Source organism: Mirounga angustirostris, unplaced genomic scaffold (assembly GCF_029215605.1).
Source record: "Mirounga angustirostris isolate CCGP_5_RB_7025 unplaced genomic scaffold, mMirAng1.0.hap1 SCAF_2, whole genome shotgun sequence".
Lineage (NCBI taxonomy): Eukaryota > Metazoa > Chordata > Mammalia > Carnivora > Phocidae > Mirounga > Mirounga angustirostris.
In genome coordinates this window covers 7954498-8098676 of record NW_026991710.1, presented here as the reverse complement: position 1 = coordinate 8098676, position 144179 = coordinate 7954498, and the positions used below count along the sequence as shown (strand labels likewise).

The window sequence follows — 144179 nt, the reverse complement described above, 5'->3', positions numbered from 1 at the left end:
TACAGAATATGTGCTATGTCCTCATTCATATAGCCTTGGAGAGTTTATGATATTTGATATTATGATATAGGATATTGATAACTTGATATTATGATATCAAGCTCAAGGAGTGATAATAATAATAATTAGTAATAATAATAGCAACAACAATAAAAATAATAAACCCAACAATCAGAAGATTAAACATAGTTCCCAGGCCTGGATTATGTAACAAATTGTTTCTTCATTAAAGAAGTCCTTACAGAGCATTTACTGTTAGAGAAATGGAGGCACTTTCATGCACCATCCTTTTACCTGAATAACTTAATCTCTGAGCCTCTTTTTTCTCTTTCTGCAAAATGGGAATAATACCCCCAACCTGATAGAGCAAAGCAATCATCATTCAAAGAGAAAATGCACTGAGGGGACAAGCCCCTCATTCATCTGCCTCTTCCCTTTATTCCAAGTCCCATGACATGGTTATTGATAAAGGTCAGTGTGTTTATGTATTCTTTCACTTAACAAATATTTATATCATATACACTGTGTGTCCGGCATTTTTCTAGGGCTGGGGATATAGGGCAAAGCAAAACAATGAAATTCCTTCCCATCATATTACTCATACTATAGTGGGACAAATCAGGCAAAAGGTATAGTTGATACATAATGCAATGATAAAGACTGGGAAGACAAATAGAACGGACTGAGAGGGTGGGAAGCAATGGTGGGGGGTACTACCTTAAACAGGGAGTTAGGGGAAGGTTTCTTTAAGGGCATGACATCTAAGCCAAGACATGAAGTTGGTGGACGTACAAACCATAACTGGTAGGCACGGTTCTAGCAAGGAGAAGCAAATGAGCTGAGGTGGGAGCTAGCTTGGTGGGGTCCTGGAGCCACAGGAAGGCCTATTTCTAGAGGTGGATGGAAAAAGGGAAAGGAGATAGCAAGAGGAGTTGAAGGATGTTCTCAGCACTGTCATACATGGGGTCAGTGGGCCATGGCAAGGATCCTGGAGTTATTTGTATCTTATTCCTAGTGTAATGGAAGCCAATGAAGTGTTGCACTTAAAGTCCAGTTCATACATGAGAGCATGAAGCCAGAGTAAGGGCTTGGGTAGATGTTGAATACCAGAGAGCATGAAAGCATGAACACAGTGTCAAAAGGCACTTCCTAAAAACAAAACAAAACAAAACAAAACAAAACAAAACAAAACAAAACAAAATGGATTAGGATGAACCAGAATGAGAAACCAGATTAATTAATTCATGGGGTACCTCTGAAGATATGTTTTCAGGGGGCAGATATGAGGCTCAAGTCCGCAAACCCATCCAGCATAGAAGACTAGGGATGTGAGGTGTGTCATAATCAGTCCAGCTGAATGCTTCGGAGATTACTTTCAAGGCAGGTGTCAAGTGACCAGAAGTCAAAATCTGCCGAATACTATGGCCTAGGCACTGGGCTCGTGTTTCACAGACACGATTTCATTTGAACCTCACAACAGCCCTGTGGGGTCGAGGTTCCAGTTCACACATCACAAGTGAGGATCTAGAGGTTGAGGGAGGGCACAGGATTTGCCCAAGGTCAAGGAAATCTTGGTTCCCAGAGTGGAAAGCCCAGCTTCTTCCTCCATCCTCCACATGTACTTAGGAACCTGTGTATACTTCCTCTTTGTCACTTCGATCATTCAGGAATGAAACATGCCGACGAAGGATTTAACGCCAATAATAACCATCCCCCAACGACAGAGGCCTTGGCAGCTTAGCCAGCTTTCATTCATTACCCTGCACTTCCCATGAACAAGTTCGCACCCTGCCTGCTTTCATTTCCACAGGCTTGGCAAGTACAGGATGTGATAAATACCCTGAACGAGGAAACATTTAGCCTAAGCTAACTATTATCGGCAACATCTATGACGAATGACTTAATATAACCCTGAAAAGCTCAATGTGATGACTAATTTGTGGTTAAAGGTAGTTGGGAATTTACTTTGTAAAAAATTACATAGAAGTAACCCGATTAACTTTGAAAGAGAGAGGGGGGAAAAAGCCAACAAAAATACACACGTAATGATTTACTCCTCCTTGCAAGAGTAGCAATAACGATAAGAATTACAACCAAAAGAGCAGTCAGAGTGAGAATGAACCTGTTTCACTTTGCATACTGGATGCAGGAAATGTACCAGCTCAGGTGGCATAAATGGAAAGCTGCGGGCTCTCTAAACCCGAGCAAAGCTTACCTTCAGCTGTCGTGTTCAGTCTTCTCGGTTAACAGATGAGGAAACGGAGGCATATGTAGACAGGTGTGATGTGGCATCTGCTGAGTCAGGATCTTTTTGGCAGGGGGGTGGAATTTTAGCTTGGCACCAGGAAGGTTACAAGCTCCGGGGTCCAGCTGGCCTGGACTTGTGGCTCCATTCTGGTTGACCCGGCACAAATCAACTAACCCCCTAGGACTCAGGGTCTTCATATGCAGACTCTTCATATGAATAATGCCAACTTCCTAGGGGGTAGAAAAGGTAAGTGACTTACTGTGTGCAGCAAACCCCACATAATGCCTGGCACACAGTAGGTTCATCAAAAATATTCATGGCTTTCTTCCTCTGAGTAGTTACTGTCATCCCCCAGGGAAAGCCCCATCAAGCCTTTCCTAATTCCCTCAGCAATTCTGTCCCCCATCAAAGAAAATCACAAGATTGACAGTGACTCCATGGGTTACACATGGAGCCATGTAATCACTGTACCTGTGATTATTGCTACATAAGCCCCAGGACTCTATTCTGAATGTCCTAAAATAAAAACATTCGGTCTTCACCCCCTTGCTGTTCTCGTCCGGCCACATTGCTGAATTGGGCTCCACTTTCATAAAAGCAGTTGAGCAGTGGCCCGGCACAAGGCATCATGCCCACGTGGCGCTGGAGGATCAGAAATGTCGGTTAGTGATGTCTCTTGCCAATGGAAATCTTACCCAGCCATAGGCACGACTGGGAAGAGCAAACTGCCCTTTCCCTGCAGTTCTCACTGGCTCTGCAAAGGCAGATTCTGCGTTGCAAGGACTTGCCCATACCTCACCCTGAGCCTTTCTGCTTTCTCCTCTCTTCCAGCACTAACCCCTGGACTCATTTTTTTTTGTTTGTTGGTTGGTTGGTTGGTTGGTTTTTGTTTTTTGTTTTTTTTTAAATCTGAGAGAGAGAGTGAGCAAGTGAGAGAGAGAGAGAGAGCACGAGCAGGGGGAGAGAGAGCAGCCAATTCCCAGCTGAGCGGGGAGCCCAACGCCAGGCTCGATCCCAGGATGCAGGGATCATGACCTGAGCCAAAGGCAGATGCTTAACCGACTGAACCACCCAGGTGTCCCCAAGCTCTGGACTCTTAACAATAAAATGCCAACCTGTGCCATGGCCTGCAAGCGCTTGACAGCTGGTCGCAGCCACCTCGTGGGCTCTGGCCCCACTCCCCTCTCTCCCCCCTGAACACATCTGCCCTCTTCCAGTCAGGGCATCTGTCCAAACTGTCACCTCCTCCTTAAGTGTCTCCCCAGAACCACTACTTTCACCCTGCTCAAATGTCGCCTCCTTCAAGGGCCCTTCTCTGAATATCTCAGGCTATGTGTGCCTCCCTCCCACCTCTGCCTTGATCACAACTGTTGGGGGAGGTCATTAGGAAGACATCACCTCCGGTTGACCCGTGAGATGGCCCTTGTTCTCCCCTGTCCTTAGGATGTGTCTTTCACTTGCCTTTCCCGCGCCCAGAAGCTGCCCCAAGGACACAGCCTTGAGATAACAATGTGGTGTTAAGACTATCTGTACTGTGTACGTGACTGAACACCACTTAAGCTTCTATAGAAACTTTTAAGATTTGGTAGGTGAGTGTAGAAATCTACTCCTCTGACTAGCCTCGTATGTAAGTTCGCTTGCTTGTTACACCTGCCGCCTACCAACCGGGAGTGGCCTGCCTCCCTCTTTGATGCTCCCTGCCCTCTGCACACCGGAGTCTGGTTTCAGATCACACCCAGGAGGGTCCGGAGGAGGTTGGGACTCAACCACATCCCCCAGATTAGCTCTTAGATACATTTATCAAAGATCTGGACATATGTTGCCGTATTTACTTGCTTATTTGTTGCATCCATTATTAAAATGTAAGTTTAGAGGTTATGTTAGTTTCCCAGGGCTGCTGTAACACGTACCACAAATGAGGTAGCTTAGAACAACAGAAATGGGTTGATTCACAGTCCTGGAGGCTGAAAGTCTGACATCAAGGTGTTGGTGGTGTCGGTTCACTCTAGAAGCTCAGAGGGAGACTCTGTCCCATGCTGCTCTCGAGTTTCTAGCAGCTGGGGGAATCCTTGGTGTTCTTGGCTTGTAGGTACACTACTCCAATATCTGTCCCCATCCTCATGTGGCCTCCTCCTCTATGTCTGTGTGACTTTGTCTCAAATACCCATCTCCTTTCTCTTATAAGGACACCAGCCAATGGATGTAGAGCCCACCCTAAATTCAGGATGAGCTCATGCTGAGATTTTTAATTTAATTTACAAAGACTTTATTTCTAAATGCCTTCACCTCCACAGTTCCAGGGGTAAGGACTTGGACATACTTTTTTGAGGAAGAGGCATAATGCAACCCAACTCTGGAGAGCAAACACTTTCACTCTACTGGGAACCCCCAGAGTCTCTCCAAACCCAGGATGGTGTTTATTCCCACCAGGCTTTCATCAAATGTGTGTTAGGTGGATGAGCACTGTCACTTTAAAACTTTCCCTCCCTGACCCCAGGTCCTTGCCAGGTGGCCCCTCCACCCCTGAGAGCTGTAGCTTCCAGACTTCCTGAGCCTCCCATTGCCTCCCTATGCCATCATGAAAGCTCCACAGGAAGCCAGGGCCCTGGCAGGAGCAGCCTGGCAGGCCTCAGCAGCTGTCCCCAGACAAGCTACATGGCGTGGTGCTCTGCATGCTGTTCATAAAGGGAGAGCAGGCTGTCTTTCTCCTGGGCTCCAGAATGACAAACGTCAGGCTCTTTCTGCCTGCTCAGATGACCTTCCTTCTCCCAGGACCATCAGACATGGTGGGCTCATGATTACAAATGCTCCCTCACCTCCACCCTGACTTCACCTATTGATTTTCTCTCTCCAACTATTGTTTCTCCCCCTCATGTCACACCTGTCCGCATCCTAAAACCTCTCCCTTAGTAATAACCACCCAAACTATAGGCCAATGAACTTCCTCGCCTGCTTATATACTTTCATAAAGTTTATATTTCTCCTTCTAATGACTTAACACAACAAGAAAGACTTCCTTGTAGAACATCTCACTCATCTAAGCTGCAGGTCCAAGTTGTCCATTCTGTAAGGAGAAGGCAGCCCCAGTCCCTGCTGACTAGAAGGTACTGGGTCCAGGCAACTGACCACTCAAATGTGTTCACCACACTCTTCATCTTAACCTCCACTCCTTCCATTCCCCAGCTTTCCAACTTCCCACATCCTGGACTCAGACCAACACTCACTGTAAACTGTTGTCCTGATCCGTATCACCACATACAACAATCTTATTTCCCAATATCCAGTTCATCACCATCAAGTGCTATTCATATTACCTGTCAAATATCCCTTGACTTCATCCACATCTGTACATTTTCATCATTTCACTCTGGTGGGTGGTTTCCTGCTGTATCAGTCGGCTAGGACTGCCATAGGAAAGTAGCACAGATGGGCTGGCTTAATCAGAAGAAATGTATTTTCTCACAATTTTGGAGGCTAGAAGTCTAAGATCAAAGTGTTGGCAGGGTTAGTTTCTTCTGCAGCCTCTCTCCTTGCTTCATTCATGGCCGCCTTCTCTGTGTCTGTGTCCTAATCTCTTCTTATAAGCACACCAGTTGTATTGGATTAGGATCCACCCCAATGACCTCATTGTAACTTAATTATTTCTTTAAAGATACTGTCCCCAATACAGTCACATTCCGAGGTACTGAGAGTTGGGACTTCAGCATAAGAATTTGGGGGGAAGGGATAATAAATTCAACCCAGAATATTACCCATCCTTCATATTTCAATTCAAATATCACTTCCTTGGAGAAGTTCTCATTGATATTCCAAACAAGGTCAGACTTCCCCAATACAATCTATGCTAGCATTCTACACTATGTATAATTACTATGGCAGTAATTATATAGTTGTGTGTGTGTGTGTGTGTGTGTGCGTAATTTTCAGTTCATGTCCATCCCTCCATCAGACTGTAAACTCCATGAGGGCAATGGTTGGGTCTAGCATTTGACACTCAACCATTTACTTTTTCTTATGTCCTTCCTTTTGATTTCTGGGATACTACCTGCCTTTCCATGTCTTCCTACACCTCAGGTCCCTTCAGATTTCTTCTTTCTCCTCTTCCTTTTGACCCACCTCTTAAATATTGCCTCCTTGAGGTTCTATCTTAGTCACTTTCTCTTCATGGTCAGTGAGCTATCCGGGAAATTGTTAACCCTCTTGAGACTTTAGTAAGTGCCTTATTCTGCCACTGACATTTGCGTTCCCATCACTACCGTGGTTCTGCCTCGTTTGTTCCATTTCTATACTTCCTACCAGTTATTTCTAGCTTTACCAACTCCTCCAAACCATGTTCAACACAGAAACTATCTTTACCTTTGAATCTACTTCACCTCTATTCTTAGCTGAATAGATGGCACCACTATACACTCAGTTGCTCAGACAGTAAAATATATCACAGGAGCCCAACATAAATATCAAATATAAAGATAATCCCCAAGTCCAGCTTCTTCCCCACATCTCAAACCCAACCTTATTGAATTCTTCTAAGTATCCCTTGGTTCATTTTTTTCCTCCATTCCTTATGCCTTAAATCAGGTACCCACTCTATCTCCACTGCCACAAAAACATTTAACTCATAAAAATCCAAGTCACCCCTCTGCTTAAAACCCTCTAATGGTTTATGAAGGGACAAGAGAACACACATCTGTCTGTTTAGTCTGACATACAGGGCTCTCCATGAAGCTGATCCACTCATTTCTCTAGAATGATTTTTTATGGGGGCGCCTGGGTGGCTCAGTTGGATAAGCGTCTGCTTCAGCTTGGGTCGTGATCCGGGGATGGAGCCCTGCGTCATGCTCCTTGCTCAGTGGGGAGTCTGCTTCCCCCTTTCCTTCTGCACCATGCCCCGCCCCTGCCACCCTGCTCTAGATTTCTCTCTCTCGCTCGCTCTCAAAATAAATTAACTCTTAAAAAAATAGAATGATTTCTTACTAGTCTCCTCTAAATTTCTGCATATCCTTACCTACACTAAATTTCTCACTGATCTTTGAATAGGCCAGACTCCTCCATGCCTCTGTGTGTATCTACCAGTCCCCACTTCAGAAATGTATATTGGCAGAAGCTCTTGGTTGTCCCCCTTCACTGGGAATAGGTCCCAAATACAGAAAACTGCCTTGCTCGAAGTCACATCTTCTTCCACAGGACAGCCTGCATCCGTGACTGATCCACACAAGGGCATGAAGTCCTGGCTTCCCTGACTCAACTCAAGACATCCCCAGTGAGCCATTCCAGCTCCAGAACTCTCCCTGGGATTGGCTGAAGACTTTGTTGGGGCCGAATCACAACTCAAATTCTCTCTCTCCGAATACCTGCTTCCTCTGTCTCCCTTCCACAGGTAGACATTCCAACGGCACTCCTCGGAAAAAAACAAAAATGAAAGAACAACAACAACAACGAAACAAAGTCCTACACAGGAATCCCCATCTCCTAGTCTTCCCCCAAAGGAACCAATCCAATAGTGGCTATTTGCAGATGCTGTGCTCTTTGCCTGCATAGCATTTCTGTTCTATCTTTGCCTGCCAAACCCCTATGCACTTTACACATAGTGCACGTCTGAAGTCAAACGTCATCTAGATGCCCCAAAGTGAGCCCCACCATTCTCTGAACAGCTATAACACATTCTGGTTTTCCTCGATACCAATATATATCACACTGCCTTATAATTATTCTTCAGATATTTTCATTTCCTACTAAACTCTGTGCTCTGTAAGGATACTGTAATAGTTACCTACTGCTGTGCAACAAATTACCAAAAACATAGTGGCTTGAAATGGCACCTATTTATTATCTCACAGTTTCATAGGTCTGAAGTCCCCATAAGCTCAACTAGGTTCTCTGCTTAGGGTCTCCTAAGGCTGAAATCAAGATATCAGCCAGCCTAGCTCTTCACTGGAGGCTTTGGGGAGAATCTACTTCCAACTCATTCTAGTTGGCAGAATCTAGTTCCTTGTGGTGGTAGGACTGAGGTTCCTGTTTCCTTGATGGCTATCAGTTCAGTGCCACTCCCTGCTCTTAGAAGCTGCCCAGGTGCTTTCCACGGGGCTCGCTCCATCCTCAAAGCCAACAATAGTACATCAAGTCTTATGTTTTGATTGAAACTCTCTGGCTTTCATCTCTGTCTTCTGCCACCAGCCAGAGAAAGATCTTTGTTTTAAGGGTTCATGTGATTAGATCAGGCATACCAAGATATTATCCCTTTTTAGGATCAACTTTGCCATATAACACAATCACAGCTTCCAAGGATTAAAGCATGAACTCCTGGTGGCTATACCTAGAAATTCTGCCAACTGCAGGTAGAGGGTGAATCTTACTGAGTAGGCTTCTCAGTGCCTAGCAGAGCTTCTGACATAAAAGGCAACTGATGTGGGGCTCCTGGGTGGCTCAGCTGGTTAAGTGTCTGACTCTTGATTTTGGCTCAGGTCATGATGTCAGACAAGAGTCTCTCCCTCCCTCCTATCCCTCTGCCCCTCCCTTCAACACACACACTCTCTCTCTCTCAAAAAAAAAAAAAAAAAAGCAAGTTATGCTTGTATTCATTGTTAAGTGGAACTGATTTCAGTTTCAATGATTTTGATGCTTTAAAATTATCTGTTTTAGTTGTATACCTGGCAAAAGAAATACCTCAGATAGCAAATTAAACAATAAAACAACAATAAGGAAATGAACTGCAGTCTTTTGGTAGACGTTGATCCATAGGAGGAGAGATTTAAAATGAAAGAGAAATATCACAAAATGGAAAGAAAGAAAAACCTCTTGGATAATGAAAGTGTAGTTTTGCAGATTTGCACATTTTACAGTTTGTTGGGGTTAATGTAGAGCATGAAATCATCTGTAATACCTGGCTTGCTAAAATGTAACATGGAGGTCGCTGGGGGTGAGGGAAGGTTTTGGAGAAGTCGTAGGCCTATGGGATGGTGATGCCTGCGTGACCACTCTGCCGTAGGAATACCGAGGGGAGTTGCCTTCCCCAAAGCTTTCTTGGCCCAAACAGCCGTCCTGTGATCTGAGAGATGTATGCATTGTCCCCTAGGCTATGTTTAGCAGAACTCGTAAGACACGCAGATTAGCATAGCATATCATATCTTTCCTGTAACCAGATCCTCCTAGTTCCAGTAAGACCCCTTGTCACATATCACAAGCTTGAGAAACAGTGATAAAGATTTATGATTATCCTGAAGGACAAATAAAGGCAGGAGCAAAGAAGAGCAAAGGGTCTTGGTCTCTGAGCATTGACCCCCTTGCTTTCTCCTGTCTTTTCATAGTAAAGTTTGGTGTAATCTTTCATCCATCAGCACAGGGGCTGCTGGCCATTCCCAGCAACAGTTGGGTTCATCAACTTTCAAAGTTAGTAATTCCATGAGAGTTATCAGTTACCAAAGTTGCTTTACTAGAGAAATACCTTGGTTAGATTAATGACAGCGGGTTTCCTACGCCTGAACCTGCTCAAACTTCAAATGGAAATCTGGTTGGCGCAGATGAAAGCCATGCCACTAGCTCAACCCTAGGGTGTGCTGGGATGAGTTCCGGCTTTGATTTGGAGATGAGGTGATTTTCACACATGCATTTGTGTGTGTGTTTATAGATGTCATCGCGGTGTTTCCAGGGTTGCTGTCTCTGCACACATAGGACGAGACCTGAACACTTTTTGTGATGATGGCCTCCTTCCCTTCTGCAGATGGCAGCCTTCGCTTCATTTTGTGCTTAGGCATACAAAGTGATGACAAAGGTGGACAATTGTTTCTGGCTGCAGCTCACCCAAATAAAACTGTTTCGATTAATTCAGAGCGCTGATGTCAGCCAAGACCCTATACTTCTTGACACGGCATTTTTCCCAGCGAATAATAAATCACTGTGTTTCCACCAACAGCCTCTCTCCCTCAGCCTTTCTCTTTTCTGCCACCATTAGTCATGCAGGTTTAGCTCACCACCTGTCACTTGGCATGCTTCTGCAAATACTTTTACCCACATAGAGGTGGATTTGGTTTCATTGAAGTTGGGAACACACCTGCGCTTACCCGGTTCTGCAACTCACCAGCTGCAGTCCTTTTAAAAATATTCCTTGGCTGTTAGTATACATTACAAGTTGTTATTTCTTGGTGTGGATTTTTCAAACATTTCTATTATTAGAATTTTGAATCGCAGGTAATTTAAATATGCTTCAGAATATATATAGGGAGCTAAATACACAGTGGGTAATCTTGAGAAAAGGATTAATATTAACTAATTAACTTGTATATGATTCATATACCATCACTCCATTAATTCTTTCAACAAATCTAATGAGGGGAAATTTTGCATTAAATCACTAAATAGGTAAGAAAGTTAGACTCAGGAAAGGCAACTAGCCCAGATCATTCACCACCTAAGTGAAACATTCTGGACTCCAAATAAGGAGGGTCTAATTGCAAAGCCCCTTGTAATTTTCCTTTAATGTGACACATTTCTTGCTTGATTATGCTGGCTTTTCACCTATTCATTCAATATTCAAGTAATCCCTACTATGACCCAAACACTCACTAGCAGCAAAGTTTTTATGCAGGCAAACACACAGCCCTTCCCACATATGCTGGTGGACCAGCAGAATGAAAGCCAATGTCAGTGAATTATAATGAAGGGTTTTTTTGTTTAGTTTTGTTTTTTGGATTTTTGGGTTTTTGTTTTGTTTTGTTTTTAAAGTGCTGTAACAGAAGTTAAGTCTCAGGGTAGTTTCACTTAGAGCAGCTTTTCCAATGCAGTAGTCACTGCTCATGTTTGGCTATCTAAATCATTGGAATTGTTTAAAAATAAAATGAAGAATTCAGTTCCTCAGTTAAGAGTCATGTTTCAAGGACTTGACAGTCATGTGTGGCCAATGTCTGCTGAAGGAGACAGTGCATCTTGTAGAACTTTCCTGTCATTGTACACTGTTCTATGGGACAGTGCCAGACCAGAGGATCAGACAGGCTTCCCTGAAAGTTGTTCTTGAGCTCAGACTTGAAGATTGAAATAGAAGTTTTCAGACAAACCAGCAGAGGCAGGAGATTCTAAGCAAAGGAATCAAATGTGCCAAGGCAGGGAGAAGACATGAGAGGACACAGGTTGTCCAGTGAGCTGCACATAAATTACAATAATTCTAAGTCTTTAAAGGGCATCCTGGAATGAGGAGCATAACATGAATTGCCTGAAGTCAGGCACCACTTCATGGATGACTTTCTCTGTTATTGAATAACATAGTATGGAATATGTATGTTGTAGGATAGAATGCAGATTCTCTCCTGTGCACCAGTAATTTCTAAATTGTTTTTCAGTTACAGACCATTTTACTTTTCAAATGAAACATTATTCAGAATCCCTTTTAGATAAAGCTGATACAAATGGAAAAGCTCTGCTTAGAGGTGGGAGGAGACCTTCCCTCTCAGGCACCTTTGGGCCCCAGAGCCACCCTCACTGAAACTTGGAGCTCTACATAGCTAGTGGGAATGCCAGAGAGCCACCAGAGAATTCTGAACATGAGCCGGCTGATTTGAAACTATGTCTTGGGAAAGTCACTGAGGACTGACACATGGAGGTAACATGGCAACAGGAATGGATGACTACAAAGGCATGAAAACAGATGAAGAAAAAAGATGGTAAGCGCCATTTTTAACTAGAAGAGAAGAAAGAAAAACAGATGATCTCATGATCTGAAGGAATCTGGTGTACAAGGAAGAGAAGAAAGAGACCCTCTTTCATTTTTGTTTTTACCTTTAATTTATTCCCCTCGGCTAGTTGGGTGGCTGGTGGTATCATTTTTCATGATGTGGAATTCTAGAGCAACATTTTACTTATTTGATGATTGGCTTAAATTCTCTATTCTTCAAAAAATAGCAGGATGGGAGAGTGGTGGTTTACATTTAGGCCTTGAGTTACTGCTCTGTCATTCTGTCAAAGCCAGAGGGAATATCACAAAATCCTTCTATTCACTTCAATGAATAATGTATGTCTTATTTCCTTATTCTTCCCCATAGCAAACACCAATCAGAAACATCTGAAACAAACAGACCACAGAAACTAGAGTCAAAACCAGCGTTTTGTCAACTGATTAGATAGCAGTTAGTTTAATGCTAACATTAATCAAGGTCTGATTGCTCCATTGTGAGGAACAAGAACTATGTGCTGAGATTAATATGCAAGATCTGGTTCAGAATGTTTCTGCAGAAACCCCCACGCAGTAATTAAGAAGAACACCAATGAAGGTTATTGATCCGTTGTGTTATTGAGAAACAACATAATTGATATTTTGGATCTTAATTGTTGGTTCCAAAGTAAAAGAGACAGTTTGTACAGATCATTAGTAACAGAGTTTTTTGTTCTTACTCTTTAAACCAAAATATTGAGTTCAAATGTTACCCTGCTTCAAATCAACATTGATTTAATTGTCAAGAAATCTTTATTGGTGCTTAAAGTTATTATTTTTTGGACAAATTTGAGGCAATATACTACAAGCTTTGGAGTCAGTATCCATTCGTGAGCTATGTGGAATAAGGTTTGTCATTCAACCTGTCTGGGCCTCCAAATTCCTTTTGAAATGTGGCATTGATAATGCCCACCTCACAAATTTCTTTGAAGGGTTCAGGGAGGAATCAATGTCAGAGAGTCTGTATAGTACACTGTTCAGGAACAAAGACACTGGATGCAGACTGCTGTGTTTCAAAGCCAGCTTTGCCACTCATTTGCTGTGCAAATTTAGATGCAGTGGTTAACCATTCTGTCCCTCAATTTTCTTATCTTTAAAGAGCAATAATAGTAACAGACATCCCGGACAGGGCTGTTATGGAATTCAATGAATACATGAAAAGTTCTTAGAGGAGGGCCAGCCAGATGATGAGCACTATATAACTGTTCATTGTTTTTATTGCTATAATTTGAAAGTGTTTAAGCCCATAGTTAATTCTTAATAAATATTAACTGCATCCTTTTCCCCTCTACAGGTTGACAGTAGAAAACCCAAACCAGTGAGGGCACTTGCCATTGCTCTGTATATAGTATTTGTACCCATTTGCACACAGAACTTCCAGAAAACATCCTTGTGCCTAATTTATAAATACACAGAAACACCTGAAATATGATGGAGAAAGTGTGATGGAAACTGTGATGGAGAAAGACTGAGATTAAATAATTGGGAAATAAAGACCCTAGGAGATACAGAGAGTTCTAACCAGAAAGCAGAATCCGATTAGTATCCTGATGGAAATCTAAGGACACATTGCTTCCAAAAAAACAAGAATCAGCTGACATGGAAAAGTCATTAGAGAACAAGAAAACATTCTTGTGGGTGCCTGGGTGGCTCAGTCAGTTAAATGTCTGCCTTTGGTTCATGTCATGATCCCAGGGTCCTGCGATTGGGCCCCACATTGGGCTCCCTGCTCAGCAGGGAGTCGGCTTCTCCCTCTCCCTCTGCCACTCCCCCTGCTTTTGCTCTCTCATGCTCTCTCTTAGATAAGTAAATTAATTCTTAAGAAAGAAAAAGAAGGAAAGAAGGAAAGAAGGAAAGAAAGAAAGAAAGAAAGAAAGAAAGAAAGAAAGAAAGAAAGAAAGAAAGAAGAAAGAAAAAAGAAAGCATTCTTGGCAGTTTAAAAAAGGCAGATAAAATTTAAAATATATATATATATATATATATATATATATATATATAGCTTGAGGATAAAGTCAAAGAAATTACACAGAATCTAGAGCCAAAAAGATAGAAAAGAAGATGAGAGAAAAGATGAGAGACAATCTAGTGGGCCCAGCATCAGACAAAAAAGGAATTCTGAAAAGGAGTATCAGTGATAAGAGAGGGGAGGATGCCGCCAGAGAAATAGTACAACAAAAGTTTCCTGAACTGAAGGAAATGTGAATCCTCGAAAAGAAAGAGTCCAAATCACAAGATGCTACTACACATACACTAGAATGGCTAAAATTAGAAAATAAATATGTAAAAATGGAAAACACTAAGTGCTGGGGAGTATGCAAACCAGCTGGTACTCTCATATACTACTGGTGAGAGAACAAAAAAGGGCATCCACTTTGGAAAACAAGCTGGCAATATCATATAAAGTTGAATATGCAATTACCATATGACCCAAAAATATCACTCCTAGTTACCTATCCAAGGGAAGGGAAAACATGGCCACATAAAACCTGTAAATAAATGTTCATAGCAGCTGTATTTATTTGATATCCAAAAACAACCCAAATGACTATCAGTTCATCAACTGGTGATTGGATAAATAAATTTGTGGTACATCCAAACAATTGAATATTACAGCAACCCAAAGGAACACATTTCTGATATATTCAACGCCATGGATACCTCTGAAAAGCATTATACTAAGTTAAAGAAATGAGACATAAAAGCCTATATACACTCAGATTCCATTTGTATGACATTCTGAAAAAGTCAAAGCCATAGTAACAGAAATAAGATCAGTGTTTGCCACGGGCTAGAGAGGAGGAACTTGGGATTAAGAAAGGTATGAAGTGCTGAAAAGATCCCATATGCTGATATTGGTGGTGAATTTATAAAGGTATATGCTTGTGAAAACATCAAAATATACTTCAAAAAAGTGGGTAGGGCGCCTGGGTGACTCAGTCGTTAAGCATCTGCCTTCGGCTCAGGTCATGATCCCAGGGTCCTGGGATCGAGTCCCACATCGGGCTCCCTGCTCGGCAAGAAGCCTGCTTCTCCCTCTCCCATTCCCCCTTCTTGTGTTCCTGCTCTCATTATCTCTCTCTCTGTCAAATAAATAAATAAAATCTTAAAAAAAAAAAAAATGGGTAAGAGGTGCCTGGGTGGCTCAGTCAGTTAAGTGTCTGCCTTCAGCTCAGGTCATAATCCCAGGGTCCTGGGATGGAGCCCTGCATCATTGGGCTCCCTGCTCAGCAGGGAGTCTTCTTCTCCCTCTGCTCCTCTCTCTGCTCATGCTCTCTCTCTCTCACTCTCTCTCAAATAAATAAAATCTTTAAAAAAAAAAAAAAAAAGAATGGATGAATTTGTGAATTCCTCTTCAATAAGCCTAAATTGATAAAAATAAAAAAGGCCTACTGAATGACAAGCAAGATAAATTTTTTAAGTGCCCACATTAGCTATAACCTTAAGAAATTTCAGAAGTGATGTTAATGAGATGCTAGTGTAGAAAGGCCTTGGCCCTCCTTCCTCTTACAAACACACTAATTCAACAACAATTCATGGACAAATTCCCCTTGTGAGAAATCAGAAACTGAAAGGCTCCTGCACCTTGGGAGAAGTGAAACTCTTCCAAGAAGTGGACTCACAGAAGCCGGCAAGGAGATTGAGGACACCCTCTCAACAGAAGCCCTGCCCCTGGCACAGCACCATATGATCAGATCTTTCTCCAGGATAGATGGCATACTAAGTCACAGAACTAAGTCACAGAACAAATCTTAGCCAATGTAAGAAGACTGAAATCATATCAAGTATTTTTTTCTGACCACAATGGATTAAAAGTAGAAATTAATAGCAGAAGTAAAACTGAGAAATTCACAGATACTATGGAAATTAAACAGCACACCCTTGAACAAGCTTTGAATCAGAGAAGAAATAAAAAGGAAATAGAAAATACTTTGAGACCAAGGAAAATGAAAACACAAAATACCAAAGCTTATGGGATGCAGCAAAAACAGTATTTAGAGGGAAGTTCATAGCAATAAATGCCTACATTAAATAAGAAGAATGATCTCAGGGTGCCTCGGTGGTTCAGTCGGTTAAGCATCTGACTTCAGCTCAGGTCAGGATCTCTGAGTCCTGGGATTGAGCCCTGCATCAGGCTCCCTACTTCTCCTTCTCCCTCCCCCTTTGCCCTTCCCCCAACTCCTGCTCATTCTCTCTCTCAAAAAATAAATAGTTTAAAAATATAAAATTAAAAAAAGAAGAAAGATATCAAACAAAGTACCAAATTTACATCCAAACAAGTGAGAAAAAGAACAAATTAAACCCAAAGTTAGCAGAAGGAAAGAAATAACAAAGATTAGAGCAGGAATAAATGAAATAGCAAATTAAAAAAAAATAAAAGAACAAAAGAACAAAACAAAACTAAGTGTTGGTTCTCTGGAAAGATAGGCATCATTAACAAAGCCTTAGCTAGACTAAGAAAAAAAGGGAGAAGACTCAAATAAAATCAGAAACAAAAGAAGAGACTTTACCACTGGAAGCATGGAAATACAAAGGATCACAAGAGACTACTATGAGCAACTACTATATGCCAATGATCTGGAAAACCTAGAAGAAATGGATTTCCTAGAAACACACAATCTGCTACAACTAAATCATGAAGAAATAGAAAGTCTGAACAGACTTACCACTAGTATGGAGATTGAATACATAATCAAAAACTCCCAGCAAAGAAAACCTCAGGATCCGATGGCTCCTCAGATGAATTCTGCCAAGCATTTGAAGAACCAATATGAATCCTTCTCAAACTCTCCCAAAAACCTGAAGTGGACGAATCACCTCTAAAATCATTTTATGGGGCCAGCAAAGACCCTGATACCAAAGCCAGATGAAGACACTACAAGAAAAGGAAACTACAGGCCAATAATCTCTGATGAACATAGATGCAAAAATCCTCAACAAAAACCTAGCAAACAGAATCCAACAGCACACTGAAAGAATCATACCCATGACCAAGTGAAATTTATCATGTGGGGTGCAAGGATGTTTCAACATACAAAAATTAATTAATGCAATACACCACAGTAAATGGAACAAAAAATAAAAATCACATTATTGTCCCAACAGATATGGAAAAAGTCATTTGACAAAAGTCAATGCCCTTTCATGATAAAAGCCCTCAACAACCTAGAAATAGAAGGGAATTACCTCAATGTAATAAAGGCCATATATAACAAGCCCACAGCTAATATCATACTTAACATCAATGAACTGACAACTTTTCTTCTAAGACCAGGAACAAGACCCCTACCACTTCTATTCAGTCAGTACTGTGCTGGAATTCTTAGCTAGAGCTATTAGACAAGAAAAGAAAATAAAGGCACAGAGATCAGAAAGGAAGCAAGTGAAATTGTCCCTGTTTGCAGATGACCTGATCTTATATATCAAAAAGCTAGACTCCATTAAAAACATACAGACAAACAAGCAAAACAAAACAAAAACCATTGGAACTAATGAATTCAGTGAAGTTTCAGGATACAAAATCAATATAGCAAAAATCAATTTCACATCTATACACTAACAACAAGTTATCTGAAAAAAAAAATAGGAAAACTATTCAATTTACATTAGCACCAAAAAAGATAAAATATTTAGGAAAAACTTATTAAAGAGGTGAAAGACTTGCATTACTGAAAACTAGAAAAGATTGATAAAAGAAATTATTTCATTTCCTTGTTTAAGACACCAACAGATGGAAAAATATCTGTGTCCACAAACTGGAAGACAAATTTTTCAAATGCCCATATGACCCAAAGTGATCTACAAATTTAGTGCAATCCCTATCAAAATCCCAATGGTATTTTTTTTACAGAAAAAGAAAAAAAAATGATTCTAAAATTCCTAGGAAACCACAAAAGACCATGAATAAATAAACTGATTCTAAAAAAAAAGAACAAAGTTGGAGGCATCACAATTCCTAAATTCAAAAAGTATTACAAAGCTACAGCAACCAAAACATCCTGGAACTAGAATAAGAACAGACATATAGAACAGTGGAACAGAATAGAGAGGCCAAAATAGATCATGAGTCTATGGCCACCTGATCTTTCACAAAGGTGCCAAGAATACACAATGGGGAAAAGTTAGTCTCTCCAATAAATGATGCTAGAAAAACTGGATCTAAACATGACAAAGAATGCAGTTGGACCCTCATCTTTCACCATACAAAAAATCAACTAAAATAGATTTAAGAATTAAACATAAGACCTGAAATTGTAAAATTCCTAGGAGAAAACTTAGGTAGAAAGCTTCATGATATTGGTCTTTTTTTTTTTTTTAAAGATTTTTATTTATTCTTTTGACAGAGACAGACATAGCGAGAGCAGGAACACAAGCAGGGGGAGTGGGAGAGGGAGAAGTAGGCTTCCCGCAGAGCAGGGAGCCCGATGTGGGACTCGATCCCAGGACCCCGGGATCATGACCTGAGCCGAAGGCAGACGCTTAACGACTGAGCCACCCAGGCGCCCATGATATTGGTCTTAACAATGATTTCTTGATATGACACCAAAAGCATAGGAAACAAAAACAGAGGTAAGCAAGTGGGATTAAATCAAAGTAAAACCTGCCCAGCAAAGGAAACAAATATCAGAATAAAAAGGAAACCTATGGAAGGGAAAAAAATATTTGCAAATCATTTTTCATCATCTCTTAAGGATGCTATAACAAAATATCACAGACTGAGTAGCTTTTACTTATTTTTTTTTAAGATTTATTTATTTATTTGAGAGAGAGAGAGAGAGGAAGAGAGATTGTGAGCAAAGGGAGGGAAAGAAAGAGAGGGAGAAGGAGAGAAGCAGACTCCCTGCTGAGGGTGGAGCCCTACTCAGTGCTCAATCCCACCACCCTCAGATCATAACCAGAGCTTAAATCAAGAATCTGATGCTTGGGGGGCGGAGCAAGATGGCGGAGGAGTAGGAGACCTGGATTTCGTCTCCTCTCAGGAATTCAGCTGGATAGGGATCAAACCATTCTGAACACCTACGAACTCAACAGGAGATCGAAGAAAAGAATAGCAACAACTCTCTGAACAGAAAAGAGACCACTTTCTGGAAGGTAGGACGTGCAGAGAAGTGAATCCGAGGCGATATTCGGGAGGATAGACGGCGGGGGAGGGGCCTCCGTCGGTGCTTCTGGCAAGTGATAGAACCACAGAGCACAAAATCAGAACTTTTAAAAGTCTGCTCCGCCGAGGGACGTCACTCTGGTGGCTAAGCGGGGGGTGGAACCCTCCGGGACAGTGTGGTCTCAGGACCCTCGGGGTCACAGAAAGACCGGGGGTGCCTGAGGGCGGCAGAGCTCCCAGGTAACGGAGCAGGGAAGCCGGCTGCAGAGGCGGAGCCCAGGCGCGGGCCCTCAGCTCGGGGTGGCCATTGACCGTGATCCGCGGCCCAGTCGGGCCCCTGCTCCTCCAGCAGGGACCCGACAAGCGGCAGATTCGGGGAGACTCACCTTCCTCCACCGGGAGGAGCCGCGCGGGAGGGCACCGCAGGGATCTGCTGGGTTTGGAGACTCCACACGGGGTCGGGTACCAGAGAGAGAAACACTTGGTCACAGGCTGGGTGAGCACGGAGTGCGACTGGAGACCGGCGGAGACAGGAGTGACTGACGGCTTTTCTCTGGGGACTCACTGAGGAGCGGGGCCCCGAGTTCTAGGTTCCTCCGGGGCGGAGATTGGGAGGCCGCCATTTTCACTCTCCGCCTCCAAAGCCAAACGGAAAGCTCGCAGGGAACAAAAGCCCCGGAGAGCAAACCCGAGCAGATGACTTAGCCGGGAGGGGGCAAGGGCGGGGCAATTCCGCCTCCGGCAGAGACATTTGGAAACCACGGCAACAGGCCCCTCCCCAGAAGATCAGCGAGAACAGCCAGCCAAGACCAAGTTTACCAATCAATGAGAACGGCAGAACTCCAGTGCTAGGGGACTACTGCACATAGAATTCACGGCTTTTTACCATGATTCTTTAGTCTTTTAAAGTTAATTTTTTTTTAACTGTCTTTTTGTCTTTTTATTTCTTTTTGAATTTTTCTTTTTCCCTTTTTCAACCAACATCTTATCAATCCCTTTTTAAAAAAAAAAACATTTTTATTTTTCATTTTTAGACTCATATTCTATCCCTTAATAGTAGTTACCCATATTTTTGGCTTATATATATAAGTTGTTCTCTCTTTAAAATTTTGAGATAGTTTCTTCTAACAGATTAAAATATACCCTAAATCTCTAGTATATGGTGCTTTCTATTCCCCTGCCTGATCACATCTTCTCCCTTTTTTTTTCTCTTTTTCTTTTTTCTTTTTTTAAATCCTCTTCTTTCTTTTTTCAAACAACTTCTTATCAATTCCTTTTATAAAATTTTTTATAATTTCCATTTTTACAGTCATATTCCATCCCTTCATCATATCAACCCTTATTTTTGTACTTATGTAAGTTTTTCTTTCTTTAAAATTTTGGGAGGCACTTTCTTCTAAAAGACCAAAATATACCCCAAATCTAGTGTGTGGCACTGATCTATATACCAGCCTGATCATATTTGATCACATTCTGGTTTTTTGTTGTTGTTGTTGTTGTTGTTTTGTTTTGTTTGTTTTTGTTTTTATCTTTATCTTTTTCTTTTTTCTCTCTTTCCCTTTCTTATCCCACTGCTTCAGGTATTTTCTGATTTGTTTAGAGTATATTTTCTGGGGACGTGGTTACTCTGCTAGCATTTTGTTCTCTCATTAATCTATTCTCCTCTGCACAAAATGACAAGACGGAAAAAATCACCTCAACAAAAAGAACAAGAGGTAGTACCGACTGCCAGGGATCTACTCAATACGGACATTAGTACGATGTCAGATCTAGAGTTCAGAATCATCACTTTAAAGATACTAGCTGGGCTTGAAAAAAATATGGAAGTTATTAGAGAAACCCTTTCTGGAGAAGTAAAAGAGCTAAAATCCAACCAAGTAGAAATCAAAAAGACTATTAATGAGGTGCAATCAAAAATGGGGGCACTAAGTGCTAGAATAAATGAGGCAGAAGAGAGAATCAGTAAAATAGAAGATGAAATGATGGAAAATAAAGAAGCTGAGAAAAAGAGAGATAAACAACTACTGGATCATGAGGGCAGAATTCGAGAGATAAGCGATACCATAAGACGAAACAACATTAGAATAATTGGGATTCCCAGAAGAAGAAGAAAGAGAGAGACGGGCAGAAGGTATAATGGAGCAAATTATAGCAGAGAACTTCCCTAATTTGGGGAAGGAAACAGGCATCAAAATCCAGGAAGCACAGAGAACCCCTCTCAAAAATCAATAAAAATAGGTCAACACCCCAACATCTAATAGTAAAACTTACGAGTCTCATAGACAAAGAGAAAATCCTGAAAGCAGCTCGGGAGAAGAGATATGTAACCTACAATGGTAGAAACATTAGATTGGCAACAGACCTATCCACAGAGACCTGGCAGGCCAGAAAGGACTGGCAGGATATATTCAGAGCACTAAATGAGAAAAATATGCAGCTAAGAATACTATATCCAGCTAGGCTGTCATTGAAAATTGAAGGAGAGATAAAAAGCTTCCAGGACAAACAAAAACTAAAGGAATTTGCAAACACAAAACCAGCCCTACAAGAAATCTTGAAAGGGGTCCTCTAAGCAAAGAGAGACCCTAAAAGCAACATAGACCAGAAAGGAACACAGACAATATACAGTAACAGTCACCTTACAGGCAATACAATGGCACTAAATTCCTATCTTTCAATAGTTACCCTGAATGTAAATGGGCTAAATGCCCCAATCAAAAGACACAGGCTATCAGACTGGATTAAAAAACAAGACCCATCGATATGCTGTCTGCAAGAGACTCATTTTAGAACCAAAGACACCCCCAGATTGAAAGTGAGGGGGTGGAAAACCATTTACCATGCTAATGGACACCAAAAGAAAGCTGGGGTGGCAATCCTTATATCAGACAAATTAGATTTTAAACCAAAGACTGTAATAAGAGATGAGGAAGGACACTATATCATACTTAAAGGATCTATCCAACAAGAAGATCTAACAATTGTAAATATCTATGCCCTAACATGGGAGTAGCCAATTATATAAGGCAATTAATAACAAAAGCAAAGAAACACATCGACAACAATACAATAATAGTGGGGACTTTAACATCCCCCTCACTGAAATGGACAGATCGTCTAAGCAAAAGATCAACAAGGAAATAAAGACTTTAAATGACACACTGGACCAAATGGACTTAACAGACATATTCAGAACATTCCACCCCAAAGCAACGGAATACACATTCTTCTCTAGTGCCCATGGAACATTCTCCTGAATAGATCACATCCTAGGTCATAAATCAGGTCTCAACCGGTACCAAAAGATTGGGATCATTCCCTGCCTATTTTCAGACCACAATGCTTTGAAACTAGAACTCAATCACAAGAGGAAAGTCAGAAAGAACCCAAATACATGGAGGCCAAAGAGCATCCTACTAAAAAATGAATGGGTCAACCAGGAAATTAAAGAAGAATTAAAAAAATACATGGAAACCAATGAAAATGAAAACACAACTGTTCAAAATCTTTGGGATGCAGCAAAGGCAGTCCTAAAAGGAAAGTATACAGCAATACAAACCTTTCTCAAGAAACAAGAAAGGTCTCAAGTACACAACCTAACTCTACACCTAAAGGAGCTGGAGAAAGAACAGCAAATAAAGCCTAAATCCAGCAGGAGAAGAGAAATAATAAAGATCAGAGCAGAAATCAATGAAATAGAAACTAAAAGAACAGTAGAACAGATCAACGAAACTAGGAGCTGGTTCTTTGAAAGAATTAACAAGATTGATAAACCCCTGGCCAGACTTATCAAAAAGAGAAGAGAAATGACCCAAATCAACAAAATCATGAATGAAAGAGGAGAGATCACAACCAACACCAAAGAAATACAAACAATTATAAGAACATATTATGAGCAACTCTATGCCAGCAAATTAGATAATCTGGAAGAGATGGATGCATTCCTAGAGATGTATCAACTACCAAAACTGAACCAGGATGAAATAGAAAACCTGAACAGACCTATAACCACTAAGGAAATTGAAGCAGTCATCAAAAATCTCCCAAAAAACAAAAGCCCAGGGCCAGATGGCTTCCCAGGGGAATTCTACCAAACATTTCAAGAAGAATTAATACCTATTCTTCTGAAACTGTTCCAAAAAATAGAAACGAAGGAAAACTTCCAAACTCATTTTATGAGGCCAGCATTACCTTGATCCCAAAACCAGACAAAGACCCCATCAAAAAGGAGAATTACAGACCAATATCCCTGATGAACATGGATGCAAAAATTCTCACCAAAATACTAGCCAATAGGATCCAACAGTACATTAAAAGGATTATTCACCATGACCAAGTGGGATTTATCCCTGGGCTGCAAGGTTGGTTCAACATCCGCAAATCAATCAATGTGATACAATACATTAACAAAAGAAAGAACAAGAATCATATCCTCTCAATAGATGCAGAAAAAGCTTCTGACAAAGTACAGCATCCTTTCTTGATCAAAACTCTTCAGAGTATAGGCATAGAGGGTACATACCTCAGTATCATAAAAGCCATCTATGAAAAACCTACAGTGAATATTATTCTCAATGGGGAAAAACTGAGAGCTTTCCCCCTAAGGTCAGGAACACGGCAGGGATGTCCCCTATCACCACTGCTATTCAACATAGTATTGGAAGTCCTAGCCACAGCAATCAGACAACAAAAAGAAATCAAAGGCATCTGAAACGGCAAAGAAGAAGTCAAACTCTCACTCCTTGCAGATGATATGATACTTTATGTGGAAAACCCAAAAGACTCCACCCCAAAACTGCTAGAACTCATACAGGAATTCAGTAAAGTGGCAGGATATAAAATCAATGCACAGAAGTCAGTGGCATTCTTATACACCAACAACAAGACAGAAGAAAGAGAAATTAAGGAGTCGATCCCATTTATAATTGCACCCAAAACCATAAGATACCTAGGAATAAATCTAACCAAAGAGACAAAGGATCTGTACTCAGAAAACTATAAAATACTCATGAAAGAAATGGAGGAAGACACAAAGAAATGGAAAAACATTCCATGCTCATGGATTGGAAGAACATCACAAATATTGTGAAGATGTCAATGCTACCTAGAGCAATCTATACATTTAATGCAATCCCCATCAAAATACCATCCACTTTTTTCAAAGAAATGAAACAAATAATCCTAAAATTTGTATGGAACCAGAAAAGACCCCGCATAGCCAGAGGAATGTTGAAAAAGAAAAGCAAAGCCGGCAGCATCACAATTCCGGACTTCAAGCTCTATTACAAAGCTGTCATCATCAAGACAGCATGGTACTGGCACAAAAACAGACACATAGATCAATGGAACAGAATAGAGAGCCCAGAAATGGACCCTCAACTCTATGGTCAACTCATCTTCGACAAAGCAGGAAAGAATGTCCAGTGGAACAAAGACAGTCTCTTCAACAAATGGTGTTGGGAAAATTGGACAGCCACATGCAGAAGAATGAAACTGGACCATTTCCTTACACCACACACAAAAATAGACTCCAAATGGTTGAAAGACCTCAATGTGAGACAGGAGTCCATCAAAATCCTAAAGGAGAACACAGGCAGCAACCTCTTTGACCTCAGCCGCAGCAACTTCTTCCTAGAAACATCGCCAAAGGCAAGGGAAGCAAGGGCAAAAATGAACTATTGGGACTTCATCAAGATAAAAAGCTTTTGCAAAGCAAAGGAAACAGTCAACAAAACCAAAAGACAACCGACAGAATGGGAGAAGATATTTGCAAATGACATATCAGATAAAGGGCTAGTATCCAAAATCTATAAAGAACTCATCAAACTCAACACCCAAAGAACAAAGAATCCAGTCAAGAAATGGGCAGAAGACATGAACAGACATTTTTCCAAAGAAGACATCCAAATGGCCAACAGACACATGAAAAAGTGCTCAATATCGCTCAGCATCAGGGAAATCCAAATCAAAACCTCAATGAGATACCACCTCACACCAGTCAGAATAGCTAAAATTAACAAGTCAGGAAACGACAAATGTTGGCGGGGATGCGGAGAAAGGGGAACCCTCCTACACTGTTGGTGGGAATGCAAGCTGGTGCAGCCACTCTGGAAAACTGTATGGAGGTTCCTCAAAAAGTTGAAAATAGAGCTACCATATGATCCAGCAATTGCACTACTGGGTATTTACCCCAAAGATACAAAAGTAGGGATCCGAAAGGGTACGTGCACCCCGATGTTTATAGCAGCAATGTCCACAATAGCCAAACTGTGGAAAGAGCCAAGATGTCCATCGACAGATGAATGGATAAAGAAGATGTGGTATATATATACAATGGAATATTATGCAGCCATCAAAAGGAATGAGATCTTGCCATTTGCAACGACGTGGATGGAACTGGAGGGTATTATGTTGAGTGAAATAAGTCAAACAGAGAAAGACATGTATCATATGATCTCACTGATATGAGGAATTCTTAATCGGAGGAAACTGAGTGTTGTTGGAGTGGGGGGTGGGGTGGGAGGGATGGGTTGACTGGGTGATAGACACTGGGGAGGGTATGTGCTCTGGTAAGCGCTGTGAATTGTGCAAGACTGTTGAATCTCAGATCTGTACCTCTGAAACAAATAATGCAATATATGTTAAGAAAAAAAAAGAAGTAGAAGGTAGCGGGAGGGGAAGAATGAAGCGGGGAAAATCAGAGGGGTAGACGAACCATGAGAAACGATGGACTCTGAAAAACAAACTGAGGGTTCTAGAGGGGAGGGGGGTGGGAGGATGGGTTAGCCTGGTGGTGGGTATTGAGGAGGGCACATTCTGCATGGAGCACTGGGTGTTATGCACAAACAATGAATCATGGAACACTTCATCTAAAACTAATGATGTAATGTATGGGGATTAACATAAGAATAAAAAAAATAATAAAATAAAATAAAAAATGGTACTGGAAAATAAAAAAAGAATCTGATGCTTAACTGACTGAGACAACCACGTGTCCCCAGAGTAGCTTTTAAACAACAGAAATTTATTTCTCATAGTTTTAGAGGCTGGAAATCTGGGATCAGATGAGGCCCCTTTGCTAGTTGCAGATTTCATTTTTTTGCTTGTTTGTTTTTAAGATTTTATTTGTTTGTCAGAGAGAGGAGAGAAAGCAAGAGCACAAGCAAGGGGAGCAGCAAACAGAGGGAGAAGCAGGGTCCCCACTGAGCAAGGAGCCCAATGCTGGTCTCGATCCTAGGACCCTGGGATCATGACCTGAGCCAAAGGCAGACGCTTAACTGACTGAGCCACCCAGGTGTCCCTCGTTGCAGATTTCTTCTTGTATCTTCACTTGGTGGAAGAGCCAGGAAGCTCTGTGGAGTCTCTTTTTTTGACAGTATTAATCCCATTAATGAGGGGTCCACCTTCATATCCTAAGCATCTCCCAAAGTTCTCACTTCCTAATACTATTACATTGGACATTAGGATTTCAACATGTGAATTTAGGGGAAGAGACATCAACAGTTGACCATAACACAGATATCTGATGAGGAGTTAACATCCAGAATATATAAGGACTACTTACAACTCAATAGTAAAACAACAAACAAAAACAAACAAACAAAACCCTATAACCTGATCTTTAAAAAAGACTATTTAGGGACTCAAATAGACATTTTCCCAAAGAATACATAGATATAGCCAACAGGTAAGTAAAAAAAGCTAACAAGCAAACAAAAAACAATGTTCAGTGTCACTCCTCACCGGGGCAATGCAAATCAAAACTGCTATGAGATAATCATCTCACACCTGTTAGAGTGGCTAGTATTTAAAACAAAAAAACAAAAGGAGAAGTGTTGGTGAAGATATGGTGAAATTGGGACCCTGCACATTGTTGATGGGAATGCAAATCCTGCTGTCTTTATGGAAAATAGTATGAAGAAGGTTCCTCAAAGAATTAAGAATAGAACTATTGGGGCACCTGGGTGGCTGTTGGTTAAGCACCTGTCTTGAGCTTGGGTCATGATCCGGGAGTCCTGGGATCGAGTCCCCCATCAGGCTTCCTGCTCCACTGGGAGTCTGCTTCTCCCTCTCCCTCTGCCTGCTGCTCCCCCTGCTTGTGCTCTCTCTTTCTTTCTCTCTCTCTCTGTCAAATAAATAAGTAAATCTTTAAAAAAAAAAAGATCTAAAGCATTCACCAGATCATTGATCATAGGCCACCTTGTGCTAGAAATTCCACTGTGGTTTCCACTCGCTTTAAAAACAACAATAACAACAACAACAACAACAACAACAACAAAACTATCATATTGTCCAGCAATCACACATCGGGTGTTTATTCAAAAGTATGAAAATCGGGATCTTTTTTTTTTAATTTTATTTATTTGAGGGGCGCCTGGGTGGCTCAGTCGTTAAGCGTCTGCCTTCGGCTCAGGTCATGATCTCAGGGTCCTGGGATCGAGCCCCACATCAGGCTCCCTGCTCCGCGGGAAGCCTGCTTCTCCCTCTCCCACTCCCCCTGCTTGTGTTCCCTCTCTCACTGCCTCTCTCTGTCAAATAAATAAATAAAATCTTTAAAAAAAAAAAAGCTTTTATTTATTTGAGAGAGAGACAGACAAATAGTGACAGAGATAGCAAGAGAGAGCACAGGCAGGGAAGAGAGGGAGAAGCAGACTCCCGCCAAGCAGGGAGCCTGATGTGGGGCTCGATCCCAGGACCCTGGGATCATGACCTGAGCTGAAGGCAGATGCTTAACTGACTGAGCCACCCAGGCGCCCAAAAATCAGGATCTTGTAGAGATATTAGCACTCCTATGTTCATTGCATCACTATTCACAATGGACAAGATCTAGAAACAACCTAAATGTGTGTTTATAGATAAATGGATTAAGAAATGTAGTATATACATCCAATGGAATACTACCCAGCCTTCATGGAAGGAAATTTTACAGTATGCAATAATGTAGATAACCATGAAGACATTAGTTCAGTGAATAAAACCAGTCACAGAAAGACAAATACTGCATGATTCCAGTTACAGGAGTAAAATTATATGTAAAATATACAAATTCATAGAATCTAAGAGTAAAATGGTGGTTGTCAGGGGCTGGAGAGAAGGGGAAATAGGGAGTCGCTAGTCAACAGACATAAAGTCTCAGATGAACAAGATGAACAAGCTCCAGAGATACACTGTACAACACTGTAACTCTTGTCAACAGTAATGTATTCTACACTTAGAGCAATTTCAGGACACTATTAACTAAACAATGGGCCTAAAATCTCACAGAGAGAAAATTAGTTTCTCCACCCAGGAATAAAGGCCAGAGCATCAGGAACACTGGAGGCCAAAAAAAAAAAAAAAAGAATTTCAAAGTTATGAAGGAAAAAATACTTTGCCAATCCAGAAGTTTATATGCAGCCAACTGTCTGGATAGATAATGAATAAAGTTTATAACCCTCACACCCACTTTTAGGAAGTTATTTGAGGATATACACCAGTGAAAATGAAAGTAGAAACCAAGAGGAAGACCTGGCTTCCAGAAAGTAATGAATTTAACCCAATCCAGAGAATAGGTGTTAGGAAACCATTTTTAGGGAGCAAAGAGTCCAGATTAAATTAGGATATTGGAAAGAACGATCTCAGGGGGGAAGGATTAATTGGAGCATGAAGAATACTTGGAAACAGGGTGGGAGGAGTGGTATCACCAAGATGGTGACATATGTTGCTGCTAACTTCATTCCCCCTCACAAGAACACCTAACAACTGTTAATGGATAAAGTACCACTGAGAAAATTCTAGAACTTGGGGGTGATGCTGAAGAACCCCCCTGTGCCACAGGACCTGAGAAAGATTGGTCATAAGATGAAGGCATAATTTTCAAGAAAATTAAAAAAAAAAAAGCCATTGAAAAATTTCAGGAAAAAAAAACCTGAGTCCTGTAATCATAATCCATTTTTGGAACAACCCTGTAATATTGGACTAGAAACTCACTAGGCTTCAAGAAGAACATTTAAGTGGATCCCAAGCACAGCTCCCATGTATATCCATGCACAATATGGGGGAACAAGGCAAGACTGAAGATGTTTCAATTTAAAGATATTTCAATTTAAAGACGTAAATAAAGCATGATGCTGAAATCGCATAAAACAAATGCCCAAACTCCCTCAAAAACTCACTAAGGAAATGAAACTTAACAGAATTACATGTCTGTAAAACAAAAGTCAAATTAGAGCAATTGCTGTAGGAAATTGATCCAGTGTGTAGGAGTGAATGATTTTCTTTTATTATCAAGATGTAAACAAGGCACATAAAATAAATTCAACAAGAAATGGCATAGAATTAAAACAAGGATTTGGTGGATATAACATAAACTTTGGAAAGCATAAACATTATGTTTCCCCACTTCCCTCATCATTCAATTTAAAGTGTTGCATGGGCGGAAGTGCCAAGTTTCTCCCTGAGCCTAGCATGTCGTGTTCCCCAGCACACAGCCCTGTACCTTTTAGTGTCACGGAGTTTGAGACACTCATCCTAACATGATCTTCACGTCCTGAGTTTACTCATTGCCAGGTATCATATTGGCCCACCAGAATGAAGATTATTTTAAGACTAGAGGAAGGTTCTTTTTCTTTATAAAAAATTTCTAAGACAGATTTATTCTATTGGAAAATAAAATTTTTATCGAATTAAGTAGGCTTGCTGGCCTTTGGTACTTTGGACATGAATCTAGATCATATGTATTCGGTTCCTCAGTCCACATGAATAGTATATATATATATATCTCAATAGTCATCTCAGGTAAGGAAAATGAAGGTGAAATTTGCCTGAAATGCCATGGTTCGCTTTGTCAGCCACTCGTCAGCACGCCATGATTCATTATTGAGTATCTAGCAGGTGCCAGGCATGGTGCTGCATAATGGGGGTGCGATAGTGAGTAGATCACTATGTGGTAGTATTTCTGTGTGGAAAAACTCACAGTTGGCTGCAGAGTGGATAGAGGGTAGAACAGCACATAATAGAAGGTGATTGGATGCCTAATTGGCAGATAACGGAAATGTGTAAAACTCACAGGACTTGACGCTGGGTAGAGAAAGAAGGAGGTATCAAGGATATCTCCTAGATGTTAGGCTTCTTACCTGGATGATGGGCTAAAGAGAGCTTCTAACAACAACCATGTTGGGGTACTGACTGATGAGTATCCTTTTTCAGAAAATCCCTGAAAAGCCTCTCGTTAGGATGGGGTATTGCCACAGGCAGTTGGCTTATCTTAAGAGTTTTCAGGCTTGTAAATTCATTCAACTTCAAGACTCACTAATTATACTCTTATATTTTAAGCCTATTATGGAAGAAATTCAACCCACATGGGTATTTATCTACAAGCCAAAATCTGCTCAAGATAAGCCAGTAGTAATAACTTCACTTCAGGTCTGGTGGTTCTTGAACATATTTAAGCCTTAGGAGGGAGAAGGGAGAAGGTGGCTAGTAAACATCTCAGAATTCTTTCCAGATGGAAAACAAAGACTTTCTTTTTCTTATTTCCCCTTAAACTTGTCATTATTTGGCAGAAATAGTGAAAATAAATGCACCATGCTTCAAAGGAGCTAGCACATAAGAGACCAGACACCAGCAAGATGAATCCACTTGTCTCTGCAGACATACGCTCTGAACACAGATGTTTAGGAAATGAAGGGCAGGCACTTGTGATAATGTATTGCATCATTTCTTTGACCTCAAGATAAAAGCAAACACGAGAAGCAAAATGTGCCACTCACCAGGCTATAAAAATGAAACCTGCCACACAGTTCTGATCAATGGCATGAATTCTGTCTTTGCCAGAAAGATGGAGTATTTTCATCAGAATACCAGCTATTCCTTGTCTTGTGTGTGATTCTTTGTGAGAGAGGGATGAAATCAGGGACTAGAAAAGAAGGTTTTAAAATCTAATTTAATTTAACTACTACATCAGGCCATGTTCACGGAACTATTCTGAAAGGATAAGAAAAAAGGAAAAAAGAAAAAAAAAAAGCAAGAACTTACCCAGCTTCCAGTGAGACAAACTTTGGATGCATCTCTTTATGACTGCTCACAGCAACCTTACAAGGAGGCAATCACAGGCATACCTCATTTTATTATGCTTCACAGATACTGTGCTTTTTTTACAAATTGAAGGTTTGTGGCAACTCGGTTCTGAGCAAGCCTACTGGCACCATTTTCCCAACATCATTTCTTACTTCATGTCTCTGTGTCACATTTTGGTAATGCTTGCCATATTTTGAGCTCTTTCATTATTATTATATTTTTATGATGATCTATGATCAGCGATCTTTGATATTACTATTGTAATTTTATAAAGGTGCCACACATCACACCCATATAAGACAGGGAAATTAATTGACAAATGTGCATTCTGACTGCTATACTGACTAGCCTTTGTCTCTCCCCATCTCCTCGGGCATCCCTATTCCCTGAGAACACAACAATATTGAAATTAGGCTAATCAGTAGCCTTAAAGCGGGGCAGTAAGTATTCAAGTGAAGGGAAGAGTCTCACCTCTCCCACTTTAAATCAAAAGCTAGAAATGATTAAGCCTAGGGAGAAAACATGCCCAAAGTTGAGAAAAGCTAAAAGCTAGGCTTCTTGCACCAAACAACAAGCAGAGTTGGGAATGCAAAGGAAAAGTTCTTGAAGGAAATTAAAAGTGCTACTCCAGTGAACATACAAATAAGAAAGCAAGACAGCCTTATTGCTGATTGGGAAAAAGCTTTAATGGTCTAGAGAGAAGATCAAACCAGCCACAACATTCTTTTAAGCCAAAGCCTACCCCAGAGCAATGGCCTAACTCTCTTCACTTCTGTGAAGGCTGTGGGAGGTGAGGAAGCTGCAGAAGGAAAGTCAGAAGTTAGTAGAGATTGGTTCATGAGGTTTAAGGAAAGAAGCCGTCTCCATAGCATCAAAGTACAAGGTGAAGTATCAGGTTGCTGATGTAGAGCTGCTGTAAATTATCCAGAAGATCTAGCTAAGATCAGAGGTGAAGGTGGCTACGCTAGACAGAAGATGTTCAACGTAGACAGAATGGCCTTCTATTAGAAGAAGATGCTACTCAAGATGTTCATAGCTAGAGAGAAGTCAATCCCTGGCTTCAAAGCGTCAAAAGAGAGGCTGGCTCTCTTGTTAGGGGCTAGCGCAGCTGATGACTTTAAGTTGAGCTAATGCTCATTTACCATTCCAAAAATCCTAGGGTCCTGAAAAATTATGCTTAATCTGCTTTGCTTGAGCTCTAGTAATAGAACCACAAAGCCTGAGCAAAAGCTCATCTGTTTACAATGGTTTGATAAATATGTTAAGCCCATTGTTGAAACCTATAGCTCAGAAAAAAGATTCCTTTTAAATATTATTGACAAACTGAGGGTTTTAGAGGGGGATGGGTTAACCCGGTGATGGGCATTGAGGAGGGCACGTACTGCATGGAGCACGGGGTGTTATACGAAAGCAATGAATCATGGATCACTATATCAAAAACTAAAGATGTATTGGATGGTGACTAACATAACATAATAAAATTAAATTAAATTTAAAAAAATAAAAAAAATATTATTGCTCATCGACACTGTACCTGGTGAACAAAGAGCTCATGCAGATGTACCATCAATTAAGGTTGTTTTCATGCCTGCCGACAAAGAATCCATTCTGCAGCCCATGGATCAAGGAGTCATTTTGACTTTCAAGGGTTATTATTTAAGAAATACATTTTGTGAGGCTATACGTGCACGGATAGTGATTCCTCTGATGGATCTGTGCAAAGTGAGCTGCAAACCTTCAGGAAAGGATTCAGCATTCTACATGCCATTGAGAACGCTCATGATTCATGAGGAGAGGCCAAATTTTGACATGAACAGGAGTTTGGAAGAAGTTGATCCTAACCCTCAGGAATGAGGGTTAGGATTGAGAGGCTTTGGACTTGAGTGGAGGAAGTAAATGCAGATGTGGTAGAAATAGCAAGAGAACTAGAATTAGAAATGGATCCTTAATTGCTGCAATCCCATGATAAAACTTAAATAGACCAGGAGTTGCTGCTTTTTTTTTTCTTTTTGAGATTTTATTTATTTATTTATTTATTTATTTATTTATTTATTTATTTATTTATTTGAGAGCAAGCACAGGGATGCAGGGGGAGGAGCAGAAGGAGAGGGACAAGCAGACTCCACGCTGAGCACAGAACCTGATGCAGGGGCCAATCCCACGACCCCAACATCATGACCTGAGCCAAAATCAAGAGCCAGACACTTAACCCACTGAGCCACCCAGGTGCCCTGATCAGGAGTTGTTTCTTATGGATGAGCAAAACAATGTGATTGGTTTCTTGAGACGGAATCTACTCCTCGTGAAGATGTTGTGAATTTTGTTGAAAAGACAACAAAGGGTTTTGAATAGCACATAAACGTAGTTGATAAAACAACTGCAGGGTTTGGCAGGATTGACTCCACTTTTGAAAGCAGTTTCACTGGGGCTAAAATGTTACCAAACAGCATCACATAGAAAGCATCTGTGAAAGGAACAGTCAATTGATACAGCAAACTTCATTGTTGTCTTATTTTTAGAAATTGCCAGACCTCCCCCGCTCCACTCTAGCAACCACCACCCTGATCAGTCAGCAGCCGTCAACATGGAGGCAAGACCCTCCACTAATGAAATGATTATGACTCACTGAAATCTCAGATGATGGTTAGCACTTCGTAGCAAGAAAGTATTTTTTAATTAAGGTCTGTGCATTGTTTTTAACCCATAATGTTATTGCACACTTAATAGACTACAGTGTAGCATAAACATAACTTTTACATGCTCTGGGAAACTAAAAAAAAAAAAATCATTGTACTTGCTTTATTGTGATTTTTGTTTTATTGCAGTGGTCTGGAACTGAGCCAGCAGTATCTCTGAGGTGTGCCTGTATTTTCCCTTTTCTCATTTTTTTTTTAATTTTTGAAATGTTTATTTATTTATTTTTAGTAATCTCAATACCCAATAGGGGGCTCAAACTCACAACCGGTAGAACAAAATGTTCTCCTGACTGAGCCAGCCAGAAAATACCCTGTATTTTCTCCATTTTCAAATGAGCAAACCAGAGTTTGCCCAGGTTACATAACTTGCCCAACCTCGCATGGCTAGGATTTAGTAGGGCCAGGACCTAAACCCAGAACTAATTCTGAAGTCCACATGGACCCCTAATTCTTACTTCTCAGTATGAGGTTCTGTATAAATACAAAGCTGTATGGTCATAACAAGCATAAATGAGAGTAAGGATGACACAAGACAGCTTACATTTATTTTGTCATATGTTTTTTTTTTTTTTCAGGAGTTTATTTATTTATGTGACAGAGAGAGACACAGCAAGAGAGGGAACACAAGCAGGGGGAGTGGGAGAGGGAGAAGCAGGCTTCCCGCGGAGCAGCGAGCACGATGCGGGGCTCGATCCCAGGACCCTGGGATCACGACCTGAGCCAAAGGCAGACGCTTAACGACTGAGCCACCCAGGCGCCCCGAGACAGCTTACAATTGTTTTGTCGTATGTTTTTTTTTTTTTTTCAAGATTTTATTTATTTGACAGAGAGAGATAGTGAGAGAGGGAACACAAGCAGGGGGAATGGGAGAGGGAGAAGCAGGCTTCCGCTGAGCAGGGAGCACGATGCAGGGCTCAATCCCAGGACCCTGGATCATGACCTGAGCCGAAGGCAGACGCCTAACGACTGAGCCCCCCGGTGCCCAAGAAAGCTGGCAGTTGTACACTAAGCCATGGGGTGCTTCGTGAAAACCTCCAGGATTTCAGACATGCAGACCATAGAGTGAAGAGTGTATGTTCTTTGGAGGTAGACAGATCCAGTCTGAGTCCCACCTCTTACCCTTACTTGCTGTGTGACCTTGAGCAAATTGTGTGACCTCCTAGCTGCAGGTTCCTCGTCTAAAAAAATAAAGTGTTGGGCGCCTGGGTGGCTCAGATGGTTAAGCGTCTGCCTTCGGCTCAGGTCATGGTCCCGGAGTCCTGGGATCGAGTCCCGCATCGGGCTCCCCGCTCTGTGGGAAGTCTGCTTCTCCCTCTGCCTCTCTCTCTCTCTCTCTCATGAATAAATAAATAAAATCTTTAAAAAAAATAAAAAATAAAAAAATAAAATAAAAAGTAAAAAAATAAAGTGTTTTCCCATCTCACAGAGTTTTTTAAATGAGATGATGTGATCAAATGACCTGACAATATGCCTCATACACAGTATCTGCTCCCAAAATGTCAAGTTCATGTCACCTCAAGTTAAAGACATTATGAGATGGAGAAACCAAAGAGGAATTCATTTGCCAAAGTAGTATCTAAATGGCAAGTTGAGAGAGTTCTCATGATAGAATTATGTATAGACCCACATGTTGTAAGTAGATGTATACACACATATACACACATTTGAGTTTTATATTTGCTAGAAAACAAGTTCATTCCAAAACCCTATTATAGGGGCGCCTGGGTGGCTCAGTTGGTTAAGCGACTGCCTTCGGCTCAGGTCATGATCCTGGAGTCCCGGGATCGAGTCCCACATCAGGCTCCCTGCTTAGCAGGGAGTCTGCTTCTCCCTCTGACTCTCCCCACTCTTATGCTCTCTCTCTCAAATAAATAAATAAAATCTTAAAAAAAAAAAAAAACCCTATTATAGTTACGTCTTCGAGAGACCTAGTCATCCAGTGCTCTGCCAGAAAAAAAAAAAGTAAATTTCCTATTAGTGTCAGGAGCACCGTGGGTGATGCATACATGTGCACCTCTAGCCCCAGCCCCAGGAAGGAGAGTCAATGCACAATTAGCATCATAGGTTCCCAATCTTATATGCCATTCTTTCTCCACAAAACTGACATTCAAACAAAGTTTTGCAGGGAATGGGTCATCTCTGGTCAAATAAAAACAATTTTCCAATTAAAAAATGAGAAATTCTAATTATAATTTTTTTAAATATAGAATACACACACACACACACACACACAAAGGAATCCTAGTGCCCCCAAGAAATACCTCCTTTTCTTGTTGTGGTTGCTTCACATAATTTGTTTACATTGTTATAATTTCATTATAAAGACCCTGCCATTTTACCCAGCCTTTTCCTTCAACATCACACCGTAATTTTTAGCACAGTGGTTAAACCTCTGAAAGCAGACTGCCATATCTGTGTCCCTGAGGTGGGCACTCGACTTTTTTAAGCCTCAAGCCTTCACAGATAAACAAGTACCACCTTATGGGGCTGTGTGAAGACAAAGTGAGAATGATCTATGTAAAACTCTTAGCAGAGTACTAGGTAGAAAGTAAGATATCAATAAAATTATTAATTTTAATAATTAGGAGGACTTTTTTTTTTCTCCCACTGCAAATGACAAAAAGAAAAATTTCAACCAACTTCAGCAAATGGAAGCACATTTACTTTCAAAATGGAAAGCCCAGATGTAGACCCGGCCAGCATCTCAATCAATGTGGTGCCTCTTGCTCAGAGACAAGCTCTTCCCCAGGGGTAGCAGGATAGCTGCAGTGGACCAGGTGTGAGCCCAACCCCCACCCCCCAATTCCAAGGCCAGCAGAGAAAGCCTCTTCATATTATCACCTGCCCATGTCCCAGGATTCCCCCTGATTGGACCAACCTGCGCCCCTTTGCTCACCCAACGCTGTGACTGTTGCTGGGAAAATTTGGTGTTTTGATTGGTTAGTTGTGGTAGGCTGGCTAATCAATAGTCCCCCCAAAAATGTCCATGCCTGAATCCCAGGAACCTATGAATTTGATACCTTACGTGGCAAGAGAGACTTTGCAGATGTGATTAAGTTAAGGATCTTGAGATAGAAAGATTATCCTGGACTATGTGAGTGAGCCCAGTGTAATCACATAGGTCCTTATAAGAGGGAGGCAGGAGGGTCAGAGGTCAGGCCATGTGGCAATGGATTCAGAGATTCAAGTGGAACAAGTCAAGGGATGCAGGCATGTTGGACAAGCTGGAAGTAATAATGATTATACTCTCCTCCTAGGGCCTCCAAAAGGAATTGGCCCTGCCTGCTGACACCCTGATTTTAGCCTCGTAAGAACCATTTTAGACTTTGGACTTCCTGAACTATAAACTACTAGTTTGAGATAATCTATTACAGTTGCACCAAGACAACCAATACACCAGTCTTGGTCACAATCTCTACCTTCAGACTGCTGGGATGACGTGGATGGGAATGGAATAATTCTCCACAAGGAAAACAGAGATCCTGTTACCAGAAGAGAATGAGCATAAGGCAAAAAGTGCACAGTATCTGCCTATCAATGTTGGCTTTGGAGGGGCACTGTTCTTTTTTTTCAAATCCTGCATAAATGACATTAGAATAGCCAAATACTTTCCTGAGTAACTTTGCCATAGTATACTTACTTCATCTTCTGTATTCGTACGTTGGATCCTTGAAAAGAGGTACGTTCCTTTGCTCATCCTGGACATGCATGAGGTTTGGATAACAATAAGGTGGAGGTGACTTATATATAACAAGTTGGCATGTTATTTGTCTGTTAGTACGGATCACATCACACGAAAGCATCTGATAGCGGCGCCTGGGAGGCTCAGTCAGTTAAGCGTCTGACTCTTGATTTCGGCTCAGGCCATGGTCTCAGGGTCGTGAGATGGAGCCCCACGTTGGGCTCCAAACTCAGCACGCAGTCTGCTTGTCCCTCTCCCTCCCCCTCTGCCCCTCCCCCCACTTGCATTTTCTCTCTCTCTCAAATAAATAAAATCTTTTTATTTTTTATTTTTTTAAAGATTTTATTTATTTATTTGACAGAGAGAAACACAGTGAGAGAGGGAACACAAGCAGGGGGAGTGGGAGAGGGACAAGCAGGCTTCCTGCCGAGCAGGGAGCCCGATGCGGGGTTCGATCCCAGGACCCTGGGATCATGACCTGAGCCGAAGGCAGACGCTTGACGACTGAGCCACCCAGGCGCCCCTAAATAAAATCTTTTTTAAAAAGTATCTGACAGTGCTTGGGTGGCTCGGTTGGTTAAGCGTTTGCCTTTGGCTCAGGTCATGATCCTAGGACCCTGGGATCGAGTCCTGAATCAGGGTCCCTGCTCAGCGAGGAGTCTGCTTCTCCCTCTCTCTCCCTGCTCTTCCCTGTTGCTTGTGAGCTTTCTCTCTCTCTCAAGTAAATAAATATCTGATACTAGTAATGAATGTGATCAGACAAATGCACAACAGTTACATCAACCTGAGTGCTAGCCTTCTTACACTAGCAGCCTTGTTCATCTTGAAGACACCATTTTCTTTCTTTGAGTCTTGATTTCAGACCCTACAGAGTATCAGGAGATGAATGAACAAAATGAGTTCAGAGCCATCTGTGGAATCACTCCACGGTAGCGGCATTGATTGTAAGGGATGTGCAGAATCCCCTCTGGGTCACAGGGAGAATATGTGTGTGTGTGGGGTGTGGGTTTGAAGGGTTCTGAGTTTGAGATGTTGGGACAATATTAAAAAGAAATCTGATTAAGAGATCAGAAGCACTAAATTTCAGGATCAACTTGAACATCATCCAGTTTTCTCTTCTATATGATGTAATAACAGCATCATTGAATCCCGGGGCCAGCATGGTAGAGGAGGTTTCTAGTGAGAAAATGGGCTGGAGAAAGGATTATCTTTCTGAGAGTGGTAATGATAGAGGTATATTAAAATAATCTGGAAGATTTTTTAAAATTCCAAGTAGAACAGTCTCAGAGTTGTCCCGCCCCAGCCCCCATGCCCACATTTCCCTGGCAACCCAATTATTCTGATACTCTTCTATAAGGGCCTTGGATAATATGACAGAAGGCTTGCAGGTGATGTTGATCATTCTCATGTCCCAAAGCCACCTCAGCCCTACCTCTGCCCATTGAGAACCAAGGTCTAGACTATGTATAATTTCTTTGCAGTTTTCTGACTACTTTCCATTCTATGCACTGTTTTTCCATGTGTAGGAATTAGGTGGACACTGGAGAAGGTGTGGAATTACCATCATTGCCCTGTGTTCCACCCACTGCCTTTTTCTAGGTCAGAGCACAGACAGGACTCTATGCCACCAGGCATATCCAGAATGCAGGGCACTATCCCAACCCTGAAGCAGCCTCAGCCTGGCAGGCGTGGGCAACAGAGGCTGCCCCAGACCTCGCAAATAGAGTCCTGAGTCCTAGACAAATACGCTGAGGTGAGAAGCCAAATCTGGCTGCTACAGTCTGCTGTGTCCCGTAGTGACATTCCGGCCACAACAAAATATGGCAGGTTCAGAAACTCAATTTTCCCTGACAATCAAGCATCAGGCCCTGACAAGACAAGCTGCTTCATTATCTGTCTGGGAAGAAGGGATGAACAATTTTGTTGAGTCAGTAATGGTAGACCGCAGTAGATGCTTTATCCAGGGAAATGTTTGTCATCTAGTGCCCTGGTGGACGGTGAACAAGTCATTTCTAGGACTGCTCTAAAAATGAAATCATCTTCATTTGATGCGGTGTCATCGCCACAATTTATTACCCAAACCAAACATTCAGATCATTGGGAGATTGAGCAAATCAGCAAATGAGAAAACACTAGAAAGCTAAATGGAAAGAATCTCTGCTTTATCAAAAACATTATTTTTTTAATTGAAGAATAATTAACACACAGTGTTATATTAGTTTCAAGTGTACAAATCTATACATTACTCAGTGCTCATCAAAAAGTGTACTCTTAATCCCCCTTACCTATTTTACCCTCCCCCTACCCAACTCCAAGTGTCCATCATAGATGAATGGATAAAGAAGAGGTATATATATATATATATATATATATATATATATACACAATGAAATATTACTCGGTCATAAATAAGAATGAGATGTTGCCATTTGCAACAACATGGCTAGAGCTAGAAAGTATTATTATTATGCTTAGCGAAATAAGTCAGTCAGAGAAAGACAAATACCATATGATTTCACTTATATGTGGAATTTAAGAAACAAAGGAAATGAACAAAAAAGATATTAACTTTTCAAAAGAAGGATAATTTTAAAATTAGAAGACTATGTCATGGTTTTTATAGGAAAAAAGATGTATCAAAAGAGCTCTAGTGAGTAATTACTTCATGTCAGAAACGGCTACATCCTTCACACTCATCATTTCATTTAATCTTCACAACAAAACTTAGGACTGTGTTCATTTTATAGATGAAAATGGGTTCTTGAGAAGCCAAATGCCAGAACCCATTAAGTGGAATGATTTCCCCAAGCGCTCCTGGTGTATGAGTAGGAAGAATAAACCCTTTCTGCCCTTTCTGATACAACCTTGATATGTGTCTTGGTTTAAACTGCAGCATTTGCATTCCTACACCAGTCATTCCACGGCCTCTTCCTGATAGCGTTGAGGTTATGGTGCGTCTAGAACAGAGCCTTGGTCATCACCACAAGTCACTGCGCATCTGACCACATGCTTGTCTGGGACTCTTTGACAAGTCATATGTACGATTCGGGACTTTTGCTTCCCAGTGACAGAAACCTACATCAAATTGATACAAAAGAAAGAGGAACTTGGTGGACGCTTATTGGAGCATTTGAACAGAAGCCTAAATAACCTAATGGAAGAAAAATAGGATCTGTTGGTCTTTAAGAAAACTGGAACCTGAAGGTCAAGAATGCTGCCTGGATGCACACACTCTCTCTCAATCTCTACCCATCTTTGTTCCTAAGTGCTCTGCATCATCCCCACTCTAGCTATGTACTGGTTTGCTCCACTTGGCAGGAAACATATCTTCCAACCTCTGGAGAGGGATTAATTAATACTCATTCTGGTCACAGCTTTAGAAATCGGCTCTCCCTGTGTTGCGTGCCCACCCTTGGGCCATCCCCTAAGGCCAGAGAAGTAGCTCTGTAAGATCATGGCAGCTCCTGGGCCAACAACACAAATGAAGTGGAAAAAGAGTACTTTCCAGAACAAGGAGGCAACTGGGCTGACAATAACATTGACATCCAGGACACAATGGGGATTCACAGCCACGAGGCAAGGGAGAAGCTTCTGGAAAGTCTAAGGTAAACATTTCAATGTCCCGAGAACTCTGTTATGTTTTCAAACTGAAGGTAGTTGGTTGTCAAGACTTCAGAGCATGCACACACTCACTTATTCATTCCTCAGACATTTACTGGTGCTAAAATAGAAGAAAAAATGAGAATAAGATATGATCCCTACCCTCAGAGTTTACTGCCTGCTGGGGAGAACAGACAAGTATACTAATGATGTCAGTATTGTGAGCAGAGTGTATTAATGAAGGTCCATAGAGGGCAGTGTTTTTCATGCTGTATGCTGAGACCCATTGGCAAGTCATTAAATCAATTTAGTGGGCTGCAGACAGCATTTAAAAAAAAGAAGAGAAAGAGGAAAAAATAGGCCAGAATGTATCAGTGTGCCTTGCACAGCAGTAAAGATGTAAGGATCTGGTGAAACAATTGTGTTCCAGTTGTGAGGGAGGCTGTGTGTGTGCAGGTTTGTGTACCAAGTCGGGCTGTAAAATCCATTTCTTGCTCTAGGTAATTGTCAGAAACTTTTGAAAGATGTTAATGTGATGTGAGTAGGAACCCAGAGAAGAGGCATGTAGATGAGACTGGCAGGAGGTAGAGGAGGAAAATTTTTCTGAAGAAGGGAGCTCTTAATCTGAATCTTGGAGAAAAGGCAGCAATTGCAAGATGATGAGCAGTTTACGATACAGGCACAGAGGACTGAGAAGGCTGCATAGACTGGAAAATCCCGTGGCTGCTGGGCAGCAGATCAGGGCCTGTGCTGGCTCATGCCTTATAGTTGGGATCCCTCAAGCTACCATCCCAGGACTGGGGTAGTGTAGAATGGAGAGACAGGGCTGGTGCAGAATGGGGAGATAGGGCACAGCCATTTAACAAAAAAACAGTAAGTCATGGATGACAATGAGAATGAAACACTCAAAATTTCAAAGTGCCTGGGTGACTCAGTCGTTAAGTATCTGCCTTCGGCTCAGGTCGTGATCCCGGGGTCCTGGGATGGAGCCCCGCATCGGGCTCCCTGCTCAGCGGGAAGCCTGCTTCTCCCTCCCCTCCCCACTAATGCCCTCTCTCTCGCAATCTCTGTCTCTCTCTCAAATATATAAATAAAATATTAAAAGAAAAAATGTCGAAGTGTCAAAGTTTGCTTCTGCTTGGAGAACCAGAGAAAGCTTCGTGAAGGGGGGAGCATTTTTGAGTTATCTCCGAATCTTTTATAGGTTTGGCCCCAGGGATCAACAGTGTGGGGCTTGTGTGGCTGAGTCTGGTGAGTTGGGTGAGGAAGTAGGAGGAGAAGGAGACACTCCAAGAACATTCCAGAGCCCAAGAGGAGTAGACTTTGAATGGCCACACCCCCTGCTCCATGAGGCTCCTTCAAACCAACTGTAGTAGTTATTTAAGGGAATTCTAGGTATCATGCCAAATAAAATTTCATTCACTACTTGACACTTTCGAGTATGCATATTGGGGGGTGGCCATCTCACATCATAGTTAAGCACTAAGATTTGCAGTCAGGATGCTGGGGTTCAAACTCACTCGCTGTGTGATGTTGGTCTAGTTCCCTAATCTATCTGTGCTTCTGAGCTTTCATGGGTAAACCAATATCTATGGTGACCATGGAATTGTGCTGCTCAAACCTTCTTCAAGAAAGAACCTGATCTGCAACTGAGAGTCGTGTCCTTAGATATTAGTCTTTAGCTGCAGTCCCATTGGGGTTCACTGCAGAATTTAAGCTCAGGCTACACTCTCTTCCCAGAAGCCCCTAGTCAATGACAGACCATGGTGGGAATAATGGGGCCTGGCCCTATTTGTCCAACGTGGGACTCTGTTAAAAAGGCAAGCTTTGCATTGGGTCTCCCCATTGGGTTTGCCAAGACTTTGTCAAAGCTGCGTGGTCTGAGGCTCACTTAACCAACCCTGCTTCCTCCTGACTCTTCCCGTTCTGAGGTATCAGATCTGCTTTGTGGTCTGAAGACTTTTTTTGCCCAGTCCTTCTTCCTTCCTTTTTATCATTCACAGGCAAATACACAAGAAGTCTTTTGCTCTGCTTGAGCATCTTTCTGTTCCCTAAGTGGACACGATCCCTTCTTGTGGGGCTGCCCCAGGTCTCAGGCCTGAATTACTATTCTTTCTACACTCATTCCCTAGATGAGCCCCCTGAGTGTCTGGATGTTTGGTGCCATCTCTTCATTTGAAGACTCTCAAATTTGTGACTCCAGCCCTGAGCAGTCTTCTGAACTCCAGATACATCCAATACCTTTTTAACGTTTCTGCTGGTTATCCAATAGGAGCCTAAGACTTAATGTGTCCAAATCCAAACCCTTGATATTTTCTCCTAAGTCTGTCTCTTCTTCAATCTTTCCTGTCTTGCTAAATAAGAATTCTATATTTATAGTTGCTAAGGACAAACACTTTGATGTCATTCTTGATTTCTCTCATTCTCTCAGAGCCCACATCCAATCCATCAGCAAATCCTGCGGGTTCCACCTAAAAATGCACAATGAACCTGACCATTTCTCATCACCTGCACGAGGACAACACTGTTTTGAGCCATCATGTCCTCTTCTCTGGATTATTGCAATACCTTCTGTTTTGACTTCCTACTTCTACCCTTGACCCATTTAATCCATTCTCAACACGGCAGCCAGAGTACCCTTTTATTTATTTATTTATTTATTTATTTATTTATTTATTTATTTATTTATTTTATTATGGTATGTTAGTCACCATACAATACATCATTAGTTTTTGATGTGGTGATCCACGATCCATTGTTTTTGTATAACACCCAGTGCTCCATGCAGAGTACCCTTTTAAAAATGCAAACCAGATTATGTCATTTTTATCCCAAAGTCCGCCAACAAGTCCAGTCACCCAGAATAAAGCCTGGATCCTCAAAATAACCTCTAAGTCCCCATGTTGCCTGGCCCCTCCTCCACAGTCTCCCCCTGGTTTACTCAGTTTTATTTTAACCACATCAACTTCATTGCTGACCCCCAAATACTCCAACATACTCCTAGGTAGGATTTTGTACATGCTATCCCCTTTGCCTGGAATATTCTTCCCCCAGATATTTGAATGGCTTTCTCTCTTATCTCCACGTTTTGCTCCCCTGTACCTTATGGGCGATGCTGTCCTTGGGCTCTGTATAAAAAATCACATACGCTAGTACACCTTTTTCCCTTCACCTGCTGTACTTAATTGTAACACTCTTAATGTCTAACATAATTGATTTTTGTCTTATTTCTCTCCTTCCCGACACTAGGATGTAAGTTCCAGGAGGGCAAAATTTCACACTTTTTTCCCCTATTGTATCCCTGATGCCTGTTTCAATGTCTCGTATGTGGCAGGAACCCAGGAAATGTATGATGTACAAGTGAATGAATTTGGGTAATAATAGTGTTGACCTCATAGGGGGTCTGTGATCTCCAATAATTGATGTAACTAACCTAGCACAGTGCCTGGAACACAATAAGTACTCAACAACGATGAGTTTGTGTTAATAATATTAACGATTCTTAGTCATGGCCGCCTTAGGAAAGGTAGGCACCTAAATGGTAGCCTCCATTCTGGGGACAAGGTCTGACAGCAATAATCAGGTGAGAGCCACACCATCTATTTGTTCAGCTTCCTTAATAAACAAACAAACAAACAAACAAACAAAAAAACTTTAAGATCATATATCCCACAGAAGGGAAAATGACTATAATTTACCAACAAAATGAGAACTCTAACATAGCTTACTATATTCCTAATAAATACGTTGTATTATAAATACTGCATAGTAGATTTCTAATGTTCATGTCAATTCCTTCCTCAGTAATGTGAGCAATTTTAATCAGATGTAACTGAAATACGAGACTCCGGTTCAGCTTGCCTGCGTTTCTCTCCTTCCACAGCCTAAGTTTTAGGACTGCGGATGTTTTAATTGACAAATATTTTTGGAGTGCCTGCTTTGTCAAGGCACTGTGCCAGGCAAGTGGGATTCAGCAGCTAACAAGATAGGCTTGACTCTTGCCTTCAGACAGCTGACACTCTATCAGGGAAGAGGGATAATCAAGTAAGAAATTACGGCAGGTAAGTGATAGAATGGTGAAAGTCTGGGATATGTATGATAGAAGCCAATAACTTAGTTTGGGGTGGGAAAGAAAAATTAGAGGAGATCATGCTTTGCTTCTCACAAGAGGTGATATTTAAGAAGATGTGTGAAGTTCTCCTAAATAAGCTAATGAACGAACTTCCTGGCAAATAACTTATCTTGATAAAGGACAGAATGGTTGCAGGGAACTGGGAAATAATGTAAAATGGCTTGGACCGTGGAGAGGACAGGAGACCTCAGAGTCTTGAAACAAGTTCTGAAAGGTGCCCTGGAAGGCAAAACAGGAATGGCTTGTCCCCTAATGAGTATAGTCTCTTGGACTCTCTTAGTAATTGCAGAAAATCCTTAATCTTTCTTTAATACATGGCAGAGTTAACTTTAAATATTAATAAAGAAGATTTTATTTTTCTATAGTACACCTTTAGCCCCCAACTAGGATTCATTTTCTGCAATCCTAGCCCAGAATGGCCCTATCTCATGCAATGCCAAGACCCCACAGCTGGCCTTGGGCTTTCGATGCTGATCTTGATGCTGGGCTGAAGTACATGTTCATCCCTCCTCCTCTTTGGGAAAAGAGTAACTTCCTGTTGGAAGCAGAGCTGAATATAGATCTTGAGTGTAGGCAGGACATGGGGGTCTTGGAACATCCTCCCACTACTAGCCCCCAACTAGGCACTGGGTAAGACTCCTTAACCTCTGGAAATGTGCAATAAGAAAGAAAGCTTAGAAACATTAAAAAAAAAAAAAAAAAAGACAATTCACAAGACAATACAAATGCAAACTTTGTGAAATGATGGTTGAGTTTCCTAAAGAATGTGATAGGACATCAAATGAGGAAGAGACCATGGCCATTGGAAAGACAACCCACAGCAAGCACAGTTTGAACTGGATTGTGAAGAATGAGTAAGATTCTGACAGATGACTAATGGCTGGGTCATCCAGCCTGGAGGGAGGGAGGGCAGTGGGGTGGGAAGAGAGCAGAGAAGCAGGGGAGACAGCATAAGAGGTCGTAGAAAACTTCAGTTCGTTCATGTTCCAGGCTTTGAGAGAGACTTTCTAGAACCCAGCAATCTCTCGACTTGTATACATAGACCCACTCATTTGTTTAAATGGGGGGACTTAGTAAACACTTAGGATTCTGTTTAAACTTTTAAGATAAGATTTTAAATCAAACCAAAGAAACAAAAAACAATGTTTGAAGAGTAAAGGCATGAGTGATAATAGTCAGCTGTTTTGCAGTTAGAACTATTAAAGTTTGAAGCTCAAGAAATTATATGTTTAAGTGCCTAAGTAGTCTTCAGTTGACTTACAATTAACCTTTTTTTTTTTTTGCCATTTCTAATCTAGGGAAATTGTAAAATATTTTTATAGCCCAATGAAAACTTATTTTATAAAAGAATTCCATACACTTGAAACTCACTCATAATCATCTTTGGAAACATGTGATGTTTGCATCTGAATCAAGCCAGATTGTATTTATTCCTTATCAATCCTGGTTATCTCTGCATTGCTCTCTTATTAATAAGATTCAGACAAAGCCTAGCCTTCCGGGGCATAAGTGAAAACCCAGAGTGGTTTAAAAATGATTTTCTCTAATCAGGCTGTATCTCATTAGCTGTGATTCCTTTCTTTTAGATTCTGATGTTTGCAGAAGCTTTTCTGTGGGAGCATTATTTAAAACATGCCCTCCCCAGTGTACACCAGCCTCTTCCTGCAGATTATTCTTCCTCAATCTTTCTGAGTTGAAGGAGAAGATTTGTTTATTCAACTTAATCTAAATCTCAATGAAGAAATTTTTCTTTTCATCCTTCCCTTTTCAAAAGAACACGACAAGCTAGATTTGCCTAAACACAATTATAGAGGCCATGCCATTCAGTTTTCATGTTGACAATGGTAAGTGGATCACCTAGCTTCCTTGGCACCCCAAATAATGAGGTGTTTACACCTCCCAAGATAACTGGTCACTGGAAAGGATTCACTCTTGTATCAGTCAGGGTAGGTTAGGTTGTGCTGTGATAACAACCAAGCATTACGGTCACGGAGGCTTCACAGAACAGAAGTTAATTGCTTCCACACACAGAGTCTAATGTGGTTTGTCCAGGATGCTTCTCCATCCAGTGACTCAGTGATCCAAGTTCTCTTCATATTACAATACAGCTGCCTTCACATGTCATTTTTTAATTTCAAGTATTTATTGAAATTTCAGTTCATTAACATAGAGTGTAAGATTAATTTCAGGAATGGATTACATATAACAGCCAACCCATCCCGCTGTCCACCTCCCTCAATCAACCCTGAGTTTGTTCTCTGTTGTTAAGGGTCTGTTTTATGGTTTGCCCTGTCTCTTTTCTCCCCCCTACGTTCATCGGTTTTGCTTCTTAAATTCCACATATGAGTGAAATCATATGGTATTTGTCTTTCTCTGACTGACTTAGTTCACTTAGCATAATGCACTCTAGCTCCATCCACATCCTTGCAAATGGCAAGATGTCATTCTTGTTGATGGCTGAGTAATATTCCATTGTGTATATACACTACAACTTCTTTATCCATTCATCAGTCGATGGACATTTGGGCTCTTTCCATAATTTGACTATTGTGGACATTGCTGCTATAAACAATGGGGTGCATGTGTCCCTTTGAATCAGTATTTTTGTATCCTTTGGGTACATACCTAGCTATGCAATTGCAGGGTTTTCAAGTAATTCTACCTTTAATTTTTTGAGGAACCTCCATCCTGTTTAGACAGTCTTCACATGTCATTTCTAAGGTCACTTCAGCACAGTGAGAGAGGAAGGGAGTGTACCAGCTTGTAATTGCCCCAGCCTGGAAGTAACATGTGTCATTCTGCTTCTGATTCTTTGGCCAAGAGGACTCATGTGGCTTCCACTGAACTGCAAGGAGAGTGGGGAATGAGGGGGGGATGCATGAAATAGTTGGTGAGCAATAACAGTCTCTGCCTCAATTACACGATTGATTCAATGCTGTGCTGAGCCAAGTTCAGAAGAAGCACATGGGGACCATGGAATTTTCAGCACATTGAAACCATTGTCCAGAAAGAATTTGGAGTGTAAAGTATACGTGTTCTGAAGATAGTACACATACTGCCTGGCTTTGACCATTCTCACAGATACTCTGAGCCTCAAAGTCTTCATCTGTAAAATGGGGAGAATACTGACACAGCACGGCAGTTGGGAGGAGTAGAAGTATTGATTGTAAAACATCTAGAAAAGGCCAAATACATATCTAGCTTTAAAAGTAGCAATTATTATTGTATTTTAGTGATAATGATAAAATGGCAATATTATCATTATGCAAAATAATTAATTAGTTATATTTAATTTAACAAAAATAATGAAAACAATTTTGAAACAGAAGCATCCCTGACACTCTCTAGTTGAGTTCAGAATCAGCTTTGACCCTACATTTAATTTACTTTTAGCAGAAAAGGTAGTATATTATTACCTTTAGAATTTCTCATTTCAGATGGAAAAAAAAAATCAATCTTTTAGAGTAATTGCAAAATTTTTAAAGGGACCTCGGTGAAAGCAGAGAGGGATGTTTCCATGGCAATATCTGAACAACACAAAGAGAAAGGAAGAAGAGAAGGGGGAGCATTTAATGAGCACTTACATGATGTTAAGTGGTGTGCTTGGCATTTTACATCCAGTGTCTGTCTAAAACAAGGGGAAAAGCTATGAGATCAGCATGATGGTCACAGTTTTATAAGAGAACAAACAGACCCAAAGGAAGAAAGACTTTTCTCAGTCAACTGTTTAGAACATGGCCCGAGTGGGATAGGAGCCTGCCTTTGCCTGCAGCTGGTGCTCAGGCTCTCCAAGCACCACTGAGCCTCCAGCAACTGAATCCTCTTTCCACTTCCTCTGCTAAATGTCCCGTTTCCCTGGACTTAGTTCTCTCTTTGTTCCCAGTCTTTCTTAGGGCTTCTCTGTGGTTAACGTACAAAGCTGTCTCCAGCCTGACCTCTCACCAGCACACCAGGCTCCCATTTCCTTCTGACAATGGGTTTCCTTAGGTCCACTGCCTTGCCTACTCAGAGCTCCTCCTTATAGGAGGAAGCCTATGAGACAAACGGACAGAGCAGTGGGGTTAATGCAGTCGCCAGGGGCAACCATCCTAGCAAGGATCCCTTGGGCAAGAATTATCAATGAAGCCCAATCCAGGAGAAAATGTGATGAGGAGGAGAACACTTCCCTGGTCTCAAAGGTCTCCCCACAGATTGATTATTAGTTGAAAGGGGAAAAACAGTAACTGTGCAGTAGATAAAGTAGATGACATTTTGTGTGATCAAAACATTTTAGCAACGAGGAGCAGATGGCTATCACATGCCTCTGGGTGTGACGTGTTGAGAAGGAAAGACCATCACATATGAGTATTGCTGTCGGGAGGCATAACATGCATCTAATCACAGGGAAACAGCAGACAAACCCACACTGGCCCGGATTCTTTCAAAATGTCCATTTGTGAAAATGAGATGGACTAATGAACCTTCCCGATTGAAGGAGACAAAGCAGATGTGACCACTAGATGGACCAGATCCTGTACTGGAAGAGGAAGGGCTTTAAGGACATTATTGGGACAACTGACAAATATGGGATATTGGGATGTTGTAGCAATGTTACATTTTCGAAATGTAACAAAATTATGGTTAAGACAATTTTCTTATTCTTAGGAAGTACACACTGAGATATTTGGAGTAAAAGGGTAGAATGTATGTAACCTATTTTCAAATGGCTCAGAAAAACAATATATGCAGATGTGTGTGTATATATATATGGGGGGAGGGAGAGAGAATGAGACAGATGAGTTGATACAACAAATGTAACAGAATGTTAAAAATTGCTAAATCTGGAAAAAGTATATGGAGAGGAAAAGACTATATTTCCAGCAATTCAATGAGCTTTAGAAGTTTAAACAAATTGAAGTTTCTATTAATAGCAAGCAATCGCTATGTGCCCATCATTTGCTATGGATTGTCCTAGGCAGGTCACTGGCATTCCTTCTAAACTAATTTTTAGTGGTTCTGGATGTAGAAATTATGTCTTTATTTTCATGTTTAGACATGAGCAAATTGAAACAGGCTACTCACTGCAGGACTTGCCAGGGTCCTGGATTTGAATTCAGGTCGGGTTTATTCCTTGTCACTGCATCAGGGGGACAGTTCATGTGATGTCAGGCAGGAAGAACCTCCAGCTCACAGCCCATCAAGAAGGTAGAGAAGGAAGGTAGATACGTAACTAGATCCCATAGTGTGCGGTGGCAAGTACTGTTAAATTCTTCTACCCAGTATTTATTGGACACCTACTATGTGCTAGGTGTTCTGCTAAGCCCTCTGGGACCAGAGCTGTGCACAACAGAGACCCAGGCTCCCCACCTCCAGAATTTCTGTAGCAGTGGACAGACGTGGCTGACACGGGTAAGCACGGCTGCTGGGGGCTTGCAGGAGGGGCACCTACTCCAGACCAGGAGGTTAAGGCAGGCTTCCCAGAGGGTATCTGACTGCTGTCTTAATAGATTTTCAGAGATGGAAGAACCTGGGAAATCTTGCTCATTCCTGTGGCCTAAAAACCTGGCACATTGGGAATCCACTATTGGGGAATCTGGAAAAAGGATACACAAGTGTTCTCTATTGTGTGCAGGCTGTGCTAGTCCTGACTGCATGAATGAATGAATGAATGAATAGATGAATGGGTGAATGAGTGAATCCCCACCTGTGAAGGCAAGGAGCCCAGTGGGATCAGCTTTCCTAGGAGATTAGCCTCCCTGTCATTCTTCCAGGCCTCCAGATCAAGCGGGTAAGTGCTAGCAAGCTTGTCCTCCCCTGACCCAGCAGTGAGTGGCCCTGGTGGTGAGATCAGTGTGGTAACTAAGCACAGAAACAGGGGCTCCTGCTCTCCCTGGCTCCTGTGTTTTGCTTTTCGATGAGAGGAAATGCTTTATTAAGAAAAGCCATTCAGATCTCTCTCTTTCTCTCCTTTTTTTTTTTTTTTTTTCCCTGAGTTGCTCAACACTTTTTTAGGCTCTTGTGTTCACAGAAGAGAACAAAGCCACCTTCCCGAAGCTGTACCTTGGGTTTCGTTCTTGCCAATGCCAGACAAAGCCAGCGGCCCACACGCCTTTGTAGGCAAGAAACAAGTGCCCTCCAGCTCCATCCAAAAAGTCAGAATCAGCTCGGGAATGACACAATGTGCTTTCGGTTTTACCCCGTGCTTTCCCTGGCATGATCTCATTTCATTTACAGAGTAGACGTACACAATGTTAAAGAATCTTGTGGATAAAATACTCTGGGATTCTGCATGGAGCACTGGGTGTTATGCACAAACAATGAATCATGGAACACTACATCTAAATCTAATGATGTAATGTATGGGGATTAACATAACAATAAAAAAAATTTTTTAAAAATACTCTGGGATTTTCACATTCCTTTTGGTGACGCCCCAGGAACCTGGCAAGGAGCCTTGGGCCTGCCCCCCAGGGGCAGAGGAGGCCTCCTCGAGGCAGGAAGCCCAGCTGGCTCATTTCTCTGCCCTTTGCTCAGACACTCATGCCAACTGGAGCTGGGGTTTGTTCTTGTTCCGTACGCTGGAGTTCCCGGACACATTCCATTTGAAAAATACATCTCGCAGCTGGGGGAAGAAAAGAAAAAAAAAAAAAAAAGGTTTGGAGATTATTGATCAGTTTAAACACCTTCATAAACAAATTCAGGCCGAGAAAGGGAATCATTTGCCGAAAATCACAAAGCTAATTAGTGATAGAGCCTCAGGGAAGCACTTATCCTGGGTCTCATTCTGTTTTCTTTTTTTTTTTTTTTAAAGATTTTATTTATTTATTTGAGACAGAGAGAATAAGAGAGACAAAGAGCACATGAGAGGGGGGAGGGTCAGAGGGAGAAGCAGATTCCCTGCCAAGCAGGGAGCCTGATGCGGGACTCGATCCCGGGACTCCAGGATCATGACCTGAGCCGAAGGCAGTCGCTTAACCAACTGAGCCACCCAGGCACCCTCATTCTGTTTTCTACTCTAGGGCACAAAATTGCTGGATCTGCCTAAACCAATCACAGTGAGTGGAAAGACCCAATGATTTGGCCCAAGAGGGGAGAAAAATAATAATTAATAATAATAATGATAATAATAAATGTTTCTAAAAATCCCTGAAAGCTGACATTTCTGGCATGCCCCCTGCTGTTCTCCCCACACACACCCCATGTGCTTTATGGGATCTGAGTTCCCTGACTCGGGAGGTCGTACACAGCCTAGCGCACGCATCTGTCCCTCCAGGAGGGAGGGAGTAATATCAGTAATATCACCTTCCCCTCCAGAAACTGCTCTGGGCACAGAAGCTCACCACCACCTCTCTTGGTTGCTGAATGTTCTTGCAGGTCGATAATGACTAGCAGCATTTAGCCCTGTCCTCACTCACTAAAAGACTGAACCTGAGGTGTAACTGAAACCACAGATGGGAACACTTTCTTTCTAACATAAAGTGACAAGTGTTCATCATTTTCAAGCCACTCCAAGCTGCCCTGCTGGGGGCACAGAAAGACAACCAGCTTCCAGGGGAGGGAATCGAGCCTCCCCCGCAACTTTCAAAAACCACAGGAGAGAGCGAGTCCCCAAGCTGCACAAAGTTCCTTTGAGAAGGCAAACGTGGGTTTATTTTAGCTCCTTCCCAAGAGGGAACAAGAGGGAGACGCTGCCCGAGGGCACGGCCACCAGGGTGTTATGTGGGCCATCTAAAGGCGCTGGGACAGGAGGGGGAGGCCGGGTGGTGGCTGCACTGAATCAGCAGCTCCGGGACCAAGAAGGGACATCAGGCAAACCTCACCCACTTAAACATGCTTCCTCCTCCCGTAGAGACCATGTCTGATAGCCTCCTCACTTAAACTTCTTGGAGTGGTTTTCACACTGTTTATTCTTTCCTTCCTTCCCAGTGATCTCTCCCTCTCCCTCTCTCTCTCCTTCTCTCTCTCTGTCTGTCTCTCTCCCTGTCCCCTCCCTCTCTCTGTCTCTGCCTCTCTCTTCCTCTCTCTGTTTCTCTCTCCCTCCTTCCCTTTGTCTCTCTGTGTCTGTCTCTGTCTCTGTCTCTCTCTTCCTCTCTCTCTCTATCACTCTGTCTGTCTCTTCCCCTCTCTCTTTGCCTTTCTCTCTCTCTGTTACCAAAACTTACCACTTTTTCCTGTTCGATCCCTGCAGAGAGCACCAATTTTATTTATTTATAAAACAGTAACAACAGTGAAATTACTGAGAACCATAAAAAGCAGTTAAAAACTAAAAGCTTGAAGTGTTGATGCTCTGAAATTATCCTGATTTGATAGAGCTAGCATTGCCTTCCTCTGTCATGTGAGTAAAACATTATCTTTTCGTTTTTAAAGAAGCGGTTATATCGGGGTCTCTTTGATGATGTCTAAGGGTTGTTTCCTTTCTGTTAAGATAGAAAGTTCATTTTTGTACTCACAAAAGAAATTAAGGAATATCTACTCAATGTTCACAGCTCAGGATCTGTACTAATATTCCTCGTTACTTTTCTGCTCTGACTGCCCAGCTGAGCAGAAGATAAACACATTGTTCTTTGTTATATTGCAAGTTGATAATATTAATGAAACAAACAAATGGAATGACCTGTCTAATTTTCCTCATGAACCAGAGATGAGTTGACCCAAACATCTTACTTCCTTTTTTTTTTTTTTTGTCCAAATCACCTGTTTTGGAATTAACCCGGGTTTGACTCTCCTTTCTTACACCTGCTGAATCTGTGAAGCAAGCATGTTGCCTTACTCCTCAGAGCCTCACTTTCTACTTTCTAAACATGGAGAACAGAGGAGCTGCTGATTCAGTGCCACCCGGCCTCCCCCTCCTGCCCCAGGACCTTTAGATGGCCCACATAACACCCTGGTGGCCGTGCCCTCGGGCAGCGTCTCCCAGCCCACCGTTCCCTCTCCGGAAGGAGCTAAAATAAACCCACGTTTGCCTTCTCAAAGGAACTTTGTGCAGCTTGGGGACTCGCTCTCTCCTGTGGTTTTTGAAAGTTGCGGGGGAGGCTCGATTCCCTCCCCTGGAAGCTGGTTGTCTTTCTGTGCCCCCAGCAAGGCAGCTTGAGCGGCTTGAAAATGATGAACACTTGTCACTTTACGTAATTTCTCCAGAGGCAGAGTCAAAGTGTTGTGCGCCGGGCTGAACAAGAAAATATATATTTTAGCATGATATTTTGCATATAATAAGCCCTCAATAAGTGTAACACCCTTTAATTTCATAGAGCTACTGATAAGGTTTGTGGTGCCCGGCCCAACTTGCAATTCCTGCTGAACAGAGCAGGTCACGGAGCTCAGAGAAAGTCAATGAACTGATCAAGATCACATAAAGGGTGGGCATCGGCGGAAAGCCCTGGTTCACAATCAGGGGTCTTTTTGCCTCTTGGGCCATGTTCAGACATCGGGGGCCGTCACCACAGAGGAATTACAGCATTGGCATCCAGTGGGTAGAGGGTCAGGGACGCTGCTAAACACCCCATGATGCCTAGAACAGCCCCTTTAGCGAAGATGTGTCTGCACTAAAATGTTAATACTGCCAAGGCTGAGCCACCCTGGTTTCAGATCTATGTATCCCGACACCAAATCAAGAGTTATCTTAATTCGCCTCATACGTCCCAAAGTACCTCAAAGCACATTGTAAAACTAAAGCACGATTCTTGTTATTTGAAAGGCAGTATAATATGATAGAAAACTTTAAGGTTTGACGTATCTGGGTCTGTCCTCAGCTCTGCCACTTATTAACATTCAATCTGAGTGACCTCAGGCAAAAATTAACTCCTCCGAGCCCCGGTGTCTCTGTTTGTGACATGTATCAGCATGCTTCAAAAATCAGAAAGAATGTAAGTGACTGAGGACGATGCCAGTATATAACACGGGTCCCTTTGTGGCAGCTTGGTCAAAACTACCGTTCTAGCTGACCTATCATTTGCGGATGGGGGTGTAGATACATGGGATAAATCTCATCTTTGTCAACGAGTATTTACGATTACCTACTATGTGATAAGCACTGAAGATGCAAAAATGAACCAAATGGAAATGTTCCTGTCACGATGCAAGTTACATTACAGATGAAGGGAAATGGATGAGACCTAAGGATAAAGAAAGAAATCTCAGATAATTATAGACGGTGGTCAGGGCTGTCTTCTGGGAGGAGGCAAGGGGAGCAGAGATCTGAAGGGGGGAAAGGCACAAGAGTGAAGGGAAAGGAAGATCGCCCAAGACAGAAGGACTAGCAAAGACAAAGGCACCAGGAAAGAGGTATTTGGGGAAGGAAAGCAAGGATGTGGGAGCATGGAGCAGCCAGAGGAAGGCTGTAGAACAAGGTCTTTCATCCTTCAGAGAACCGTGGGAGGAGCGTAAGAGGAATAATGGATTGTTAGTTGGCCCCAAATAATGCCCTTTGCAGGTTTCCACCTCCAAGAATAGACCATGAGGTTTATCACCCCAGAATCCTGCCTTGAACAGAAACCATCAATTGACTTGAGTTCTGGTGCTGGATCTCTATAGTCAGGCTTTGTTACAAAGAAACATACTGTTCTGAGTAGGCTTCATGGAGATTGAGAGCCAAGTGGGACCTACTTTCTAATTACTGAGGTAGACAGAACTCAGGGCATGGTATAGTGAAGGTTAAAATGTGCCTCTTTGGACCCCAGCAAATTTGGGGGAATTGATCAGCGGCAGAAGTAGACCGAGCAACTAAGATGGAGTGGTCTTCATTTGGCCCCAGCAAGAGTGAGGGCTTGGAACACATTCAGGAAGGTTTGGGGGAACTCAGAACATAATGAGGAACCAGTGACATGGTTCTCCAGGAAGAGCTTCAGAAAGCGGCCATCCCCCAGGAGAAACACTCTCCATGGCACACTGCATGAGCAGAGGTGGGTGAGGTTGAACAGAAGTGGAGGGAGAAGGCTAGACAGCTGACTCCAAGGAGCTAGTGACAGTATCCAGAAGTTCCCCACTGACACGAGGAGGGAATGGAACATTACTGAGAGCACAGATGGTCCAGCAGATGCTGCGAGTCATTCCCTGAAAGAGGTTGCAGTGTGAAAGGACGCTTGTCTCTCAGTAGAAAAGCCAAGATTCGGAACTCCAGGCATGAGGTTCACATGCTGACCCCTGGGCAGTCTTCCGTTCAGGGAGCGCCCCAGACTGGTCATTGGCTCTTACCAGTGCAGACTCATGGATCTATGAGCCCCTCTTCCACATCTTGGTGAAAAATAGGGGTATGGGGAAAATAATCTGAAAGACTATTTAATGCTGAAAACATTTAACACTAAAGAAATGTGTTATTCCAAAAAGATCACTTCAATTATTAGATAGGACTTAGCTTTCCAGATTGGACTAAATTTAGATGCTCTTCCAGGACCCACTGGAGTAGAAAGACTAAATAAGAAATAGAAATAGAAAGGTATATTTTTTCGTTTTTGCATATTTTAGTGTACTATGAATGCATGTGACTCCACAACAAGAAAAAAAATAATAATAAGGAGTTGAGCTGATAGCAACCTAGAAGTTTCCCAAATTTGAGTTGAGCAGAAAAGCAAAATTGTCTGTTTTTCTAAATAAAAGAAGAAAATCAGGTCAGTATCAGATAGGAAAAGAAACTATCCTTTTTGTTAGAGGGCCAACTCCTTTATAAACACTGGAGATGTTTAATCTTGTCCTTTGTAACTGGTACCTGTCTTTTCCTTTTCTTTGTCTTTGGGGCAGGCACTGAGGGTCAGCCTGGCCCTCTGTCTACTGGCCTGTTCATATCTGATGTGTCAGTTCCCTGTTAGGAAGAGCCTATCTGTGGTGAGATCTGCCAATTCTAACTCAGGGCTTATGACCAGAGTTGCTAGATAGAATAGAAGATGCCCACTTACATTTGAATTTCAAATAAATAACATTTTTTTATAAGTATGCCCCAATGTTCCCTACAAATATTACATGAGACATAATTTTACTTAAAAAATATTGTTTACCTGTTTTAAATGTAATGGAAACTCTATATTTGTATTTGTTAATCTGTCAACCCTACTCTGAGCAATGGCAAACCTAGACCCTGATACTGAGCCAAGTGGAAGGGTAAATGGGTGCCCACCTCACTGTCCAGCCACACTCTGCCCCAAATTGAGAGACAGGCCAAGCTTACCTCTAGTATTTATAGATGTATAAATACCAATGTAAATATAATTATTAACACAAATATATGTAAAACCAGGTTTTGGGGACATAGTAGCCTGGAAGTTTGAAAATGCCCAGCCACCCTGAAATTCACCATGGAAAGAGGAATGCCTTTTCTTCATATCAATGTAATTGGATGCGCAGGGATCTCCTGGTAGGTATCATTATGATTATTTCACCAAAGGGAAACCTAGATTCAAGGGGTAAAACAACAGTGAATCATTGTAAAAAGTGACCTAGATTTATAGTGAATAGATTTATAGCTTATAAGACCAAAATTTGAATTTCAACTCTACCCAGATATTACTATGAGAACTACCTTGACATTTTTAACTCTCTATTTGTCATATTCAGGAAAATAAGACATGGAACACTGGGTAGAGGGAGTATTTCATGTATTGATGTACACAAAGTACCAAAGAGCACTTATGGAGGTACTCAAAACATGATAGCTACTGGCATTAATTTCTATGTGGTTAAGTTTCCCATAAATAGTGATGCCATGACTAAAACTAGGAACATGGTACATAGCATAATCATGGGCACATGGATATATTTTAAAAAGCTGATTTGAACTCATGTCCAGTATTCAGATAACTCTTTCAGATTAAGCATGTGCTTTCTTTATAGCCCTATTTTGAAATGCAAATAGTAATGGGGTACTCTAGTAATATTTTGAATCATGGACACTTTTAATGAATTAAATTTATTGAATCAATTTTCTCATCAACAGCAGACTCTGGGCCAGAGAAATTTCCTGGGTATACTATTAATGTCTTCTTGTAGGGTGAACCCAAGCTTTGGGTCACCTCTGAGTAAAGATGGATGGAGAAAGTACTAGAAGAGGAGGTAGTGACATGAACAAAGTTAAGGGTGTGGGAAAACCTGGAGCACAAATGCGGCTATTGAAGGTCAGTGAGTGATTGTAGGAACAATTTTGATTCAAACCACTTTGGTGGCAAATTATCTTCCCCAATCCCCACCCCTTTAAGAAGTATAGGGATAGCCACAGTATTTCCTAATGAGGCAGAATCAAAGGAGTAAAGTTAGTGAAATATATATTTGAGTGAAACTCAACCTCTTTTTTTACACTGGAATTAACAGCCAGGAGTCCTGGGAGGTGGGAAGGGGAAGGCTGAGCATGAGGGCCATGAGTTCACACCACACATCCCTCTGTGCCAAGGACTGTTGACATCACGCCTATTTCCAGCTCCAAACCACCTCTGGACTCCTGCTAGGAGAATTACCTCTGAAGCGGTTTCTGTGTATGTAGAAAATCAAATACATTACCTGCATTTTCTTTAGTGTTCAATGTAATTATACCTATAAGTATATTAAGTGAAATTTCTCTAAACATTTAAGCTTACACAACTAATAAATCAAAATGTAAACTTTACTAATCCTCTTAGACAGTTAAAAGTTAATTACAAATCTTAGTCAAATTCCTGTCTCAATAAAAGCATAAGCTTTAATGTGCCACATTCCCCTAAGTGCTTCAGACACCTTAAAATAAGCATGATATTCACAAATTATCACAATAATTATAAAACATTTATATTTACACTCAACCTATGAGAAAATTAGTAATTCTATAGATTTAGCTAATTTCTTATTTATTTATGTACCTTAATATATTTTAATGCATCTTTCCAAGTTACAGTCCCCTACCAAACAAAATGATTACAGTAGACCTATGGAACTTGTAGAGTTATCTGTGAGTTGATTATTGACCTGAACAAAGGACACAGTTGGGACTTCAAGGTGATTCAAACCCTAGCAGCTATTTCTTACCTGGGTTCCTCTTAGAATCATGAGTGACTTATTATGTCAAGAAGAATGTCCCCAGACATGTCTTTTCCTGCAACCTGATGTCTTTGCACTTTTCCTTCATTACATCTGTGATATAGAATATGTTATAGGCTGAATTGTATCCTTCTCTGAATCATAATTGGAAGTCCCAACCCCCCAGGACCTTATAATACAACTGTATTTGGAGATAGGATCTTCAAAGGTGTAACTAAATTTAAGTGAGGTCATTAAGGTGGACCCTAATCCAAATGACTGGTGTTCTTTTTTTTTTAACTTTTTTTTAAGATTTTATTTATTTGTTTGACAGAGAGACAGCAAGAGAGGGAACACAAGCAGGGGGAGTGGCAGTGGGAGAGGGAGAAGCAGGCCTCCCGCTGAGCAGGGAGCCCGATGCGGGGCTCGATCCCAGGACCCTGGGATCATGACCTGAGCTGAAGGCAGATGCTTAACGACTGAGCCACCCAGCTGCCCCATGACTGGTGTTCTTATAAGAGCAGGAAATTGATCTTGATGGGGCTCAGGGCAAGCTTCCCCAAAATATGCCAAAGTGGCATATTGATTACTTTGACTCAAGTTACTTGAGAAACAACCGGTGCAGGAAGGACATTCTGACTCTCCTCTCTGTCCCCGGGAAAGCAGGAATAAATCTCTCATGTTAAGGGTCCCCTCCCTGCACCAGGAGGTAGAGAGACATCCTTATCACTAGAAACAGGGAATTCAGGGCCCAGACACTGCATAAATAAACTCTGCTTAGTTTCTTCACTAATTAGTACTAATTAGTACCCAAGCCTAAGTGTCTTGTCTTGTTAGTTCTACAGATTTATTGTATCTTTGTCTAAAAAGTATAAAAACTGCCTGCTTTGGTCACTTCCTTGGGTCTCATATTTCTATGACCTCCCATAAGTATGAATTAAATTTGATTTTCTCCTGTTAATCTGTCTTATGCTAATTTAATTATTAGACCAGCCAAAAGAACCAACAGGGGTAGGGGTAAATTCGCCTCTCCCTGATGGTCTCCAAAGAGTCTTGATTCTCTTTAGTTCAAGAACTACCTAGGATTGTAGAATGAGATGTGGCTGTTCAGTGTCCTTACCATGCTTTCCACGTGAGTGCTGGGGCACAGGAAGACACCACTGCTAGACCACTGTAGGGACAGAAGGGAAAAAACCTATTTATAGTCAAGGTTATGAATTGACTATACAATTACATCTCTAATTTAACTTTAGGATTAATAAGTTATTTCAATTTATTTCCACTTCAGTATGCCTAACTTGAATTTTAACCCACCACCCCAACTGAAATTGTGTCTTCTTTTATTTTTATTTTCTCTTTATGTTCCATTAACCACCATTTGTAATGACATTATTGGCCCTAAAGAATTCAAAGCACCTCATAAATTGCCTCTATTTATTCTTTCTCAACTGTTAGTATAGATACAATGTAATTCAGCGTCTTACACAGATGTTATGAACACCATCCATATAGTACTGGGTGCCCTAGCATTGTATTTCCCAAGCCTGTGGCCTAATTTTCTAAGGATGCAATTTACAGGTTGAATGACCTTTACCCACTCTCATCTCTGGACCTTGCTTAACTCATCTATAATGTATTTTTTTTTTTTAAGATTTTATTTTTTATTTAACAGAGAGAGAGACAGTGAGAGAGGGAACACAAGAGGGGGAGTGGGAGAGGGAGCGGGGCTTGATCCCAGGACCCTGGGATCATGACCTGAGCTGAAGGCAGACGCTTAATGACTGAGCCCCTATAATGTATTTTTTTTTTCTAACAAACAAACAAACAAGAGAGAGAGAAGAGAAAAGAAAAGAAAAAGAAAAAGGCAGATCTCAAATTCTGTGATTTGGGAATGAGCTAAGTCTGGGATCAAATCTGCTTCATTAACTAAAAGATCTTAAGAGAGTGAATATAGAGCTGAGACATCTCCCGTCCTATAAAACCAAACACTGAATGGCACTCAGCCATTCTTTCCCCATCTGAACCTAAAGATTAAAAGGATTAAACTGTGTGAAAGCACTTTATAAACTTAAACCATGTGTAAATTGTCTGCATTTTTATGACGAATTGCCCCTCGTGAGTTATTTCAGGCATTAAAGTGTTAAGTTGCTCACCTGAATATGGGCAGCGAGGTCCCCACGAAGTCTGCGTATCCTGGATTTCCAATTCAGTGCTCTATCCACCCCCAGATTATGCGGCATTTCAAATATGAAAGTGAATTCCATGGATGAGAAGCAATCATTCACCCATGGGCCAGGCTCTCATCTTTGCCTGCACACCTGTCAAGAAGAGATCCAACCGGATAGGCCCCACTTACCTGAGATAAAGGCCAGTCCACGAAGGACTGTGATGCCAGGTGCTCTGCCCTTAAGTTGTGCAACAGACAGCTGCTTTAAGGTTGTAAGGCACGCAAGCCTTCCTGGTCTATTTTATTCATGCCGGTTCCCAAGGATGACACTCCAAACTTGGAAGGAGAGGCACACCTTTGTTTCCATTCCAGTATAACCAAAGAAAGAAAGCTCGTGATACAGCAGTTTAATTAGAGTATGCAAATCACTATGCTCCCATTTCCCTCCTGTGCGTTCCAGGTCCTGCCTTCTTTACAAGAGGAGATCACAGCTCAGGAAAGGGGAGGCTGGAAACAAAGCAAGCAGTCTGCATGCCTCCACAGCAGTGTGGCGGAAGGGTGGTGAAGGGTGAAGGGCTGCAGACTTGCTGCCGCAGGGTGCCGTCCCGTGACAGCAATCTCATATTGAGCTTGTGGGGTGTCTCTTTGGCATGGCTGAAAAGTGAAAAGCGTGCCTTGCAAACAATATGTGACTTTTGTAAATTTATTTTTAATAAGCGTACATCACAGTATTCTTTTTTATGTACGGTTTTATGAGACCGGACATAGGCCAGTGTAACCACCACCACAATCAGGATACCAGACAGCTCCATTAACACACAGCAACTGCTTTCTATTCAAACCGTTTGTATTCAAATACTCCACCTACCCTGTAACCCTGGCGACCACCCTCAGTTCTTCATCCCTATAGATTTGCCTTTTACACAATGTCATATAAATGGAAATCTGGCTTTGTTCATTTGCATTATGTGTAATGTATTTGAGCTTCATCCTTGTTGTTGTGTGTATCAGTAATTTGCTCTTGTTTGTGGCCCTGGGGCATTCTATTGTATGGGTAGACTAGTGCTTGTTCATCCATTCATCAGTTAAAGGACATTTGGGTTGTTCCCAGGTTTTGGTGATTATCAATGAAACTGCCATAAATATTTACATACATGTTTCTATGTGACCTAAGTTTTGTTCCTTGGGTAAATACATAGAAGCAGAATTGCTGAATCATGGGATGAGTACATGTCTAACTTTATAAGACATTGCGAAGCTATTTTCTAAAGTGATGGTATCATTTTGCATCCCCACCTGCAATGTATCACAGTACTGATCTACCACCTCACCAAACTTAGTATTGTCAGGTATTATTATTGTTGTTGTAGTTATAGCAATTCTAGAGAGTGTGGAGTGGCATTTCTGTCTGGATTTAATCCTCATTCTCCTTATGACTGATGATGTTGAGCATCTTGCTTACTTATGATCATCACCTTACTTGCCACCATCTCTTGTCTTTAGTGAAATGTATATTCAAACCTTTTGTCCGATTTTAAATGAGTTGTTTTCTTATTCCCAAATTCCATAAATATTTCTAAGCTTACATTTTTATTAACTAAATTTTATTAAGTAAAAGCTGAATAGTCACAATTATTATAAACATAATTTAAATCACTGATAGCAACAGAAAGTTAGATTTTAAGAAACCCAAATATTTATAGTTCTAGAACAATGCTTCAGAAAGTTTAGTGTGCAAATGAATCACTTAGGGATCTTGTTAAAAATGCAGATTCTGGGGCGCCTGGGTGGCTCAGTTGGTTAAGCGACTGCCTTCGGCTCAGGTCATGCTCCTGGAGACCCGGGATAGAGTCCCGCATCGGGCTCCCTGCTCAGCAGGGAGTCTGCTTCTCCCTCTGATCCTCCCCCATCTCATGATCTCTCTCTCTGTCTCATTCTCTCTCTCAAATAAATAAATAAAATTTAAAAAAAAATGTAGATTCTGACTCAGTGAGTCAGGGCTTGAGCCTGAGAATTTGTATTTCTAATAAGCTTGCAGGTGACACTGATATCAATGATGCCTACATCACATTTTAGCTAACAAGTGTCTAAAAGATCTTGGTTCAAATCCCCTTTTATAACCCCAAAACTGGCCAACACTGATCATGTAATTAAATCTTCCTTTACTTTTGGAAGCAAAGGAATATGAAATTAATAAAGATCTCTAGATGTACTGCTAGAACTTGAATAGGTATGTCACAGAGTTCCTGTGCCAAATATCTGTCCAAAATTATGCTGTCACGTTGACTGATTTTGCCAATAAAGAATAGAGGGATTTCCTCATTGAAGTTACTCCAATAAAGAAATAATTATCTATGTCCCTTATTAGAATCAATTATTTTTTTACCCTCAGAATACTTTATTGTAGTCACTGGTTGAAGTAAAAACTTTTTTTTTAATGTTTCTCCCCATTATGTGGAAGCAGGTGGGCTGTGTTCAACCAGGACCTTATTTTATTGTCCAAGTCTCTTTGAGGCCTGGAATTTCTGCCTCATTGTTAATTTTAAAAGAATTGGAATCCTACTAGCCAAAGAAAAAAAGTATTTATGATTTTGGGAAATCCAAACACTTGTTGTGAAAGGGGTTATATACACTTTAGTGGGTAACCAAGATGAGCCATTGAGATTCACGAAGAAAATATTAAAACTTCTATTTTCATTCATTGTTAAATTAAAAAAATAGGAAAATGGCATTTCACAGTTGTTGAGTATATCAATGGACACATGGGTCTTCATTCTGTCTCTATGCCATAAAGTAAAAGATAAAGAATTCAATTTTGGACATAAGTTTTAAGTATCTGAGAGATATTTTAATGGAGATGTTGAGTAAACAGACTGGCAGTCACAAGAGAAGGAGGGCTGGACCCATAAACCAACAAGGAGCCATAATGGAGAGAGAGCAGGTAGGATTGCTTCAGTAACAAAAGAAGGCATTCATGGGAGGGAGTTCTAACACTTAGAGTTTCAGAAGAAGAGAAAGAACAATCAAGAAAAACTGAAGAAGAGGCAAAGAAGTCAAGAATGGCACGGGGAAGCAAGCAGGCTCCCGGGAGAATTGTATTTCAGAAAATATTAGATGGGGTGCCTGGATGGCTCAGTCAGTTAAGCTAAGCATCCAATTCTTGATTTCTTCTCAGGTCATATCTCGGGGTCATGGGATTGAGCCCCCCCGCCACCACCACCACCAGGCTCTGCACTCAGCACAGAGTCGGCTTGGGATTCTTTCCCTCTGCCCTTTTCCCCGTTTGAGTGCTCTCTCTCTAAAATAAATAAAAGCTTCAAAAAATTAAAAGAAAATAGTAGACAGAGTGTCAAGAAAGACTGATTAACCCTGTGAATTATTGTTGGAAGGCTTAGTAAAACGAAGGCAGACATGCCTATTAGATTTGGTTACTGGGATCAATGCTACTGGTGACTTCAGCAAGAGGGGGGCTATCTCTAAAGATCCCACATGCAAAATGGAAGCACATTTACTGTTGTTGTAAACAAAGTTTGTTTTATTTGTGTGTAAATAAATACATGCATGCTCCAAGTAAAATTTGGGGGAATTAAAGAATTGACAAAGGTGACAAACAGAAATGTGCTTTAAATTGATTACCAATAACCCTATCATCTAAAGGCAATCTCTGTCATAATGTTGTGTGTCTAACTCCTGTGTCTTCTTACTTGGTACGTTTTTTGTTTTTTAAAATCTCTTCCATATACTTGCGAGTATATTTTATGCACTGATTTTTCACTTCACTTTTTAACAAACACATTTTAAATGCTTTGTAAGCATAGCATACCATAAAGTGAACATACCATATAGATATTCATCCCATTTAGATTGTTTCCAATTTGAAGGCTATTATAAATAAAGCTGAATGAACATCTTTTTGTACAAACCTTCCCCCCAATTATTTTAGGTTATTTTCTCACAGAGGAAAATCCATCAGGTAATTTTTAAGTCCTATGTTATGAAGACCTTCAAACTCTAAGGAAGGACCTACTTTATTTTTTTTTTCTTTTTTTTTGAAGATTTTATTTATTTGACAGAGAGAGACACAGTGAGAGAGGGAGCACAAGCAGGGGAAGTGGGAGAGGGAGAAGCAGGCTTCCTGCTGAGCAGGGAGCCCAATGCGGGGCTCGATCCCAGGACCCTGGGATCATGACCTGAACCGAAGGCAGACACTTAAGGACTGAGCCACCCAGGTGCCCCAGGAAGGACCTACTTTAAATGAATATTTGTGTGCTATGGATGAAGAGAAGGATCTCAAATTGACCCCAAAACATGATAACCCTTGGCAGTTTTAATTCAGCAACTTCCATGAATACAACTTCTAATTTCCTTTTTCTCGTGATTTGGAATATTACTTTTCCATCTCTTCCTCCAAAGGTCTAAAATTTCCCTAGTACTGAGAAAGAGAGCATCACTTCCAAGATAAATGAGAAGGGAAGGTCCAAGACAAGAAGAAAGAAGAGAAGGCTGTTTGCTGCCATTAATTTTAAGAAAGTCTTTGAGTCTTATATAAACTTCTCTTTTTCTCCAAATATTTGCATTGTCAAAAGCTGGAGCACTGGCATAGTAGACACTTACCATTTGTAGCTTCTCTGACAACTGACCTCCCCTGCCTGCTCTCTGCAGTCACCCACTTGGGAAACCCCTATTGATAGAGTCTTAGGGAGAAGCACGTGCCCCTCCCTAGAAAAGGAAAAGCAACCACAGTTCTTCTAGTCCTGGTTGAGTCACCAGGGGTTTAGCACATGGATTGGGCCCAGCAAGTGGACAATCAATGCTGGGGTTTTGCTCTTGAGAGAGCAATGCTATCATATGGGAACAGAGGTCAATCATCATTGCCATGGTGGTCTGAGCAGACCAGCCCATGCCTCTGTTTGATCTCTGCTGCAGTCCTTGATGGTTAGAGCTTCCTGGTGATTACCCATCTCCACATCTGGTTCTCCTTGTTGTTCTATGAACGCTGAGAATCCTTCAATAATCCCTTGCCTATGTTAACATTAGTCAGTCTTCATTGTTTGTAAGGAAGTCTCTGCTTAGGCCCAATAAGCAGGGTCAGGCCACATGTAAGATTTTGGACTTTGTCTTTAGAGCAATAGAAAACCACTAATGGGTAAGAATTCTAACAGCACAGGACAAATTATCTGTTGCTAGGGGAGGAGGATGGAGACCTAAGGAATGAATGAGCATTAGGTAAAAAGAGTGTCAGCAGGAACAAAAGGCAAACACAGGTGAAGTCTTCCAGACTGCAAGGAGCAGAAAGTAGGCTACTTACCAGGAGCAAGGGCACTCTCACTTCTGCATCATTCAGAGACTCTGGAGACCAGGGAAGGAATGTCAGGGGACAACATGTGTCTGGAAGCAGTTACAAGGACAAATGAGGACACCTGGAAAGGCTTTTTATGCATCTCCTATGTAGACTCATGGAGCTGTGTTTCATCTACTTCATTGGGCCAAACAGAATGAATAATTTCATAATAATCTGTTCTTCCGACAGCTTTCAACCCCTCAATACTCATCTCTGACATGGTGGATAGAAATAGGCCACACCAGCCACCTCTCCCACCTTCAAGAAGAGTTTCCTAAGTTTCACTGATAAGATTCATCTGCAATTCTGATCAAAAAATTAACTTCCCAGGCTCTTCTTTCAGAAGTTCTGATTCAGGGGGACAAGGGTGGAAACTGAGAATGATTTTTAACGAGTTCTGTCACGTGATACTTGTCATCATGGAAGTTTGAGAAATATCCTGTGAAATCTCTTACCTGATGAAGGTATGGAATAGACACCTCACAGGGATTTCCCTGGTCATCCGTAGTTTCATCCCACAAAGTGGTGATTTGAAGTCCAGAGTAAGTGTTCTTGATTTTTCATGTACCAGCATCTCTTGGAGACTTATAACAATGCACATTGCTGGTCACACCCCCAGAGTTTCTGATTCAGAAGGTCTTGGTTGATATCTGAGGACTGGTAGGTCTAAAAAAAGCTCAGGTGCAGCTGAGGCTTCTGGTCCTGGACCGCATTTTGAGAACTACTGACGTAGAAAGAATACAATGTGCCCAGGTGCTCAACACAAAATTATTACTTACCGATTCCTCCAGAGGAAACCCCCTCCCAATCAACAACCCCTCAGAACAGGACAGGGGATCCTCTCTACAGTTATAAACCCCGAGGCCCCAGAGACCTAGACCTCCTTCCCCACGATATATCAGAAAACGAAACCTAAAATTCTCAGTGTGGTCAACAAGGAGACTCAGAGATGCAGTCCCAATCCTAACCTTTTATGGAATAAATGAAAGCAAAGTTGGAGATCAAAGGGAGATGGATATCTGTAGAGAGGTGATGTTTCTACAGTACAGCTTTGGGAGACCCATGGCAGAGTTAAAACAAGGAAACTGAGGCAAAACTACCATGGCCTTGAGACACATCCGTGCATGTTAGGGAGAGGGTAGCTGAGATATAGGGAAGGTTATGCTGAATGTGGTGCCAGGGTGGGGGCTGGGGAGTGTTGACAGAGTCAGGCTAGAGCTCCCCACTCTCCCCCGCCATATGCCACACTCTGGTGGGACACAGAGCATCATGCACAGAGTTAGGACCACAGGATCTGAAGGATCTAACTTCAGGAGGGCTTTGGGTAAATGCCAGACAATGCAATGTTCTAAGCACTTCTCATGAAATAACTCTCTTAATACTCACACTAACCCAACAAGTAGATACAACAAACATTGCCTTTTACAGATTAAGAAATAGGGTCACAGAGAAGCCACGTATCCTGGTGGAAGTCACAAGGTGAGCACTCAGTGCACTCAAATCCAGGTTGTTTGACTTCAGAGACTATAGGCCTAACTCAACATACTGCTGTTGCTTCTTAGCAGAACACATATTTCTTGATCATCTGCTACCTTCAAGTCATTATTTTAGCTACTGTGGGTGGGGGCTAGAGGAGGGGGAAATAAAATAGATACTTCCCTTGCCTTGAAAAGAGTGAAATCTGGTAGGATGGACAGACCCACTTACAGCGAACTCTGAAACAAGGCAGATTGCAAGTGTAGGCTTCTATGTTCTGTCAAAAGCTACGGGGATACCGGGATACAGAGAGAGAACCGTAGGGGTGGATGGTAAGTCATGGAGACCCTGGTATCCTTTATTCTAGGCCCTAAGTGGATTGTAAGGAAAAAAAATAAAAACCAGTCCCTCCAGTCAAGTTGTTGACGCTTGAAAGAGGATATCTGGGAGGAAGAGCCAGCTGATTCTGAGGCTCTGACCTCATTTTTCAGATTCTCCTCTCCTTTGCACCCTTCTCTGGTTCCCGCTATCACCATCCTGCTGGCTTCAGAGGGTAGTAATCTTTTTCAAACACTCTGGCCCAGACAAAAAAACCTTTCTATTAACTCCCCACTGTACAGCTGAGACCAGGCTGGAATTAACAATAATGAAAATCAATAAGCCCTTCACTAAATGCTCAGGCACAGAAACAAGAAAATAAACTGTCTTATAATATCAAAACTCTGTCTAAGAGGACTGCTCTGTCCACACAGAAACCCCTGGGGGAAGGACATGATGCCTGCAATGATACCCGCTCTTCTTAGACCCTGGAATCCTTGAGTTCACAAATGCTATTCTCTTCCCTGTTTGTTATCTGGACTCCTCAACGTCTAGACAAAGAGATGGAGAATTGTCTTCCTTGGATCTGGTGCCTGGCCTCTCAGGTCCAGGCTTCCATGTTCTAACTCACCTCTGCTCCAAGCTATTGGAAGTAATGGACTTTCTCCTCCAGACTTTCCTTTATGGCCTTTCAAAGAACACCATGGCTACCTTGTCTGAAATCAAGTCTAGACACTTGTTAATTAACCGCCTGAGTTTGATCCAGGTACTTCATCTTCCTGAGTTTCTATTTTTCTGTTGGTGAACTTAGGGGTGTGAATTAGTAGTTAACTCAGTCCCATTTCTGACCTTTCTATAATTCTAGGCCCATTTGTGGCGTGACTCAAGTTGCTCATTGCATATATTTTGCCTCAGCAGTAATACTTTAAGGAAAATTGCCTGAACCTGAAAGGTCAAGTCTATGAGGAGGACCCATGTGCCTAAGCTCAAAGATCCATTGCTTTTAAAGAACTAGACTGGGTGAGTGGGACCTGGGCTCCTGGATTCTCTGTATTTACAAACATAGTATTGAAGATGCATTAAGACTAAGGGAATCCAGGGGCCCTTTCCATCTCTGGCAAGCTCAGCCACATGTAAAAATAGTGTGGACAGTACAAATACAAAGGCTGAGTCATCAGCTTTTCCCTCAGGCCCCAGCGTTCAGTCTGTGAGCCATCAGACATGACAAGCAGGATTCAAGCTAGTGCTTTCCTATGATCTACAAACCATTGCCCTGGTCATTCACCACAGGGCCATTAGCACATGTATGGAAGTGACAGAATTTTAATATGAGGATGATGATGAGGATGATAAGGCTCAAGCTCAAAGAGGATAAAGCCCCAGTGGAAATACAAAGTGGCCTGAGGTGACCTTATTGACCTCACCGTCATCATATCTACTATGTGTTGAAGGCCACACTATTGGCTGGAGGTATTTCACCAGTCAGGGGCCTAGAATAATGCATACTTCCTCTTTGGCAGGGGCTCTGGGAGAGCCAGACCTGGAAGATAACAGAACCAAGGTGGAAATGTCTCTCAATGAGAGTAAGGCGGGATCAAAACCAGAATCAAAGTTAGGAGACCAGGACAGCAGGAAACAAATATTGAGACCTGGGTGTAGAACCAAAGGTTCCAGAAGGTAGAAGAAGAGGAGAGCCGGGACCATTGAATGAGATAGATGAGCAGAAGGTTATTCTGGGCAAATACTAAAAAAAAAAAAAAACAACTCTATTTCTGAGATTGGATATTAAGGTGGCTTTTTACATCCTAGTGGAATAGTACATGGGAATCATGAAAGTCTCTGTAAGTCAATCCAGCTCATCAAAAAGAGACAATGGGCTTGTGTTTTCTGGGTTTCATGGTGCATTGGCTTCTAACTGAATTTGGTTTTCTTTCTTTTTTTTAATCATTTTTATTTATTTATTTGAGAGAGAGAAAGAGAGAGCACAAGCTGGAGAGGGGCAGTGGGAGAGGGAGAAGCAGGCTCCCCACTGAGCAAGGAGCCCAATGTGGGGCTCGATCCCAGGACACTGGGATCCGGCTGAGCTGAAGGCAGATGCTTAACCAACTGAGCCACCCAGGCACCCCTGATTTTGGTTTCTACCACCTAATTGCAAGGTATATTAGCTACATGTCACTGAGTAACAATTTACAACAAACTTAACAGCTAAAAACAACACACATCTGTTTTATCAGTTTCTGGGGATCAAGAGTTCAGTCCCAGCTTCTCTTGGTTCTCTGCTTCAGAGTCTCACCTTAAAGCTACAATCAAGGTGTTGGCCAGGGCGTCAGCCTCACTTCAAGGTTTAACTGGGGAGAAAGTCCTCTTCTGGCCCCACGTGATTGTTGGAAGCATTCTGTTTCCTACAGGCCATAAGAGAGAGAACCTGAGTGTCTTGCTGACTATCAGTTAGAGGTTACTCTCATTTCCTTGCCATGTGACTTTCCCTGAAGGGCAGCTCACAACACGTGTGGCTTCTTTGTAGCCAGCAAGACAGTCTCCTAGCAAGACAATTATAATCTCATGTAACATAATTGTGTGCACGCAATCACCTCTATTCGATCACCTTTGCCATATTCTAGTGTTTTGAAACAAATTAGAGGACACATCACACTCAAGCAGAAGGAATTATGCAAAGGCTTGAATACTAGGAGGTGGAGATTATGGGAACCATCTTAGCCTCTGTCATACATAAATAAATCTGCTAGTTGGGACTGGATCTCAATGCTACTCTACTGTTCTCCTTGAGAAATTAAACAAAGACACCATAATATGTGATACAGTTAAGCACAGGCTCCTGAACCAGACAGCAGATCTCACTGGGTGGGCAGAGTTGATGGGACAAGGTTGTTTCTCCTTCCTGTTGGCTCGTAGATGAATTTCCATCCCCGGGAATAAATCCTTCCTTTTCCCAAATAGACAGGAACCATGGACCAGATGAAATGAGGCAGAGAACTTAACAAATACAAGTACTAGGAGCTATATTGGGGTCCCCTAAACCTACTGCACGAGTTGAGGCAAATTTTGGCAATAAAGGCTTGTGAATAAAGCTTAAGGGATTTGGTTGACTCAGTATGAGTCAGCAGTGTGATGTGGCTGCCAAGAATAGCGAAGGCTGTGTTAGACTCAGTGTAATTAGTCCAGATGGAGGATTCGTCCAGAGGAGATGACCCTTTCTCACTTTGTGCTTCTGTGGCCCACACATGAAGGCTGATGCTAATTCCAGACCCCACATTCTGGGAGGGACATGGCCAAACTAGTGTACCTGCAAAGGAGAGTCCTTTGGTTAAAGGTTAAAGAGGTTGAAACCATGGAAGATAACAAAAAGAATGAGGACTGGGAATATTTAATCTGCAAAGGCAAGCTCCTGAACTGGATAAGATTGTTGTTTTAAAACACTAGAGGGCTGTCTTATGGACAAGATATTGGGGGGGAGGGTCTTATATGAGCCCAAGGGATAGAACCAATGTCCATAGTGGAAGTCTTGGAGGATCAGATGTCTGCTCAGAGTGAGAAACATTTCTCAGTGGGCACGGCTGCCATAGCAGAGGACAGATGCTTCTCACTGGAGGTCTTCGTTGTGTCTTTCAGTCATTCAACAAACACTTCTTAGTTCCAACTGACTGCCGGACCAAATTATGCAGATGCCCAACAAAGAAAATTCATCCCCTGTTTTCAAGAACTGTACCTTGAAGACAAGAAAACAAACCATTTCAAAGAAAGACTGAAAGTAACCAACAACCCCCAGCCGTCAGACATGTATTTCTTGGTCACGTCATATGCAGGAGGCCACAGCTTGCTTCCTGTGGTTCTGTGTACCTTCTCATTCTGGGACTTGGGACAGAAGAACAGAAGTGCTAGTGGAAATTTGTGATGCCTTTGATCAAGCTTCCGCTCCAGGTAGACTAATCTGCTGCTCGCACTGGCACTGGCCACAGCGTGTCAATGCCAAGTCTTGCCACAGGGGGCACTGTGAGCCACACTGCAACAGGCATGTATGCTCTACAGGGAAAAGGAAGCAAATGATCAGCAAAAGTAGCACAGTTTCCTACAGCGCCCTAGGAGTCATTCTGAGGGTGTCGAGAGGACAAGATTTTGTGGAAGACACAACTATTTAGAAGGCCTTCAAGGAAGAGGGGACTTACTCTTGACTGTGTTGGGCCAGTCCCTCTCTCTTTCTAAAACCTCTCTATGCTCACACTTTTATGCAGTCTAATCCATATCAGCGTAAGTGTTCATAAATTAGTTCGCTCTGGTCTGAGCGGGATGGTTTCCTTGCCTGGGAAGAGGAGTGAAAAAGTACACAAAATTTCCACTCGGGGAGCGAAATCTACAGAAATTTAAATGAGGTAAATGAAATTTAACAGTTGAGAAATTACAACTGTGAAGAAGTAGGTTAATCCAGGGACGAAAGGGAGTGAATCAAGAGAAACATATAAGAAGCTGAATTTAATTAAGGGACCTAGAAAGAAGATATTAGTAGCCATTCTCCATGAGGAATAATAAATGAAAGATTGCATGTCATTTGGGGTTGTAAAGGCCTAAATTATGGTCCTCCTCATGCTCCACTCCTGAAAAAAATTATTTATTTAATCTGTCTGTGAAAATTTCACAGATGGAGGGAGCAAAGCAGGCTGATTACAGTGTGTTTATTTGTTTGCTTGTAAGGAATTCTTATTGCCTTGGCCACCAGGAGCAAAACAATTCCCAGTACGGGAGAACAGAAAAATGGTCCCTTTTTTCCTAAGTGTGGCTGGTGAACCAAGGGAAGTTGGATGAGGCAGGAATGGGCACGTTGCCCAAAATACTTCATTGCTCACATTGCACGTCCTTTAATTTTTAATATATTTTATTTCTGTGTTCGGCAAGGTTTTGTTTTTTTAACCTCCTGGTGCAAAATCATTCTGTTAAAACCTCTGGAATTAACATGCCAAACGCCAACTGCAATGTGTAAGGGCTGTGAGATACTTCTCCAGTGATTTTCAATTTGAAAACTTGAAAACCTGTTCTCCTCAAAGGAAAAGCACAATTTTAATATTTTAAAAATAGTGTGGTGATGGTAATAAAATGATAGCAGTGTTTCCCTCTAAAGCTACCTTTGGGGTCCTGGGTGGGCCCCATGAGGGGTGAAGGTGGTGAGTGCCAGTCCTTCTGGCCATGCGAGATGAAGTCACATAAATAGAAGCGACCACCAAGAAAAGAGGCAGATCTGAAGTAAGACAAAAGCATTTATTTGGATTTCTCAGAATCGCAATTTGGGGAGCAGAGATTTGGGTAGAAACCCAAGTCGTGTCCACTAGGGAACAAAAGTCAAGGGTTGTTAAAGACAAAAAGGAATGCTTGTATAGATTGTTTACAAAGAATGTGGATTGATGTTGATGGCAGAAAACTAATCTTGGCTACCTGTAATTGGTTGCTAAGGCTTTCATTCACTAAGGAAAAGGCTATTACTGTGGCAACTTGCAAGTTTTTGTGCAGAGTCCTTGGATTACTTGCCATTTGGCCCAGTTCAAAAGTTCATGGTTCTATCCAGGGAGAACATGCATAAGGCCCACCTCCTTAATGATTTCCTGGCTCCATCGTAAACACCTTGACATAAGTAACTCTATTTTATTTCAACTCTCACAGAAAGAGGAAGGCCTCTTTGGAGTTCTGTGTCCACAACCTGCTAGCAGTGGTCTCGGCTAATAAGAATAAAGCATTTATTACACACGCTGAGTGCCACATATGGTTCTAAACTTTTACGTGGATTCACTCATATAATCCTGGTGACAATATCATGTGAGATAGATATTCTTTTTTTTTTTTTAAAGATTTTATTTATTTATTTGAGAGAGAGAGAATGAGAGAGAGCGAGTACATGAGAGGGGGGAGGGTCAGAGGGAGAAGCAGACTCCCTGCCGAGCAGGGAGCCCGATGCGGGACTCGATCCAGTGACTCCAGGATCATGACCTGAGCCGAAGGCAGTCGCTTAACCAACTGAGCCACCCAGGCGCCCCGTGAGATAGATATTCTTTTCTTTCCCATTTTCTAGATGAGAAAACTGAGGCCCAATAACTTGTCCCAAATATGTAAAGATCTTCTATAAGTTGATAACAAAAAGATAACCCAATAGGGGGAAAAAATGAGCAAAAGATATGAATTGGCACTTCATAAAAGGGGATATCCAAATAGTCCTTAAATGCAGGAAAATGTGACTGACCTCACTGGTCATCACAAAAATCCAAATTAAAACCAGAATGACACACCACTGCATACTTGACTGAGTGCCTACAATTAAATAGACTGATGGCACAAAGTGCTTGAGAAGAAGCAGAGCAATGGAAACTCACACACTCCTGTGGGGAAGGAGTTGGCCCAGCCTCTCTGGAAAACAGTTTGATATTGACCACTCAAGTCCTACATTTGCAAGTCCTTTGATACAGCAATTCCACTCCCAAGTATAGAGCAATGTGCACCAACAAAATCAGGCACTAGAGTGTTCATAGAAGCATGATCTGAAAAATCCTTAACAGGAAACAACCCAAATACCATCGACAGTAGGATGACTAAGAACATTCAGTATTCGCATACTTTTAACAGTAACAATGAATTTCAGCTCCATGAAACAGCATGGATGAATCTCATAAACATCATTGAATAAAAGATTGAAACACAGAAGAATACTGTATGATTGCACTTAAATAAAGTTCCAAAGTTTGCAAAATTAGTCCCCAGTTTTAAAAGTCAGGAGAGTCATGACCTTGGGGAGGACAGAAAGAGTAATGATGAGGACAGGCACTGGCGTCTTGAGGAATGACCTCAGTGTTCTTTGCCTTGACTTGAGTGGTAAAAGAAAACCTCTCCATGTGCCTTGAACCACTTCTTTATTTCTGGTTCAAGAATTAGGTTAGGGGTGCCTGGGTGGCTCAGTCAGTTAAGCATCTGACTCCTGATTTCAGCTCAGGTCATGATCTCAGGGTTGTGAGATTGAGCCCTGCCTCAGGCTCTGCACTAGGCAAGGAACCTGCTTAAGAGTCTCTTTCTCCCTCTTCCTCTGTCCCTCCTCCTCCCCCGCCAAAAAAAAACAAATAATAATTGGGTTACAGGTCTACTTGACCTTCTTCAGAATTCCATGCACAATCAGACAAGATTTTTTTTTTCCTTCACTAAGAAAATACTGAAGTATTATACAGTAATTGGATTTTTAAAATCAGACTCCTTGCCCCTACTTGCACCTGTTTCTAAGAAACTGGGCATCTAAATGTACAAGAAATGTTATGTTTAATAAAGTTAAACTTAGAACTCTAAGTACAACAAACTGGCAGTTTCAATTTCATTTTTTATTTCCCTTATCATTTACCCAGTCTTAATCCAGGAATTGCCTTTGGGTGGCTAGTGGAATTATTGTCTTGTTTGTTTTTTCCTCCTTTCTCGTTTTCTGTGATTTTCCAAATTAGCTATAATGAACAAATATTACTTTTGATAAAACAAGTGAAAAGTGTACTTTAAAATGTAGCTTAACTCCTGAGTAGAGAGAGGTGGATGTATAAATGTAACACGGTCCTCTCTAGTGACTCACTCTCTGTCTGCAAATGCTTCTTTTTCTCCTCACTTTTGCAATAAACTTAGTAGAGAATTTTGCCATTTCAAACTCCTCTGCTGAAACCAAGCCCCTGATTCTGGGACTCCTGCCCAGGTCCCACCTCTTTGTGAGGTTTTCCTTCCCTGACCAGCCAGCTGGAAGCTGAAAGTCCCTAATGGTCAAGTTAAAATGATCTTCTTTCTCTGAACACATCAAACATTTTGAAGGTTGGTACACATTCCTAGGACATAGCAGTATCCATCTCTTGACTGATGGGATGACTTACCAATCAATAGATGCCTCAAAATTTGATTCTGTGTTTTTTACTTTCTTTATTCTCTACTATAACATGTAATTAGAAAGGTCATGTGGAAGTTATAGGAAAAAAAAGTGTTATCAAACATGACTTAAAGGTGATGTTCCCAGGATCTTAAGAAATAACACATTGTATTTCATTGACTTTAAGATTTTCTTTTCCTTTTTACATTTTATATTTATGGAATTGGATTATCTCACGATGGATGGCATCTGACTGTTATTGTTGGCCATGTTTCTGTCATGACCCTGATTGCCTGCTCATGGATGGACTGGGCTCCATGATCTCTGCCTCCTGAAGTTTATCTTTCCGGTGAATTCAACCCCTTCAGTGTGGGCTGGACTTACTGACTTTCTTCCAGCAAATAGAATATGACAAATGTGGCAGGATGTCGCTTCTGAGATTAGGTTATAGAAAGATAATGCCTTCCATTTCGAGTGCCTTCTTATGTTGTCTCAGTTGTTCAGTAGGAGGAAGCTGACTGCTATGTTATGAGCATCCCTACGGAGACGCCATGTAGCCAAGGAACTGAAGGAGGTCCCTGGAATGGCCAGGGAGGACTGGCCCTCAGTCTAACAGCCTGCAAGGAACCAGATCCTGCCAACAGCTGAATAAGTGAGTGATCCTCCCTCACTGAGCCTCCACGTAAAAACAGCACTGACACACACACACACCTTGCCTAGAACCTGAGCTACTCTGAGCCAGAGGACCCAGGTCAGCCGTGACTGGATTCTTGACCCACAGGCACCATGAGATAATAAATGTGTGTTGTGTTAAGGCATGAACTTTGGGGGCAATTAGTTATGCATCAGTGTATAATTAATACACCCACTTGCTCTCACTTCCATTGAGATATTAGCATTATTTGATGTACATGTGGTAAATATGATTGTTTTTAAATGTCTTGAAAAAAACGCACTAAGAATTAGCACTTGGAATAAAGAGTAACATATATGCAAAAGAAACAGAAACAGAGCATTGGGGTAATATGACTTTAGGGAGACAACGTCCTTATTTGTAGGAGTGACCCAGAGTTCTACATTCTCTTACAGAGCAACAACCAAGTACTTTATGAGACTACATTATTTGTCTAGGGCTACCCTAACATGGTCCTACAGACTGGGTAGCCTAAACGACAGAAACGTATGTCCTCATTATTCTGGAACTTAGAAGTCTGCGATCAAAGTCAGAGGGTAGGGTGGATTTCCCCTGAGGGCTTCTCTCCTTAGCTTGTAGATGACCTCCTTCTCCGTGTGACTTCATATGGCTATTTCCCTGTGCATATCTGCACTCTAATTTCCTCTTCTTATAAAGACACCAGTCCTTGGATTAGGCCCATACTAGTGACCTCATTTTCACTTAATTACCTCTGTAAAGTCTCCAATTTGAAATGCAGTCACATTCTGAAGTCCTGGGACTTAGGACTTTACCACTTGAATTTTGGCATGGACACCCGTCAACTCATAACACAATGCAAGGTAACATATTCACCTTCTAGATATTAGGATACAGACATCTTTGGAGGTCATTATTCTGCCTCCATTTGGATGCATGATGGATGAAAAAGCATGGAAAATTTCCTGCATGCCCCAGCATGAATGGCATATCCCACCTGTGAGGGAAACTAACACTGGCCAAATCAAAGGTAGAGTGATGTGCTCTCCACAAGAAACAGCTCGGATTCTCAATTATTCCAAAGGAGAGAAACTAGTTGCTTGATTTTCCGTGGGGCGCTCTTCCTCTTGCTCCATTGTGCTCCTTCAGCGTCACTTGCTTTTCAGGTGAGTGTAAGTCAGCTCAGGCAACATCAACACTCTGGTCAATGGCACTATTTAAAATCAGGCACAGAATGAGTATTTTCCGTATTCAGCCACTCGATATATATTGACCTGCTATGTGCCACATAGCAGCTGTGTCATCTTACCTCAATCTCAAAGTACCGCATTCTGCATAAGTACCATTGCATTCGTTTGTTTTATTTTATTTTTTTAAAGATTTATTTATTTATTTGAGAGAGAGAGAGAGAAAGAGTGTGTGAGAGAACACAAGGGGGGATGGGGTGGAGGGGGAGAGGGAGAGAGAGAATCCTCAAGCTGACTTCCCACTGAGTGCAGAGCCCAGGCTTGGCTGGATCCCAGAACCCTGAGATCATGACCTGAGTTGAAACCAAGAGTCAGACACTTAACCGACTGAGCCACCCAGGCGCCCCACATCTGTTTGTTTTCTAAAGGAAAAATGAGCTCGGAGCGGATATGCAAATGGACTGGAATGGCAGAGATTCACACTCAGCTTTGTCTGAGCCCAACTCTTCAGAACTTGCCTTCTTTTCTCCTCTGTGATTTTTCAAGCAACAATGACTTCTAGGCAGATGTTGTCTGTTCACAAGAAGAACTGTTCCCTTAAAGGGTCTGTACTCCAGAGGTCATTCAGGTGCTTATTAGGAAAGTAGATGGGTTTTGTTGCACTGTTTCTTGCTAAGAAAGCAAGGACCATCTGATTTAATTCCCTTGTTTTAAAAGATTTTATTTATTTATTTGACGGAGAGAGAGAGAGGCAGAGCTGCAGGCAGAGGGAGAAGGAGAAGCAGGCTCCTCACTGAGCAGGGAGCCTAATGCAAGGGCTCAATCCCAGGACCCTCAGATCATGACCTGAGCCGAAGGCGAATGTTTAACTGATTGAGCCACCCAGGTGCCCCTGATTTAATTCCCTTTTATAATAACAGTGCACATGTCTTCAGTGTGCAGTATGCGCCAGGTGCTTTACAAGAGAAGGGTGTCATTATTTCCCCCCTTTATACAGGAAGAAATGGAAGCTAAGGAGCTAGGGTGAAATCACAGAGCTAACACTGCACCACCCCAGCAATCTGATTCTGGAACCTGCCCTCTTGGGATTTGTGATATCTACTCAGTTCTGGGGGAGTTCACTTCATGTTCTTTTTCTAAGCCTGAATAGGGTGAAAAGACAGACTATGAACACAATAGATTTACAACCACCCCAGGAAAAGACCACGGCCATGGTAACAATTAGAGAATAGGACAGGACAAAATGAGCTCTGATTGTTGGCAAGGGGTCAATGAGTTAGCAACCAGGAAAGAAAGGGATCAAGGGAGTTAATCAGTTTTGGGGTTTTAAATTGGCCTCAAAAATGGCCCCCCTCTTCCCTGCCCATGCAACAAAGACTAAGACAGGTGAGAGCTGAGGAAGTCTGGTCTCACAGATAGAAGCTAGGTTGGAGAATGTAATCCTGTGAGAGCCAGGAGGCCCAACTGGTTCAACTCCATAACGAACAGGGCACACTTCCCCAGGGAAGAAGAGACACCCCCAGACCAGAGTTGACCTCTCTCCCACAGCGAGGACCCCAGAGGAGCAGTGAAGCCTCGCAAGTTGGATGCTCCCTGCAAGGAGCTTGCTCCCAAGAGGAAGAAGAGCAGAGCTGATGAAGCATCTACAGTTTTTCTCCCCAAGTTTGCCAATAAGTTAGTCCATCTGTCTCCCTAGGTAGGCAGAGTTTTCCTGCCAAACATGGCAGCTTCCAGAAAGAGGTAAATCCATAAAGGTATGCTGAGGGTACACAAGGAACAAGAGCTAGGAAGGGCATTACAGCTGCCGCAGGATACCCCGACACCTTTCTGGTTTCCAACTGCATGAGGACTGTGTCCAGCTCACTTCTGATCTCCAGTGCTGGCAGCGAATAGGAGCTAAAGAACTTGGTGACGCTGGAATGAATGAGCAGCGACAGCAGTGCTGAGATCTGAGGCACCACGTGCAATCGAGGGCCCCAAGGTGAGATAAAGTTTGCTGGGAGGTTGCATCTCCATAGCAGCTTTTATTTTTAAGGGCTGATCGTATGTGGGGAGAGAAAAAACAATTATACCGAGAACTGAGCTTTGTGAGCTTGGCATTTCATTTTGTCGATTAGTTTACTAAATGCAATTATAACAATATCATGAATATTGGACTTAAATACCCTATGGATAGTTACATTTCTAGAATGTAAGTACCTTTTGAAGGCATGAAGAGGAACCCAGACCTCTGCTCCTTCACTGAGAGATAAAATATAAAATACACTGGAGACCTCTTTCTAGTTGTATAAAGTGAACACATGCAGGAAGGAAAGAGGAAAGAGAAAATTATATCGTGAGACAGAAAGAAAGCATAGAAGGACTTGATTCTGACCTGGTTCTAAATCCAGCATTGCTAGCTGTGTGACCCTCAGGAAGGATTTTATTTAACTTCTCTGTACTCATACGGAAAACAGGGATAAAAAGAGACTGCATTCAAATCGCCTAGCATAAAGCTAATCAATAAATGTCATGATTTTTATTTACCTCTACACACTTTTCCTTGTTTCCCATACTGTTTGATGGATTTTCCTAACTTTTTACAAGTTATCCAATTGTACAGTAGTTTACAATAAATATTCCTACAAATAGATTGAGATATGCTAACTTGATCATTTAAAATATGAAATGTTGTGTTTTTTTTTTTTTTTTTTTAATTTAAGAGTTAAGTTGCCTGAGCTCCAAAGCATGCTACAAAATACTACTACCATAAAGGAGAAAAAAAGAATATATATATATATATAGCTAGCTCTTATGAATGTCATTTAAACCTTTTTATAGGAACAGTATTCCAAAAATCTGGGGAAAGAGAACTCCAGCATCTTTCAAGAGATGCTTGCTTTGCCTCTGTTTTAAATCTGGAGTCAAAACAAAGCTTAGAAAAGAGAAGGCAACACTGTCAGTTTTCAGGGACAATAGGGTCACCCTGGAGAACTTCAGGGGTTACTCCCAGAAGAGAGAGCTGTTAGAAAGGTGTGCTGCTAGAAGCTGAGCGCAGGGAGGATGTGAGAGTTGGAGAGTCACAGTCCAAATGTTCCTTGGATCTTCCTAGTGTTCAGAGAACCAGGAGCTCCTGAGAATTATCCAACTGAATTGTAATTCTTCTGTTCATGCACGTCTGTAAGCACCTTCAGGTAAGGGATTAAATTTTATTCCTCTCCATAAATATACCCACTACAGGGCCGCGATACTGGATGGACATAGCCAGCACACGGTAGAGGTTTCAACTCAGCTGATGGGGCTGGCGAGCTGGAGAGAAAGGAAAAGATGATGATGATGATGATGATGATGATGATGATGATGATGATGATTTTGAGAGTTGAACTTTCCAGCATCCTTGAATAAGGCCTAAAAGAGAAAATCAGCAAGACCTGCCCATCAAAGCATTGGTCAGCTTGGGTCCCCACAAACCTAAAATCAAAGGGAGTGCCACAATTTCCCAGGGCCCTGAAGGCATTCCCGCACTCGCAGGTCCTAATGATTTGAACAAGGGGACCACTTCAGGCCCGCAATACTGCAATTTCTGAAGCACTGATGTGTGTGATTTGGGGCAAAATTTGACACGGGATCAGAAATAAAAGCACTATGTCGTCTAGGGTTGTTTATCCGACACAACAAATGGGCTGTAAGATATGTGTGGGAAACTGCGTTCATCATGTATATTTTCCCTGAATCAATTGGGCTTTCATTCTGTACAGAGCCCATTTCTTCCTTCGAAGTCACAGGAGCCCAGGGTACTTTCAGAGCCTCTCAAAAATGTTTTAATTTCTTTTTTTAAAAAAGATTTTATTTATTTATTTGAGACAGAGAGAATGAGAGACAGAGAGCATGAGAGGGAGGAGGGTCAGAGGGAGAAGCAGACTCCCCGCCGAGCAGGGAGCCCGATGCCGGACTCAATCCCGGGACTCCAGGATCATGACCTGAGCCGAAGGCAGTCGCTTAACTGACTGAGCCACCCAGGCGCCCTATTTTAATTTCTTTGAGAGCTTCCAGGCCTCAACAAATATGGAAATACATAGGAATAACATATTCATCTTTATGCCAGTGCAGTCATGGAACTTAATTTTTAATTTTTAATTAATTAATTAATTTTGGAGGCTAGGTCCCGCAAAGGTCAAAGTAAGTTATAATTCAACCCTGCAACCACACAGGCAGAGACTAAATCTGGTGTCATAAAGGGGATAAACATCCTGTTTTCAGAAAAACATCAAATGATCCCTTAATCATAGATGGGTGGATTGTTTTTGAGGACCTTGGTAAAGTTTGGAGTTAGGCTGGTGGGGGAGGCACGTGATGGGTGAGGTGAGTCAGAAGGAACCTTGATCCTACATGTTTTCTGGATATGACCCTCATTCTCTCTCTCCCAAGCCTGCCGCTCTAGCTAATTAGCAAATCCAAAGAAATGGAAACAATTCTAGACCTGAGCGCAATCAAATTAGCTGGAGTTATTTGAGGATACCATTTCCACACAGTGTAATCATGCTCTCTTTGTTTTGGTCAAAGGAGTGAAAATCATCTTTCAAACCCTATGCCCGCCCCCCACCTCTGCCCAGCCAGCTCCCTGGATGGTAGCATTGCATATCTCTTCTCATCAGTTTTACACATGATCTTTTCTATAAAGACAGGAATGCACAATGTACAATTAGACAATACCCATCAAGTTCCCCCTACACCAAGAACCTTTTAAAAATATACCTGACTTTTCAGGTGATTCAGCAGTAAGAGCCATTACAGTACCATCTAAATCAGGACTTGGAAAGTTTATTAAAATTGGATTTTTAACCTGATCCCAATTTCCTCTCCTTATAAAGAATCCCACTGGACTCCTTAACATTCATGCTATTAACCTGAAAGTTTCAAACTGTCATTATGGGAGGAAAGACTCTACAGGATAGGTAGCTCCACAGGCAGGAGTTACAGATAAAATCACACTGAGCCCAGGCAGGTAGAAGGACTGTGGATCCTACATCTTCAGGAGAAGCAAACTCTCTCTTTTTCTCTCTCCCCTTCTTCTAAACTCCTTAGTCCATGACATATTTGGGGGAAAGAAAGCAAACAGAAATAACAAAAGCAAACATAAGCAAACCATTTAATTACAGAGAGCACTAGACTAGGAGTCTAGTTTTTACTGGAAGGGTAGTTGCCTTGGATAAATCACCTCCACCCCTGGTGCCCTAATTACTCCCACTCACTCCTATCATGACTTTAAACTTCTGTGCCTTTGTTTTTGTAAAATGAGGAAATCATAGGGGCGCCTGGGTGGCTCAGTAAGTTAAGCGTCTGCCTTCGGCTCAGGTCATGATCCCAGGGTCCTGGGATCAAGCTCTGCATCGGGCTCCCTGCTCAGTGAGGAGTCTGCTTTTCCTTCTCCCTCTTTCTCTGCTTGGGCTCTCTCTCTCAAATAAATAAAGAAAATCTTTAAAAAAATGAGGAAATCATAATTTCTAAGAGGTCTGGTACAAGGACAAAATGTACACACTCTGTAATTCATCTTGCCCAAGTACCTGGCTCAAAAGCCTTGGATGAATCCCAGCCAGTATTATTACTAATTATTGGTTGAAGTCATAGCTCATTTGCTTTTGTTTCCATTTTATTCCCTCAGCCTCTGTCTTCTGCAGAACATAGTTTGCAGCTTAACTGATGCCAATGAGTTTTGGTAAAGCTGGGTGGTGGGGGTCAGTCTGGTTTCTCCTTGAGATAAGATTTTCTGCTCCCAGAGGGCCATGGTGGTGTCTTCACTGTCTACTTCTTGCTCAGTATCTGGCATAGTGTTGAACACATATTAGTTGCTCAACAAAGATTCTGGTATCTTATATTAGCAGCTTACAGATCATCTATTAAAACCCTTTCATTTTCTAGCTGATGACACTGAGTAAGAGGGTCTTAGGCCACACATATACGAATGGCAGCCCATCTTCAAGTGGACCACGACTGTGTCTCTTGTGAGCCTCCATTCTGACACTGACAGCTCTGATAGGGAAACACATCTGACCTAATCCAGCAGTCCTTGAGGGAATATACCATGTTTCAGACACCATGCAAGGTCCTGGGGAGACAACACAGAGTTCTCTGTGGTTCCCAGCATGGTCCCCTTACTCAAAGCATTTCTAATCTATGGGTAAGCAAAATCTCTGATATTTTCAATACAATATTTGTGTTGTTACAGCAGAACCGAGTTATGGTAGTATATAAATGCCTGGTTAGGAAACTTAACTCATGCCCAGAAGAGGTCAGAGGAGGCTGTTTAAGAGAAATGACAAATGTCTTGGCAGAGACATAAAGCTAACTAAGAACAAAAGAGCCAAATAATACTCTCTTACTTATCTATAAACACAAGAACGCTAATCAGTGATCAATGAACATTGGCTGAAATTTTTAAAAAATGAGTGAAACTAAAAATCCAGTCCTCAAATTCTTAATCACTTGCCAGACCTACTTGGAGTTGCTTCCTGCAAGTGAAGTTTCTAGCAGAGACTCAGGGCTAGGGGCCTAAGGTTCTCATTCCTTTTCAGGACTTGTAGTAGGGAACCAAGCAGATCAGTTAACCTGCCCTTGGCTCCCAGCATGCTAATGGAATCACTACCAGCCTCCCTTTGCATCTGGCAAATGAGTAGTGAGATTCAGACTATGCAACAGAAGCACTTTGAACTCTCAAGGAAAAGTAATCATACCAACTTAGAACATCAAAGCTGCTCCCTATTTTGAAGAACCCATGATCTGCACAGGGCTTAGATGCTGGTAGGAGCTTAAGGATACCAGTAATTGGCAAGGGTTTATCTCAGACTACCATTTGACCTGCACAACCTCCTACATGATTTTACACAGCTTCATAGGATTTGGGGGGGAGCACTCCTTTTAAAGCTAATATAAATTTAAATGCTGAGGCTTTTCAAAGTGGGGCTTTAAAGTGACTTAAAAATTATATATATATATATATATATATATATATATATATATATATATATACCATATATGTATATATGTGTGTGTGTGTGTGTGTGTATATATATATATATATATATATATACCTAAAATACACATATCAACATTAGGCTGGCTCAGAGAAGTAGCCAGGGTCACAAAAACCCCTAAAAGCTTATTTTCCAAAAAAGTCTTGGTCTTGGCCTCCCAGATGCTATTGGATTTAATCAGATAGCCAGAAATGCTGGTCATTGCTTTGCTTTCTTAAAGGGCAGTAGGTAACAACACATGAGTAAAGGGGTCAAATTCCTATGGCAACCATTCCATAAATGGGAAGTATTTTTAAACTAAGCAAAATTAATGGACAGATTTTGTTTAATTAATTACAGATTAAATGATGAAGTCAAATTCTTCCAAATATTTATCTTCCAATATTTAAGATATGGAAGCTCTACTGAAACCTCACCTAAAATAAATTACTTTGATGTTCATTTGGCAGTTTTCCTTTCTCTTTCCTTGCTTCTTTCCTCACTCCTTCATTCTTTCTAACATGTTTGCTGACCTGCCTTTGAGGGCCGCTTCCTTTGGCTCAGGTAAGCAGGTAAGCAGGCCATCCAGCCTCTGCAAGGAGATTCCAACCCCACGCCCCTGGAAATCTTAAATCTGAAGTTGAACTACTTGGATGCTGGTTGAGTTCTCCCCCAAAACCTCCAACTACAGGATAGGGGGAGGGGACAGAGAAAACCTGCTTCATTTCAGAGCTGGCGTTTACCACCCTGGGGTGCTAACAAAAGCAGAGCTGAATTCTCCGCGCTCTCCCGGTAAATCTGCATCCACTCCCGGGCGCGAAACCGAAGTGGGAGGGTGTGTTCAATGGCGACCCGGGACGCTCCGGAGCCGGCTCCCCGTGCGGATTCCGGCTCCAGCTGCCTGGCTGCTGGCGTCCGGGGCGGGCAGCGGTGTGAGCTCCAGGAGATGGCTCCTTTGGCCTCCAGGGCGGCGCGGGGAGCACCAGCACCCAAGGTGGGTCACCTGCCGGCAAGGAAACTGGCCGTGCGGACGCACGTGGGAGGGGCGCAGCCCCGGGGACCCTGCTGGGCAGCAGAGTGCGGGAAGAGGTGGGCTCGAGTTCGCACCGAGTCTTCCCCCTGCAGGGGAGACGGAGTCGACAGGACGTCCCAGGTTCGCGGAGGAGGCAGCATCACCCAACCCACAACCGGCCCCACCCTCTCGGCCGCGCTGGTCCCCCTCCCCAGGACTGAAACCCGAGGAGCCGCGGAGCCGTTGGGCCAGATCAACTCGTCCGAGACCTGTCCGCGGGAGGCGAGAACCCGGCGCGGCCACACCGAGCCGGCCCGACTCAGGGCAGCACCGGAGCGGGCCGGGCAGCAGTGGGCGCTCGCGATCCTCCTCTGCCCCGCGCGCTCTCCCTTAGGGCCCGGCCTCCTCCGTCCCCTCCTCCCGCTCCTGCTCCTCCTCCTGCTCCTCCCCTCCGCGGGACTGATCGCCTCGCCTCCCGCCTGCAAAGTCCCCTGCGCGCGGGCAGCCACCAGCCGCCGCCACTGCCGGGTCTCCGTGGGTGCCCGCGTCACCTGCCTCGCCCGCCTGCTCCGAGGCGCCCCGAAGCTCGCTCGGCGGGCCGCCGGTGGTTCGAGGCGCTGCCCATGGCTCAGCCCGAGAGCCGACTTCGGGCGCCGGACGGGCTCGACCGCGGCGCTGCTCAGGTGAGTGCCGCGCGCTTGGGGCGGAGGCCGCCCAGCCTGGGGAGTGGCAAGACGGGGAACCGTCGGGGTGCCCTCACCTGGCGTCCAGGATTTAGGGAGAGCGCAGGGCCCAAGGTGAGTCGAGGCTGGAGCAAGTGGAGTGGATGTAGGGGGAACAAGGAAGGAGAGACCCGGGGTTTTCCATCCTTCTCACCTCCTGCTTTGCCCTCTCAGCTCTGCAAATCCCGAGGGATTGTGTGTGTGTGTGTGTGTGTGTGTGTGTGTGTGTGTGTTTAATGGACAGGTATTCGGGTTTCTGACTTTGTGGATTGGATCCTCCCCCAGCAGAATCGGGCTCGCTCCTGCCCGCCGCATCTCCCTAGGACGGTGCGGGGCAGCCGGAGCGCAGCGCGCAGCAAAGCCCGGGTACCACTCTGGCTGGGAACTGGGGCAGGGATACAGTCAGCAGAAGTCAGTGGGTCGAGAGAGCATCCCGGGTGAGGAAACCTAGGTCTAGATTGCCTTTGCATTTTGTCGGAGTGGAGAAGACTTGGGACATCTCCCGAGGGGTGGGGATGCTCGGGAGGAGAGAGATTAAGGCAATGAACTGTAGGTAGCCTCTTTTCCGAATGCCAATTCTACACCGTCCTGCTTTTTCATTTTACTTTTTACCTTTTTTTTTTTTTTTTTCTGCCTCTCTTTCTATTTCGAGCACCTTGGATGGTGGCGGCAGATGAGGGTGCGGGGAGGCGGGGCGCCCACCCGCGGAGGTCGCTAGTAGACCCCCTCTCCGATCCGGGAGCAGACTCGGCAAGCCTGACGTCTTCAGGTGCGCTCTCCGAGCTAGACGGCTGACCGCGCGGGGCTCGCCCTTCTGGCCCCAGCCTGTCCCGGGAGCCGGAGGGCCGGCTTCCAGAACCGGGAATAGGATGGAGAGCAGGAGCGGGGATTCAGGACGCGGGTGTGGGGTGTGCTTCGCTCCGCTGTTGTGTGCGGGTGCTATGCGCCTTCCATTTCATCTCCTCCGCGGGCGGGCGTCCGCGCTTCCTCGCACACCCGGGCCCCTCTTTTGGGAGTGGGGTTGCATCGCTCCTCCGGTCTCCACTGTGCAGGACCAGACGTTGCCTTGCCTTGCCTTGCCTTGAGCGCATCTCGCTCCTCCCCCAGCATTATCCGCCGGCTATTTTTATCCACTACTTGCAGGAAGATGCTTTTGGGGGCATTCTGGGGAGGCGACTCCAAATCCACTCTTCACACTGCGCTCCCCAAAGCGGTACCCTGCTAAGAGAGAGCAGCCGCAAGGAATGGCCGAGGGATTGGGGATGGAGTGTACCTGCTCCTCCTCCCGCCGTCAGAGCTCTCGAAACCCGGCACCACGGGCTCGGCTGCGCAGCCCGCTGCTCGCCCGGGGAGCGGGTCCCCGGAGGAGTCGCTCGCGTCCGGGGCGCCTTCCTTGGCCGGCTTTTGTGGCTGCAGCAGGAGCGCACGCACGATCCTTGGGGTCCTAACTCTTGCGTTCGCGCTTTGCAGCCACATCTCACTTTATTTTATTGAAATGCAATTACCAACTTCCACTCAAGGGTTAACTCCAGGAATTCCGTCTTAAAAGGGGGAAGGGGGACATAACCTAACTTCTGCCTGCCTGTATTTCTAAAGCCCATCCTTTGGCATTTGGAATTATTCTTGCTTTCAGCGTTTTCAGTAAAGATTGGGCGCAATTAGAATAAGCCTGACCTCCTGAAATTCCAGGAGATGGACGCTTCAGCTGCAAATCCCCGCTTTACTCTTTGTATTTCCAGGGCTTACATTCTTTTACTCCCATAGGATTGCAGAAGTAACATGTTGAAATGGACCATTGTGTTACATAAGGTTTTCTCCAGCGCTAGGAAGAAAAAGATCAGCTTCTCAAGGAGACTTTCGGGGCTTCCGTGGGTCCCTCTAAGTCTCAGCTGAGTTCGGCGGGGCGGGGCGGGGGGGGGGGGGCATCAATAACTTCGTGACTAAGCATTCCTAAGTCCTAGCAGTTAATTAGGACAGTAGCATTTAGTGAGGATTGGTGAAGCTGCCTGGTGTAGGATGCACTGTAGCTTTAAGATGGGAATTTTTTTTTTTTTTTTTTTCCCTTAGGAAACTGGTGAGAAAGTGGTACCTTGAACTTGTAAATGGGATCAGGAAAAGCCCAGGGCTCTCAGCTCTGTAATTGGTACCCCTACCATGAAGCCAGGAGTCCTCCAGCTTCAAGTCCTGCTTTGCACAGTGTAGATGTTCAGGAACGCTTTACTTGGACTCCACAATACAGTTGAGACTTGCGCTTTTGTTGTCAAAAGAGGGAACTGCCTTACTGGAAAAGCCCTGAAAGAGCTCTTTGAAGGGAAAGCAATGTGGAGGATTTTCTTACCTTGAATCACCATTTGATGGTGCCTGGAAGGGCTGGAAATATGGACTGCCTTTCCTCTACACCACGGCCTCTACCCAGGGTGGCACATGCCCACCGTGAGTACTGAGTCCTGTTCTCTCTGTTGAGGCTAGAGTTTGGGGAGAGCAACACTAAAATGGATTGATGCCCTGATGGCGATGAGCCAGTACCCAGGGTCAAGGCTCAGGCTGCAGGTTGTAGGGCTGTCTCCAGGCCAGAGTCCTTGCAGTCTTGGAGGGGGTAAAGGCAAAGCTGGAGAGTAGCAATGTTCTAGCGGCTATGTAGGAAATAGTAACTTTTCAGTGGGCATTGGGGAAAAAAGGCGGCTGTTTCCCATCACTTTGGTTTATCTTCCTTCAACTCCAGCAATGACCTAGTGCTTCCTGTGAAGCTGCCCTTTCTAAGTGCGGAGGCTGGGGAGCCTGCTAGCTGGATTTGGAGTCAGCTTCTTGCCCCAGGCCTGAAGCAAAAGGGAAAGAATCCCTCAGCTTCTTCCTCTGAAAAATAGAGACTAAAGGGTTATTATGAGACAGTAAGAAAATGTATGTGAAGAGGATTTTGGCAATTCTAAAACCCTGGTGGAAAAAGTTCAGGGCTACTGAACATGCTTTCTCTGCAGAGTTCATTTGGTCTATTTTAATGTTAATTTTAATTAGAATTTGTGATTGTCTGTGTGAATTGCATATGCTAAACATTAAATGGGGGAGAGGATTTCATACAATGGGCCAGTATCTCCTTGTGATCACCTGAAATCCATCAGTACCAGGCCTCAATGCTTCTCAGAATGATTAGGTTTTTTTTTGTTTTCAGGATCAGAGTTAATTTTTTAGAGGTTTTTTTTTTTTTTTTCTTCATGGATTTTATATGTCCTAAATTATATCTATCTATATCTATCTTATCTATGCATCTATTTATATCTATTTGGAGGAAGGGCCCTGATACCGATTAATCAGAAAAGGAAGAAAGTTGCAGAGGAGTGTATCAGTTGGGGAAAAGTGATACATGCTCAGCTGTAGGAGATGCCCTTGGTCTCCCTTGTCTAAATCTGTCATCAGCATAAAGCACTGGCTCTCTGGTGCATTTTCAGCATTCCAAATTTGCCCCCAGGACCTAGCTAAGTGCCTGGTCACTTAATAAAGGCTTCGTATTTTTGAAATAAGTGAATGAATGATTGAACAGAATCTTCACAGCCACCCTGTGTTGTGCACGGGCAGATGGCATGATTTCTATTTTAAAGATTTGGAATCTGCAGATCAGAAGAAAAGTTAACTGATTTTCTGAAGGTACAGAGGATTCCAGATTGGAGTTCTGGTCTGTCTGTTCTCATTCTGCTCCGCTGCACTGTTTGCCTTGCCCTATTCCTCCCATCACCACCTGAAATCCTCCTTATCCATAGTAGACTTTTGTATTTTGGAAGGTGCCCATGGAGGGACTTCTCAGTGGGAGGTGGAGCTTTCTCTCTGCTTGTTCATCTCTCTGGGCCCTGACCTGAAGCTCAGGATGATACCACCTGGGACCTGGCATCTTGAGGGACTAGCTAAAGGACGCAAGGACAGCTAAGTGTTCATTTACCATCCTGAGTCATGAATCAAGTGGCGTCAGCAACAGCATGAATATGTCAGGATTTCCCCTGGGTTCTATTCCCATGGCATGATCCTGCCATGCTCCCTGACACTAAGGTTCCCTTCATCCCTTCCCTTTTAACAAACCTGGATTTTCAGCTTCTCCTCACTTCCTAGAGGTAACCCTTAGTCTTCAAGTAAATTCCTTTTTCTCTTTGAGTTAGCCAGAATTATAACCAGCTGATCTACAGCCTCTCTTGATCCATCCTCAGGCCTGCCTCTGGCATGAAGCTTTCTCAGCTTCCTCTACCCACAGGGAATTAAGCTCATAGCTTTTTCAGGCCGTTAGAATAATATTTACTGGGCCATAGTTTGTCAATAGTTATGTGGTACCTCCAGAGTTCTAGAAAAAATGAATACATTATTCTTCCGAGGAATAGCTTGAACATAACAGAAATAGATCCCAGTTGGCATCTTTACTTTTTTTTTTTTTTTTCCCTCCATGCTGCCTGCTTTTTGGTAGCTTTCCAGCAGGGGTCGCACACCGAAATGCCTTCAGTGGCCAGGCCTGAGTGAAACAGCCTTAGGGCCTGTGCCTGGACAAGGAGAGGGGGTTGCACCAGAGCTGGGACCCAACATCTGGTTGCCAGTGGGACCTCTGGCCCAGTTCTGCCACATCTGACTTTCTTTCTTTCTTTCTTTCTTTCTTTCTTTCTTTCTTTCTTTCTTTCTTTCTCTTTCTTTCCTTCCTTCCTTCCTTCCTTCCTTCCTTCCTTCCTTCCTTCCTTCCTTCCTTCCTTCCTTCCTTCTCTTTCCAAGATGGGCTGTAAGTTCACAATTTTATGTAGAATGTACTGAATTTTAAGTGCCGGCAGCTAAGTCAATATTTTGAAATAATACCATGTGGGCCAAGCAGAACACTTGTGTAGGTAGGACTTGTATGCGTCCCGCAGGCCTCCAGTATATGGCCTCTGGTTTCTGGGGATAGGAAAGAAATGGGTGAGAATATGAGACTCAGTGAAATCAGTTCCCGGGAATGTTGGGGCAAGGGTGTATAGGTGTGCTGTGTAGACAGCAATCCAGTGAGTTGACCTTCATGTTTGTGGAGCGTTTGCTTGTACTGTTCTTGTCCCTGTTTTAGGAGGCAGCTGCAATGATCACATTTAGATCCTTTAACACGTGTACTGAGTGCCGACCGCGGACCGAGGATCATGGCGCTCGCTGGTGACACCGTAGCGGGTAACACAGATGGAAATCCTTGCCATCGTACTTAGCTTCTAGCGGACAGGACAGACGAGAGCAAAATAAATAAGTACGATCTGTCCTATGTTAGATAGCGATGTGCTAAGAATAAATCAGGGGAAGGCCATCTGAAAATCCGGGGTTCTGGGGTAAAACCTGAGGCAGGTAGCCAGGGGTCTCAGAGTTCAGTCTCTGACTCAACATATTCAAAGTGAAATGTCACCGTCTGACATAAAAGATTTCTGCGTGTGGGCGTTTGGACCCTTGATTATATTCTCGGAGTTGCTATTTAGGTAAACCTCTGATAATAGACTGCTCTCTTAATTTTAATGAAATCGACTACTGAGCCCCTTTATTGAGTGTCTGCCACGTGCCAGACACTGGATTAAGTGCTGGAATCCATTACTGTACAAAACCCATCAAGGACCAGTCCTCAAGGAAATTGTAGACCAACATGGAAGACATTAATAAACGATCCCAACAGGGCGCCTGGGTGGCTCAGATGGTTAAGCGTCTGCCTTCGGCTCAGGTCATGATCCCAGGGTCCTGGGATCGAGTCCCACATTGGGCTCCCGGCTCAGCGGGGAGCCTGCTTCTCCCTCTGACCCTCTCCCCTCTCATGCTGTTTCTCGCTCGCTCGCTCTCTAAAAAATAAATAAAATCTTTAAAAAAAAAAAAAAATGATCCCAACAGAGTAGGTAACTAAGGTGAGCAAGCATCCTGGGGTGGGGGTGGGGCTGTCTTCACTATTGAATTTGGGCACACAGAACTCTGACATGCAGCACCTTTTTAATCGAGCATCTGATACGTGGTACGAAGAGTTTCCATCCGTGCTGCTCTACTTAGTTGAAACGGGGACCCCATCACCAGTGAAGATATTTTGAAGCTTTAATTTCTTTACCTGGCAAAGACATTTTGTATTATTACGAAAGTTCATTTTGCATCACAAAAATGAAGTATTTTAAAAATTGATTCTATGTGTGAAACGTACTCGTGCCCTTTGAAACTCTGATACACCCTCCCCCAAATTGTCCCAGGCTTTGATGTTGACTCGTATACCGAGGGCGGTTGTGCAGAAGAAAAAACAAAATGGGTCTTGTTCTTAAGGAACTTATCGCTAGTCTGGCAGTCAGATAAATTAGTACGTTTTTGCATACGAGGTGGTGAAGGCACAGTGCTTGGGCCTCTGCCTGGGTCAGTGCAGCCTTTCCTGGAGAATACCTCCCTGAATCACTGTGTTTCTTCCTCTCATTGCAGTTCTTTCTCTCATAGCAGGATTTGTGGTCATAATGATTCTCCGGAGTCTTCTTGTTACTTACCCTGTCTGACTCCCCGTCAGAACTGGTGCCCTAGCTGAGCAGACATTTGGACCCACACCAGTGTTTCCCACCAGCTCCTAGAACAATGTGCCTCCTTCCAAGTGGTTGCTCAGAATAGAAACAAGAGGCAACGTTTCTGTCTGGGGGAACTCGGGAAGGCTTCGTGGGGGAAGAAATATTTAAGGAAGGAGAGAGGCATGAAGAGAAGAGCCAAAGAAGGATGATAAGACATAGTCAACATGTGTAGAGCCCCCACCAAGCCCTCGCTGAGGCTTCATTTGTCCCAGTTAGGGATTCCCAAATGGTCAGCGCAGGTGAGTAACTAGCACGTTTACACGGGACCCCCTTCACCTAGCAGATCTTGGCTATGCAAAAGCACTCTGGCATGCAAAGAATGAAAAATATTTCAAAAGAATTTTTAAAAAGTTAAAAAAAAAGAAAAGAATGAAACTGATAATTCCTTATTTCTGTTTACTGTGATAATATCCATGTTCTCCTTTTCATACCCAGCCCTTCAAGGGAGATGGGGCGCTCTTAGCATCTTCATTTCCATATTTAAAGAAACTGAGGTCTGGGCAACTTTTCTTAGATCCTCAGAAGGAGGGCGGCAGACCCCAGATCCACAGATTCTCCACCTGCCGTGAGCAGATGGCTCAAGGTGGAGACTCTTTAAGTCCCTGGAGGACCGAGGAGCCCGTATTTTCTATAAACGAAGAAATATATTTAGATTTAAAACATTCGCATCTCCTTTCATTCGTCAAGAACTTCCATTTCAGCACTTTCCGAGGTGCATTTTGTGTCTTGTTGAATTTCCCCTAGAATTCCTGCAGATTAGGTACACCCTGCAGTAAGCTGTTTTATGTAAATGTCTCCACTCCTTAGTTGAGGAGAGTAAATCAGAGTCCTGTATCAGCAGTTAAATACAGCGGGAGAAAGGTGATTGCAGATGCAGCTGAAATGAAAAGCATGCCTGCCTCGCTGTGCTCAGAAAAATAAATACTCCAGTGGCGAGGAGTGAGCGCAGGCTGGGTGCCTCCTCCGGGAAAAGGAGACGCGCTAGCACTTTATTTAAATTATGTCTTACACCAGGTTTTTCCCAGCGTCCTGGATAGGAAGGAGGGAGAAGATGACAGTGACAGATTTCTGGGATTAGATTTTGGAGTTATTCTTGTGGCAGAGAGAGCATGGCTTTTGAATTCACATCTGTTTGCATTTCTGATCTCCCTCTTACTGACTGTGTCATCCTGAGAAATAGACAATTTTCTGGGCTTCAGTCCTGTCAACATTCTAATGAGAAGTATAGGAGATTGCCAATATAAAATGCTTAGCATAATGCTCAAGAAAACATATATTCTTGGGTAGTGTTGCCAGATCTTACAAGTAAAAGTACAGGACATCCAGTAAAATTTGAATTTCAGAGAAACGACATGTAATGTTTTAGGACAGGTGTATCCCAGATACTGAATGTGAAGAAATTATTCATTGTTTTATGAAATTTAAATTTAACTGAAAGTCCTGTATTTTATTAAACATTCCTATTCTTGTGGTGACGGTTCTGAGCGATTACTTTGGTCAAAGTCCCGTAACTCTAGGAAGTTAGAGAGGGGAGAGCACAGTAATCTTGATGGTGATGTAATCTTGACCTTGGACTGGGGTGTGGTCCAAGGAGAAAAGGACGGACAGGTTGTTTTCTCTGGTGAGCTAAGCATCTGATCAAATCAAAGCAAGCTTATTTGTTTGCTCAAAGACGCAAAAGAAGTGCGGGTCAAACCAGATCTCTCAGTGCATTTAATAAGTGAGACAGATTCTCTCCCAAGGGGTGATGGCGTGCACCGGATTATTCCCAACACCCTCTGCAAGAAGGTGTTTCTACCCTGTGAGGCCACCGGCGTAGCGGCGAGTCCACCAACACAGTGCCTTATTCTTCACAAATACTGCTTGGAGCAGGTTCCTGTGGGGCTGGGATTGCAAAGACGAGACCCACATGGGCCTCCACTGAGGCCACTGAAGGAAATTTTGTGCTTTGAAAACCCGCACCTGCAATGCTCCCTTATCTGCTGAATTCAAAGCTAATAAAACTGTTACGGGGCCTTCCAGACTTGTTCCTCCAAGTGGTGACCTCGGGTGATAAATTGAGTCAGAGAGCTCCCCTAAGCCTGCTGGAGTAGGTTGTTCTGAGGATGGCAGTGAAAATGTTGTGTTTCCATTTTAGGTAATAACCTGGTGGGGAACTAAATTAACAAGGCTTCTGTGGATGTTCCAAAGCAGTTTTATGCTTTCTTCAGTACTGAGCTATCGCTCAGGCCCAGATCATTAGTTTCTGTTGCAGAGCACGTTACTAACTCTTCATCCAACCTGAGCTGCTCACTAGCCATGTGTTTGTGTGCAGCCTGGACCAGAAAGTAGGTAGGACAGCAGCTTACACACAGGCTTACCCAGCCAGAGATCTGGTTAGAATCCATTGTGCTGATTCTCAGCCACGCGCAGGGGCCGAGCTACTTCTCCTCACTAAGCCTCCATCTCCACATCCGCAAAATGGGCATAATTTAAATTATCACAGAGGATCGTTTAGTGCACATCAAACCAAATGAGTATGGCAAGCATTACCACGGTGCCTGAATCATAGTTAACATTACAAAAAAAAAAAAAAATGCTGTTATTAAGATGATGGAAGAAAGCCATAAGCTCTAGATTGCACACCCAGTATCATGTGTAGAGACCAGGACTGATCCCACATGTCATATTCATGGGAGAGCGTCTGAGTCTTTTGCTCTTTGTTTCTCTTGCCTTAATTTATATAATTTAAGCAAAACTCATTCCATTTTCTGGGCCGAGAGATGAGAAGCTGCAATGTAGAGAAGATATGGAAGGAGCTGTTAGGACAGGCACCCAGTAGAGAGACAAGGGGGATCCCCAACAAGAGGGAAGGGAAAAAAGGAATTGGAGGAGAAGCCCCAGCAGAGAAACTATTAAAAACAGACAGGAGTTCGAAGAACATGGAAGACCGCGACGTGTTGTAAAGGCTCAGTCTTCAGGAGCCTCTGCCTAAATCCCCATGCTGTCATTTAAGTAAATGCCACCCCCTCTCCTTTCCCCAGAGCTTCTCAGGACCCCAACTGAATGTCCTCAGCCTTGAGGGAAGGACGCAAAGCCGTCATGGGGACACTGGGAAGAACAGGGAACGGGATATAAAAAGTGAAGCTCCAGCCTCTCTCCATTCTGTGACAGCAAATATCACAGATAAAGACGGAAGACAAGGGGACCCAGTGCCATCTTGTGGAGGGACTGGCCATGGTGCCTCTCATGGTCCTCTGACTGCAACGGGCTTTGTTGCTCTTAGTTTGGTTTTAAATTTCCATTCATTAAGCATCAGTTCTTCTAAAGAGGGTTTCAGGGGGCATCTCTTCTGTCCTGTTGCTCCCTGTGAAGTGGCTATGCACTTCTGGTCTTTAAGCCCCGTCTACACACAGCATAGGAACCAACCCTTTCCATGGGGATGGGCCCATCCTCCTCAGTCTTTGTCCAGGGGAGAGCATCCTGTGGAGTTCATGGTGACTCTGGGCACAAGAGGACACCCCCTGCTCCAGAAGGGAGTATATTATTTGACTTCGGGGAGATGATTTTGTTTTTCTAAACTTATTTGCCTTACGTGTTCACTGTATTTATACATCCTCACGGACCTTTGTGGTGAGAATCACATTATATAATGCCTGTAAAACACCTGTTTGGGAGCCTGGTATGGACTACGCGTCCATAATGCAGTACTTTGTAGCACCCGGTAGCTTTTCGTGCTGGTCAGGCTGATTGTATTTGAAAAGCGGGAATGGCCTTAAGGATCCAGCCCTGTATTACCTTCTAGTCTGCCTCTTCCTTCTGGCTAATCCCCTCCAGGCAGTGAGAGGGCCATGGTGTCCCCGGGTGGCCTCTCTCATCATCCTGCTCTAATTTAGGTAGAGAGCAAGGTGGCGGGGGGCGGAGGGGGGAGACTCTCTTCTTTTAATCAGGGAAGGAAATCTTTCTCAAAAGCCTGTGCAAGATTCCCTTGTAGGGGGAAGCCCGGCTGGCTCAGTCGGTAAAGCGTCTGCCTTCAGCTCAGGTCATGATCTCGGGGACCTGGAATCGAGCCCTGAGTTGGACTCCCCGCTTAGAGGGGAGTGTGCTTCTCCCTCTCCCTCACCGCCTCCCCCTGATTGCTCACTCTCTCTCAAGTAAATAAATAAAATCTTTTTTAAAAAAAGATTCCCCTGTAGGTCTCATTAGCCAAAAACTTGGGTCACATGCCCGTAGGTCAGAATTACAGAAGAGGAAACAAGACGAACACAGATATTTGACACAGTGAAGACAGCAATTAATCGAATACAGTAACCCCGGATTGGACTCCCTTGCCTTTGAGCAACTCTTACACTCATGTTTGTACGTTGCAGTCGCGATTGATCCTGCTCCGTTTCATAATGTCTCTTTTACTGCTGTCTTCAGCTGAAATACAGATCTTGTATTCATCTGCTTTCACTTCTGTTTTCCTTCCCAGCTCCGTAACTTTTACCATCCTCTGCAATCTGCAGTATTTCTCTATTAATCCCTCCCTGTGACCCAAGCAAATTTTGTAAAACCTAATCAGGTCCCTGTCCTGCCCCCTGATGCAGAACGTCCCATGCGTCCCCATTACTTACCGTATTAGCATTTCAGTTCAGGACCCTCAAACATAGGGAGAGATGTGGGGCCAGACACAGTGCTTCATGGCAGGATCACCTTGGGCAAGGTAATAACCTCTCTAAACCTCACGTATTCTTCGTGACTTTTAATTATGGATTTTATACACTTATCTATTTAATGCTTAATCTGTTTCAATAGATTACATTGTAGGAGGCTAGAGGTGTTGTCTAGAGCCCCCAAACCTGGATCAACACTGAATCAATGCCTGGCAGACAGTTCGCACCCAGGAAATAATTAAGGCCCCCAATACCCTCTGTTTCAGAGTCCTGGGGATGAAATGTGGTGATTCGTACGGAATGTTTAATGTGCATCGTGGGTGACCAAAGGCGAGCTTTCCTTTTGCCATTTAGTTTCTTTTATAATAAAAGTAATGAAAATTCACATCCCGCAGCATGGCATTCGGGTTCCTATCTTTCAAACCTCACCCCTGCCGTTCTCTGCTGCAACACCTCCCATTCAGAGCACAGCACCACCAACCAGCCCGCGTTCCCCCAGATAAGCCAGGAATGTGGACATTCCGCCCCGAGCGGTGGGCATTATTCCCTCTGCCTTCCTTCCCAGGTTCAGACTCCCGTTCCCTCGGGCTTGTCCTGGATGCTCTCCCGACCCACTGCCCCCACTGCGTGATGAATAGCTATGCTTGTGGTCGCCCCATGGACAGACACGAGGGTTGCACTTTTCCTGTTTGGAGGTCAGCGTGGCCATGCGACTTGCTGTGCACACGGGAAGAGAGGGGAAGTGATGTGTGTCGCATCCGGCTCCGGGGCTTGGAGACCCACCTCGCGCTTTGTGTGTTTTCTCTTCCCCTCTGGCTTGGTGACGGGCATTATTTGAGACAGCAGGTATTCTGTCTTTCTAGGTCTCTGAGAGACTTCAGTGAGCAGAGGCCTGCCACCAACCCACGCGGGACAAGCGGCTAAGGGAGGAGGCGCTGCTTGGGGAGGGGCTGTTTATCTCACTTAGCCTAGCGCGGCCCGAGTGAGGCCCTGCCTTTTCGGTTGTCCTGGAGCGCACCTGCCCACGCAGGTGACACTGGTGTGATGACGTGCTGGCTCGGCTGCAGCCCTCAGGAAACAGCTTCCCCGGAGAGCAGGATGCTCCACTGCTTCTGGAGCTGTGCACCCCTCGTGCCTGGTCCAGGGTGTGCGCGTGCAGGATCGCTGAAGGACACGGGACCCGCTTGCTGAGAAGGGGTGGCAGGGGAAGTAAAAGTGCCAGTATTGTAAATAGAAATAGCAGTTTCTGAGAGGAGGCTGATGTTTTAGTTCAGATTTCTTGAGCTCAGATGGGCGGCTATGCTTTGTCCCCCACAGGGGAGTTAAGGTGTTCCGAGGAAATGTCCTCTGTCCTTTGTAGAACGCTCAACGGGGCTGTGGGCACCTTAGCCTCCCCAGCCTCGCCCCACGCTGTTCCAGGGACATCTTTACACCTTCAGTCTTGAAGGTGGAGCCTGCCTTGCTGGCTTGTGATCCCCAGCTACCCTTCCTTCGCCTCCCGATTCCAGCTGAGTTAGCAGAAGGGCTGTGGGTTGGCATTGGGCCTCCTGTTAGGATCCTGGTTACACAGGCCACAGGCCCTGCTGATTTCAACTAGCCCATGTGTTCACAAGTACCTTCACCTGCTGCCTTTTCTCGCTTGAATCGTGCTTTATGGTCCTCTCCTAAAGATGGCACAAAGGCTAATTATCTCATAATAGTTGTCCTTTAAAAACATTGCACTAAGAGCCACTTTATGCTTTGAATCCTGGCTTTTTCTTATCATCTGCATCTCTCTGCATAGCTATCCTCACGGCAGAATTTTCTGCTTTCACCGAGGAATTCTTTTTTTCTGATTTGCCAATTGGGGGAACGATGCAGTTCTTTCTCATGACAATTATTTAAGCAGCCTAGTTGTTCTAAAACCTAAGTCGTTGCTCTTAGTGTCCTTCTGTTCTTCTCTTCAAGCTAATGTCATCAAACTCCTGCTGGTTGAGCAAATATTATTGAGCTCCTATGCATTAAGGGTCAACCTATCCTGTGTCAGTAGGCTAGGTTTTCTTTCTTTTTTTTTTTTTTTCCTGTAATATTTAATTCTTATAGCCACTCAAGATGGTAGGGAAAGCATTCCCTTTCTTTGGTTGGGGAAACTGAGGCCCAGAGAGGAAAGTAACTTTTCCACGGGCAAATAACTAAGGCAGGGGCTAAACCCCAGTAGATCTGAACTCACTTGCTTTGATCTTCCCTCACCGTTCGTTCATTTCTCTATGTCCCTGTTCATATGCTTTAAACTGGACTTCGGTTAAAAGCATTGAACTTGGTTTTTGTCCTCATCAGACCTCAGAGTGTTTCTCAGGGGTCTCTTCCAAGAAGCATGTCCCAAACTACTCTTCTTGGCTGATTTTTAAGTTCTAAAATAGTGTCTATCCCATAGCTGCCTGTGTCTCAGTGGGTTGGAAGTATTTGTCTCCGTATGTTTCCCCCTACATAGTGGGTCCCCTGGGGGGTTAGAGGGGACCCGTCTTCTTCCTGTGTCCCTGGACAATGCCAGGGAGAGGGCGAGCACGCAGGAGGCCTGGTATCTGTGTCCTGAGTGGATGACCTAGACTCCTGGGTAGCGTCTGAGGGAATAAGGAGGATAGCAACAGTAAAAGGAAATCCTCTTGGAATCCAGTTTGGTGACTCATATTATTCAATCCAGTTTGGTGACTCACATTATTCAACGACTAAGCATCTGAAGACAAATTATGGAAAGCCAAAACCAGAAATCTCAGCATGATCTTCAAAGCCTTATTTAACTTAAACCATTGTTCCTTGTCAAACCTACTCCTTTTCCGTGGCATGTTGGACACTAATACGCCTGCTGGTTTGGGTTTGGTGCCAGCGTGGAGTACAAAGACCTGCCTGTGTGTTCAGACAAGTGGGTGCAGGAGGTGAAGGTGATTGTCAGAGTTGAAAAATAATGTGGCTTCAGTCAGTTTTGTTCTTTCGACACCTCTGGAAACTCATCGTCTTAGAATCATCCCATGGGCTGGCAGATTGCAGGGCCTCGAGGTCTGTGTTGGCTTCATTAATGCGTTAATGGCCTCGAAGGGGTGTTCGAGTAGCAGGGAGCCTTGAAAACTCAGTTCATTGTTGGAGTTATAACACACGCGTGCAAGCATGAACACACAAGCACTTGCAAACACTCATGCACACTCATACAGATTTTGGGCAATGGATTCCTTTTGGGAGGAGTTGCCTGGGGTACCCCGTGAGTGAACCCTACTCGGGTCCCTGCAAATCCAACTGACAGCTCTAGGCAGAGTCCTGTTTCTCCTTCACTCCCTCCCCCACCGATGACTCTGCTTTTTCTTTCTGGTTCACCGAGAGTTGGAGAAAAGTACAGTCAATGGGACATGGTCATGCATTCCCACATTGTTTTTCATTGATCTTGAAACACAAACATAAACTATTTCTAATTGTAGGTCTGTTATGGTTCATATGACACATGAATGTGGCCAAATGATTTTATGTATGATGTGTGTATGTGCATTATTCTGTCGGCTGTGCGTCTTTCTGCCCTTCTAACAAGCAGCCTTCTAACAAGAGCTCCCTTCCAGACCTATTCCCAGTGCATTTGCCACACTCTTTGTGCCTCCTTTCCCTCAATTTCCACCTCATGCCTGGACTCTGGCATGAACCTGAGGTATTTGAGGGAAGGGACAGGATGTCAACTTTGTCTCCACTTCCAGTGCCGGGTACACAGCAAGTCTATTTAGGTCTTGACTCTGAATTGTGGGTATTCTGGGCAGACTGATGCTTTGGTTTTCTCACATCATAACATACTTCTTCATTTATTTAGAGAGAGGCTGAGTGTTATATGTGTTAAGAACCAAGTAGCCAGACCCCTGTGGCAGCTCTCATTCTCCTCTGTTGTCCTAAGCAATTCTGTTCACTCCTAAACTTCCATATCTCACCTAAGCAAGCAAAACCCTAGAGTAAACTGCCTCCATCCAGCCTGGAAGGTATTAAGGTCATTAAGGTCATTAAGCTGACCCTTTGGGGTTGGGTTAAAGGAAATCGTAGCTATCTACATGCAACGCCTCTGCCCCCACCCCAGGCTGAAGGGCTTCGTCTAATTGTATATTTTATTGTCACTGAGAAACTTTTCATATAATGTTCATTTCTTCATCTTGTTTTTTTCCAGTAATGGCTCAGCGTTCTTTATAGATCGTCCCCAAATCTAGCTGATCCACCTTTTAATCGGGTCTTAGGTTCAATTAATATTCATTGAAGGAACGCTGAATATGATCTGAATAGAAGCAAGGCAGCAGGTGCTGTTAGGAGGATCTGACCCACGGGAACAGTCTTTTCCTGCTAGAAGCTCTCTTGTTTCCCATTATCCAAAAGACCTCAGCAGTGTAGAAATTTAATATATGTTACTCCCTTTAACCTATGAAATGTTAGACTGATTGCCAGCACAAGTGACAAAACTATATGGTTTACTTTTCATAGTAATCCTTTTCTTTGGAATTGTGTAGGATAGTATACAAATGACGAACATTTGTATTTCTTGATTTCTCTAAAGCCTTCGCAGTTTATTTTAGGTAGATATAAGAGGGCAGGGGATCTTCGGATTTATGGCCAGATTGTTTCCTGTTGTAAACAAGGCGTCGAGTATTTCTGCGTCCTCACCAAGGTTACACAGAAGTCAGGGCAGAACTTGGGGCTAGACCTCAGCTCCTGAAGCCCCAGCTCAGCATCCTGTTCACTCGTGTGTATCATTGGCCCTTTCAAGCAAAGAAGACTTTGTGGAGGTGCATCTTATGTTCCCGGAATGATCTGTGTTAGCAAAGCGATACAGACTACCTGAGTAGGACCTTTCTCAGCTAGAACAATGGAAGCCGGAGATCAGTGACAATAATGACATTTGGTAAGGGTTTTCTTCGTAGCACTTCATGTGTTGTTTCCTTTAATCCCCATGACAATCTACAAAGTTGGTGCTGTTACCAGCCCTACATTTCAGGTGATGAAACGAGGCCCACAGGGTCACATAACTTGCTCTTGGTCACCCAGGGGGAGTAAGGGATGAGCCAGAATTCAAACCCACCCTCTTAACCACCAGCCTCCCCCATCTGAGCTCTAATAATTCATCATGACGATTCCTGAACGTCTTCCCCTAATGCCAGGTTGTTTTATGTACTTTAAGTCATAAGAAATGAATAATATTTTAAAAGCATAAGATATAAATCATTTTGCATCACCATTCAGAAAGAATAAATGATCAGGCTGGTGATGATTTAACTTAACATGTAGTATGATATTGAATCTGAAGATACTGGAACAAGATAACAAGAGATCACAGAAAAGATTGTGTCAAGTGCAAGGTCTTGGTGTTCTTCTGGGTAGATTACATGGCCCTTCAAGAGTGAGATAGACCGGTACTCCCCGTTTAAGTAAACCCCTTATAGAGAAGGTAAAGCTCCAGAGGCAGAGGGGATACTGGCTCATTTTATTGAACCCAGAGCTTCAGAATAAAGGAATATTCAGCTTAATTGGTGTTTTTAAAGCTTGTCAAGTGAGGGATAGAAAGAAATCGTAGTTGCGTGTGTGTATGTGTGTGCAGTAGAGGAAAAAAAAAAAAAGGGCTCTCGCTTTATCCCGTGCCGTCACGTGGACAGCAATGATTTAATTCAGGACAGGATGAAACATGGGCAATATAAAATCAAAACTAGCTACGGCAGCCTGCTTTAATTGTCCCCCTGCCCGATTCCCCCTCAGCTTCTCCCAGGCAAGGCCGGCTTCCTCATTGATCCGCTGATGCGTTTCCTGGTCCCTGTCAACGCCAAGTGCTCACTTAAATGTCTGTTTTTACGTGATCCCGTTAAACCAGGAACAGGCATATTCAAAAGGAAAGACAAACTCTTGGGCCACACATGAGCAGTAGTTTCCAAGACTTTCCATTAAGTCACCCCATCTTGGAGCGTGTAAGTGATGTTACTGGGATTCAGGCTCAGGACCTGACACTGCCTTCCATCTCCATGGCTCTTTTCCCTCCCTGTCTTTCTAAATCCCTGAGCCCGAAGCCTCTCCAGACACCGCACCTGCTGGCTGGAGCAGCCTTACTTCTGCCACCGTGTCCCATAGACGGCACCTCCAAACCAGCCCCAGCACGGGAGCAGACCCTAAGTCTCCTCCCTGATGGCTGCCCGGACACCGGCTGCCTTTTCTGGGGGGTCGTACAGGGGCTCCCCTGCTCTTCCTCCAGCTCAGTGTCACTGCTGGTCTGTCCCATAGCTGCGGCCAGATCTGCACCCGGACACTGAACATGGTGATCACTGTCCTTAAAAGTGTGTCTTCTACTTTACGGGGTGCTTCGAGGACAGCGGCTGGATTCTTTTGATATCCCCCGTAACTCAGAACAATTTTAGGAACATTGTGGGTGCCTTGCAAAAGCAATCACCTCTGGGCAGAGTCTGGACCTCAGGCATCACCAGTGTCTGCAGGTTTACCTATCAGTCTTTCCCACCCCCCACCTTCACCTTACTTGGCAGCTAATACCTGTCTGGGACCTTAATAAAAATCAGGAGTTTTCACATAAATATCCACAGTTGAATCTTGAAAACTTCAAAAATCGGGTCACGGTGGTCCTTTGTCTCCAACGAGACGAGTTGGGGGGTTGAGAGCAGCTCTGTCCTTAAGACAGATCCATACGTGACTGCCTGCTGCCGTCCCCGCCGACCAGCCAGCTTTGTGCCCAAATGTCACCTGTTACTCCAGGAAATACACAGCAGTGTCAGGAAAACTCCTTGTCTTTGCTTTTACCGGTAAGGGCTGTGTATTCGTCGGCACGGGCAGCCGTAACGACATACCAGAGACCACGTGGCTAAATCAACAACAAACATTCTTTCCCACAGTTGTGGCGGTGTCTGGGAAGTCCAAGATCAAGATGCCCCCAGGTTCAGCTCCTGCCGAGAGCCCTCTTCCCGGCTTGCAGGCTGTGTCCTCACATGGCAGAGAGAGACAGCCCTGGTCTCTCTTCTTCTTACCCCATCCCTAATCCTGTCCTGGGTCCTTCCCTTATGACCTCATCTAAATCTAATTATCTCCCAGAATCCGCACCTCCAAATACCATCCCATTGTGGATTAAGGCTTTAACATACGAATTTTGAAGGAACACAGATACTCAGTCGAGAGAAGCAGGCTCAAGAAATGAGATAAATCCTCCCTCCACTTTGCTCATCTAGGGAAAGAATTTCCTTTGGTTTGCTCATATTTATTTTCAGCAGCAAATTATTCTAACGTTCTCTGCCCTCCCGTGAGAGAAGCACAGATTTCCATGTGTCCCGCATCCAGTGGGGTGGGGATCAGGTGCCCTGGATTTCCAATTCAGTTTAGCCCCTGCGTGCTTGACCCTGGGGTTCCCACGCTCCTCCTACCTTACCTCCCCCTCCTGCGGGGGGATAAGGATGGGACAAGATGATGGCACGTGGCCCTTGGGCTTCTGATTGCCTGTGGGTCTTTTTGCTGGCTATTTCTGGGGAAATGCTAGGGATTCATGGCTGCTGGCCACCTGCGGGGTGATGATGACTGTCTGCCCAGTCGTGGAAGCGCCCACAGTCACGTGGCCCCCGTGGGGAGGCTGGGTCGCACCTGGAGCAGGGACTGAAGCTGCCCGTCCCCAGGTACCCTAAGGCGGCGGGTCTCGGATCCTCCATGTGCTAGCATGGCCCCTTCTCCCATCAGCTGCACGGAGTAATAAGAGAGGCCCGTCCGCCCTCCTGTCCCAGAGCTCCGCTGTGCTGCCTGTATGTGTCTCTGCTTCTAATGAAGGATTTATTTAGGTCACCACTGCCTTCTGTGCACAGCCAGGCAGATTAAACATGTTGAGGAGCTCCTCCTCCTCCTCCCTCCCTCCCCGGGGCCCCCCGAGGTCGCACACCTGGCCGCTCCTCCTGGGTGCGAGGGGCATTTACGGGGGGCCCACCGCGTGGCCCTTCACAGACAGAGAGCCTGCATCCTCCCTCCACGTCACTGTCCTCTCTTCCTCGAGCCTCTGTCTGGTGGAGTCACTGCAGCACTTTGGATCATGAACAAATGCGTTTGACTAATTATCATCCCCAGATCTCATTTATACTGCACAGTGTGAATTTTTTTTTTTTTTTAGGGACAAAAATAGCTACCCTGATTTGAGGGCTTGCCATGGGCCAGGCAATATGGCAATATCCTCAGCTTCCACATAGACCGTTTTAGTTAATCCTCCCAATGAGTATATAGAGCCAATGGGTTCTATCTAAGGCTCCAAGTTTCAATGCCATCTTGTGGATGTGAAATTATAGAGCTGAGATTTGAGCTGGCGTTTTGGCTCTAAATCCTCTGTTCATTCCAGTATGTCCCCTCCACCCCCCTCTGCAGCGAATTCCACCTCTGTGGCCAGGCCGATCCCTGTCTATTTTGTCTACCACAGTGGTTACCGATCCTGGAATTAAAAACAAACTGCCCCAACAATAGGAAGAAACAAAAACCAAAGGGACAAGGCGATCAGAATTTGGACCCGAATGGGCCCAGGCATTTGGACCTCACCGGGTCCTTGCCATTCTAAGGGCTGAGGGTGGGCAGCCCAGTTCCCCGGGGAGCTTGTTAGAAACACGGACACTAGGGCCTCTCTCCAGACCTCTTGGATTAGAAACTGCGTTTTGAACCAGATCTCCCAGGGACTGGTGTGCATGTCTGAGTTTGGAAAGCACTGTGCTAGGCAGTGCGGCATCCAGAGCTCCTGGAAAGGACGCTGAACTCACCCCCCACCTGCAACTACCCATCCAGGTCCTTCAGCCCTAATCTCTCCTCTCATTTGGAGAAGAATGTTATGTGGATTGGCTTCAGACCTCCTATGGGACAGATTGCATTTATCATCCTCATGGTATCCTGGAGTTCTCAGAGGCTCAGAAACAGCAGTGCGATAGAAATTTTCTGGCCCCAAATCTCTGCCACAGCATGCAGCCCTCCCTGGCTTGCCGAGGTACCTCCATCCTTCAGTCCTGTGGAGTTCTGTTCATTATCCAGGTAGCCTTTTGTGAATATGGAAACTCCCAGCACTGCTGTGGATGCTAGGCAGGATAGAAAGGATGGAGGAGTCAGTGTTCAAAAAGTCCTCTGCTTTCTTGAGGGGAAAATGGGGCCAACTACACTTCCTTTCCCCGGACAGTAAGTGTGACCCGGGGAAACTTATTTACATGATGTGGACTGACCTTGGGTCTTTTCTGCCCTGCACCCTTTCCACCCCACGTGAGGTAGGCCTCACAGCAATTACCATAAGCAAATCCACAGACAAAGGTGGGTGTCAACATTTGTTGAAGAGTGTCATGTGCAGGCAGTTTGAAGAAAATAAATATTTATGGAATTCTTGAGATATCACAGTCCTTTCGTAGACTGACAGGCACAAGCTGAATCTGTTTCCTCTTTCTCGGTTTCCAAGATGACCTGCCAAGGATGGAAAGTTGACACTCTGCAACGTGCCCTTAAGTAGTGGTTTAAAGGTGAAAGTGAAGATGTTTTTGACTGCTAAAGATGCACCAAAAAACAAAAACAAAAACAAAAGCACTGTTGATTGCTCAGAAGTTTGGTTGGATATGGAAATGACAGTTCTGTTGTGCTTACTGAGGTTTCAGTACATTCCAGAAAATTAAATCACTCAGCACCCTTGGATGCTTGTTTTTGTCTGGCAGTATAATACCTCTAGTCCTTTCTCCTCTTCTCGTCTTCCTGGGGAAGCTCTCTCCTCTGCCTGGAATGCATGCCCCACTGCCCACAGGGGGGCAGCGCCATTCAAAGAAAAAGAAGCACAGGGGGCTTTAGAGATGGCCCATGGAGTGTTCCTTCTCTCACTTCTTAGGTCTATGACCTTGAGAAGGTCACTGAACCTTAATAGCATGTTTGCATATCTGTCATGGGGAGAAAGGCCGGGCATTCTCATTTGCTGAAAGTCTGCTGGGTGCCAAGCCCTGTGCTATATATTTGGCAAGGGTAACATTACTTAATGTTGATGGCATCCACGTGGAAGTAGGTTTTGCCCATTTTGCAGAATGGCATGTTGAGCCCCAGACAAGGAAGACACTTATCTGAGTTCAGAGAGCTAGAAGAACACTAGCCCGCTTCTGCCCAATTGCAAAAGTTGTCTTTGCTTTTCCACTACTATACGTTACCTTTTCGTTGCTTCAAAAAAGGAAGATAAAATGGGAATAACTACCTCTTGGTTTTGTTGCGAGTATTAGAAGAGATCATTTATGCACTCGGACTCGCCCCCTGCACACACCGGGCGCCCAGTTAGTAATCTCTTTTCCATCCCTTTCGTTAAATCCCTTAAACAACTTGTGGGTGAGTGTTTCGAGCATCCCTGTTACCCTAGAGGAGCTTCTGGTCTGTGCCAGCTCTGTGCCTAGTTCTTGTGGAGGGGCTGGAAGGGTGTCCTGCAGACAGAGGGATTGCATAGGCAGTGCCATTTCTGATGCATTGAATTTACCACTCGTGGAATATTCTAGTTATTTCATTTTCTCCACAAATATGTTGCAGTGGTGGGACTGAGGGAATACATTGTAGTTAATTACATTTGAAATCTAGGTCATGATGTGAATTATGTAATAAGAAGACTTAAGGAGAAAATTAAAATATCTTGAAGGGTTATTTCACTGTTTCCCCTCCTGTTTTAATTAAAATATTTTCTAGACTCTCAGGTGATCTTGTCCAGTCACCATTAGGAATCTTGACACCTGGTTTCTGCCTGATTCTCTCAGGATGAAGAACTCATTACCGTTTGATACAGTGTTTTTCGTAGACAAACTGTTCAGGATGTCTTTCTATTGAATTAAAAGCCTTTCTCGGTACCTTGGGCCATTTGCTTGAGCTTCCACTTCATTTGACATGTTCATTCAGCAAGTAGGATCTCTAGCACCTCCTGTGCACAGAAATCATGCCAGGCCCTGGCAGATGCAGCAGAGAGAGAGTCAGGAGACTGTTGGGAGGCTCTGACATTGGCATTGTCGGGCGGAGGGGCAGACTGCAAACAAGCACATATAGTTTTGGATAGTACATGAGGAATATAAAATGCGATGATGGGAAAGAACGTGGTGGGCCCATGTTGTAGGGAAAGCCAGTGTTTGAAATAAAACTGGAATGACAGGAAAGAGCCAGCCCCAAAAAGCCTCGGACCCAGCGTCCTGGAAAGAGGAAGCAGCAAATGTTGTCCCTGGCATGTGATCAACACCTTCACGGTGGGGCCCAAGGAAGCCTGGTGTTGCTGACGGGGAAGACTCTTGCCTTTTGAATTTTTGCAGCTCAGGGCTTGGTTTAGCACAGCAGGACCAAGAAAATAGCATCTTTGATAAAGGGTTGTGAACGGAGAGGGAGCTAGATCTCTTTTTGGGACCTTTTAACCCATCCACAAAGGGAAGGCGAGGGTTTGTTTTGCTCATCCTTCCAAGAAATCCTCATCAAAGGACCATTACCAGGCATGAATTTCAACAGGACCAGAGAAGCTCACCGTCAGGCCCAGGAACTACTTGTAGCCTAACTCTAGGCATCGCCAAGGAGGAAAAGGGGCAGCGACATCCCTGGCTTTGTCTGCTCAGACTGAGTTTGGATCCTAGTTCAGCCTCTACCTTTCTGGACAAACCTCTGAATTTCCCTGAGCCTCACTTTCTTGTAGTGAAATCAGTTCTCTTGAGGACTTGCCGTGAGCATCACAGGGGTCCTGGTGCGAGGTTGCCAGCCTAGTGTCTGCTCAGTAACAAGTGCTGCAGATGGGAGCATTGCTTTTGGTGAGGCAGGTGGCCTGGGTTCCAGGTGCTGTTGAGCATTCTCTCCTGGCCCATGCCAGCTCAGGGCTCCAAGCTTCCAGAAGGTTCCATTTGGTCAATATTACCTGGTTCACTTCTGGAGGGAGGATGATCAGTTTGCCTTTGTGCTGCCTGTTAAGTTCAAACTTGCCTTCCTCCTAATTTGTGAGTGGGGTGGGGGATCTGACTATTCAGAGAGCCCTTTCTTCACTTAAATTAAGAATTGCAACTCTGCTCAGTGCTGGGTACCTTTGTGCTGCCCCTCCAGCTTCCACCAGCCACACATCATGGCCTTGAGATGTGCTATAGGAGTAAATGGATACTCACATTCTGGATTCTGAAGACTTGGTAAAAAAAAAAAAAAAAAAAGCAAAATATCCCCCTTAATTTTATATAGGGATTATGTGTTTATATAGGGATTATGTGATATTGTTTTGGATCGTTGGGTTAAGATAAAAATATTTCTTTTTTTTTTTAATGTGGCTCCTGGGTCATTTGAACATTTATAATAAGAGCCATAATAATAGATGCTTTGTCATAGGGCGAGATGTGACTAAGTGTCAGACACATAGAAATAAATGGTGGTTACTGTCACCTTTGGGGGGGGGGCTGTTGCCTTCATGAGCATCTCTTGATTGCCTATGAATAATGGAATTTTCCTGGGAATATAGTAAAAATGTATGTTATCCTTTTATTTATATAATTCATCTGCTGCATGACTACCGTGGGGAAGGTGCTGTGCTTGGCATTATGGAGGGGAGAAGGTATTGGTAAGAACAGAAAGTTAATCTTATAACTTAGTTAAAATGTCGGATAGGTAGCTTAAGTTCAATAAATTTGGATATTTGTCTGATAAGTGAAAAAGTGCATATGTGGCTCACGTTAATATTTCTATTGAAGAGTGCTTATAGATATATGTCACCTCATTTCAGTCTCAAGGAAACCATTTGAGGTGGGTGGGCTTATTACCATTTTACAGATGAGGAAACTGAGGCTAAGAGTGGTTAAGCCGCTTTGACTGAAGTCAGACCCAGAGCCACGTTCCTGACCCCAGAGCCTGGCTAATTCCCGTTGACTCCCCTACTGAATAGAACAAATGTGTGAGTCTGACTCCATGCTGCTCTATCCCAATCCTTTGTGTCAGCGGATTCTGGACTCGGTGGCCTGGGACTTTGTCACGGCTCGCTAGGTTTTTGAGGGTCTTCCTTCTTTAGGTCCCCCAAAATATTGCCCTTATTAGTCTATGAAGGCCACATGCTAGGGAGAAGGCAATAATAGCAGATAGATAGAACTGGAATTCCGGAGCCACGAGGTCTAGGCCTGGGTTTTCTATGTGGCCTTAGACCAGCCGTCTTGGGCCTCCTGGCTCTCATGTGCTCTGACGTCAGGAACAGTGTGGCTTCGGGGTCCTGGCTCACAGGTTCACCTGAGCTTGAGGGTCCTCTCTTTTCTGAGAGTGTTACTAAAAGGCCCAGAAATTCTGGCCGGGCCACTGAGGTCAAATTATCCAACTACCACAGGAGGAAGTTGGCTCTCGGTGACCACTGTGTGTGTGTAATATGTATTATATATGTATTTAGATGTCCATATATGTGTGTGTATATACATATGCATGTCTTATCTGTGTATATATATAAAACCTAACTAGAGTTCTGTACGTATACACGCTGTACATATGTGTGTGTGTAGCTCATACATGTCTATATATATATGAGAGTATAGTATGAGATACTTCTCTCTCTATATATATATAGTGTGTGCATGAGATTTTAGCTAAGGTTTTTTTTTCTATATACCTCAAATATTTTTGGAATGTAGAAGGCTTTAAACATTTAATACATTTTTAGAAAGTATTAAAGCAGAAGTGGGGAACTTTTAAATTACTAACTGCCCTTTTTTTGTGTGTGTTTTTTTTTTTTTTGTAAAAAGTACATATATATGTATATATGTATACATACATATATATACATATGTCTGTATTTTGATTCTTCTCTGTTGATAATTTCCTTTTAGGAAAAAAAAGAAACTCAGATGTGCACTATACTAATCAATATGCCTCATAATAGAGTAAAAAAAAGATGAATTTCAGATCTGGCCTCCGATTCTGTCCCCTTAGGTGTTGAAGGATTGGGATCTGTGGTTGTTTTCTGAGTCTGAATACAGAGCTAGGAGATGGGGTCAGCAATACTCATCACTGACAGTAGTGTGATCTAGGGGCTCAGTCCGTTAAGCACCTGACTCTTAATTCAGCTCAAGTCATGATCGAGCCCCACATCAGGCTCCACACTAGCTTAACATTCTCTCTCTCCCTTTCCCTCTGCCCCCCTCACCTCGGTCTCTCTCTCCCCCACTCTTAAAAAAAAAAAAAAAAAAGAATAGAGCTCTTTAGTATATGGAGTGGTTACTCTCCCCTGTACTTCACCCACCTCCCCCCTGCCTATGTGCACACGCATACAAGAGCAAACACACATGCACAGACATACACAAGCATGCCTATGCACAGGTGTGCATACACACACCAAACATGTAAAAGACAAGCACAGTGGCATCCATTTGGTCAACCCATATGGGTCAGACCCACACTGAGAAGGAAATGAAATTTGACTGAAACATACTAAAGCATTCAACTGAGTAAGGGAAAGTTCCATTAAATTGAGCTCATTCAATCGTAGAAAACTTTGGACCACATCTTGATCAGTCATCCCATCCTTCTTTTTTTCCCTAAATAATTAAGCCAGCTGATCTTGCAAGTCCCTTCTCTAGTTCTGTGATTCTCTAAAAATGTCCAGTTTTTAATTGCTTTTTTAAGTTAAGACATTTTAATACACATTTTTCAAAGCGGCTAATACAGTTGATATCTGAGGGAGGTAGTGCAATTGGTTTGATTATAAAAAATGGAAGACCATAAAAATTCTTCGTTTATACATTCTACACAAGTTTTAAACTAATAAAGTGAATTTTAAACCTGGCATAAAGAAGACGATGGGCCCTCTTGATGGAGAACATTTTTACTGGCTCTCTAAAGCCCACAGTCCCCAAGGCAGACCTGTCACTCACCCTTCCCTAACTGTGTTAGGACAGATTACTTTCAAGAACTTCCAATGCCCTCTTCCTGGGAGACCGTCAAACACCTCTTAATGATGGTAGTTTATCGGTTCCCTGAAACACGGACGTGACTCCTCTGTCCTTGGGAAGCTGCTGCCATCTGGCCCAGCAGTGGCTGTGTCCTTGTGGGACTTCAATGCCTAAATGTTATAAAGTTCAGCTTGATAAAGAGGAGAAGGTATAAAGAGGGCCGTTTGTGGAAAGAGCCCTGCGTTCAGAGTTATGAATTTGGGCTCTGAATTTTGAAGTGGACTAAATTCTCGTGTCCTTGGGCAAGATTCCTATCTATACCTGTCCTGCTTGCTACCTTGCACTGTAGGGTCACGGTGCCAGTCGACTGATGAGACTGCAAAACCACTTCATGAGTGGTATGACTTTGCACACGCGAAGGAGCTCTGCTCTTTCCAGCCCCCTCCGTGTTTACCCCTCTAGGCTCCCTTCGAACACTTTCTCTACCATGAGGCCATCCCAAGTTGTTCCAGGCAAAATGAGTGCCCGTGTGTCCTCATACCACCCTGCCTAAACTATAATCAGAGCATGCATAGCACTGAAGCCTGCAGTCAGGTGATATCAGTTAACCTTGGCCACATTTATTCTGCAATACCAACCGCCCCAAAATGCAATGGCTTCTAGCCACAAGGGTGGATTCTCCCTCCCCAGCAAGGATGGCTGTGTTGCACACAGTGGGCTTGCATGTGACTCTGCTGTACATGTCTCTCACCTTCCTCTGGAACCCAGTGGCTGGCCGGGGCACGTTCTGCTCACGGTCGTGGCAGAAGCGCAAGAGGGCAAGTGCAAACACACAAAGCTTCTCGAGACCGAGGCTGGGGAATGGCATCTTGTCATTTCCACTCACAAGCCATTGGCCAAACCCAAATGAAATCGCTGGGGAGCACGCTCACCCCACAGTGAGGCCATAGCAAGAATTGGATGCAGGGAGGAGTAAAGAATGGGAGTTAATTGTTCAGTCTTTCATACAGGTTCGCCTGCCCTGTTAGATCAGGAGCCCCCGCTGGGTGGCTGGGGACAGGAACAACGTCTGCTTCTATATCACCAGCCCCTCTGCCTGGGACTGGCAGGTAGTAGATATTTCAGTGATGTTTGCTGAGGTCCAAAAGACCTTTCCCACCCTTTCCTTTACAGCAGAGAGTGGCAAACTCTGACCGCCGGGCCAAATCTGTCCATGATTTTGTGCACACAGAGAGCTGAACGTATGAATTATTGAAAAAAATCAAAAGAAAATCATATTTTTTTTCTTTTTTTTTATTCTTATGTTAATCCCCATACATTACATCATTAGTTTTAGATGAAGTGTTCCATGATTCATTGTTTGTGCATAACACCCAGTGCTCCATGCAGAATGTGCCCTCCTCAATACCCACCACCAGGCTAACCCATCCTCCCACCCCCCTCCCTCTAGAACCCTGTTTGTTTTTCAGAGTCCATTGTCTCTCATGGTTCGTCCACCCCTCCGATTTCCCCCGCTTCATTCTTCCCTTCCCGCTACCTTCTTCTTCTTCTTCTTTTTTTTTCCTTAACATTTAATGATGCATGAACATTATATGAAATTCAGATTTCAATATCCATAAGTAAAGTTTTATTGGAACACAACCACACCCATTCCTCTGTGTACTGTCTATGGCCACCTGAGCAAAACAGCCTACTTGGAGTTGCCATAGAGACTGTGTCCTGCAAAACCTAGAACATTTCCTATCTGGCCCTGTAGAAAAAGTGTTTGCCACTCCCTGCACCACAGGATAAGGAAACGGAGAGAGCCCCAGAGAGGTGATCGCTGTACCCAAGACTACAGTTGTCAGCTCCAGTAAGCCCTGTGTGTATTGGGGGTTAATATCTTTCCCCTTTATTTCCTAGTAACTGGCGGCCCGCGACACCCATGTGTCACTGATTAGGAGGCATTCCCCGCGGCAGCGCTTCATGACCCAGCGGCGCCGGGCCCAGTGAAGCCACCATGGTGTCCAGCACGGCCGCGCTGCTCCTGGGCGCGGTGCTGCTGGCGGCCCAGCTCCCGCTAGTGCCCTCCCGCCCCGCCGCGCCCGGGGCCGCGCAGGGCCAGCCGGAGCTCGCGCGCAGAGCAGCCAGCCTCCAGGGTGCGGGCCGACAAGGCGCGGCCCCCAGCGGCTCGGCCCAGCGGCTGCCGCAGACCATCATCATCGGCGTGCGCAAGGGCGGCACGCGCGCGCTGCTGGAGATGCTCAGCCTGCACCCCGACGTGGCGGCCGCCGAGAACGAGGTCCACTTCTTCGACTGGGAGGAGCACTACAGCCAAGGCCTGGGCTGGTACCTGGGCCAGATGCCCTTCTCATCCCCGCACCAGCTCACGGTGGAGAAGACCCCCGCGTACTTCACGTCGCCCAAAGTGCCTGAGCGCGTCCACGGCATGAACCCGGGCATCCGGCTGCTGCTCATCCTGCGGGACCCGTCCGAGCGCGTGCTGTCCGACTACACCCAAGTGTTCTACAACCACGTGCAGAAGCGCAAGCCCTACCCGTCCATCGAGGAGTTCCTGGTGCGCGACGGCCGGCTCAACGTGGGCTACAAGGCGCTCAACCGCAGCCTCTACCACGTGCACTTGCAGAGCTGGCTGCGCTTCTTCCCGCTGCGCCGCATCCACATGGTCGACGGCGACCGCCTCATCAGGGACCCTTTCCCGGAGATCCAGAAGGTCGAGCGGTTCCTGAAGCTGTCGCCGCGGGTCAACGCCTCGAACTTCTACTTTAACAAAACCAAGGGCTTTTACTGCCTGCGGGACGGCGGACGGGACCGCTGCTTGCACGAGTCCAAAGGCCGGGCGCACCCCCAGGTTGACCCCAGACTCCTCAGTAAACTGCACGAATATTTTCACGAGCCAAATAAGAAATTCTTCGAGCTTGTGGGCAGGACATTTGACTGGCACTGATCTGCAATAACCCAGGCTCGGAACCTTTCCTAGTGTAAGTTCTGGTGTATATCGGGGGAGGAAAAAAAAAAAAAAAAAAAAAAGAATTTTAAAAGGGCATTTAAGCTATAATTTATTTGTAAAATCCATAAATTACTTCTGTACAGTATTAGATTCACAATTGCCATATATACTAGCTATATTTTTCTACTTGGTAAATTGAGGGCATTTTGTATTGTTTTTCATGCTTGTTAACATTGTGTAATATGTCTCTATATGAAGGAACTAAAATATTTCACTGCAAAAAAAAAAAAAAAAGTCCTGGAGACCCTGTCTTTTTTGAATATAATTAACTTGCCCCAGACTCAAAATAGCTGTCTGTGTTGTACTTACTGCAGAATCTATATTCCTTTGTTACTTTAAAAAGAAATGTTTTTCATGGCTATTATGCTTCTCTCTTGCCCTCTCCTTTCTTCATTGCTCATTTTAATTTTTAATGTCTCTCTGTGGTCATCAGATTTATTTTTTACTTGCATTGTGAGATTTGTCTTCACTGAGATCCCCTGTTACTCTGGAAGTGGCAGGTTCACCGACGCCCAACTTCAGCAGGTCCCTGAGCGTGGATTTTAACCCCCTGTTAACTCAGAGTGGACAAAGCAATATTAAGACTGGAGAAGTAGTTAATACTAACAAGAAGCTCCCTTGTCACACATCTTTGCCTCAAAGAGTGCTTGCATACATTTCTGATCTTAGCAATGGGCAAAACCTACAATAAAGGGGATGAAACCATTGGCCTTCAGAATGGTCTCAGGGCTGTGTACTTCACCCCAGGTGGCAATGGGTCTCTGGAAACCCACTTAGAAAAGAGAAATTGCAAACTGTATGTGTTCCCATCTTGTAGATTTTGTGGAAAGCCGACTCATGGTGTAGACAGACTTTTGTTTAGGTTGGGAGTCTGTTTATCTATTTCCTGAAAGATCGATATGCATTTATAGACACTTAATTCCATATGCATTGAGACATAAATATGTGTGTGTTTTAAAATCAACTCTGAATGTGTAATCCTGAAATGGAAAGGAAATTTAAACTCCCAGGGGTCAAAATGGCAAAGAGAAAAGCACAAAGTGGAGGTAGAGCCTAAGCCAGCCCTTGTACCTGCACCTAGGGGAGAGAGGCCTGATTTCAATTTCACTTCTACTCCTGAGCAGCTGACTTGTTGGAGGTGGTCACGCAAGTCCCCCGAGTCTTGGTTTTCGCAGGCATTCTTACTCAGTCAGCCTTTTACAGAATTAAATACACTGGATATGTTTTCTTATTATGAAAGCAAAACACAATCATTATGTAAAACAAAACAAAAAAAAAGAAATACAAAGAAGCAAAGTAAACCCGTTTCCTGACAGAGTTTATATTTAACGCAGCAAAGTGAAATGGACATTATATATAAGAACTCATTGAAAATGCCCCCAAACAACCCCAGGAAGTAGTAATTATTATGGCGAGTTCAAGGAGGAAGAAATAGGCATGGAGGAGATAAGGAACTTGCCAAGGTCACACGGACTCCAAGCCAAGGCTGGGAGTCCACTTAGAGCCAAAGCACAGATTTGTGGTGTTTGGTTTTGATCCTGCCCTACTCTTTCTGAACTCAGAAGGAAAGGCCCAGACTTGGACACAGTTTTTCCTGACTTAACCTGACAGTTTCCTTCCCTGGTGCCAGATGTCTTCCACCTCAAGAGGTGGGCCTGAGCAAAAGGAGAGGGGCAAGAAAGAGCCTACCCTTCTCTCAGCGATGCTATCAGGGAAGTGAGTCACCTTGGTTAGGGGCAGTAGCTGCAGCCTAGCCTGACCTTGGCGTGGCTCAGGCCCCACCCCTGGTCCTGCAAACACAGCAGGAAGAACACGTCCCCCCTCTGAACACATTAAGGTTGTCATTACACAACCAACTCCCCTAGAGGGTGTGGCCAAAATATTTATAGCAGGCTTCCTGTTGACATGGCACTTTGCAATCTGGAGAGTGCTTCCCTCCACAGCACACCGTTGGACCTTGCTTCATCACACTCATTAAGAGCTGAAGAGAGGAGAGGCCCAGAGAGGTTAAAGTGAGTTTCCAGGATTGCCCAGGAATTTGGTGTGGAGACTCCAATGTGAGTCTTCTGACTTTCCAAAGAGAATTTTTTTGCAAAATACCCATGGATGCCTGTGCCCTAATGGGGATGCTATGCTTGAAGCATGCAGTGTTGGCGTCAGAGGTGGTGGGCAGGAGTGGAGGAAGCAAGGACCGAGCACCAGGGACATGACCTAGTGGCTGGGGTTAGCACAGTTCCTGGTAGGGGTGGTCCAGGGTAAAACGACCAGTTGGTATAAATTAAGCAATTGTTGATTTGGGGTGCGGGGTCTTGACGGAGGATGTGTTCATGGAGGTCTACATGGGTCAGGGGTCCTAGTGGTTCTCTGTTACTGCATTTATGGCAAAAGTCCAGCCAGTCCTTAGGAAAATACAAGGAGTACTTGTACTGCAGTATCCCAGGCATTTCAGTCTCATCTGTGCACCCCCAAATTCGGAGAGGGCCCTACAGGGGACCTGGGCCTGCCTTCCTAGGGGCACAAATGCAGTGACTTGGGAGCCAGATGGGCACCTGATCTCTCTCCAAACACCATTTCAATTTTATTAACAGAGAGATGCCAACTAGAGGGAGTGAAGTTCCTGTCCCGATTGGCCCAGGAGCAGGGGTGGCCTGGGAGCCTCCAGGTGGGACGTTCCAGAGAGGCAGCTGGGAGCAGCTGAGAACAGAGCCTCAGCTATTGTGTTTGGAATATTCACTGCACTTGATGTTTGTGAGTCGGGACAACCCCTGCCTGCTCCCTTCCTCCAGGAATCAGGTAGTGCTGAAATCCCATTGACAGTATTTAGTTATCAGCTCACAGCCTAAAAATGTGAGCACCTCTGAGCACAGGGTGGATTGCTCTTTCAATCCTGGGAGGCTGTTACTTAGCTGAAGGGAGATACAGGGCAGAAGAGTCCAGTGTGCAGGGTGACTGCTACTTAAAGAGGTGGAATCCGAGATCACCACTGAGAGTTCAGGTGTTCACTATAATTGTATTTTTCCTTTGAGCCCTACTATGTGCTTAGTATGGTGTTAAGCCCTTAGGAGTGTAAAAGAAAACACAATAGGAACTAATAATCACTAACTCTTCTGGGTTTAAATAAAAAGCATGGAGGGGCCATGAAGACAAGGGGATGACGCTTAGCTGTGCTTGGACTGGCCAGTGCAATATGTCCTATACTTTGTCGTGTCATTTGGGAACGTCCCTGGGAGGAGTCTGCTAGCCCCGCTATGGAGAGAAGGAAACGGAGATGGAAGAAATGGGCCTGCCCTCATTGTTCGAGAAGAAATAGAGAGATATCACTCAGTCCAGGGTGAAAGTTGTCCCCAAGATGGGGAATGTGTCACCGAGAGTCATCAAAAGAAGGTGAGAGATGGCAGAGGTGTCTCTCAAAATGCCACTACTCAGGAGTAGGAAGAGAAGAAGGATCTTCCCAAAGGGCATGATCACTTAACTCCCAGGCCACAGGACCCTGTTCTTTCCACAGAAAAGCTTCTTGGAGGAATTGCCATGATGCTGGGGAATGGAAGCCAAAGGATGTAAGCAAATCGGCATTCTGGACAAGGGCAGCTTGAGGAATCAAGACAGTGGTGATGGAGAGGGGAAAGAAGGGAGGGGATGCGGGCAACAGACTTGAAAACACATTGAGAACTCGCTATGCGACAGACACTTGTGGCCTTGGCATCTGCTTTCCAAGTGGTGGAAGCTTTCTTAGCAAGCCCCTGTGTGTCTCTGTCTCCTGCGCAGGTGTATCTGTCACAGACAATAACTATCCTTTATTGCACACCCGCTGTATGCTTAGTGTTTTAAATATGTTGCTTCTAATCCACATGACAATTCTGAGAAGTAGGAAATGCCATGGTGCTGATTTTACAGAGGAGGAAACTCAAACTCAGACCACAAAGGGCTTGCCCAGGTTGCCAGAGACAGTGATCTGTTACAGCTGGAACTTAGTCCCCAGTGTCCTTGCTCTGCTATTTTGTGGTCCCTGCAATCTTGAGTGAGGGGAGGGAGAAGTAAAGCATAAACATCTATTACGCAGAGCAGAGTGTGTAGTGAAATGATGGGCACGCAGGATGTGAGGATAGGGTTATACCAGATGGTCTTCAAGTGAAAGAGTGGCTGGAGACTTGATACATCAGACACACGATAAAGCAGGTTCCTTCCTGGCAGACCTTCATTCAGGAAGTCTGCACTTGAGTTCGCACGGAGCAACATGGCGGAACTCTCCAAATGGCAAACAAGGAGTGAGGACCACAGCTACAAACACTTCAGTAGAACTTCGAGCTGCTTGGCTGAAATATATAGATGTAGGAAATGGCTTTGGTTCTTCAATTCATGCTCATACCAATATCTTTACTCCTTTTGCTCCAAATTCCTCTGTTAGGTCACCTGAGAGAAAAAGCATTTAGAGCCAGGAGCCCTGGGTGTGTATCCCAACTTTGCTAGTTCTTGGCCACGTGGCCTTGTGTTCAAATTCTCAGAAACTCAATATCCTTCTCAATATAAGTGGGTTGATATTTACTTAATTCTGTTTTGGGGGGGAATTCAATGAGATAAAGTAGGTAAAACACTACAAACTCTGTGGGGATATGGCATAGTGGTTAAAAGCATTTAGGATTTTGGGAAACAAACCGAAACTGGTTTTGAACCAGTCTGTAGGCACCGACTGCCTTGGCCTCCCTATCCTCTTCCAGCTACGGGACTGTAGCTACTGCTGTTAACATCCCATCCAGATCCCATTACTAGGAAGTATCCCACCTCCAGCTACCAAAAGAGTTGGTTGCTCGGGGCTCACCCTCTACTGCTTTCTGGAGGATTTCCCTGAGTTGAAGGAGTTGCCTTACCCGGATGTGCCTGGGGAGTTGAGCTCACTCAGCTTCTTTGCTTTCTTGGGGGTTGCCTGTGACTAATGACTGACAGATATGGGGAGGCAGTAGGGTTGAGGGAGCCTGCTGGTCCTGGGGCAGAACGACCCCTGTGGTACAATTCATGCTCTAGAACTCCTTGCAGTATCACTCTGACACCAGACTTCTCCTGACACCACACTATGCTTAGCTTCTTTCCCTACTTTGTCCTGTGTCCTTCATTGCCTTACCCATTTCTTTCGTAATCCCATTCTCAGTAGGTGACTTGCCCAAGAATACAGGGATCCCCATCCTAGGCTTTGTTTCTAGGGCATCCAATCTAAGATAGTCAACTTGCAGAAATGTTTTAGTCTCTCTACACTTCATGTGGGTAGTCTGACCAACCCACAGGATTATGATAATTCTTCCACTTAAATGAGAGATGAGAGGGAATGAGTCTATTTTATCGGCTGATACACAAAAATGCTGAATATAATAGTAGATGCATTCGTTACAAAGTAACAGGTCTCTGTTTTTTACTTACCAGACTATCAAAATAATGTTAATGCATCAATATCAAACATAAACTCCACCTTCCTGAAAACTTCCTTGTTCTCACAAATATGAAGACACTGCTCCATCTTACTTATGATATAGGACATTGTGTCTCTACTGTTCGTCAAATATTTCATATGGAGCTTGTGCATAAATGTCCCTTCCTCTTGATTGCAACATCCTGGCACCTAACACAGTGCTTGGCACGTGGTAGATAGGAAATATTTGTTTGTGGATTAAATAGTAACTCCATCCCGGGAGTCAATCTGATGTGAAAACTCCCTCCACCATATCCCAGCTTCGTGGCCTGGCTGGCCTCCTGGGAACACCTTCTTTAGCATTTCACAATACACTGCCTCATTTGGTCCTAACAAATCTCTGAGCAAAGAATCAATCCAAGCTCTATGTTTTTGCTGGTCACCATATCCCCAGCAAATAGGGCAATTCTTGACATAGAAGGTACAAATATTTACTAACTAAATGACTCACAGAAGTGCCCAGGCTCTTTCTACTATGCCATACTGCACAACATGCTCTGAATATTGCACTAATGGAGAACCTAGTATCCTCCAAGGCAACCCATCACATTTCCAAACTGGCTATTAAAATTCACACTTCCTGTACCTAAACTTCTATTCCCTAGCTTTCTCCCATGGATATGAGTTCTACTAAAGGGTATCATGAAGAACAAGTCTCATACCACTTTCTCATGTTGACACACTGGAAAGAAAGAACACTGGCCTTGGATTAGAAAGACCTAAACTTAGGGGTTTGGCTCAGCTTTTTCCGTAGCTATGTGATGTTGGACAATTCCCTTAACTTCTCTGCATTTCTGGTACTCACCTGTAAAACAGGATAAATGATGCCTTCTTTGCAGAGATTCTATGAGTGTTACATGGCTAGTGGACAATGTGAAAATAAAAGAGATCCTTATTCTATAAACACTCTTAATATTGCAAAGTAACTCAGCTCTCATGATAGGTGTCATCCCTTCTAGAGAGTAATGGGATAATAGTTGAGTGTTTACCAAAAGCTAGGCAGGTATTATCTCACTTAATCTTTACATCAGCCTAAGAGACAGGTACTACTATTAACCTTTTATGGATGGGAAGTCCAAGGCACAGAGCTATTAAATGGGATATGGCTAGTAAATGGTAGAGCCATATTTGTTCCCTGGGTAGTCTGTCTTCATGGTTAGCATACTTCACCTCCAGGCTACTTTCCCTTTCAATGCAAAAGAGACCTTCTTCAACATATCTGCCCATAGAAAGGGCTAGAGCACAAATAAAGCAAAAATAGGAATCAGGAACTTAAGACAAATACCCGCAAAACACTACAGTAGGCAGAATTCATGAACAGTTCCCCTGTGCTCCCAGCCCTCGCTGAACACGCCCTGTCTAGTCCTCACCCCTTGAAAGTTCACAGGACTTGTAAATAAGATGGGATATCTACTATCTTAATTAGGTTACTTTATATGGCAAAGGCAACAGGGTGTGACTATATATGATATATGAGACTAACAGTGGACTGGAGAGAGAGTCTCCTACTGGCTTTGAAGAAGTCACCTACCATGTTGTGAGAGACATAGGAGGGGGTTCAGTATAGCCAGGGACTGTAGGGGCCAGTAATGCTGAGAGTGCTCCACCCCACATTCCCCCATCCCCCCACCACCAGCCAACGTCCAGCAAGAAAACAAAGCCTGCAGCCCCACCTCTGCAAAAAACTCCATATTCCAACAGCCTGTGAGCTTGGAGGAGGGCCCCAAGCTCCAGATGACAAAGCAGCCTGGCTGAAACATTAGAAGCTACCTGGTGAGATGGAAGCAAAGCTAGCTAGGGCTGATTCAAACTCCTGCCCCATAGAAAGAGAGGTGCTACATGTATGTTGGTTTACAATGCTAAGTTTGCAGCGATTTATTATGTGTAGATAACTAATGCAAAGACAAGTCTACTTTCTTGCCATTCATCTTGGCTTAAGCTCACTTTTTTTTTTTATGATCTCTCTTGAAAACAAACCCAACCCAGGGTTGTTACCCAAGGAATACACGTCTATTGTGTGACAACCAGATCCTTCAAGTAAGACTATTCAGAGATAATCATTGTCAACATCTTGGTGTGTATGGCTCGATTTTTCCAACTCATGAGTGGGTGTGTATCTGTGCATGTATATTAAAATCAAGTTACATCTTTTTGATAATTCATCCAAAAACTGGAGAAAAAAAAAAAAAACTGTTGATATCTGTTGATGCGGTTCAAAGGGATCTTAGAAGTCATTTAAGCCAATCTTCTTGTTTTATGGACGAAGACTGTGAAGATGTGGAGAAGTAGTCACTGGTCACACTCACATAGTTAATAGCAAAACACAGATGAGCACTCAGAACAACTTCCTGGTGCCTGTCCAATCATTTGTCGAACCCCCCACCGGACAGTTTGCACCCCAGGTGGAAGATAGTGCCTCACACGGTCATTTGCATAAAGCAGATATCTAGTTGATAGTGGTTTAGGGAAGCTACATTCCTTATTTAGTCACTTGTTTGGTGCAGTGGGAAAAGCAACAATAGCTAAAGGGACCTGGTGCTCCAGTCACCTAAGGCTGTGTAACAAACCGCCCCAAAATGTAGTAGTTTGATGCAACAATTTATTATTCCTCCTAGTTCTGGGGGTGCTCTGGGAACAGCTGGGCAGGTCTTGCTTGGGTGCTCCGCTGTAGTCAGGCAGTGGCTAGGACGGACGTTGTCTGAAGGCTTGTATGTCATTGCACATTTGATGTCTCCGTTGGGATGCCTACAGCCCCTGGGGCTGCCTAGGCACCACAGTCTCTCTCTCTCCACATGGCCAGCTTGGGCTTCCTTGCAGCATGGCAGACTTAGGGTCATTGGAGAGACTTCTTACATGGCACTTGGCTGTCCCGAGAGTGAGTGTTGCAAAAGACCATAGCCAAAGTTGCAAGGGTTCCGTGTTAAACGATTGTCACATCCTATTGTTTGAATAGAGTCAGCCCAGATTCAGTGTGGGAAAGGACTACATAAGGAGTTGAAGAATAGGGGGTGTGGTCCTCAGGGGGCCCTCTTTGGAGACTAGTTATCATACCTGGTTGTTCTTTGACAATCAGATGGACAGCACACCTACCTAATGGATCTTTGGTCATACTTAAAAGAGAGATTAACATAAGTATAAGCTTTCCTGAACCTCAGAGTCCATTATACTAATGTAGGTTGTCATTATTGTAAGTCCTTGGTCCTGCTATGTAATTTTGACTATTTTGACCTAAGGTATCAGACTATTTTCAGTCCAATCTTTTGATCACATGTGATGGTGACTAAGTGATTTTGCATAAATCATTTGTTTCATAAGTAGGATGCAGTTTTGCACACTGTATTGCTTTCATTGTATTTTGACAGAACCAAACCATCTGAGAAAAAAGGATAAGCTCAGAACAAACTGTGGACGGGGGTCAGCATGGAAAACTTCGTCTTATGTGGGTGCAAACCCTGGCAGATCTACAAAACCTCTTAGATTATTTGTCAAACATGAGAGAATGTTGCTGAGACATTTAACAGTGCATGTTAAAAGCTGTACACAGCATTTAAAAAAGAATGCATGGCAGACTCCATTTCCACTTTCCTTAATTTGGAAGTTCTATCTTTAGTAGCAATTTGCATTTTCCACACAATTAAAGACTGTACCTAGTTCTGATTTGCACTTCAAGTATCCAATTCAGCTGTGATTTACATTTTTTCCCCTCTATTTATGTTTATCGGCTTCCCAGTAAGAATGCTGGGTTTCTCAATCTTGCCATAATCACTTAAAATGTGGGTAACTCTGGACAAATTTGATTAACCATCTCAGAGGGTCAGTTTGCTCATATATTAAATGGGAATCAGATTTTATTTAAGGAATTGCTGTGCATCCTAAAGGCCGTGAGCACATCCAGGGACACAGTAGGCATTTGATACATGTGCATCCATTGTTCTTTTAATTTAGCCTTTGTGGACCTGTCCACAGGATCTGTGAATAGAAATTCACTGTTGGTAGTAGAATCGTCCATCAGCTATCACCTTCCATTGTGAACAATGGACACATTCTATTTTGTGAACAACCGACACATCCGGTCAGTGAGTTTTTCTGTGCCTCTAAACATAAACAATCATGTAAATCCAAGCCATGGGCAAACAAACACAATGTTTGAGACAATTACTCGGATAATAAAGGTCTGTTCCTTTTCTTGAAATATTCAAACAATGAAGAAGAAAAGTTTGAATGTTCTCTTTGTTTCTTTCTTCTCTATACATGACAGATGCAGATTAAAGGTAATTTAAAAATAAAATTTCTTCCACTAAGTAGTTTAGAAATTTACCTGTTTGGATAGAGAAGGCTCTTAACTGTTTCCCAAAGACACAAAATGACTATTTTGCAGTGAGCTCCCATCTCTCTCATTTTTACCAAAATTACTCCTTTAAAATTCAGTTTCTTCACTTTTCTGATGTACAGTGCCCTACATGATTAGTTTTTTTTTTTTCCCCCCCTTAGGGCAGGGGGGTGGGAGTGGGTATGGCACTTTGGAAAAGAAACCTAAAGAGTTCTAATGTTCAAGGGATATTTTAGCTATGCCCATCTATTTGTTAAACTCCAATCTTATTCACATCACCAAAAAGCAGAAGCAACTCAAGTGGTCATCAGTAGATGGCTGGATTAAAAAATGTGGACTGACCATACAATGAAACAGTATTCAGTCATGAAAAAGCAGGAAGGGGCGTCTGGGTGACTCAGTCGTTTAAGTGTCCAACACCTGATTTTTGGCTCAGGTCATGATCTCAGGGTCAAGGAACGGAGCCAAGCCCCAAGTCAGGCTCCACACTCAGCAGGGAGTCTGCTTGGGATTCTCTCAAGAGAATCCCGCTACCCCTCCGTCCATGTGCGTGCACTCTCTCTCTTAAATAAATAAATAAATAAATAAATAAATAAATAAATAATATATATTTATAAATATATAAATAAATATATTTATAAATAAATAAATAAATAAATACATACATACATACATACATAAAATCTTAAAACAAAACAAAGTTCTGACCTGTGCTAGGACATAGACAAATCTGGAAAACATTATGCTAATTGACATAAACCAGACAGAAAATGACACATATTGTATGGTTCTAATTATATGGTAGATCTAGAATGGGCATATTCTTAGAAACCAAAAGGTAAAGCAGAGGCTCTCAGGAGCTGGGGAGAGAGGAAGCAATGCAGTGTCATTGCTTAATAAGTGCAAAGTTGCTGCTCAGGTTATGACAAAGCTTTGGAAATAGACAGTAGTGACAGATACAAATATTTGAATGTAATTGATGATCTCAAACTGCACACTTTATATATACACATACATATATATGTGTGTATATATATACATATATATATACACACATATATGTATATATATATAAAATATAGAAATAAAATATTATATATATAGCAAAAAAGAAGAATAGAATAAAAATCCAATCTTAGGCTGTATTTAATTGCAAGCAACCCAACACTGTTCTTGATTCATTGGTAGTATATGCAGAAGGACTTCCATAAAAGTGTTAATTCTATGCATCTCATTGCATGACAATTCCAGTTTCCAAATTGCTGCACTATTTGACAGTTTATAGATGGGAAATAAACATGATAATGTGAAGCAGACCTAATTACACCCACTTTTCATGTGCCTAACTCGTGGCTTAGCTTTAAACCAAACAAATCATTCACAGTCATCACTTAAGCTACTGTACACAGTTTTCAAGTTCTCCCACCCTGAGAAGGACATTATTGCCTATCTAGATGATGCTGTTCCCTGTATACCTGGGAAGTGTTCAGGATCACAACTGCAAGGTATATGCATCATCAATCAAATCTTTCCATGGTGAAAATTAACCCATGGCCTTGTCAGTGCTGCTTGACAAAAATTCACCATCGTGGGCTGAGCTTAGCTGACCAAACTGTTCGAAATAAATGCTAAAATGATGAGGTCCTTAGTAAGCAAAGACAGATAATAAACTTAACCTCTATTAAAAGTAACGGGAAAAAATAAAGAAAAAAAGTAACTGAAAGAACAAATATTAATGGTGGGAGGCACATTAAAATACCAATTTTTTTTGTTTTGTTTTGTTTTGTCTTTATCCATCAGTCATATGGGCAAAGTGATTGGATAGGTATCATTATGTCTCATATACCAGCTTCCTAGATATTGAGTGGGAAAAAGTTATAGAACTAGAAATAGGACTGCTCTATATTTAACTTCATAGAGAGTTAATCGTGCAAATACACATAGTCTTATAGAGAGAGAATTTGACACCTTGGAGTTTATAGTGTGATTTCTATATTAGTTCAGTAATTCAAAAGAAGTCCCGGGCATGGGGGCATTTCTCCTAAGAGCGGTTTCTAGGTATAAAGGGCTCCAGGGATTTGGGGCTGGTCAAGGAAAAAGATTGTTTACCAAGTGTCACTTGGACAGGGTAGCGGGGGGAGTCTAACATAGCATAAGCAAAGGAATCACCATCCAGAGGGGGAGGAGGGCAGGGGAACCTTGGGGGAGAGGGGGATCTGAATGGGGCTTAAAAGTCTAGGGGATGTCGCTTATCAGCATGGCCAGGAGTCACTGAGTCTGAGAACTCTGAAGGGCAGCATCTTCCTGAGGACTTGCAACTACAAGGCTGTCTCTTATCAAGGGCTAACTTGCTGGCTGAGGTTTTCCGGGGTACACAAAGCAGGCAGTGTCCACATGGTTGAAAATCTGCTTGTTTGGGTTATGTTAAAAATAACCGGATGTGTAAAAATTTGAGTTAGGGAGCAGTGGGCTTTTGAGCTAACGAGCTTTTGAGCTGCCATGAAGAAGTAAACAATCTAGGTGCCAAAGCACACAGGCCGTCTTTGGGTCATTTTTTATAACAGTAAGGTCCCAGAGTGTCTGTCTTGTATAGGAATGGGGTTTTGTCCTACAAGTGGGTTTCTGTTAACCCAGAAGATCCAGCAAGACACTCGTACTAATTTCCTATCGACACTAACAAATTACCATACACTTGACTAATGGTGTAAAACGATGCACATTTATTATCTTATGTTTCTGGAACTTGGAAGTCAATGTCAGCATCAGTGATCTAAGGTCAAAGTGTGGGGAAGGAGTTGTCCCTTCCTGAAATTCTAGGTGACAATCTTTTCTATTGTCCTTTCTAGCTTCTGGAGGTCGTTCTCCTTCCTTGGCCAGTGGGCCCCCATCACCGCTCTTCTTCAGACCCCTGCTTCCATCTTATAAGGGCCCTTGTGATTACATTGGGCTCATCCAGATAACCCAAGATAATCTCCCTACCTCAAAATTCTTACCTTGATCACATCAGCCAAGTCCCTGTGCCATGTAAGGTGCCATATTCACAGGTTCTGGGGGATTAGGGTGTGGACATCTTCAGGGCCATTATTCAGCCTCCCACAGGGCTTTAGACAGAGCTCTGATGTGCCCCAACATGCAGACTCTAGATCTCTGAAGGGTCTAAGGTTTAGAGCACAAGATAAAAGGAGGATCAATGGACACCCGGTAGCCACACCCACAGGCCTCTGGATGGGAAAGCAGCTGTTTTGCAAATGGAGGTGGTAAGGATAGAATTTACAGTTTTTAAGGAGTTCTTCCAGCTTGGGGCTTCTTTCTGACTCTCAGCCCTGGGGCAGTTTGAGAGATGGGAGTTGGTAAAATCAGGCTAGTGTTCGCTCAGCTTCTTTCCTTCCCAGACCATCCTGTCCTGTCTTCCCCTTTCAGTTTAGGTCTTTCTGTCTGCACCCTGAAATCCTACTGTAGGATCCTACTGAAGGACTTCTGGACACATATTCTTTCAACACATCACATGAGGCTTCTAACGTATGCAAAATGGGGACAAATGGCTCAGACTGTCTCACAAGTGGGGAGAAGACAGAGATGGAGGAAGACCACAGTTCAACCTGCAAACCCTGCTGGAGTGGGGGACAGAGGACAGGGTCCAAAGGGGGCCTGGTGGTTACCTGGACTGGGGAAGATAGCACAGGACAGGGGATATTTGACCCAAGATTTGACGGATGGTCCTGGGTTTCCTTCCATCCCACGATGGGCCACAGACTCCATTCTTCAGTAGATTCGAAGGTTGTCTTAAATTCCATGTCCGCTCCTGCATCAGTGTTCTAATGATGGCTTATACATGCAAGGCACCAGAGAGCTTTTTAAAAAGTTTAACTAAGGAGGCGCCTGGGTGACTCAGTCGGTTAAGTGTCTGCCTTGGGCTCAGGTCATGATCCCAGGGTCCTGGGATCGAGCTCTGCATCAAGCTCCCTGCTTCTGGAGAGCCTGCTTCTCCCTCTCCTCCCTGCTTATGTTTCTTTTCACTATGTCTCTCTTTCAAACAAATAAATAAAATATTTAAAAAAAAAGTTTAACTAAGAAGCCTCCACTTCCAAAGATTCTGAGTCACAGAGATGAGGCCGGGTTTTGGGAACCTGACTTTTTTTTTTTTTTTTTTTTAAGAGCCACAGGTTATTCTGAAACACACAGAGTGATTCAATGTCGTTCTGTGATTTGGATCTGAGGAGAGATACTTGAGAGTGTCTCCCCTCTTGATGGAGTTGAGGCAGGGCCCCATGATGGTGGAATCACAGCCTGAGTCAGGCTGCTGGGTTCAAATCTCTAGGTTCAAAATTGTGTGTTTTCTGTTCATTTCTGACTCCTTCGGCCTAACCCAGTGCCTGGTCTATGCTGTTGCTACCTAATGAATGAATAAATGAATCATCTTTTTCAACTGGCACATAGAAGTGGACACCAGAGAGAACAGGAAGGCAAACTTCAAAGATCAGCAAGGGACAGAGAAATTGGATGTTGGGAAGCATCTCATGTTTCACGCTCATGATTCCCTGTGGTCTGTGCTTTTTCCCTGTGGTCAGCTGTGGAAAGTGAGACTCAGAGACAGTGAATGACTTCCCCAAGGACACACAGCCAGACAGGGATAGAGTCGGAATTCTAATCCAGGTCTATTTGACCAACCACTAGCTCCATGCTTTAGCTACTGCATCTGTTCAGAACGGCATAAACTTGGGGTGCCTGAGTGGCTCCATCAGTTAAGTGTCTATCTCTTGATTTCAGGCTAGGTCATGATCTCAGGGTCATGAGATCCAGCCCCAAATCAGGCTCTGCACTGAGCATGGAGCATGCTTAAGATTCTCTCTCTCCCTCTCCCTCTACTCTTCCCAGACCCCACCAAAGGAAAAAAAAAAAAATAGAAAGAAGAAAAAAGAAAAGAACAACACAAATGTACTGCTTAGTGAGAGAAAGGAATAGTGAAGGATTGGCAAAGACCTCAGTCACACACAAAGTCTCTGCACTGTGGGCCCCACCACACAGTCCATGTAAAATTGATAGATACGCTAGGATTTCTAAACAGCTAGGGTTTAGATACCTGAAGAGATAAATCACTTTGGGATTTATGAAAGAAAGAGGAGAGGAAGAAAGAGAAAAAAGATGGGAAGAGAAGGGAGAAGGAGGACTGGGAGGAGAGAGGACAGGAGGGAAGGAGGAAGAAAAAAGAAAGTAACAAAGTAGTGCATTTAATTGACTTTGCTCACATTAGTATTTCATCCTTGGCCAACAATTATGCACTTGGAGTCGTTTACCATCCTGGAGGGATTTCTCAATAGTTCCCTGTGAAGGATTCCTCTGTGCTCCTCAGTGGAGAGCCAAGACTCCTCCCAGCTGGGAGGCTCCCTCCCTTTCCCCTCGGTCCCCCTGAACCCTTTCCAGAGTGCTGCTTCTCTGGCCTGCAGCCAGTGGCTCCTACAAGCACTGTTCTCTCAGCACAGAGACCACGTCCCTTTGTACAGACGGGTGGCTGGAATCTCTGGTGCAAATCTGGGAGAGATGCTCATCAGAGCTGGTGTTTCTCTAGACAACACAGAGCTGTGCAGAGTGCGCCACCAAGCTTTAGTTCATCTATTTCTGGCTCTGTGATTTGAGACAAATACCTCCACCTCTCCAAGGCTCAGATTTCCTTCTCTGAGAAAGGTCATGGAACTAGATATCTTGAAGGTCCTGGCAAGTTCTACAACGCTGTAACCAACGCCAGGTGAGACAAGGAGAGGAGTTTTGTCTGTTCTCCATCCTGTCTGTTTTTCTTTTCCTCCCTTCCTTCCTTCTTGTTTCTCTCTTTTTTCCTTTTCCTTTCTTTCTTCTTTTTCTTTTTGTCATGTGCCAAGATTTTAAGTAACAGGCTGCTCTAGCTGAAATTAGTACCTTAGATTTTTTTTTTTTAATCGTCCTGGATAGGAGCCAGAAAAATTATCTCTGAAAAGCTGTGACCATTTTGTTATGCTCTTGGATGAGGAAACTGGAGGACTCCTTTGCAGCTGCTGCCTCTGTCCTGAGAGCCATTTATTTACAAATCTCATTCTCAAAAAGTCACCCCCACCATCCAGAAGGTTTAAGTGGAGGCTTCAGCAATGGTTTGGGAGTGTGAGCCGGTTTTCATTTGATACAGGACCTCCAGCAGTCATTTCACGGTGGGAGAGGCTAAGTCAGCACCGTCTGGGTCTCCAGCAGGGCCTTGGCAAGGACTGGCAAGAGGAAATGCATGTAGGATGTGTGCAAACTGTGCTGTATTACTGGGGAAAGGGAGCTGGTGCTTGAAAGTCTGTTTTCAGAGATTTGCATGCAGAAAAGGGGACATGGAGGACATCAGCCCAAGGAGCTGCTTTCAAGAGAGATTTTGTGGGATTGTGGGCGGATCGGGGCTTCTTTAGGGTCCAGCGAAATAGTAGCTCCATGTGCACCGCGCAGCCCCTATCCTCCCTAGCCGTATAGACAGCAAGGACAAGTGGTACGGGGACAACTGTGCTGAAGTCCCTGGATGTTCTGCGGATTCCGTGTGAGCTAGAAACAAATTTTTGCATACAAAGCGTTTGAGATTCAGGAGTGCTGCTATGGTAGAAACCTGTATGATACAACCTGAGCTTAAGCAGACAGACAACCCACAAGGCAGTGATGGCGGGCTGTTCACTGGGAGCACGTGATATGCTCCTATTGGGGGTGGAAGAGAGAGTTGGAAGTCTTGGTGAGAGGAACAGATACCCTGCAATCAAGCTAGGGTTTCGATGGCACTATTGTTATGGACTAAATGGAAATGTGACCTTGCTTGGAGACAGAGTTGATGTCTTTGGTGTATTCTGTTTCTTTGAAACTTGACAATGACTCCCTGGAGAAGAGGAAACTGAAGCTGGGGTTTGAGCCCAGGACCATCTCCCACTACAACAGTCTCCGTATCACACAAAACGGAATCAGTCCTCCATTTCTCTCGCTCTGCTCCCTGTGCCTGCACGTGCATCATTTTCATATATGCATCTAATATGTGCATAATCATAGCACATTTTGTATTGTATTTTACTGTCACTACACTAGAGACAATGGACCTTTCCTGCCAAAGACCCTGACATATTCATTTCCTCTTGCCAGTCCTTGCCAAGGCACAGAATGTAATGAGCCCTGGGTGTTATATGCAACTGATAAATAACTGAACTCTACCTCTGAAACTAATAGTACATTGTATGTTAATTAATTGAATTTAAATTTAAAAAAAATAGTGAAAACAAGTAGAAGTCGGTCTGCTCTTGATCACCAGCATACACTGGTAATGCTAACCCCCGCCAGCAATAACATATTCCTCCATATAGACCAGTCTTACCCCTCCCCCCACTCTACAGCCCACTGTCTGGATCACTCATGACTTCTTCCCCTTGCAGAGTGTTTCAGTCCTGCACCCTGTTTCTTCAGGGCTTTCTCCTTCAGCTCATCCGTCAGTTCATTCATTTATTCATTTGACAAATATTTATACAGTTACTAGAACATGGGAGGTATCAGTACCCAATGATGAACAGCAAAGAGGCATTCCAGATCTCTTGGGGCTTGAAGTCTGGTTGGGGGCACAGAAAACAGAATGAACATGCACGCACACACAATTTTAGGGGTGACCACCGCTCCGAGGACAGCATCCCAGGATGATGTCATCACAGTGCAGGAGAGATACCTTTACGTAGGGTTATCAGTACCAGGGACCGCATCTGGGGCAAAGTAAGATGTAGGCTGAAGTCCGAGTGCTGAGAAGGAGCCAGAGACTTGAAGTGCAAAGTCCTGAGGTGGGAAAAGGTGCTATAGGATGAGACCCACAGGAAGCATCTGGAAGAGGCCGTGGACTTGATTTGTCTGCTACACCCCACACTCAGGCCCATCTCTTCAGTTTGTGCTCTGCACACACTCCTGATCTTCTATCTGGGTGCAGAGCAAAGACTGACAATGACAGAGAATGTATTCTGTCCCAGTGCCATTTCCGCACAGCTAGTTCTTGTAGGCGGTAAAACTGGGGGAACCGGGCATAGGAGTGCAGACAGAGGGTTCAGTGTCTCCCCTCTCAAGCACCGTCTCTTGTTCTCCATCATAAGGCCCAGATGAACAAAGGATGTGGGTCCAATAGCTCCCCATCGCATCTGGAACTCTGGCTCGTAGATTCTGACTCCATTCAGATTTTGCTTGAATATTTTGCAAGCATCAGACCCGCCAACATCATATCTGGTCCAGGGGGCCACACTTCAAAACTTGATACCTTGAACCTTTGGGTCAGTAACCATGTGTGTAACTGGTTCAGCATCGGCCAAAACCACAAACCACACCAGAGAGGTTGGAGTGGGAACATTAGAACCAATAACCACCACGCAGCTGCAAGCTGGATATTCTCCTTCTGTGGTTTCCATGCTATCTATTCTCTTCAATTTGAAAAGTGGGAAACTGAAAGGTGGTATGGCCAAATATGAGGAGAGTAGGGACACTTGTCATCAAGATCTGTAGTTCTAGGAGCAGGAGGGAAAATTGCATGCTCCCGAAAGGTAAAATAATCACTATGCAAAAATAGATATAATTGCTCAGATACTGTGGGAATATTTTTAAATTAATTGTAATAAAAGTGAATGACTATTCCACCTAATTATTAAATATTTAAATTTTACACATATATGTGATTTATATTATACATATTTATATATGTAATTTATAATATTATAAATATGTTTTGTATATGCAAATTATGTATATAAATGTATAATTTATGTATGCATGTATGATTTGTACATTATAAATGTGATTATTAAATATTTAAGTTGTATATGCTTCATTTAGATATATACATATATATGTAATTTATATGTATATGTATAAAAATGTTTATTTTTTCTTTTTTCTTTAAGATTTTATTTATTTGAGAGAGAGAGAGAATGAGAGAGGGAGTACGAGTGGGGAGAGTGTCAGAGGGAGAAGCAGACTCCCCGCCGAGCAGGGAGCCCAATGTGGGACTCGATCCTGGGACTCCAGGATGATGACCAGAGCCGAAGGCAGTCGCTTAACCAACTGAGCCACCCAGGCATAATGTTTATATTTAACACTGATGTATGTAATGTGTAACACTGATACAGATCTCTTGATAGATTAAGAGGTGCTCATACAGGGGCATCTGGGTGGCTCAGTCGTTAAGCGTCTGCCTTCGGCTCAGGCCACGATCCCAGGATCCTGGGATGGAGCCCTGCATCGGGCTCTCTGCTCAGCAGGAAGCCTGCTTCTCCCTGCTTCTCCCTCTCCCACTCCCCCTACTTGTGTTCCCTCTCTCGCTGTGTCTCTCTCTGTCAAATAAATAAATAAAATTTAAAAAAAAAATAAGTGCTCATACAATCAAATTCAAATGGTACGAACATTCTGGAAAACAACTGAACAATATGTATTAAGGTCCTTAACAATGAGTAGAGTCTTTTGCTGCCTAATTCTGCTGCAATGAATCTCTCTCTCTTTTTTAAATATTTATTTATTTATTTTATTGAGAGAGAGAGAGTGCATGCATGCAGGGGTGGGGGGGAGGGGCAGAGGTGAGTGAGAGAAACTCCAAGCAGAGTCCACGCTGACCATAGAGCCCATGGCAGGGCTTGATCCCACGACCCTGAGATTACGACCTGAGCCGAAACCAAGAGTCAGACGCTCAACCAACTGCACCATCCAGGTGCCCCTCAATGAATCCCTTTTAAGGAAATAATACCCAAAACAAAGACTTATGAACAAAGACAGTATTAAAGCAATATTGTAATAGTGATACCGAAAGCAACAGAACTGTCTATTAAGACATATTTTGCTATATTTTTATATATAAAATAAAAATGTTATTGATCATAAAATATACAAAATGAAATATCTTGTTTGAAAAGTTTATAAACATCAGCCCATCTGGCACAGAGTTTGGCACAAATCCTGGTCTGGAGAAGACACTCTCTAAACTGTTAACATTCTAAGTCTTGAGGTCAGTTAACAGTTTGTATAACTTTTTCAGCATTAGCCAAGGCCACAAACAAGGCCAGAAAAGCTGGAATTGGAACATTAGCAAGATTTGCATTGATGACAGCATCTCGCTGGCTAAGATGTGGATTATGCAGAAATTCTTACACATTCCATGGTGCTTGAGATGGATGATTATTTAAATGTTTTGGTAGCCAGGGTTAATTCTGAAAAAAAAGAAAAGAAAGAACAACAAAGGGTGACAATGGAACATCTTCCAAAGACATTCACAGTAGCTTTGTTTCTTTTTTTTTTTTAATTTAATTTTATTATGTTATGTTAATCACCATACATCATTAGTTTTTGATGTGGTGATCCATGATTCATTGTTTGCGTATAACACCCAGTGCTCCATTGAATACGTGCCCTCTTTAATACCCATCACCAGGCTAGTTTACAAACAAATCAAGTAAGAATAACCTACATATCAAATGACAGGATCTGGTTATGTAGCTTTTGGCAGAGACACCCCCTGGTGTATCATGTCATGTGCATGGAGGATTTTTCATTTATAATGTTAATTGGAAGGTGCACATAAAAGTGAGTATGTAATTGCAATAAGTAAAAAAAAAATACTTTTCTGTACACTAAGAAGACTATAAATCACTCAGAAAACTGGTAACTAGGTGATATGTGGAGGGAGGGGGTTTGCAGATTTCTGTCTTTCCTTTTCTCTGCTTTCTCCTTTTCCCCACACCCCCCTCCCTGGCTTTCTTACTGGTTGTTTAAAATGAAAAATTTAATAACATTAAAGATGTATAATTTATCATCAGAGGAAGCTTGAGCACAGTCAATTGAGGACAAATTAAAGGCTACCGTGCTTGCTACAACACACTCAGGGAGAGCATGTAGCCTCACAAAGATACGCACACAGGGAGTGTGTTTTCTCAAAAAGTGGCAAGGACTGAAAACATAAGTAGGTTGTTAAAAGACCTGGATGATTTTTTTTGAATGGAAGGCATACAAAGGATGCTGAGCCCAGCAGCGTATTTAGGGAAAACACTTAGTTCGAATTCGATTTTTCACAAAATGCCTCTCAAAATATTTGTCACAAAAGCTTCAGTGTGAAAGTGACACTGTCCAGATTTTTAGGTCTTCATTGAGATCTAATCCGTGTGGACTTGAAGAGCTACCGTTTGGAAAGATAGGTGAGACCCTTTCTGTCTGACAGCAAGGGATGGAACAAGGGGTCCATCACCTGGATAAAAATTCCTATTAGGAACAGTGTATGGCAGTCAGGGTATCAGTAAGAGACAGCAAACTTAAGTGGGGATAACTTGAGATGGGCTTATCCATGAAACTACACAAGTGCAATTGCATAATATGGTCACTAGCCTCAAGTCAGAAAATTGAGTTATTTTTCCCTTTCATAGAGCAATAACATTTTCTAGCATCCACGTTGATTCTCCTTGGAAAATTTTTACAAAGCAATAAAATCAATGGTATATTTAATTGAAGTATAAAGTGATGTTGATGATCAACAGGCCCAACCTGGGATGAATATGTAATTAGAGTTCTTTCAGTGTCACCTAAAGACCACAGTGCATAAGTACATTTTAATAAGAGCTAACATTTATTAAGTGCTCACCGTGTGCCAGGCACTGAGCCATGCACTTTATATTAACTCATTTAATCCTGCCAAGGGTCTTTTGAGCTATGCACTATTGTTGGTTTCTCCTTCTTCTCTATGCACAGAGCAACCAGGGGAAGGTACTCTCACTGTGGGATGTACAATTTGCTCATAGTCCCAGCTGCCGCCCCTCTAAATCCATTACCATGTCTGATAAAAACACACTGTCCCTGGACTACTTCTAATCCAATGACCAAGAATGGCAAGGCATTCCACTTCCATTCCAATGAGATGTAAAATACCTCCAATGGGTGACTGGCCCAAGAATACCTATTAGCCCAGCCAAACCTTCCCTGAAACTGTTTTGCAAATATCCATCCTCTCTTCTCATCTTTCATAGATATCAGATCCCATAGACTTCAGCAGGTTCTTTCTCCTATTCCTTCCCTGCTATGGACTGAAATGGGATCCCCTCCACAATTCATGTGCTGAATTGCAATGTGACGGTATCTGGAAATAGTCTCTTTAGGAGGTAATTAAGATTTAAGGAAGTAATTTGAAACTACACAAGTGCAATTGCATAATATGATCACTAGCCTCAAGTCAGGAAAATTGAGTTATTTTTCCCTTTCATAGAGCAATAACCTTTTCTAGCATCCACGTTGATTTTCCTTGGATGATTTTTACAAAGCAATAAAATCAATGGTATATCTAATTGAATCCCTAATCCAATAGGACTGTGCCCTTGTATGAAGAGGAAAGAGAAAAGAAGAAGAAGAGGAAGAAGGAGAAGGAGAAGGAGAAGGAGAAGAAGAAGAAAGAAGAAGAAGAAGAAGGAGAAGGAGAAGGAGAAGAAGAAGAAAGAAGAAGAAGAAGAAGGGGAAGGGAAAGAAGGGGAAGAAGAAGAGGAAGAAAGAAGAGGAAGAAGAAGAAGAGGAGGAGGAGGAAGAGAGAGATCACTCTTTCTGTCATGTAAATATATGGCGAGAAGGTGGCCGAGAGCCAAGAAGGGTGTTCTCACCAGAAACCTGAATGCCCACCACATTGATTTTGGACATAGCAGTCTCTAGAAATTGTGAGAAAATAGATTTCTGTTGCCTAAGCTTTCCAGTTTGTGGTAGTTTATTATGGCAACCCCAGCTTGACACTCCCTCAATAAATGTCTTCACACGTCGAATACCATATTGGCATCATGTTCTCAGTGGACCCAAACAGACACTTGACCACCACGAGTCTCAGGGGTTTGCCTAAGACCATAGGCCCAGGGCTTGGCAAAGCTGGGGCTCAATCCCAGGCAGCTGGACTCAAGGCTCTACCTGCTTGCTCACTGAGCTACCCTGCCTTGAATCAGTGACTGGCTTGACTTGCTCTGGGGAATTTTTAGGGGAACAGCTCCTATCCTCTTTTAACCAAAGCATTTCTGCTGTTACCTGTTTTGTCTAACTTGAAGGCAGACACCCATCGTATCCTTTCTGAGACTTCTTCACTCCAGAGAACCCCTCTAGCACTTTCTTTCATTCTTTGTGATGACACAGGGCTCTGATGCTTCCTCAGTCTCCCTTCTGCTCTCCAGAGGCAAGTGAGACAGAGTGAGTGTAAATGGGCTCCAACATTTCTCAGCTGTGAAATCTCAGACACCCTGACTCTTGTGAACTTTTGCTTAATTATATGAGAAAAATGAGAATATCCATCCCTAACTCATGGGTCACTTGGAGGACTAAGTGAGTTAACATTTAAGGACCTAGGACATCAGGTAATACATAAAGCCATTTATAAATAATAGATCTCAGCCCGATTTAGACCCATCTTTTGATTTATTTGAACCGGTGGCTCATTCATTAATCTGTTGCCCAAAAGTGCATAAAATATTTTCACTTGAGATGATGGTTTTTTCTACCCCTCCCTTGTGGTGAGATTTCCAATAGACAGACTCAGGACATTCCATTCAGCAGCTCTGCCTAGCATTTACATTTCCCCATATGTTCCTGTGAACCAAAAGGAAATATTTTTATTTCCTAGCGTGGTTATCTCATTCCCAGAATTTCCCATGAACTTAGTAATCAAGTCCCGACTAGTGCCTGAGTTTAATGTCACAGCCTATGTCAGAAGTTGCTTGTTCCGGTGGGTGGGGAGTCGGCGGGGGGAGAGTGTGGGAAGAGTTAAGGAAGTCATTCTTTCTCACTACAGTCTGATCTTCCAAGAAGCATACTCTGCTTTCCGTTATCTCTAATGGTTCTTTATCTGAACCCATGTCGAAAAGTTAAAAAAAACAATTGTTTAAGCCATTTTTAAAATTGAAAATGAGAAGTGGTATGCTGTCCTGGGAATCGAATGACCTTCAGAGTAACGTAAGTGAGAATTTGGTCTGCTGCTAAGGAGCTGAGTTACCTTAGTCGATTTCCTTAACTTCTCTGTGTTTGTTTTCTGCAACTAGAGAAGAAGAATGAGCTTCCCTTCCTGAGACCTCCTGTGGGGCTAAAATGGGGTTGGGAACCTAAACTACCTCCACGGCGGAGGCACTTGTGTGAATGGTCATTGTTCAAGTGGGAGCCCGATATTTTCGTGACTCTGGCGCCCACACCACCTCTTCGCCTTTCAAGGTGTTAGGTGCTCAAAGCTCATCAGGGTTTTTGAGAGCATCTAGTAAAGAATTTCCACTGTTTTATTTCCAAGAAAGTCTAGGTGGCTTGTTAGAACTTGGAAGTTCCTCTCATGATTAATATCATCAGTAAACACTGTGATAGGTTTTTGTTCATTTGTTTGCTTGTTTCAAGTAAAAAGAATTGTTCATTCTCTCCATTAAATGTAGGCTTTGTTGAGAAATCAAATTTTAGTTCTCATGTAATACTCGTTTGGCTGTGTTTATTTCCTTGATTAACTGATCTTTAAACTGATCCTTTGGAATATATGGGAACACCTGGAAAGTCCCGTTGGACTGAGCCCTTGGTTATTAACCGCATTGCCAAATACCTGCGGCAGGTACTGTTTCCTGTCACTCACCATACATTCTGAAAGAAGGACACTATTCTCTGAAGGACAATGTACCTCATCCAATTATTTCTTTTTTTAAAAAAAATTTTATCCAATTTTTTTCTCAAAAGTAATCTTGTTGAACATGCCATCATGTCTAAAAAAGTATTTTATTATTATTTTTTTCTCTAGCTCAGCTCTTCAGATGTCTCTGAATGACAAGCTCTGATGTTGGCATGCATGTGTATGTGCCAGGCTTCCGGAGGGTTTTGGCCCCTGAGTAGGTGACCAATCATGATCAGATGTACCCACGGCCAGGGTGCAAGGGCTTTGTGATATGTTATGACAGGTGCCTTTCATGAACCGTGAGTTTGTGCTGATGGTTCTTCTACGTACTGTGGTATGACAGTTCATACATCTTTTCCACATGTGTTGTCCACTGAAAGATTAATAAAAGTTCAATAAAATACTTATTTTAGGCCCCTGAGAAGAATCCATAAATGTCAACCGCTGCCTTGGCCTTTCTCACACCTGGCTCCGGAGTGGACCTAGGACATCCTTCTAGAACAAGACACGTCCCTGTGTCCGCACTATTTCTGCTCGAGGCAGGACAGGTGTTGGCAGCCTTAACCCATGACTCCAGTGGGAGTCTAGCAGAGTGGTAGTGATCCTGGAATTCTGCTTCTGTCACTTGTTAGCTCTTTGAACTCAGGCAAGTTAACGCATCATCTGTAAAATGAGAACAATACCTATTTCAGTGGTTTACTTTGAGGACTAACTGGGGTATTATTACATACAAAGTGCCTGACACATAATAAGCCCCCAGTAAAGATTGCATGAGCTGATTTATGTTAAGTGTTTAATAAGATTCCCTGGGCAGCATTGGTACTCAATAATTTTTTTATGAAAATGAGTGCAAAACTGTGTACATACAGGTAAAAGTTTTGAACCAATGGTATATTGGATCTGGTCTTTTAGGAATCCTTCCCTTGTGGCCACACGCTGGGGATCACTCTTGCTTGACTGCAGCAGTTAGCTTGCTAATTCATTCCCAAGCGTTGTGTTTGCTTTGCTTTTGCTTTTGCTTTTGCTTTTTACAGGCCACGGCTCTGAGAAACAGAGCCCTCACTTTTCTTTGGAGGCTGGGGGCACAGAGAAGGCGTCACCACCTCTGTTCTTAATGCTTTCCACAGAGCATCACAATTCACACAGGGGCACTCAATACATTAAAATGCGGAAAAGTGAAACTCCGCTAAATAAATATTCATAAAGCACAATTTGCCAAATGAATATCTGTGCTACATGAACATGCATAAAATAAAACCTCATTGAACAGGTACAGAATTTAACCAAGTTATAAAATTCATTAACCAGTAAGTACACTCATCCATTAACAAATTAATCAGCTTTCCCTGCTTTAAAAATGAATTCATAACTGAATAGCTTATTATACTGATCTTTCCTCATTGAAGACTATTTATACAGGAACATCGAATGTGGAGAGAAGGAAGGTATAGCTGGCATTTTTTTTTTCTTTTCTTTTTAATTGGTCTAATGGATAAGCTAACTCTTCAGTGAAGACCCTTATGTCAATTGTACAGTAAGGAAAAGATAGAAAATATTTTGGTTTTGTTGGTTTTTGCTTGTTTTTGACATTTCCTAAATGGCAATGAACATATCTCATTTAATTTTTTTTAAAGATTTTACTTATTAAGTTAGAAAGAGAGAGAGAGAGTGTGTGTGTGTGTGTGTGTGTGTGTGAGAGTGGGGGGAGGGGCAGAGAGGGGAGAGAGAGAATCTCAAGCAGAGTCCCCATAATCAGACTCCCCTCTGAAGCATCGAGCCTGACGCACGGCTTTATCTCATGACCCTGAGATCATGACCTGAGCCAAAACCAAGAGTCGGACACTCAACTAACTGAGCCACCCAGGCACCCCTCTTGTTTGATTTCCACTGATGGTCGTGGTAGGAATCATTAACCATTTTAATCGACCTGAACAAGGTTACATGCCATGAGTCCATCTCAGAGCAGGGACTTGACCAAGGGCTGTCTGACTGGAAGCTTGGACTCTTTTATTTAACAGCCTGCCAAACAGCCATCCTTACTGGAAACAGCCCTAATTGGTAGACGTTAGACAAACTCTAAGAACAAATCCCTCCTGCAGGTGTTTGCCTAAGTTCACAGACTTGCTGCCCAAACCTGTGGTCTTAGGATAGTGTTCTTGGCAAGTTTTCTGTCCCCAACTCAGAGCGCTGATTTGAACGTGGCTTCCTCACAGTGGACTGTCTTTAGGTTAAAGTGAAGGGGAACCCAGAGGTACTCTTCCTTAACACTAGCTAGAAATCAGTTGGGTTCTTCTTTTTGGAGAGAAACAACGCAAGCATTTAAGGAATGTTAAGGTGATTGTGGGTCATAGGAATTCAGAGCTTGGTATCTATCACATGTTCACTCCCCTCATCTCTTCATAAATGCCGAAACTGAAGCCATCTCTTTTCTTGGCCAATTTGAGAAGCTTGGAAGAAAGAATACTTCTATGGTGTTTCAAGCTGAAACCACAACTGTTATGGGATGAAGTGAGACTCCTAGAATTCATGTGTTGCAGTCTTAATGTCCAAGACCTCAGAATGTGACCTTATTTGAAGACACGGTTTTTATAGAGGTAACCAGGTTAAAGTGAGGTTATTAGGTGGCCCTAATCCAATGTGACTTGTGTCCTTATAAAAAGGGAATTTTTTGACCCAGAGACACACACATATAGAGGGCAGAGGATGTGAAGATACAACAGCAGAAAATGCCAGATGAGCCTGGTCAGGCCACCATACCAAAGTACGACAGACTGGGGGTGGGGAACGCAGCCATAAAAAACCTAATACAACAATGTTTACCTGGAAATGTTTGGATTGAGTCTTTGGTCTCCATGTGCAAAGGCATAGAAATTGAGTTGTAGAAAAATGAAGTTGTCTATGTTTGCACCCAAGTTTGTGTCCTGTAAAAAAAAAAAAAAAAAAAAAAAAAATGCCCCTGCCTATTGTTTAGGCTCTCTTCAGGTCACTCCATTGGGTTTTGAGTATTTTCCCTGTGTCCTTACAGGGAAATTGCCCACATTAATTGGGGAATTTTGTAAATTTTGTAAATTCTCCAATTAATGTGGGAGACAATAATGTACATCATTTTGGTGTGGTAAGTATTGCAGACAAAATTAGTGGGGATTCAAAATTTACAAGAAAAATGATAAAAACAATTTAAAAAGTTAACATAAATGCTTTAAAACCGAGCATTTTTTCTCCTCCCCTAAACATACCTCTCTTAAGCCAATGCAGCGCCTTCTTCACTCATCCCTTTATAGCCTCCTGTCGATCCTTCACACCTCAGCCTGAGGCACAGCAATGTTATCCTGCACATAGGACTGATGAGTGCCTCCCTGCTAAATCCTGACCAACATCTGTGTGCCTTAGTATGTGTTATGGGTTGAATTGTGGTCCCTCAAATCCTGATGTTGAAGTCCTCACCTCCAGTTCCTCAGAATGGGACCTTATTTGGAAATAGTATCTTTAAAGAGGAAATTAAAATGAGATCATTGGGGAGTCTTATCCAGTAAGACTGATGTCCTTATAAAGAGGGAACATTCGAAGTTGGAAAAGCCTGTAGGCAAGACCACGTGAAGAGACATAGGTAGGAGATGGCCGACTACAAGTCAGAGAGAGAGGCTGGGGACACATCCTTCCCTCACAGCCTCAGATGGAACCAACCCTGCCAAACCTTGATTTTGGAGTCTAGACTCCAGAACCCTGAGACAAATGATTTCTGTTGTTTAAGCCACTCAGATTGTGGTGCTTTGTTCCA

The 144179-nt window shown here is 43.3% G+C and overlaps 1 protein-coding gene and 1 long non-coding RNA gene across 2 annotated transcripts; both read left to right on the top strand.

Moving 5' to 3' along the window:
* The first annotated feature begins 53191 nt into the window (after positions 1-53191).
* Positions 53192-75213, top strand: LOC123847678 (uncharacterized). The gene is made up of 3 exons (XR_006791589.3): positions 53192-53525; positions 57417-57533; positions 72094-75213. It is a non-coding gene; the product is annotated as an uncharacterized LOC123847678 (long non-coding RNA).
* An 11128-nt stretch (positions 75214-86341) lies between these two features.
* HS3ST1 (heparan sulfate-glucosamine 3-sulfotransferase 1) lies at positions 86342-116680 on the top strand. Its single transcript, XM_045881479.3, has 2 exons — positions 86342-86868; positions 114865-116680. Exon 2 carries the CDS (start codon positions 114962-114964, stop codon positions 115907-115909), a length of 948 nt encoding a protein of 315 aa, XP_045737435.1. The 5' UTR covers positions 86342-86868; positions 114865-114961; the 3' UTR covers positions 115910-116680.
* Positions 116681-144179: the final 27499 nt, after the last annotated feature.

What these genes read in the sequence shown, in the direction of transcription:
- HS3ST1 (XM_045881479.3), top strand. Translation starts at nt 114,962, where the DNA reads ATGGTGTCCAGCACGGCCGCGCTGCTCCTGGGCGCGGTGCTGCTGGCG.